Source organism: Salvia miltiorrhiza, chromosome 5 (genome assembly GCF_028751815.1).
Source record: "Salvia miltiorrhiza cultivar Shanhuang (shh) chromosome 5, IMPLAD_Smil_shh, whole genome shotgun sequence".
Taxonomy (NCBI): Eukaryota; Viridiplantae; Streptophyta; class Magnoliopsida; order Lamiales; family Lamiaceae; genus Salvia; species Salvia miltiorrhiza.
In genome coordinates this window covers 13,978,769-14,082,400 of record NC_080391.1, presented here as the reverse complement: position 1 = coordinate 14,082,400, position 103,632 = coordinate 13,978,769, and the positions used below count along the sequence as shown (strand labels likewise).

At 35.4% G+C, this 103,632-nt stretch overlaps 12 protein-coding genes and 1 long non-coding RNA gene across 18 annotated transcripts; 8 read left to right on the top strand and 5 right to left on the bottom strand.

The window, feature by feature from the left end:
- Positions 1–7,040: 7,040 nt before the first annotated feature.
- On the top strand, positions 7,041–8,584 carry LOC130986230 (probable long-chain-alcohol O-fatty-acyltransferase 5). Its single transcript, XM_057909570.1, has one exon. It carries the CDS (start codon positions 7,428–7,430, stop codon positions 8,481–8,483), a length of 1,056 nt encoding a protein of 351 aa, XP_057765553.1. The 5' UTR covers positions 7,041–7,427; the 3' UTR covers positions 8,484–8,584.
- Positions 8,585–31,513: 22,929 nt separating this feature from the next.
- LOC130986229 (pirin-like protein) lies at positions 31,514–33,025 on the top strand. The gene is made up of 6 exons (XM_057909569.1): positions 31,514–31,736; positions 31,816–31,865; positions 31,957–31,995; positions 32,105–32,133; positions 32,238–32,404; positions 32,467–33,025. Exons 1-6 carry the CDS (start codon positions 31,591–31,593, stop codon positions 32,960–32,962), a joined length of 927 nt encoding a protein of 308 aa, XP_057765552.1. The 5' UTR covers positions 31,514–31,590; the 3' UTR covers positions 32,963–33,025.
- Positions 33,026–39,221: 6,196 nt separating this feature from the next.
- LOC130986228 (putative MO25-like protein At5g47540) lies at positions 39,222–42,793 on the top strand. Its single transcript, XM_057909568.1, has 11 exons — positions 39,222–39,779; positions 39,976–40,137; positions 40,244–40,362; positions 40,653–40,727; positions 40,946–41,039; positions 41,498–41,557; positions 41,844–41,912; positions 42,082–42,180; positions 42,254–42,298; positions 42,385–42,487; positions 42,567–42,793. Exons 1-11 carry the CDS (start codon positions 39,561–39,563, stop codon positions 42,677–42,679), a joined length of 1,158 nt encoding a protein of 385 aa, XP_057765551.1. The 5' UTR covers positions 39,222–39,560; the 3' UTR covers positions 42,680–42,793.
- A 1,500-nt stretch (positions 42,794–44,293) lies between these two features.
- On the top strand, positions 44,294–45,418 carry LOC130986226 (uncharacterized). Its single transcript, XR_009089216.1, has 2 exons — positions 44,294–44,492; positions 44,940–45,418. It is a non-coding gene; the product is annotated as an uncharacterized LOC130986226 (long non-coding RNA).
- A 1,335-nt stretch (positions 45,419–46,753) lies between these two features.
- On the bottom strand, positions 46,754–48,818 carry LOC130986224 (40S ribosomal protein S8). Its single transcript, XM_057909566.1, has 5 exons — positions 48,642–48,818; positions 48,477–48,549; positions 47,716–48,043; positions 47,383–47,555; positions 46,754–47,003 (listed from the first exon to the last, which is right to left on the bottom strand). The coding sequence occupies exons 1-5, from the start codon at positions 48,643–48,645 to the stop codon at positions 46,925–46,927; spliced, it is 657 nt and encodes a 218-aa protein (XP_057765549.1). The 5' UTR covers positions 48,646–48,818; the 3' UTR covers positions 46,754–46,924.
- Positions 48,819–48,870: 52 nt separating this feature from the next.
- LOC130986223 (cytokinin riboside 5'-monophosphate phosphoribohydrolase LOG2) lies at positions 48,871–51,776 on the top strand. The gene is made up of 4 exons (XM_057909565.1): positions 48,871–49,288; positions 49,520–49,648; positions 49,732–49,916; positions 50,001–51,776. The coding sequence occupies exons 1-4, from the start codon at positions 49,070–49,072 to the stop codon at positions 50,422–50,424; spliced, it is 957 nt and encodes a 318-aa protein (XP_057765548.1). The 5' UTR covers positions 48,871–49,069; the 3' UTR covers positions 50,425–51,776.
- On the bottom strand, positions 50,700–51,875 carry LOC130986225 (uncharacterized). The gene is made up of 3 exons (XM_057909567.1): positions 51,668–51,875; positions 51,484–51,556; positions 50,700–51,351 (listed from the first exon to the last, which is right to left on the bottom strand). The coding sequence occupies exons 1-3, from the start codon at positions 51,800–51,802 to the stop codon at positions 50,933–50,935; spliced, it is 627 nt and encodes a 208-aa protein (XP_057765550.1). The 5' UTR covers positions 51,803–51,875; the 3' UTR covers positions 50,700–50,932.
- A 4,613-nt stretch (positions 51,876–56,488) lies between these two features.
- On the top strand, positions 56,489–62,306 carry LOC130986222 (probable alpha-amylase 2). 6 transcript variants are annotated; one of them, XM_057909561.1, is made up of 14 exons: positions 56,489–56,832; positions 56,959–57,011; positions 57,520–57,580; positions 57,769–57,802; positions 58,481–58,518; positions 59,091–59,217; positions 59,305–59,531; positions 59,933–60,078; positions 60,171–60,283; positions 60,599–60,687; positions 60,849–60,971; positions 61,297–61,332; positions 61,666–61,764; positions 61,837–62,306. In XM_057909561.1, the coding sequence occupies exons 3-14, from the start codon at positions 57,572–57,574 to the stop codon at positions 62,026–62,028; spliced, it is 1,233 nt and encodes a 410-aa protein (XP_057765544.1). In that variant the 5' UTR covers positions 56,489–56,832; positions 56,959–57,011; positions 57,520–57,571; the 3' UTR covers positions 62,029–62,306. The 6 variants fall into 6 exon arrangements, with proteins under 6 accessions (XP_057765544.1, XP_057765541.1, XP_057765542.1 ...); XM_057909559.1 differs by having other exon boundaries at positions 56,569–56,832; positions 56,915–57,011; XM_057909558.1 differs by having other exon boundaries at positions 56,491–57,011.
- A 2,215-nt stretch (positions 62,307–64,521) lies between these two features.
- LOC130986221 (chloroplastic import inner membrane translocase subunit TIM22-2-like) lies at positions 64,522–66,970 on the bottom strand. The gene is made up of 5 exons (XM_057909557.1): positions 66,573–66,970; positions 65,570–65,634; positions 65,422–65,494; positions 65,291–65,344; positions 64,522–64,852 (listed from the first exon to the last, which is right to left on the bottom strand). The coding sequence occupies exons 1-5, from the start codon at positions 66,760–66,762 to the stop codon at positions 64,641–64,643; spliced, it is 594 nt and encodes a 197-aa protein (XP_057765540.1). The 5' UTR covers positions 66,763–66,970; the 3' UTR covers positions 64,522–64,640.
- Positions 66,971–74,480: 7,510 nt separating this feature from the next.
- LOC130986220 (chloroplastic import inner membrane translocase subunit TIM22-2-like) lies at positions 74,481–76,862 on the bottom strand. The gene is made up of 5 exons (XM_057909556.1): positions 76,543–76,862; positions 75,533–75,597; positions 75,385–75,457; positions 75,254–75,307; positions 74,481–74,814 (listed from the first exon to the last, which is right to left on the bottom strand). The coding sequence occupies exons 1-5, from the start codon at positions 76,730–76,732 to the stop codon at positions 74,603–74,605; spliced, it is 594 nt and encodes a 197-aa protein (XP_057765539.1). The 5' UTR covers positions 76,733–76,862; the 3' UTR covers positions 74,481–74,602.
- Positions 76,863–78,890: 2,028 nt separating this feature from the next.
- LOC130986219 (uncharacterized) lies at positions 78,891–81,578 on the top strand. The gene is made up of 2 exons (XM_057909555.1): positions 78,891–81,114; positions 81,177–81,578. Exons 1-2 carry the CDS (start codon positions 78,893–78,895, stop codon positions 81,514–81,516), a joined length of 2,562 nt encoding a protein of 853 aa, XP_057765538.1. The 5' UTR covers positions 78,891–78,892; the 3' UTR covers positions 81,517–81,578.
- A 614-nt stretch (positions 81,579–82,192) lies between these two features.
- On the bottom strand, positions 82,193–87,166 carry LOC130986218 (uncharacterized). The gene is made up of 7 exons (XM_057909554.1): positions 86,379–87,166; positions 86,233–86,292; positions 84,729–85,547; positions 83,736–84,647; positions 83,330–83,632; positions 82,888–83,251; positions 82,193–82,806 (listed from the first exon to the last, which is right to left on the bottom strand). The coding sequence occupies exons 2-6, from the start codon at positions 86,251–86,253 to the stop codon at positions 83,063–83,065; spliced, it is 2,244 nt and encodes a 747-aa protein (XP_057765537.1). The 5' UTR covers positions 86,254–86,292; positions 86,379–87,166; the 3' UTR covers positions 82,193–82,806; positions 82,888–83,062.
- Positions 87,167–93,923: 6,757 nt separating this feature from the next.
- On the top strand, positions 93,924–94,520 carry LOC131025542 (secreted RxLR effector protein 161-like). The gene has a single exon (XM_057955335.1). It carries the CDS (start codon positions 93,924–93,926, stop codon positions 94,518–94,520), a length of 597 nt encoding a protein of 198 aa, XP_057811318.1.
- Positions 94,521–103,632: the final 9,112 nt, after the last annotated feature.

Below are 103,632 nucleotides of genomic sequence, written 5' to 3'. Positions count from 1 at the left end.
ACTATTATAACAATTCAAAATATTATTAATTTTTTCCTTGTGTATTTTGGAAGGTTGAGCATTAAAATTATTTTTGAAAACATTATTAATTTTTTATCTTTTCTATTTTATTTTAATTTTTTGCAAAAAAAATTCATCAATATTGATATGTTTGATTTTTGCCTTGTTATTGTTTTATTAATGTTTTTTCTTAAGAGATCCTATATATTTGATGTTTAGAGGATGTTTGCCAGCGCCTCATAATACTAATATATTTGAATTTTGAATTTTTTTTATACATATATTTGTGGGAAAATATGGTTATCACTTATAATAATAATAAAAATATTCCTATAGATAAAGTCTTATGAAAAAAAAAATGGTACGAAAACTTTGGCACAATTTTTGAATGAAATAGATTTCATTCAAGTATTCAACCATGGGTTTCTTAATTACGTAAAAAGTAATTAGAACAAAGAAGTTCTCCTATATATTTAGTTCTTAACTACATGAGCGTTGCTCAAGGTGTTAGTTGAAGGAAACAAAAATTTAATTATTAAGGGAAGATTATAGATAATCTTTTCCTTAATAATCACCATGGGTAATTATGTAAATTATAATTTCAACTAAAATAAACTTAATTTCTTAATTTATGGAAATATGTAAAATGACAAAAATCCAATTATGTGTGCACATATTATGTGCATTTATCATTATTCTACTAGCATCACCTGTGTAGTTCAAGATAAAATTGATATTAACTCAATTATCATATTTATAAATATAATAACAAAATATAATTTTAATTAAATATATTTGAATTGGATATAAAAAGAATAAAAAATAAAGAATAATTCACAATAATAAAAATTGATATTATGAAAAAGAAACAAAATAAGAAAAAGAATAAGTTAAAAGAAAAAAAATGAAAATACAAATGAATTAAAAAATAGATTTATTTAAAGAGAGAGAGAGGAGACAAAATTTTCTTAAGTTTTAATCTTTAAATAAAAATAACTTTTACATTTTAGACTCAATATTTACATAAAATATATCAAATTAAAGTTTTTGCCAAATTAAAGTTTTTGTCGAATCTTTAATTTGATATGCATAACAAATATTTTATAATTAGCCGAATTTCAAAATTTTAGAAAATAAATACTCCCTCCGCCATTAAGTATGACTAAGTGTTTTGCACACAAATGTTAAAAAAGTATTGTTTAATTCTATAAAAGTAAAATGGTCCCACTTATTTAAGGCATAAATGAGTTTTGAGCCACTTTTAGAGGGTCACCACAAAGATCAATTTGGACCATTATTAGTGGAATATAGAGTAAAATAGAAAAATAGGAAGATAAAGAAAATAAAATATAGTTTACAAATAAATTTTCAATTTTATTATAATCATAAATTTACTGTTTAATTCTGAAATTAATTTCAAATTGAAAATTATATTTATAATATATACTCTTGTATCAACTAGTAATACATTGCAACCAATAAAATTTTTTGGAGAGAGAAGATTTAAGGTTTGGTTTGTCTTTCTAAAGTTTTTTATGTCTCCTATTAGGGATGTCAATCTAGTCCGAAACTCGTGGACTGGCCCAATTAACCCGTCATCCGAGAGGGTTAGGGTTGAATGTTTTCAACCCGATAAAAGTTACAGCTCGATTAGCCCGTAACCGAATAGTCCGACACCCGATAGGGTCGGCCCGTCTAACTCGATGAGCTAGCCCGAAACCCGAATACTTAATATTGAATTTTTAGATATAAAAATAAAAAAAATGACAAAATATTATAAAGTCTCATCATTTCACTTTTCAGTATTTTTGAGATGCTTTGATTCTATGAATTCAAACTATTGTTGGATATTTTATTGTTTTTTCGTTAGCAAAGTTGAACATTTTATTGTTACCAACTTATTTTATATGTTATGTAATCTTGATGTTTTTTTCAATATCTTGTATTTTTGCATTTCATGCTTGCTATATAATTTATATCTGTGATTTCTATGTATATTTTATACATTATACATTAGATAATTAAAAATAACAAAATACAAATGATTATTTTATTTTTATGCATTTAAGCTGACTAGCCCGAAACCCGAACGTTTAGGGTTAGGGTTGAAAATTTATAACCCGACAAAATCCCCAGCCCGATTAGCCCGCACCCGATTAACCCGAAACCCGATAGGGCTGGCCCGATTGACATCCCTATCTCCTATACAATATTTCTCTGTCTAAAATTTAAAAAACTAACCAATTTGTTACTTCTTTGGGGTCATTCATCTTCATCTTCAAGCTTCCTTGAGTTAATCATGGATAATACTCTAGCTAATCCACCTCTATATCTTGAAGACTGAGAAAAATCAAAGGAAGAGACATAGAGTCGTTCTCCCAATAACTCACCAACATCGTCATGAACAACAAATATTTTAGGATATGATTGAGCCTCATACAACTCAAGCAAATGTCTATCCTCGGCAAGTCAATTAACTCCATTTAATGCTTAACGAATTATGCATCATCACGTGGTTTATGCTGTACAGTATGCTAGCCATGGTGTCTTTAAAAATAGGCCAGATTTCTGAAGTGTTGTCGATGTATTCATAATCATCGAAGGCATCTCCATATAAAATCGTCAAGTTTTAAACCAATCATCCATCCGGATTAACATAAATAAATATATGAATTTCATGAAATTCAATGTTCATATCATTAAAAAACAATCTGATCGATCAAACAAATCACCTAAAATGGTTGCAGGCTAGATACTCGACGAAGACTTTTTCAACCGGCTAGATTGTTTTCCAATCATTTTACCATGTAATTTCATGGAATTCATGTCTAATTTTTTTTTACAAGAAACCAACATGTTTACCCAAATAATTTATTAATTGAAAACACCTTAATTTATACATATAAATAACTTTATTCCCTTATTACAATAAACACAATCATTTTCAAATAAAATAAAAGGACATACTATACTGTTAAAGAAATTATAGTAGTTATTTTTTCCATTAGTCAAAAGTACGTTATTTTTGCTGCACGCGAGTTTTAGTAAAATAGTGGATATTTTTTATGTAGTGAAGAAATGGTCCCACCATTATATGAAATAAATGATTGAGATTGAAAAAAGGTGATTTTTTTTTTTTGTAAATTAAGAATATTTGTAAAGATAAATTATAAGAAAAATTTGTGGGAACATATCTTAAAAAGAAAAGTGACATACTTTTCACGGATGCCAAAAATGACAAAAGTGATTAGGGGTGAGCATTCGGGCGGTTCGGGTCAAAACCAAACCCAAACTGCCCATAAAATTTGAAACCAAATCAAACCGTTTAGATGGCCAAAACCGAACCAAACCGAACCGTAAATTCTCGGTTCAGTTTGGCATAAACCGTTTTATTTTATTTATTTATTTAAAAATATATATTTAATAATTTATTAATAATATTTAATTCTAGATGATACAATTATAATCTAGTGTAAAGTACTAAAGTGTAAAACCCTACAACATGAATTTAATTTTTAATTATTTAATAATTAATTGTTTAAAATACATATATCTAATAATTTATTAATAATATTTAATTCGGGCGGGTTCGAGTTGAAAACCACACTGTTTTGTCAAACCCGAACCCGAACTGAAATGGTTCCGTTTTTTCAATTTCAAACCGAATTGAACCGTTTCATACATAAAAATCGAATCAAACCGCTATTTTCGGTTCGATTTGGTTCAGTTTGACGGTTTCGATTCGATTTTGCTCAGCCCTAAAAGGAACATACTTTTGGCTGATGGAAGGAGTATTAATTTATTTCCTAAAACATACTCTATTTCAAGCAAAATAATTAAATAAATAAAATATAAACACGATCAACCTCGAAACTTCAACAAACCATAACCTAATTACATTTCATTACATTTAAAGACAAAATGAGTGTCGCCTTTTTTTAGAGGTGCGACCGTGCGAATTGACGTGAAATTTCCACCACTCGTAAAATTTTAGTCTATTGTTTTGTTTGTGCCTGTGATTGTTTGACAATCGTTGGTGCTCATATATATGGACTTTTGCATCAATAATTCTTACATTTCACGTGAATGTCAAGGCAATAATAATTGCATTTTATGTGAATTCGACCAGTCATATTACTTTACACTCTATGTTGCACAGATACGAGGGGCTGGTGCGGGAGTCATACGATTCGAATGCGGGAATACAAATTTTTAAAAAATATAGGGTGCGATTCGTGAAGGATACGTCTATTATATTTATATATTTTATTATATATGACCAATCAAATTGAAAAAAAGAAAAGAACGTTTATAAATTAAATGTTGCATTGCAAATATAAGTCAAAGATCAAAAAATAAAATACATATAATAGCTGAAATTGCAAGATAAAGCATTACAATCTGCCACTTTTATTCTTATAATTATTTAATTATTAGTTTACTACTAATTATGATAGAACTTAGAAAATAAAATATAGTAGGATTATAATTTCTTGAAATTGAATTCTTCTTTGTTGAGGGATCAAAGAGACACAAATAATTGTAGGACAATAAATTGAAAAATAATGAAATTCTTCAAAACAATCCTAAATGCACCCGATTCGTGAGGTGGGCGCACCCGTTTCACGAATCCGATCTTTTTTTTGGGGGGGGGGGGGAATTCGCCACGTGGCGAATCCCGTGCGAATCGCACCCACACCCTGAGCGTATCCGATACTACAATGTGCTAATTTTTTAAGAATCCGAGTTTACACATACTTGTATTTCACATCATTTTTGTCGTGTATAATTAATTCTCAAATTAAAAAAATAAATAAAAATAGCTGGCTAGTCGCCTAGACAAAGATGCCGACCAACTGGATTAATTTGCGGTTGGCTAGAAACTTTTTTTCGACCGAAAATTATTTTTAATTGCTAATTTTTATATTCACTTTGTGAATTTATTCGACGTTTTACTAATAAATAATTGCATTGAGTTTAATTCAAAAAGAAAATAAGTCATATCAAATTATCACTTTTCCATAATTTATTTACACATTTGATCGAAAAGTGCAATATTTTAGCTATTGTTCAATGTTTTTATTATACAATTTTACTTTTGTCATAAATGAGTAAGGCTTTTCAACAAAACGAAGCACCCATAAATTATCAAATGACAAAATAGCCGGTTCACTTAAATTTGAACATAAAAGTGCGCATTCTTCACAAAGAAGTTAAAATGTGGACGTTTTTTTGTCTATTAACACATCAATTAATGTTCAATCATATTCAGTATTAAAATAGTTTAGGATTTAATTATGACGATTTCCATAATTCAGTTTATATATTTCACCAACATTTTTGTAATATTTATATATTTTGATACTAATTTTACTAATAATTCAAATCTAGTCTAATAGTTTAGAATTGTAGTGATTAGGTCAGCAAAAAATATTAGTCAGAAATATTTAATTAGGATTTTTAAAAATTGAAAACATTTTAAAAACAAAACAAAAAAAATTAAGATTTAATCTTGTAATTGCACTTTCAACCTCAATAGTGTTAATAGGCAAAAATGCCCACTTTGTTAAGTGTAAAATTAAAAATGTCCATTTCTTATAAAAATTTGATCTTATACTCAAATTAAAGTGAATAGTCGAAATTATCCTTGGATGTTGATGGCTTTGCATCAACTTTTGTGTAAAGTCTTACACTTTTCTGACACAAATACAAATGTATAAGAAAAATGCACGAGAAAATAGTCTACTGTCGGAAAAGTAGGTTGCCACCCGGGCGGCAACCTACTTAGTGAGGTTGCTGCCCGGGCAGGAACCTGCTTAGTGAGGTTGCTGCCCGGACAGCAAGCTCATTTTCCAACCGACAAGCTATTTTTTTATTGAAATTTTTAATTTGGTACAAGAAAAGTAGGTTGTCGGCCGAAAAAGTAGCTCGTCGCCCGAGCGGCAACCTACTTTTCCGACAACCGACTATTTTTTTACTCCCTCCGTCCCATTATTTAAGGGACGTTACTGTTCGGCACGGAGATTAAGAAAATAAAATTAGGGAATTAAATTGTGTAGTCCTCACGTTTAAGATTATGGTTAGGGATTGTTTATTAACAATATTTTGTAATTAACATCAAACGGAAATTAAATAATTTCAGATTTTCTTATCTCCGGCACCGGCGCCGCTAACTTTTCTTCGTCTCTGGCGCAGACGACTTTCCTTCCCCTTCGTCGATTCACTTCGTCTTTCCATCCTAACCCTCTCCAACAACGACACACATACACAGGAACAACAACAGAGCAAACCATATCAAACCCCCAAATCTACAGGCCCTAATTTCATTCCCAATGGTCGGCTTCTTGTTGTAGCGAGCAAGTTGCGCCGCTCCTGCGCAAGCTTCTCGAGATCCCGGCAACAGCGGCAGCGTGAAGTCGCTGTTGTTCGTCCGGCAGGATGAGAGAGTGAGAGAGAGGGAGGCAAGGGCTAGATCGCAACGGAAAAAATTGGGGATCTAGGGCTCTGCATGTGAGAGATTTTTCGTCGACTAAAGGCGGTGATCTAGAGCTCTTCGACGGAGAGATAGAGTTGAGGCGGCGCTAGGTGGAGATGGAGGGGAAGACAACTCTAAACTCAAAGGCGATGGAGGCAAGGAATCGCGCCGCCGTTCTTGAGACCCGTGACGGCGTGGGTGGTGCATGGGAGGTGAGGGCAGTGGAGGCGACAACGTATGTGGAGCAGGCGACGCGGGTTGACGGCGGACAGATTTGGGGGGTGCGAGGGCGTGGATGCGGCAGATCGACGACGATGGTGGGCGAGAACTTTGAAGAGAGAAGGGAGGCGGATGATGGGCGAGAAGAGAGGCCGTTGAGCAGGCGGTAGGCGGCGCTAGGGTTTAGAGATGGAGGGATGAAGAAGAAGGAAATTTAGAGATGGAGAGGCGGACCGCAGAAGTATCGAGAGAGAGAGATGCAAAATAGTTAAGGATGATTTTATTTAGGCAGTTAATTAGGGATTAAATAAGCTTTAAGTGACACCTTACTATTTTCCAAAATAAAAATGTGTTATGTAGGTTGGGACATCCCAAAATAGAATACATGTCATGAACAATAGGACGAAGTGAGTATCTTGCCAGTACACTGATTAAGACATGAATGGTAATTTACGTATTTTAGACACAAGAATCAAGATCAAGTTTTTATAATAAATGGGCATTTTTAATTTTTGACTTAATAAAATTGGCATAAATTTTTCTGCCTCTTTTTAAAAACACTACTTATTCCATATTTTAATACCACGACGGTGAGGCTGGATAGAATTGAATATTAATTTGTGATAGTGGGCTAACTTTGAACAATCTGTAAGATTCCTCGAAAGACCCCAATTAAAATACGATCTGATTGTTCTTGATAGTCATAGTGTTTGATTTGAAGAAGACGATACCGATGGAAGAGGAAATCAAGAATGTAAGTTGTGTTTGGTTAGCGGTGATTGGGGCCTTCTGTTATTGCCGTTTGGTTTCTTCAAGATTGTCCATCCCTAAATGGAGGCTCATCTCCATCGCTCCCGTGCTCTGCCTCTTGGCGGTTGCGCCGCTCTGTATACGCTCCTCCGCCTTCATCACGGCCCTCACCGCTTTCTTCATAACCTGGCTCGCCACTTTCAAGCTACTCCTCTTCGCCTTCGATTTGGGCCCTCTCGCCTCCAATCCCCCCAAATCCCTCCCGGTTTTCGTCGCCCTCGCCGCTCTCCCCTTCCGGCTGAAGCCGCCCGCCACCGCCAAGAAGTCCAAGAAACTGCCTCTCAATTTGGCCACCGAAATCCCAATTTCAGCGGTGCTGATATCCGCCTTGTTCGAGTACAAAGAGAAAATGCATCCGTTTTTGGTGCTGGTTGCATACTGCTGCTTGGTGTTCCTGATGATCGAGATTCTGGTGGAGATGTCGAGCAAATTGGTGCGGGCGGTGGTGGGGATGGAGCTGGAGCCGCCCTCCGACGAGCCCTACCTCTCGGCGTCGCTGCAGGAGTTCTGGGGTAGGCGCTGGAACCTCACGGTCAACAGCATACTGCGCGAGGCGGTGTTCGGCCCGGTGCGGCGGGCGACTGCCGGCGCGGTGGGCGGAGAAACGGCGGCTCTGATGGGGGTGTTGGCGTCCTTCGTTGTGTCGGGCCTTATGCACGAGCTGCTGTTCTGGTACGTGGCTCCGGGCACGCCGCCTTCGTGGGAGATGACCATGTTTTTCGTGCTCCACGGCGTTTGCGTGGTGGCGGAGATCGGAATAAAGAAGCGGTTGGGGAAGAGGAAATGGCGGTTGCCATGGTTCGTGACGGGGCCGCTCACGGTTTGTTTTGTGATGGGGACGAGTTTCTGGCTCTTTTTCCCGCCGGTGATGAGGACTGGTGCGGACGTCAGAGTGATCGAGGAACTACGATTTGCAGGGGAGCTTTTCATCGCTAAGATCAAGGAACTATGGTTGCATTCCTGCAACAAATTTACTTGATTTATGTCTTACAATTGGATTTTTCGTCAGCTCAATAAACTCATTAACTACTGAATTTTTTAGTTTGTTAATACATTGAATGAAACCATTGCTTTGGGTAATTGTCCGTCTACTTATCGCTGCTACTTTTCCTTTGTTTTTGGATGATGTGTTTATTTTGGAGGATAAGTATTACTCCATCCGTTCCATTTCAATAGCCTCATTTTCCCTTTCAGATAAAAAAATTGTACTTCCACACCACTTTACTAAAAGAAGTGAGCCTATTAGAGTGGGATGAAGGGAGTAATAGATAAAAGTAATAAGTTTAAATTTTTATTTATTTCGATGAATTGAAATTTCAAAATATTTTATATTTTTAGATTATGTTAATTATTTAAGTTAATTTTGATTAATTATATTTCATTGGAAAGATGTGATTGAAGAAATTAAATTTTAATAATATACATCTGATCATAAATATCCTAGTAAAGCATGTGGTTCAATTCTATGCAGAGAAAATAACATCGAAGGTTTGAGACAACATCACTTGAATCAATAGAGAACCACTACTAGGGAAATAACATCCAATGTTTCAGACAACATTATTGGAATCAATAGAGAATCACTATGTGTGTGTTGGTCAAGTGGTGAGGGGTTAATGTCTAAGGCTAAAGATTTTGAGTTCGAGTCCCCTGTGGCTCGTGGTAACACTGCACTTTTAGAATTCATGTATTCATTCTTTCCATTAAGAGTGTAGTATTTTCGGTAGACACGAATTTTAAGAAAATAAGTGGTAGAAAATAAGTGGTTGTGGTTGAATTGAATGTGAACCTATATAGAAAAGAATAGTTGTAGTTAAAGGAAGATAATGAGGTCATGTTTCAAAAAGGAAAGTGGTACACCCTTGGTAGACGCCCAATCAGATAATTGTGATACATTCTTGGTGGACAGAGAGAGTAATTAATAAAGACATCTTATTGTAGCCAAAATCATATAAAAATAAATAAAAATTAGCCATATGGATAAAATTATGAAAATAATAATATTTCTGACAAATTCAGCCCCCTAAACATAAATCCTGGATCCTCCCCTGAGTGGAGAGGAAGGGGCACCAACAAGCAGAGAGAAGAGGTGATACACCGACTAGGATCGAGGGAGAAGAGAGTGCATGGCGAGAAGAGAAAGAGGGATGCGGCAACAGACTGTGGCAGCAACAGTTGCATTGGATGGTGGTATCAAAAAGAGGGATGTTATAGCAATAACGATGATTAGGGTTTGAGGAAGGGGCCGACAAATGTACACAGATTTGAGGAGGAGGGAGGCGCAAGACGAGGATAGAGAGGCATGCGGCAGCGGGCAGTGGCGACGGCTGACGACAACGGTGGCAGCGGGAAGGGGAGGGAGGGGAGATGGTAGCGGTGGAGATTAAGGTTTGGGGGAGGGGAGCACCACATGTGGTTGTATTTTTTTTGTGTTTTATTTTTTAATAATCATTAAGAGCAAATCTAAAAAAAAAAAAAAATCATTAAGAGCATATTTATAATAATAGAAAATTAGTATATTCAAATTTTTTTATCATCATATATATTATTCCCTTATACCAAATGAGATTGTAGATTAATCCATTAACTGCAATTAATAAAATCAATCGCAAAATTAAAGTTAACATGATTGCTAGAGAGATAGACATAGAATAGGTGGCCCGTCGCTTGAAATGATGTTGACATATATAATGTCACGAACTTTACAGATAATTTTGATTCTTAACATGTCTTTTAAATTGATTGCACATATAGTGTCATCAAATTTAGTATTCCCACCATCTCATACAAACATGAACAAATGAAAATGATACGGGTCTTAAGAAATATTAATTAAAATTTTTTATAAGTGGAAAATGAGTCTCACCTTACAAAGTGTTGTGAGAGTAATGAGTTTTTTTTTTTTTTTTTTTTTGATCGGGCAAAGTCATGTTAGATGTTAGTAGTTAGTTCCCCATCCACTCCAAGAACCACCTTATCTCTCCATTCACCAAATCCACCTTATATCTCCAATCTCCAATTCGCTCCCAAGAGGGATCGAACCCGGGTCACTTCACTTAAGTGAGGACCTGGTGGCCAGTGGGCTAAGCCCCCTGGTAATGAGTTAATTGAGGAAAAGTACTGGTGGGCTATGATGCTTTTTTTTTGTGAATCTATACTATATTAAAATTGGAGTTTTCAATTTCAAATTGATTTCAAATTAATTTCAAAATTAAGTGGTAATTTTGTAGTTAGAATAAAATTGAAGGTTTATTTATAAGCTACACATCTTTTTTTTTCTTTTTTTTTCTTTAACTTCTTATTTTTCTATTTTATTTCTTTTTTAAAATTGTGAAATTCGATTAATTATAAAATATTTGATATGCATATCAAATTAAAGATCATCATAAGAGCTTTAATTTGATATATGTTATGTAAATATTGGATTTAAAATATAAAAATTATATTTATTTAAAGATTAAAACTTAATAAAGTTCTCTCTCATCTCTCCTCTTTTTTTTGAATAAATCTATTTTTTTTCAATTATCTTTTAACTTATATTGTTTTCTTTTTTCACAATATCATTTTTTATTAATATGAATTATTCTTTATTATTTTTATATTAAGCTAAAATACATTTATCTTAAATTATAGTATTTTTAATTATATTTAGAATTTTTATATAATAATCAATTTTATATATAATAAAATATAAAAATATTTTTCGTGCGTTGCACGAGTGCAAATGTTAGTAAGTCTGAAAATGAGGGATAGAAAATAAGGGGATAATGTACAAAAATGAAAATGTTCATGTTTTTATGAGACATCTCAAAATGACAAAATGCTCGTGTTTTTGTGAGACTGAGGAAGTATAAAATTTGACAAACATAATATTTACTCAGTTCATAAATGGTCACATTATAAACGGTAAAATTTACTAATTTTAATAAAATTTGAGTCGCGTTATTAATGAAGTAAATGTCTCACTTTAAATGTTAGTTATGATGTGTGAACCTTATTATTATAAATGAAAGTAGATTTTTTTTGAAGGAACTAAAAAAAATATTATGATAATTTTTTCGTGGACGAGAGAAGTATCAATTTGAAATCGGGTGAAGTTTTGATTATACGATGTCTTTCACAATTCGTTGATGTTTCTCTTGAGTTCTTATGTTGTATTATTTTCAGCAATGATGAATTTGCTTTGGAAGTTTAATTTTCTCATTTATGCTAGACAAGAAGATATGAAAATTCCTACATGCAGACTGAAACATTCGTCATGTTTTAAACAACAATTTTTTTTTTTTTATCAGGAAAAAAGAGATTTATTATGACAAAGGCTCCGATACCAGAAGTACCAATAGCCCAAGAGAGAGTACAACAGAAGGAAGGCAAGAAAAAGAACAAAAAACCAGAAGAACAGACGTCTCCAACCTAAATGGTACAAGCCACCCCAAGAACCAGATTACTCGAGCATCTTTGCATCAGAAAACCAAGTTCTAAAATTAGTGATGTGAGTCTGCAGATTGTAAGCCATTTTCCATCCCCAAACTCTCGACTTGATTTCCGCCAACAATTTCTCCTGTTTCCAGGTGCCTTGATTAAACTTGCAATCATTCCTACCTTTCCAAATACACCAAACTGAGCAAATCCAGATACATAATAAGAGAGAGATGTCTGTTTTTTTCCCCAAATTTGTGAAAGAAGACATGTGGTCCTTTGCCGAAGTTTGAAGAGCATAATGTTTTCCTAGCCAAGAAAGGATGTCATACCAAATTTTTGAAGTTTCTGGGCACGAGAAAAACAAGTGATCAGCTGATTCAATCTGCTCCTTACACAGAAAACAGTTGGCCTGTGCGTTTTGAGTAATAACATGTCTTCTGAGGAGGTTCTCGCAGGTGGCCAATCTTCCTTTGAGCAGTCTCCACACTGTTGTTTTTGCCTTGAGAGGTGCTGCTGCTTTCCAGATCGATATAAACTCCGTTGTGTTACTGCGGTTTATGCCCGAGATTGCAGCTTGCCTAAGAGCTTTGTATGCCGAGCAAACCGAGAAAAAACCTTTCGGATCAGCTTTCCATCTCCAGCCATCTCGTGTACGCGCAAGGATGGGAACATTTTGACACAAAGAAACAAGAGAGTGAAGCTGGTCAATCTCCCTCCCTCTAGGCTCTCGACTCCAGCCAAAATTCCACTCCCAACTCCCCTCAACCCAAGCTCCCATGCTCTTAATAAGACCACCTTGGTTATTACTAATCCTATAAAGTCTTGGGAATAACTCCCTAAAACTCCTCTCCCCCACCCAACAATGATGTCAAAATGAGAACCCATCTCCTTCCCCGATTCGAACTACCAGGTTTTCTCTCAACCACCTCCCCTTTTCCCCATGACTCAACTCTAACACTCTTTTCCACCAGCCCGACCTCCCCGCCCCATTCCTCTTAGTTTTGAAGCCGTTTTCATCCCAAACAATTTCCCCCCCACACACTCTAACAACCCGAGCCCACAGGGAGTCTCTCTCTGTGAAATATCTCCAAATCCATTTAATCATGAGTGTCTTGTTGAAGTGTTCCAGGTCCTTAATGCCCAGTCCCCCTTGATCCAGGTCACGACATAAATCCTCCCACTTGACCCAATGTATTTTCCTTTCCTCCAACCCTCCCCCCAATGTTTTAAACAACAATTGAATATTTGATCCATTCATTACACAAATATCTTATCCAGACTTTCCGCCAAACATCATAAGAAAAGTATCATGGAACCAAAACTTCATCCAATTCCAAATTAGTGTTGCCATTTCCAGATTTTATAAAGTTCATGATATTGTATAAAATCAATTCAAAATTAAATTATGTGTAAAGTAGTTCATGATATTATATGTAATTTTGAAACCACATTGTTCATAGTGGCTGAACAACTAGTCTACGAGTATTTTTTTTTTCAATGGTCTTATCAACTTTAATTTAACTAAAAATTAATTAAATATTGTAAATTATATCGATCATATTTTGAATACAAAAATCATAATGTGAATTCATATTATAAATCACAAAACATGCAGAAGAATTACATCATGCAATTAATTCTTGAGGCCATAGTTGATATAGCTCGTTTTCCTATTAAATTGTAAAGGCTAATTCAAAATCTAATGGATCCCTATTAAATTGTAAAGGCTAAAAGGCTATTAAATTGTAAAGGCTAATTAAAAATCTAATGGATCCCTATTAAATTGTAAAGGTTAAAAGTCTAATGGATCTGAAGTTGGGACCTACATTTAGATTGGTGCAACATTTAATAGGGGTGAATAACCGGTTATTCGGTTATGATTATTTGCTCACCAAACCGAATCGAATAGCAAAAATCAAATTAAAACTGAATTATATAATTAATATTTAAATGCAAACCGAACATGTCTAAAATCGGATAAAATCGAACCAAAATAACCAAATAACAAATTACTGAATAATCGAAATAAATACATAATATATTTTTTAAAGATTAAATACCTAATTAACATTCAACATATAAGATTCGGAATTCGTAAAAAATAATAATCCAAAATTTTAAAACATCTTAATCAAAGATTAAGAGTAATTATTGAAGAGTTACTTTAATTTTTGTTAGTTGACCGAGATTAAGAGTATAATTTAAGAGTAATTATTAACTATTTTATTAAATAGTAATAATAATCATTTCAATTTTTAAATACTATATAAAATTATTAAATTATTAAATTAATTACTATGTCGATTCGATTTTCGGTTAACCAAATATTTTTTCTTAAAAACCATGATCGAACCGAAAACAAAAAATTTCAAAATTCGAAACCAAAATCGAACCGAAAACCAAATTAATCGAATCAAATTAATATTTCAATTACGTTCGATTCAGCTTTTCGAATTTAACCAAATTTTGCTCACTCCTAAATTATTAAATAAAGAGTACTGACCAAATAAAAAAAGGGAACAAACTTTAGCATGTACAGGCACATTAAATTGCAGCTACACAAATAATGAAATAAACCAACACAATCAAACTGAAATATGGTTGGGCTTAAAAACCCCATGGATGGTGAAAACTTTGGATTCGGCCTTTTGTAGTACCAGCAATTTGAAGACCCATTTGACTCTTAATCACCGAGTAATAATTAATTTAGGGTTTAATGTTATAAATACATATGTTTAGTATCAGCAGTTTGAAGCCCATTTTGAATTAATTAATATACATATACTTCGAGCTTTTTATATTTCGGATTGAATTAAAATTTCAGCAACATTTAGTCATATATGAATGCCGAAATTTTATTATGTGAACGTTGAAATATTCTTTTTTTTGTTTATCATCGTAGCCAGCTTATATAAAAATAGCACGTAATAAAATTCCAAAAAATTAAATATATCCAAAATTTTAATTTACGTCGAATTCCAAAAACGTTTAAAATGTGTGTATTATTTGACCAAAAAATTAATACGACCTCCGTCCACAAAAAAATAGTCAAATTTTGCATTTTGGGACATCCACAAAATTAGTCTCTTTCTATTTATAGAAAATTTTTATTACATTGTGAACCATTTTATTCACTCAAAATACAATTAATTATCATTGTTAACATTACTTTTTAAATGTGATCCTTTCTCAACTTATAATACACTAACTTTTTTTTATTATTATTAAAATCTATGTCATCCCTTTTTAGGACTATTTTTTTTGTAGATGGGTGGAATATTAGTTAAAAACTAAAAATTTGAGCACACTTCATGTATTTAAAAGCAATCTATATATAATACACCCTCCGTCCCTAAAATAACTTTCTCTTTTTCCATTTTGGGACGTCCCCTAAATAACTTCCTCTTTCTTTCTTTCTATTTTTGGAAACCTACCCCACCACTAATAATACTTTATTTATTCTTACTTTTCACTTTTCATCACTCCCAATAATAATTATAACACTTTTCACAACTTCCAATAATAATTATATCACTTTTTCTCCACTATCAATACACTTTACAACTTTTTATTAAAACCCGTGCCGTCCCCAAAGAGGAAGCCATTTCAGGGACGGAGGGAGTATAAAAGAGGAGTTTAACGGTAATATTTTCCCGGCAAATTTCTTCTAAAGTTTTCTTTTACGGTATTCTTTCTTCCAGAATTTTTGGGCGTTTGAATAAACGTGTGCTCTTTTGTTTAATCAAATAGGTAGTTTTCTCTCTCTCTTCCAAATCTAAGTTCTCTATGACCAGAAAAAAAGAGCACATTTTTTCTTATCAATCAGCAGTTTTCTCTTCGACTCTTCCAAATCTAATTTCTCCCATACCAGAAAAGAAAAATATGAGTATACATAAATGAGAGACGAGCACAAAAAATGCACTTAAAAATCGTAAATTAGCCGAATTAAGAAGAGAAGAATCAGGGAAGAAGAACACGAGACCAAATTTGGGAGCGAAACAACGAATAGAAACGTGAGAAAATACTATTCGAATTGATATTAAATATATATATTTTTTTTCAAATCATTGTTCGAAATGGTATATGAATCATTCGAATTTTTTATTCAATTTTATGGGTAAATTAGGTAGAAAGAGAACAAGAATTAGAAAAAGAGATAAAGGAGGTGGGGAACGAATGGATTTGCTGCTCGGCTAAGAGATGGAAGGACTGCGACGGCGGTGGTCCAGTTGGTTGTTGTTGTTTGACCAGTCGTTGGCGGGGGAGACGGCGGCGGCGGCGGCGAGACAATGGCGGCATGTGTTGCTAGCGATTCTGCCGGATTTGTTTAGGGGAAGGTTTAGGAATTTTGAGAGATAAGATGGAGGCAAACTGCCGCATTTGAGTCACAACGACGAGTGATCGACGGACTTGAAGGAGGAAGGGGTAGATGTAGAAGTTCTGGAGTGCCGGAGAAGATAGGGATATGAGGGAGACTATAAATTTGTCATCTAAAAAGGAATTGGGCTTTTAAACAAAAAAAATGTTTTGGGCCTCTATTTAAATATAAAATTGAATATTTTTATAATTATGAATATAAAATTATATATATGTATATATATATATATATATATATATATATATATATACTATGTATGTATGTATACTTAAATATTTAATTGAATAATTATGAATATCAAATTAAATATCATAATTTAATATTAATTTGAATTGGATTTACAACCATAATCAAGTGATGATCAAATTTAAAAATATGTGGCACTCATCTTCGTGGAATATTAATTTCATTTTTTTTCCTATTTTCTTTACTTTTTTACATTAATTTTACTTCTCTTTCTATATTTTTGTTATATATCAGTTTTTGCACTTTTATTTATGAAGTTTTTAGTTAGAACAATTTTTAATGCAATTAAGGAAAATGAGATTTATACATTCATTTTAGAATCATTTAATTTGAATAATAATTTTTTAAAAATTGAATTTGTAATAATTTTAATATAAATTTGTGGATGAATATTAGTTTTAACGACGAGAAATATAATTACTTATATAGTTTCAATTTATTTGATTTGTAATTATATTTGTGTATTATTCATTTATTTACAAACATATTTTCTTATATATTCTCAGTTAAACTTAATATTGGATTGACATTTATATATATTTAAAATACAATTTTAAATATACTTTACATTTATTAGTTTTTATTTAACATTTTCACAGGCACGCTAAATTTTGATATAGAGTTGAAGTAATTAAATGATATAGTAACTATTTTATTGTTAGTTACAAATAAAATAGATGACTATTGTAATATGTATATGTGTGTATATATTACTTATATATAAGATAATCTAAATTTATGTTAGTGTCATTGCAATTCAAATAAAATAATGTTTAAATCAATAGATTTTTTTTATTCTAAATTAATTTAACTCATAAATGGTAAAATTTTGCCATTACATAATTTATTTTTAATTAGAGTATATATTAAATATGTATTTAAACCATGACAACTCCTAGACATTAATATATTAATATTAAAATGTTGCTTTCATTGGTTTGCATGCACTTTAAATCTATTGTAACGACTCAACTTCCCAAGGCAAATAGAAATAAAATAATAATAATAAAAATCTGCATGAGCTGAATGAACATGACGATTTACTATTTCGAATAAATAAAATGAAAGACATGGAACGACACTAACAACATTCAAATTCAGGATCACATAAATTTGGTTTATGACACTGATTATAATCAACGATAATTTCATTAACATAAATGCAAGTTAGGAGTCTAAGCTCAACAAGACAATACTACATCATATAATGAAGGTCTTGAGTTTAGGGAAATGAAAGACATGATAGAAAGCTAGTTCATTAGCGGAAGCAAAAGAAGAAGTAGAACCCTAGTCTCAGCTCTGTCTCGTCAGCACCAACCGATCAACATGACCACCTGAAAAGTATTAAAATATTTGGTAGGAGTTGCTCCAAACCACGTTAAATTGCTTGTGTGATGTACTATGTTCTTACTTCATTTTTGTTGTGTCTTTCCAAACTGTCTTTTAAATCCCTCAACAAACTGAAAACATTCAAACAAGCAAACTGATTATATTTTTACAATCAACGTTTTAGGTCAGTCTTGGTCTACTTGACAAATCTTTCAGCATGCTGACCAGCATTGACACTCAACATATGCATGAAACTGATTTTCACGACAGTATCAATATGACTCAAGTCTCTGATACTCAACTAAACTCTGCATGAGATGAAATGAAAAGATAAAATATTGTAAGTAAGTACAAACCACCACATTATGCACACACTTCAGTCTCTATTCTAACTGACTTGTTGACGAGTAAATCAATGGGCTAGATAACTGGCAATCTGTTAGGCTGAAGTTTCTCAAAATCTTTAAAGCACACCTCAATGCGTTGAACTTTATTATTCAGATTGAATCATATCAGTCCATCTCCCTTAAAACATTCAAATAGATAAAGAACAAAAAGTTTCTAAATCTGTTGACTAGTGTATTCTCCCCTTCCCACTATACCCCAATACATGACACAAGGGGCAGGGTGAGGTGGGTCGGATTGGGTGAGGCGGGTGCGGGCCATCCTGACAGAAGACCGCCTAATATTATATATATTCGTCTTAGTGCTCGTTTGATTCAAATAGAAGAATGAAAAGGGAATATAGAATCAAATAAAGAGGAGGAATGGTAACAATAACCATTACTTTTGTTGAGTGTTTGGTTTAACAATGGAAATGAATCACTAATAAGGGATTCCATTTCTTTTGTTTCCCCTCTAATTTGAGGGGTAACAAATTGAGTTATTGGCCGGGTTACCCTCAAGTAAGGGTAATGATTAATTTATTACTCAAACCAAACTACAAATAATTGATTCAATTAATTGAATCCCTTTTCAACCTTCAAAAACACCCAACCAAACATGCATGGGCTTAGAATGAATCAATTAATCTCATTTTTCTCAAATTTCTCAGCCATCGCCAAACACATTGACTAATAGTAATGTTTATCATGTTATATTAATCTAGCTAGTTGATAATCAACTAGGCTTCTTCTATACTGATTTCGAAATCCATTTTGAGTGTTTAAAAAAACGAACTACTCCATTTGTTTGAAGGATTCAAAGGGTTTAATGGTTAAAAAGTTTACGAAATTTGATTTAGTTTTTGCTTTTGACACGTTTTATAAATTATTGTGATATTAATACCAGTTTTTAGTTTGTAGTAAAATAGATAAGTCCAAACTTTTAAGTATGATGTTAGAAAGATAGCTTGAGTCTAATGTGTATATGGAACAACATTGTATGGGTATTAAGGACGTACGAAATGACTTGAAATATATGAACGTGTATGTTTTGTTATAATTTTTTTGGTGTTATTATTACAATAATATATAAACTATATGTCGAAAACTAATAGATCTCAATAACAGTTTTGATAAATATATTATCAATTCGTTCAAGACATATATTAATATTAATTTGGTACGTAAAGCATATATATGTCGAATTTAAAGTGCTTTTTTCTTTTCCCTTATAGTAATCATGATTTGAACTTTGTAGAGCTTTAGCACGGAAAATATATGGTTTTGATGCATGCAATTTTATATTTATAATAAAAAAGAAAAGTAATTAAGAAGAGATCAACAAGACAGCTAGGTATATATCCATTGGAGTGAGGTGGCTTCTTCTAGGGTGCAAGAATTGTCAAGATGAGATGAAGTGCAAGAAAATAAGGTAGAGTTACGTTATATATTTGCATGGTTAACTTGAAAGTATGAGCTTCGTCTTAATTTATGATAAAAGCTTGACCCCTTGGTTGAAATTGTGTATATAAATAGTGCCAAAGCTTTCATTTGTTCCTCACTACACTGCCCTCAGAAATATGGCTTCCAAGAATCTGCTTCTTCTCGGCCTTGTCTTCGCCATAGTCGTCGTCATCTCTTCCGACGTCGTCTCATCAGCTCGTACCGACCCTGCTGCTGTGGTGCCTGTCGACCCTAGTAACTACTCTCTTCTCCTTGCTATTTACTGCAACCATTCACTTTACTGCCATTTCCTTGCAAATGCATGTATGCCTTTACAAACTGGCAAGCTGGCACCTTGCATGCATCATATATTAATTTTTTATTTTAATTTTATGTATCGGGTTACTTATTAAATTGTCAAATTAATACATCAATTTAAATTTTAAAAAAATGATTTTCTGCAATCAATTTTTTTTTTCCCGACCGGGCACCTACTTTTTCCGATCGATCATTTTACCAGTTATTATAATTAAAATCCATATATTTATTTTCTTTTTCTTAAAGAATGACTTAGAGTGAAGTAGCCAAATTTTAATATGAACTCGTATAAAAAGTACTCCATCTGTCCACGAAATAAACTTCTACTTGCCTTTAAATATTTGTCTATGAAATAAACTCTTACTCTGCTTTTTGGACACTTATACCCTCTCTTATTTTAAAATTACTACACTTTTACCTATTGGGCCCACTTATTATTATCCTTATTATTGTTATTGTTATTGTTGTTGTTATTATTATTCTATTGTTGTTATTGTTGTTGTTATTCTTATTCTTATTACTTATTACTTATTATTATTATTCTTCTTATTATTATATTATATATTATTATTATTATTATTATTAATTATTATTTTCTTGTTATTTTTAATTGTTGTTGTGTATTATTTATTATTATTTTATTTATTATTATTATTATTATTCTTATTATTGTTATTATTGTTTGGTTGTTATTGTTACTTTTATTATTATATTATTATTATGATTATTATTATTATTATTATTATTATTATCAAAATAGCTATGAAAGATTAGTCAAAGTAATCACAATACATAAACACTGCATGCCCTTTTAGTCTTTTACATCACCTTTACACCACATTTTACAGTTTTCTTATAGTCTCCGTGCCGAACCCCAATTGGGAGTTTATTTCATGGACGGAGGGAGTAATTAATTGAAGTAGTCACAATTTAATTAAAAAAAATTAATTACTCCTAACCACCCAACTAGCCGTGATTATAAATAGATTGAAATTCAAGTAGCTGGCGGTTTCTTTCCCCAGATACAGGGACGGAGCCAGGGGGCCCAAATTTTGAGTTTTTTTTTTATTTTTTTTTAAATATATATAGATATATGTTTATATCTATTATAAAATAATTTTGTTTTATAAAAGAGTATTTAGTTATTATATTATCTCATATATATACTTAATTTAAGGATAATTCCGTTATTTAAAACTATATAATCTATGAAATATTGTTTGTTATTATTACTATTATACTTGTCTTTTAATAAAAAATGCCTAATATGTATGAAATGCTAAAAAAATTATAATGTAATTGAAACTAATTTGTAATATATAGAAAATATATAATCTATGAACATGTTGTTTGTTATAGTATTATTATGCTTGCCTTTTAATAAAAAAGTCTAAATTACGATCCCAAAAAAGTTTTGATAATAACCACTGAAAATATTGTTCGTTATATATGCTCGATTTATTAATTAATATACAGAATGCAAAAAAATTCTCGAGGCTACCACCCCCCGAAATAATCGTTCCTCCCCAGATATGTTATAATATGTAGAGATTTGAAAGAAGAGTTGGTGATGAGGGAATTTAATAGATTAAATAACTGTGGCAGAGAGTTTCAAGTTGAGGGATGGAAACCATGAAGAACGCGACGGCTACCGCCCGCCGCCGCCGCACTGCATCACCACCACTGTCGAACTACTAAGACGCCAACACTGAGACTAGCAAGTTGACCGGAGATGGACATCACACTTAGGACAAGTAGACGAGATTCGGTTGTACGTGTATTGTTGTGGAATAGGCGAAATACTCTCAGCTTCTATATCTGAGTGTCAATATCGCTATATGTATTGTATGTTGTGTTAACCATGTGTGTTCGCTTCATGTACATCGGATTTCTTATATAAACAATTATGAAATATCATGATATTTGTCTAATGGAGTCGAGCTCCCCTAGCACATGTGCAATTAAATTATTAGTTACTCGTATAAAAGTGATTAATTAACTTAATTTACCATAATATAAGGTGTTAACCATGTTTGTTAGTGCTGGAGTATCAAGTATCGGAGACCCGACCAAATTTGTTAGGTAATATGATATATTGCTTGGAATATGATTCTTGATACATCACTTATCTTGTGTATGGAAAGTGTTGGTCATGAGGCGAATATATACTGGTGTATAGGGACTGGGGGAATACGCCAGCTAGCAGCTTGGTTCATTTTCTTATAGTGATAAACAACCTAGCTGATAATGAGTCAGATGGAAAGAATCAGATCAGCAAGCTAATGATTCGCTGACTGACAGTGAGTGCAACTATTCAAATAAGAAAATCAGTGAGTAATCCTACTGACAGCTTGAGACCTTATCAATTGGACTATTAAACTGATGTGCGGAATGTGGTGATTTGTTAAATGGCTTTTTAAAAAAATCTTTTTACACGATCCGTTTCACAAAGTGCAAAGTCAAGTATCAATGACATGTACAAGTCATTCTGATAGAACTTAGAAGATTAGTTTGATGCACATGCAGAGTATGATGCTAGAGATCTACTTACTGAAAGGTCTGGTGGTTAAGGCAAAACAAAACCTAAGTGCAAATTGTTAAAACACAATCAGTTTTACTTTATTGACACCTGGTCAGCTTGTTGAACGCTTAGAAAGTAATTTTAACGTGGTTCGAAGAAACTTCTCCTACGTTCACAATCCTGATAACTAGGGAAATCCCTTGACCTTGGATTCCTTATTTTATAGTTGCAAGTCAGCTTGATCAGTCAGTTCACCTTAGACTGATCACACGGGTTCCGCAGCCGTGACCATTATTTAGCAATTTTCGTGATTGCAATATCATTGCTAGCAATTTACACGATTTCAATACTACATGTAACAATTTACGTGGTTGCGTTACCATAGCAACAATTTACATTGTTGCAGTCCCATATGCTATTTCTCGGTAGCACACGTTGTTTCGTTAACTTTCAGACTTCATACTTGAAGTTTACTTATCAACTTCTTTCTCACTTCAACGCCTTGCTTCTTAAGAAAATGGGAGGTTAAAATGGGGGTTTCTCCAACTAAATGAACACACTGTTACAATGAATAACAATTTCCTAGTTGGGTGGGAAGATGCTGTTTTCTGAATTTAACACTTTGAAAGCACAACAATATCGGTGACTATCCCGAAGAGCTTCCCACACATATCTTGAGCTTACATCATATATATAGACGAGATCTTGAATCGAGTTGTGTTTAGCTCAATTATGTTATGATTTTCTGGGTATTTGCGTGTAATAATGGTTTATATTTTGATCTTGTTCAGTTGAGAATTGATTGATTTGAGCTTATTTGTTTTTTTTTTTTTTAATCTCAGGATTATACTTGAATTGATTAATAATTGGATAAAAATGAAGTCAGAATTGAGTTGAATAATCTGAAAAAGAATTAAAGTTCATCTCGATGCGACTTTATAGGTAAAAATAAATTTAAAATCGAACTTGAAACAAATGAGAACAAACAAAAGAAATTCATTGTGCAGAGCAGAATCGGCCCGCGAGGGCCCTATCTCTCGGCCCAAGACCCCCTTTTTGTATATTTGATTGAGTGCCGCTTTTCTAAGGGGGAAGATAGATAGCAGCCGACATAATTATTTTTCCATTCTGGAGTTTTGGGGTACGAAGGGAGTTGAGGATTCAAATACATTAAACACATTTTCATGCACGATTTCTAATGTTGCGGATAAAGGACTACCTTCGTTCGAATTAAAGGTTTTGTTATATTTATTTTAGTTAAGTTAGAGCATCTCCAGCGCGGCCTCGGTGCCCCGAGTCGAGGCGCGTCAACGGCGATCAGTTCGCGTTGGCGACCTGGGCGAGGTCGAGGCCGCGTCTCCACAGCGACATGGGACGAAGGGCGAGGATGTATGCGCGTTCAGCGGATGCACCCCCTTAAAAAAATTGAAAATTATGTTTTTTTCAAAATTTTCGATCGTTTTTTATATTAAAAAAAAAAGAAAAAAATCAGACATTTGGATTCAAACGATAGTATAGGTTTTTCAATTTTTTTTTTTTAACTTTTTGCATTATCTATATATACCCCATTTCTATTCCATTCAATTCACTTGTAAAAAATTATCTCCACATCAAAAAAATCTCTACAAAAATGTCATCAAGCGGCGACGAGCAAAGTGCTCAACAATTCTCCCATCTCGTGCAATAATTTCATCAAATTGTTGAAGCTATTGGTGATCTGGAGACGAAAATCCGTCGTCCTCAAAGAAGGGTGGAAAAGAAAGCGTGCATTCATCGGGACCGTGAAGTCGGAGCACAACATTTGCACGCGGATTATTTTGCAGAAAATTCGGTCTACCCCAACTTCATTTTTCAGCGCCGATTTCGTATGCGTCGTGCATTGTTTTTGCCCATCGTCAACGCCGTGCAGTCCGATCCATACTTCCAACAACTCACGGATGCACTTGGCAGACCCGACTTCACACCGTCGCAGAAACGCACGGTTGCTATTCGTATGCTAGCAAATGATAGAGCAGCTGACCAGTACGACGAATATCTACGGATTGTCGAGTCCACCTCGTTGGAGTGCATGTGCAAATTCTGTCGAGTCATCAACCAACTCTTCGGCGCAGAATACTTGAGGAGACTGACGTCCGCCGACTGCCAAAGGCTTCTAGCACTGCATGAGGCGAAGCACGGCTTCCCGGGAATGCTAGGGAGCCTCGATTGCATGCATTGGGCGTGAAAGAATTGTCCAACGGCATGGCAATGAGCATACACTCGAGGCGATCAGGGGGAGCCAACCATCATCCTCGAAGCTGTCGCATCTCAAGATCTATGGATCTGGCATGTGCCGATCATATATCAAGTCAACAACTCCTACTACACGAGTGGGTACTACTTGGCTGACGGCATCTACCCCAATTGGCCTATTTTCGTGAAGAGTCCTACACATCCGACGGACGCGAAGAGTAAAAGGTTCAAAGTGATGCAGGAAGTGGCTCGCAAGGATATCGAACGAGCTCTCGGCGTGCTTCAAGCTCGTTGGGCAATCGTCAAAGGACCATCGCGTCTTTGGCACAAGGAGGAGATGAGCGACATCATATTTACGTGCATCATTTTGCACAACATGCATGATCATCGAAGACGAAGGCGAGCACGTAACGAAATAGGAAGAAGAGGTCGTCGATGAAGCTTCGAGTAGCGCCGCCGCATCTGGTCCTCGCACCAGTGCTCCGCCGGAATTTCGCACATTTGTGGCACGACAAGCATCCTTGAAAGACGCGGAAATGCATGCTCGCCTCACTTTGGATTTAAAGGAGCACATTTGGTCTCATTTTGGTCCGATTGAGCCCTAGAAAACTATTGTAATTTTTTTATTATTATTATCGTATTTTAATTAAGTCTTCAATTTTAATTTAATTATTGTAATGTTGAATTTTAATTTTAATGAAACTTTGGAATTTAAAAATTAAAGTGTAGAATTGGGAATTTTGTGAAAATGAAGATTTAATACACAAGCTAAGACACAAGGGTTGTGGAGGGCTGTGTTTTAGGTGGGGACCACCGTCTAAGACACAGCCAAAGACACTAGGGCTGTGGATGCTCTTATTTTGTAGCTTCGTTTTTCTGTTTCCTGCACCGCATACAGACGGGATTGAACCCATGACTTCTCACAAAGGAGAGTCTTTGGGTGCCTCAGCTTTGCCATTAGAGCAAGGCCTCATTGGCAGTCATAAAAAAATTGTTAAATTTTCTATTTTATCTCTGTTCTTTATATAAATTATTTTCTATTAATTTTTTTTTTTTTTTGCAATAATAAGAGATACAAAATCATAATAATTGTTAACTACCTAACATGTGAGTTTTGTCAACTAATGATACTTATTTAGTAACGGATGAAGTACTATTATCTAAAAAATGTTGCAATGAAAATTCATTCGTTTTCCAAATATGAATGGATTAGATGACAAACATAAGCATACATTTTTTTTCCTCTCCGGATTTTCATTATAAGATTTCAAAAATAAATCGATTTTAGAATTTATCTGTCGATTGAACAAAAATTCATATATATACAAGTGATCTTTTTTAGCTGGGATAAAAAATTAACAATATAAAGGATTAAAAGAGTATATGATCTCTATGCAACTGGTCTCCTTTCAGGCCTTCCTCGCCATGCGGACCGAGTAATCCCTGCCCGACCCACCTCGCTCCACCATGCCTTGCTAGTTGCTTCATTTAGTTACTATTCCCTCCGTCCAACGAATCTTGACATATTTTTCTTTTTTGGGTCGTCCCACGAATCTTGACACATTCTCAAATAAGGTAATAATTATTAGCTTATATCTCCTACTTTATCACTTTAATTTATTATTTTTCTCTTTCCTACTTTATCACTTTTATTACATTCTCTCTCTTAATTAATTTAGTATCACTTTTATACTTTATTAACTACACACTTAAAACACTAATCTACAACTCCTTAATTCTTGTGTCGAAACCAACGTGTCAAGATTCGTGGGACAGATGGAGTATATGATAAATGATATTTTTTTAAAAAATAAATGAAATTATATATATATATATATATATATATATGATATAAATTAATATTTTTTAGAACAATTGATTTTTACACGTCATTGCCACGTACTCCGAAGAGAGAGAGAGAGAGGGGGCTAAAATCGGCGGGTTTGCAGAGGGCGGCGCAACGACCCCGACCCCCCCTTCCCCCACCTCAGCCTACCAGAATGATGAGGGTGGCGGCGTCGCGAGGAGGGGAGTCGCCGAGAAGGGGAATCGCGCAGAGGGCGGCGGCGGCGCGACTGAAAATTCTGGAATTGGGGGTAGGGTTTGAAAATTCTGAAAATTCTGGAATTGGTGGCACACGTCGCCGGAATCGTGAGGAGGAGGTGAGAGGTGGAGGCGGCGGCACTCGTCGCCAGAATCGCGAGGAGGAGGTGAGAGGCGTGGGCGGTGGAAGAGGATGAGGTGAGAGGCGTGGGCGGTGGAAGAGGAGGAGGTGAGAGGCGTGGGCGGTGGAAGAGGATGAGGTGAGAGGCGTGGGCGGTGGAAGAGGAGGAGGTGAGGGTGGAGGCGGCGGCACTCGTTGCCGGAATCGCGAGGAGGAGGTGAGAGGCGTGGGCGGTGGAAGAGGAGGAGGTGAGGGTGGAGGCGGCGACACTCGTCGCCGGAATCGCGAGGAGGAGTGAGAGGCGTGGGCGGTGGAAGAGGAGGAGGTGAGGGTGGAGGCGGCGGCACTCGTCGCCGGAATCGCGAGGAGGAGGTGAGAGGCGTGGGCTGGAAGAGGAGAGGTGAGGTGAAGGCGGCGGGGGGGAGAGAGGAGGAGGTGAGAGGCGGAGAGGAGGAGAGAGGGTGAAGGCGGCGGAGAGAGAGAGAGAGAGAGAGCTTGGCTCGCCGGTCGGAAGCTTGTACCGGCAAGCCACGTAGGATCGAAGCATGTGCCGACAAGCCACGTCAAAAAACGGTGCTAAAATTGGACACGGGGCATAGGTAGTGATATTAATTGGAACTTTTTAAATTCGTGCTAAATTTGGATTTCGCGTTAAGTTCATGATATTACATGCAATTAACCCTTTTTTTAAATACAAATGATATTTTGTAAATGATAATTTTTTATAAAAACAAATAACATTTTGTATAAAAATAAATGATACATTACAAATAACACTTTGGTACATGCACATAATATTTTTACTAACCAAAAATAATACTTATTTTATTGAATAGATTGGGGCGAATCTAGATAGGGCCGGGTTGGACAGACGAAGTGGGCATGGGTTGACCCGGATCGCACGGTCCGGCTACCTGAAGGGAGAATTTGCCATCTCTAGATGGTTTTCATCATGCTTTCGTTACAGTGACGCAATTTGGAAATTCCATCTTAATATTAAGAATAGCTGGAGAATTGACCAATGACTCCGCAGCATAAATGAGTTTTCAGTCCTTATTAATAACAGCAAATTAGATTTTTTTTCTTGTTCCTATCTGATTATCTGTGTTGACAGTTTTCATTTCTTTGTCAAGTCTAATTGCAACAACTTATTCTTGATAGGCAATCCAATCATCTAAAGCTTCGAATTCTAATATTTTCTTAGCTACAAAAATTAAAAATGAAAATAAGTGCATCAATACCAATCAAGATGCAATTTCAAATAGCTCAAGTGGCAAAGTTGAAGCACCCAAAGATTATCTTTCGTGAGAGATCTTGGGTTCAATTTGATTTGTGTACGGAGTAGTTTTCCCACTTTTATGTGGGTAGTGATCTCGTTTGCATGCGATTATTTTCCACATTTGTGTTATTTGAAGGTCTCACTTGCGTGCATCGAGTTGCTAATTTAATTATATTTAGATATCTGTTGTAGTTTTAATTTTTATTTTTTTTAAAGGATGCAATTTTGAATATCGCACTACTCAATCGACTCGGCCTATGCTCAATTACATCCATAATCACTCACCTTTACTTTTTTCTTAACATTATTATTTATTATTGATTTATCATGTTTGGAGTACTGTACGTACCTTTCCTCTGATATTTAATTTAAAGGTTGAGTAATCATCTAAAATGATTAAGCTGTAATAGTATGTTGAATTAAATCAAGGAGTACTTAAAACAGAAGATAGATTAACAAATTCATAATCATATATACTTCTTCTTATCGAATTTTATGTTATAATCTTTGCCCGCGCACTTGAGACCTTATTATAACATCGTTTCAAGCATGAATATAAAAGAAATTACTGGGAATTGGGAAGCTATGTATGAACTCAATATTCAATTTATATAAAAATGAAATGACTTTGAAAACCGGGAAATATGCTTTATGTAAGCGATGCGTAGCTAATGACGCGGACTACTAAGTCAGTACGATTCTTTATGGTCCAACTACGATATTTTTGACGTATCTATTTGCGTTGTATATATGCATTAAGTAAACTTTGTTTTTATATAATACTAATATCTAAAAATTATAAATGTGAAATAGATTATCTATGTTAATATAAAAGGTGTCTTTGGCATAAAATACAAATTATCTATTATATTTCTAATATATATTTAAAAAAATATATTAATTCATTATATATTAAAGTACTACAAAAATATAATTAATCACATACCTTATTCAAATCTATTTACTATATATTTGATAAATATCCTATAGAATCTACTTAAACTAGCTAAATGAAAATAACAATAAATCACTATTATATAAATAAAGAGGGTACATGTCACGCATACACTAAATTGTACTCCCCCCATCCCACGAATCTTGACATGTTTGGTTTCGGCACGGGAATTAAGGAATTGCAGATTAGTGTTTTAAGTGTGTAGTTAATAAAGTATAAAAGTGATAAAATATGAGAGAGAATGTAATAAAAGTGATAAAGTATGAGAGAGAAAGTAATAAAAATAATAAAGTAAGAGAGATAAGTTACCATATTTAGAAATGTGTCAAGATTCGTGGGACAGCCCAAAAAGAAAATGTGTCAAGATTCGTGGGACGGAGGGAGTATATAAATATTGTCATACGATGATATGTATGTCTTATATATATATATATATATATATATATATATATATATATATATATATATATATATATATATAGGCCAAGGTTCAATTGAGAAGACATAAATGTAATGAGAAATGAGAAGTAATATCATCCGTTGATCTTATCTAATCTAACGGTCAACATTTATTCACGCCATGTTCAACAAATTTTTACAAGGGGGTCGAACCCCAGAACCCCCAAAAATGTTGTATATGTTCAATATATTTTGTTTAACATGGCGTGTCCGTCTTCTCAACTGGACGTGACCCTATATATATATATATAGGGGTAAGTTCCAGTGAGATTGCTATATTTCGTGAGATGTGAGATTAATGAATAAGCTAGTATATAATGATGAATAAGGCACTACACAATGTTGTATACCGATATTAAAAAAATTAGTAAAATTTTCTATCCCTCCAGAATTCGAAGTCAGGTAAAAAAATTTCCCCCAGATAAATATCAGTCATAAGATTCATTAAATCAACACCTGCAAATCAATCTAAGATCTTAGCAGATATAAGAGATTTTATTAGAACCATTCCCTATATATATATATATATATATATATATATATATATATATATATATATATATTAAAATTATGGTTTGTTGCCTATACAATGCTGAAATTTAATTAAATTCTATTTTTTCATACCAACTTTAAGTTTGAAGTGATAATTGTATAACTATTGATTTGATCTAATTTTGCATACCGACTCGAAAGTTTGACCTAATAATTATTGAAGTATTGATTTAATTTCATGTTTTTTTTAGGAAAATTTAATTTCATGTTGCATACCAACTTGAAAATTTGACATAATAATTATTGAAGTATTGATTTAATTTAATTTTGCTACCAATTAGGATTTTGGTCAAACTTATTGTTCGTAGGCTAACCGAATAATTGGCATTATTAATTTTTGCCAATCGATTATCGTGAGAGAATGATTATGTCATGTCAATTATTCAGTAAGTTGTGGCATCAAATAGTTTTGTTGAAATCTTGATGATTAGTAATAAAATCATATTAAAACAATACTTTAATATATCACACCAAACATTAAAATTTTTATATATATATATATAGAACCAGAATTTGATAAACTTCAGTAATCTCTAGGCAAATTTAACCGTTGAAATTATAATTAATATATATTTTATATGGTTCACAAAAGCATAGACATAAGCATTTGGGCTTGAAAAATATGGTCCTTGTCTTGATGCCTGAAGGACCCTGACATAGATATGTTCGAATTTGATTCTCAATTTCTCTTGTTTAAGAACTGACATATGAAACCAAAAGAAAGGAGCATGAATTTCTTCCGTCGGGGTGACGAATGGATGACCTAATGGCTAGCTTCAGTCTTCAGATAAAATTATCAAATAAATAAACAATATATGAGCTAGCTTAAGTTATATCAATTGATTAATTAGTGAATATAATAGGAGTAAATCATAAGACCGAATTTTATAAAAAAAAATAAGTAGTGAATGAAAATAAGAAACAACAAATATATATATCTTGAGCTTGAAACAACCTGTTCTGGACTGACCTTACGTGTGAACTCCAAATCCATATTGACAAATGTCGCATATTTAACTATAAAAGTAAAATATGAAAATACATAAATTAATAAAAAAATAAAAAAAAACCCAGCTGCTTAGATTAAAATCATAGATACATACGAACCCTGAGTTTCAACGCGGATACTTTGACGTATTCACATCTAAAACTAATAGCGTTGGTTATAATATAAAGTTCCATAAATAAATATATTTAGCTTGTTGTTTGTAAATGAGAAATTCAAATGCGAAGAAAGTACTAGGATGACGTAGGGAGGGCGTGAGGGTGATGTCAAATGTGGCGATAAAACAAAGACCCTTCATCTCAACTCTCAAGGAACCACGGCTTCCCCTGGGCCCCGCCCCGCCCCAAAATCAACTAACGGAATTAACTTGGCCTGCACCTATATCCTATATATACCCCGATGCATGAATTCTTCATATTCAAAATTTCATATCGCAATCCACAAAAGTATATTGAAATCAACATGTCTCGTCCCGTCGTCAGAAAGTTCCTGGCTCGGCCTCAGCACGAAGGCGTCGGCGCCACCGTTAGAAGAAGCATTGGAAGGTCTGACACCCATAACTACTACTACTTGTTGATGATTTTTTTTGTTTTGTTTAAGTGGCTTGGGTTGATTGTTTCGTAGGTTTGAGCTGAAATACTTCGACCCTTTTCTTGTTCTGGACGAGTTCTCAGGTGTGTCTTTGTTTTCTAATTTTTTATTTTAGTTTCTTGAATCCAATGAGTGAATCAAGAATCTCTTGTCCTTTTTGAAATGGGCCTACAGTTTCTGCGCCGGCTGGATTTCCTGATCACCCACACAGAGGTTTGTTTCATCAATCACCACACACCTTTTGTCTTCTTCTTAATTTTTATTTATTTACGAATATATATTTTTTGTAGTGATACTGATATCTGTTTTGGTGGTATTATAGGATTCGAGACCGTCACCTACATGCTACAGGTATGTATGACTCCTCTGCTTTTCGTCTGTTTTCCAATATGTATAAAATATATGCAACCTAATTAAATAATTCGTTCAAGTTGAGAAATGAAATAATAATTCAGGGAGCAGTGAGGCACGAGGACTTCGAGGGACACAAGGGCACGATCGAAGCTGGTGACCTGCAATGGATGACTGCAGGCAGAGGAATTGTCCACTCCGAAATGCCTGCCGCTGAGGGAACTCAAAAGGGCTTGCAATTATGGATCAACCTCTCCTCCAAACATAAAATGTGAGTGGGCCACACACACCTACCTTTTTGAAACAAATTAATTAGTATCAGTATTTTTGTAGGATTGAGCCAAGGTATCAAGAAATGAAGAGTAGGGAGATTGCAGAAGCATCGAGAGACGGCGTGCAAGTGAGAGTGATTGCAGGGGAGGCATTGGGCGTCAAGTCAGAAATATACACCACAACTCCCACCATGTTTCTTGACTTCACACTCAAGCCAGGGGCACACATTCGCCAGCCAATACCTACGTCGTGGAACGCCTTTGTATACGTTTTGGAAGGAGAGGCTACGTTTTCGAATTCCCCTGTGTCCGCCCACCACCTCCTCCTCCTTGGGGAGGGCCACGCCGTCTACGCCTCCAACCACTCCTCCAAGCCACTCAGGTTTATTCTGGTTGGCGGTCAGCCGCTGGGGGAGCCTGTGCACCAGTATGGTCCCTTTGTCATGAACACGCAGCAACAAATTGATCAAACTATTGAGGATTATGAGAATTGTACCAATGGATTTGAGAAAGCTAGACACTGGAAGTCTCAGTCCACTCAAGTTTTTGGTTATTGATTTATGCACTTTTTTCCCATTCGATTCAACATATATTAATTGATAGATAAGTGATGAAGATCATACTGTCGTGTCATATATTCTCTCCTAAAACTGACTTCTATACTTACTGTCACAAATTCTAGTATATATATGAGGATTGACCAGATGGAGAGAGAGATGTTATTTTTTATATAGGCGTGATATGGAATCGAAGATGAAATATGTAGCCGTGTAGAATGCAGAGGGTGGTCAGCTTAAGCGTGTCATTTGGTGCTCCGAAATGGAAATGCTTTCCTGATTTGAGCAATCTATCAATAATATTAGTCCGAGAGTGAGCCGATGAGGCTTGTTAGACCGTACAACTTTATTGTTACAATGCAATTTCAAAAGTATAAGAAGATGAGATTATACATATAACACATTTGTGTGATTTTCCATATCATCTCTCGTATAGTAATAGTGTACATAACACGATTTTAATAATAACAAATATTAATTTATTAATTAACTAAATTGAGGGGCGTAGGGAGGGAGTATTTGTTTCAATGTTGTATATATCAATAATCTTTCCAACTTTGTCTAGTTTATGTTACTCTATCAATAATCTATCAAACTATGTCTTCTTCGTATCATTGAACATCAACAACCATTGGAGATTAAAAAAAAAAAAAAAAAAACAAATAGTTCTTTCGTTCTCAACATTAGGAGGACACTGCTACTCTTTCTGTATCAAGACTGATAGTTGGCATCGCAAGAGATGATTAATTTGCCGTAATCAATTTGTGTTTCTCTTCGATTCAATTTGTCATAATCAATTTGTACAAAAATTCTGTGTTCTCTACGAGACATCTTTTTTGGTTTGATGGGAAAGAATAAGGTATTGTCATAAATTACCCATCAGTAATGATTGTTTCTCTTTTGATTTTATGAATTTATGCTTTAACTTTGATAGAAATTTGTTAATGTTATTTGGTTTCTTTTCGCATTTTATTAGATGCTTATTTTTAGTTAAACATGTATACAGTTTTAAAGAAAAAAAAAAGATTTTGGAAGAGATACTGCATCAAACTGTGATTTTATGAAGCTAGCTCTGATACTACTTAAAGAAAATTAATGATGGCTTAACTTATAGACTTGAACAGGTACAAGGAAGATATTTCATGATTTATCAAGTTCCAAGTCAAGTAAATCAAATGAGAAAATTGATTTATTTAGGTGATGCAGATCGTGTTGTCAATCTTAGAATGAATCGAAATTTATTTTCTCGTTTATGTTACTTGGTGGAATATGTTGGTGGATTAGCTCATTCAAAATATATGTAAGTACTGAAGCAAAAGTATTCATGTTTCTGTCTACATTGCCCATCATAACAAGAATATGATTTCAAGACACAGGGTGAAATCATTTCAAAACACATGCATATGCTAATGAAGTCATTATTAAGGATGAGTTACTTATTTATGGTTGAGCTGGAAGCAATATCTGACGATTGTACTTGTACGCATCCAACGTGAAACTGGTGTAATGTAACATATTTTTACATAATTTTAATTATATGATTAATATAAAAAATATATAAATATAAAACAAGTAATCTGATATTTTTTTTCATATACTAGGGATGTGTAGGCGCTTTAGATGAGACACGCATTCTAGTAAGGGTTCGAGACTTCGAGTAATTGATAAACCAAGATATACGACAAGAATAGAAGAAATATTTGTAAATATTTTAGGCGCATGCGATCAAGATATGAAGTGTGTATGTATATTCTTCCTTATTTGGATTAATACTAGTGTTTTCATAAATATAAATAATGAAATGAGAGAGAGAGAGAGAGAGAGAGAGAGAGAGAGAGAGAGAGAGAGTACAAATAATCCGACAATTTTACGCTAATTGCAAAATTGACGCCATACAAATGATCTTTTGCCATCAATTTAATTTAAATTAATTTCAATTGAATGTTGACCTTTTGATATAGTATAGATATGTACCAAACTAGTAACATACCCAACATATTATTCCCATCAATTTTTTTTTAACAATTTAATTAATACTTCATCTATCTTCAAAAATTAACAGTAGAAGGGGATGACACAAATTTTAATATATGTTGTTTAATATATTATGAGTGGAGAAAGAGTCTCACCTTAATTAGGGCAATGTTAAGAATAATTAATTTTTGTGGAGATACTAAAATAAGTTGATATATTGACGATAATAATGGTATGGAGTAGTATCTATAAATAGAAATAAATAAACTTTTGCGGACATATTAAAATGGTAAAAATAAACTATTCTCTAATTATTATCTTATGAAGAGATACAAGCTTTGAATCAATTCCAAATTAATATGAACTCTTTTTCTTCTCAGTGCATTTTGGTTTAGCACTGCATATGAATATTTGCTCATCATTTTGTCTCTGTTTAACTACAGCTCACAGACGAGTCACTACCCTCTTTGAAGATTTTAATATGGTGATTGCCTCCTTCACTCACTCCTTTCCTTGGCTTCCCATTCTTCAAGTTTTGAAGTAGAAATTGCATAATTTGATTCCTCTCAGATGTTGAAAGATTTTTACTCTTTATTTTATTTTGAATGTTTTAATTTGTAGTGTGTGGGGAATATGGTGTAATCTTATTTGAAACAATCCACCCAAATGGCCATAATGAAGAATGAAAATCAAATTTTGTCCACCATTTGAAAAAACATAAATTTTGGCCATTTTTTGTATGTCATGACTATTCTACCCTTCTCTCTTTCTCCTCTCTCTTTCTCATCTCCCTCTCTCTCCAGCGGCGCCGAGCTTGGAGAATTCGCCGGAGCTCTCGCGGCTTGGGCAGACTTCGTCGGAGTAGAGGATGAGGCGGCGGCGGTGGAGGAGATCTGGTCCTCTGAAATCGGCGGCAGCGGTGGAGGAGATCCAGTCCTCTGAAATCGGCGGCGTGGAGGAGGTCGGTCAGGTGGCGGAGGATGAGGCGGCGGCGGCGGCAGATCTGATCTGATGAGGCGGTGGTGGATCTGATCTGATGAGGTGACGGTGGTGGATCTGATCTGATCGTTGCGCCGCCTCCTCCATCGGCAGATCTGATCTTCGCCTCCTTCGATTTCAACCATCGACAGATCTGATCTGATCTGATCTGTGCTGCACGTATGGCACTTATGGCACTAATAGTGCCATAAGTGCACACTTCCCCCTAGGGTTTAGATATTCCATTTAGGGTTTAGATTATTCATTTGGGGTTTAGATGTTCCATTTAGGGTTTAGATTATCCATTTAGGGTTTAGATGTTCCATTTAGGGTTTAAATGATGTTGTTGTTTCTGTATTTGTGCTGATGACCATTTTACTTAGTTTTATTTTGAATTTCGTTGGCACTTATGGCACTAATAGTGCCATAAGTGCCAAAATGACTATTTTACTTGGTTTTATTTTGGATTTCCGATGACACTTATGGCACTATTAGTGCCATAAGTGCCATCTTGGCACTTATGGCACTAATAGTGCCATAAGTGCCTAACCCGACCCGGCACGCGACCCGCGTGCCTGATCCTACCCAGTCCGCCTCATTAAGGGCAAAAACGTCCAAATCAATAAAAATGGCCAAAATTTGTGTTTTTTCAATGTGTGGCCATAAATTGTGTTTTATGCTTCATTTTGGCTACTTCAAAATTTTACTCATCTTATTTATAGTTAGTTTTAGAGGGAAATCCAAAATCTTAGTTCAAATTTTTTAATTTGTTGTGCACTTTCAGACCTTGTTATAGGGTGTAGCCCATTTAATGAAAATTTTACATCATATATTCCATAAAAGTAATTACTTTTTGCTATTTTGAAACGTCACACAAGAGTGTGCATTTTTCTTTTTTGGACCACTTCTGCTAATAAAATGGTCCCATTCTTTTATTAATAACGCATTCACCTTATATTTATTAAAATTCGTGTCACCAACAATTATGCACACTCTTATAGTCATATGAGACGGAGAGAGTAGCATCTTTAAATTTTGTACACTTTCGATTGTTGCTGCTGATTCTGCGTTTTTGCAGGTAATATTAACATTGTGGCAATATAAAAATTAAATTCATGTGTATTATAAGTTTAAATGTATTGGGAATGACAATGTGAAATGAAAAAGTATTCTACATTTTATCTCATTAATTAGGATTAAAAAAGCATTTAATAACATTAGATCCTATTAGGTCACTCTCATCTAAAGCATACAATCACTTTCTTAATCTTTGTGTATAAAACAAAAGAGTCGATTTTATTGGGGCGAAGAAAGCATTTTTTTATTGATGGAGGTAGTATAAAAAAATCATACTCCCTCTGTCCTCAAAAAAAAAAATTGTCTCAATCTTCTTACTTTCTATTTTTATACATACACCACCATCAACTTTACAATTACAATCATTTAAACATTATTTTTGCACATGACTCCATTATCAAATTACCTTTTACCAATTTTTATTAAAATATGTGTCATACTCCTTGAAGCAAACGACCAGTCATAGGTGCGATCATTTTCACTACATGCATATATCAATTAGTTATAGGTAAAAAGCGATAATGCCCATATTATTATGTGTCACGCACGCTAGAGCCCTCAACCCAGTATTTCATTTCAGTGTATAAACCTATAAATTCTCAGTTAAAGGGTTTAACTATTTTGCCCAGCCACTCCTCCCACGTTGGTCACTCGCTCGAGGAGTTGTGCCCAGAAAGCATCAAGATTTCAAAAGACCTAATTCAGTTACTCGTATGGTTAAAGCTACAAACCAGAACTCCAACATCAGTTGTACTATTCAAATGTTATAATTCTTTATGCTTTGTCCCCGAAGTTTACTTGTGGCCAAAACCACTTAACCAATTAGTGATCAGTTAAGTAATTAAGTTTTCAAGCCTTTGGAATCAAACCTAATGTATCGGGAACACATTCATGTAGTTATTAAGCCCAATTAAACCTTATGCGTTTTTAAGTATTCATACTTAAATCATCTTTGTCCAAATCAGGTTATTAAACTTAGCTAGATATAAATGAAATGAAATTAGCAAGAGACATATAGGAAAACATACTCAAAATTGAAATTTAAAACTTACGAAATAATAGAAGTACGTACAGTCAAAAGTATCGTGCAAAACATGAATTGAAAACTAAATAATTATGCCTAACATGGGTGAGTATCACTCCAAATTAAAAGCAGCTGAAATGGTATATGAATGTGCCCGCCTTTGGCTTGCAACCATGCGGCATTTCTAGGTGCGATCAGGGCTCGTGAAAGCCCAGCTCAAAAGAGTCAACTGGAGGAAGGAGTTATTTCCCTTGCGAATTATCCATATCTTCATGTCTAATTTTCACAGATTTAAATCTTTAAGGATAAGGTAGAGGTTTAACCTTATCGGTCTCTTTTTTTTATGATTGCAATATTACCTTCTGCCCCGAATTAAGAGTCCATAGGATAGTCATACCACGTCCACCTGCCGTGTTTGCTTCTGCCCCTGATCTTTCGTCCAATGCTATTGGGTTCTGCCCCGAATCAAAGGACTGAACAGTTTGAGCAGCTTCACTTTTGATTTTGGCCTTCAAATCCAACTGCTTTATGCCCCGAAATTTTTCAATTTGAGAATCATACATCTCTCGATGAAAATGCAACAACATTTATATGCCATTGACTACATCTGTTACGCTCAAAAAAGCCCTCATCTCTAGACTATACCCTCTCAGGCACAAGATTCCAACAAGAACAAATAAAAAGACCCCATCTAGACATAAAAATAGACACAATCATCCCTGAATAAATGCATTGTTTTATAATTTTATGATAAAATAAGGCATAACTTATAATTTTATCGTCCCCAACGGGACACCAAGCGGTGCGACCTCTTGTGTGTGAATAGTGAGGTCCCGGGTTCAAACTCCAGTGCTTCCCCTCCCCAACTCCCCCAAGTAAAAAAAAAAAAAAAACTTCTAATTTTACCTGTGACAAATTATTTATCTTAATTTTTAGTTTTTCAAGCATTAATTAAGGGTAGAAAGAGAAAAAAAAAACATGGATTCAAGGACAGAAAGAGTAGGTAAAACCAAATAATTTTCATAATTTACTCTTATCTAAATGCATGACAATCTAATCAAATATTTAGAATATGGTATTGTGTCCTTAACCCTTTCTTTAAATAGGAAAATGTCTCAGCAGTAGCCGTCATTTTTTCCTCATTGCAAATTAATCGACGACGCTACATATGAATATTCTGTAAAAAGTGCAAAAAAGGTCCACGATGAATCCAAACCTCATTCGCTCCTACAAATTTGGAATTCCTCTCTCTCTCCCTCTGTCTCTCCTAGTTCTACTCGAAGAAGGGAAGGGATCTCCAACGTTTATGGCATCGCTCGTCCTCACAATTCCATCCTCATTCCCACCGAACTCTTGTATCCGTCTCCTACATTACCTTGCCTCTTGACCCTCATTATCCCATCTCACACAAACGAAAAAAAAAGGGGGGGAAAAACAAAACAAGAGAGACGGAAGAAGGCGTCCATCTCTCGAGTGGTACTTGGAATTCGCCATTCCAGCGGGATCTCATTCCCCCGAGACACGTTGCAGTTTCTGGGGAAAGAGATGCCGATCGCCATGAAGGAGGAGGACGCTGTGAAGAAGAGCAATTCCGCCATGAGTTTGAAGAAGCTTGTTCCCAAAGTTTTGCGCAGCAATTCCATGAAGAACCTCTTCAAATCCAAAAAACCAAGGGCTCCCGCTGAGATCGTACGCGATGTTAGGAGACTGCTGTCCTACGTCGATTCCGATTCCGACGACGGCAGTCCCAGGCGCCATGATAAGGTCGATTTCCGCCCTCATTTTCTCTAGCTTCATGCTTTTTCTCGTCTGTTTTACGTTTTTAGATGCTGTGAGATTCACCGATCGGATTTACAACGTGCCATTGCTTTCTGATCTTCATATATGCTTCTAGTGCAATCCTCATGAAAACGATTTTTTTTATTATTATTATTTTTAATATGGAGGCTTTTGATTGCAGTTGGCGCAATTAGATGCCGACATCAGGGAGCTCAAATCAATTCTGTACGGAATTGAAGAATCAGAACCTGTTGCAGAAGCTTGTGCCCAAGTGACTCAAGAGTTCTTTACTGATGACACTATGCGACTGCTAATTCTCTGCCTACCCAAAATAAACTTCGAGGTGACCTACTTCTTACGAGAACAATTCTTTGTTTTTTGTTTGCTTTTGTTATTGGTTATTTTGGTTTGAGTTTTATAATGGTAAGGACATGTTTTTCTTTGTGAAGACTCGCAAGGATGCAACGAGAATAATTGCGAATTTGCAAAGGCAACCGGTTCAATCACGGTTGATTGCTTCTGACTACTTAGAAGAGAATCTTGATCTTTTGGACGTTATGATTACTGGGTGAGTAATCCTCGGTATATAAGATAGATACAAATGTCTTCTATGGTAGCTTTTGTCAAATTGATGGTATCTAGAGCTTTCTAGAAGTGTTTCATTCTGAAGCAGGAGGCATTAGCAATATATCAATCTACGGAAACTTTACTGCGATTAATTGCTTCCTGAATTATCATAGTTTCATAACCTTCTCTGCAGGTGACACTGATGAGCGTGTGGCTGATGGTTATTATTTGAATATCCCTTTTTTTTTCTGGTATATGTGAAATGATGGTTTTGCATTACACTTTTGACAGGTACGAAGATCATTCTGTTGCTCTGCATTATGGAGGAATGTTAAGGGACTGCATACGACATCAGGTGGTCGCTAGGTAAGAAGCTGCCATGTGGATGTAAATTCTAGGTTTTAGATATTACTGCTTAACATCTTGTAGTTGTGCAAAAACTTATAATCCGTTCTTTTAGTTCTTGCCAGTGTAAAGCTTTCATGAAGTACTTTTAATAATTTACACATTCTGAATCATATTTTTGACATTTAGATTCCACTCTCTCATATATTCCATGAACCTTGATATTTCTTTGCTGGCAGTTACGTTTTGCAGTCAGCCCATATGAAGAAGTTTTTTGACTACATACAACTTCCAAATTTTGATGTTGCTTCGGATGCTGCTGCTACCTTTAAGGTTGTCCATTATGCTTTTTCTTTCTGTCTCTTTTGTTGCAGTTTCCTTGATTATGTCTAATGTTACGAATTTATCATAACTTCAAATTTTAGTGATGCCTAGCTAAGTGGTTTTGGATTTTCTTCATGGTAGTCTTATATCTCTTGTGGAAATGAACTATTTGCCTGTCAACCCTTTAACCTACCTACATGGTCTATGTTTACAGTTTTTCAGTTGATGTTCCATCCAGGATGTAATTAAATTTATAGTTTTCTATAAATGACCAGTTATATTGCTCCATGTCTGTAAACACTTTAGTGCAGGGATGAATATTTGACTGACCATGTTGATGTCTGGATGTGCTTTTGACAATACGTGATGTATATGCCTTATCTGAGAGAAAAACTCGCCATTTTCCCTCTTCATTGTTGACAATATCATATGACTGAAGCTATATCTTTTCCTGCTATATATTCCAGGAGCTTATGACACGGCATAAGTCCACTGTTGCAGATTTTCTCACAGAAAATCATAGTTGGGTATGGTTTTCTTTTTCCTCTTGTTGTTATTCATTTGAATATGAAGTAGAAATGAGGTTCTTACTTCTGTTTGTGAAATTCCCCTGGACTCTTTAGGGGAAGTTTACTTTTGAGTATTGGTCTTAATAGATAAAAATAGTAAAGACTAATCCCCCGATTACTTAGATATTGGAGAAACCCTAGTCTTGAAGATCAAAATATCCAATCATGCATCTTATCAATTATGCAAAGTAAATGCCCCCTTAGTAGATTTAAAACCTTACACATGTCCTAATCTTTTTTGCAGTTTTTTTCTGAATTCAACTCAAAGTTGCTGGAGTCTCCAAACTACATGACCCGGCGCCATGCTGTCAAGGTATGGATTGTCCGAGATCACACCCTTTTCTGTTATGAACAACTCAGATTTTCAACCCTACACCTTAAATTTCGGTTTCTTAGCTCCATTGGACTAAAAGTGATAAATGGCTACTGATGTTGATGTTGCTGTAAGACATTTGAGACTAATGATAACTTTTGGGTTTCAGCTTCTAGGAGACATCTTGCTTGATAGATCTAACTCCGCGGTCATGGTGCGCTATGTCAGCTCCAAGGACAATATGAGAGTTCTCATGAATCTCCTGAGGGTAATATTCCTTTTCCCACTAGAAAGCTAACCATAGATATTGCAACATCTAATGGTGGTGGTCTTGTGTTCAGGAAACACACAAGTGCATACAGATTGATGCATTCCATGTGTTCAAGGTTATGATCACTTCATGCCCTCGACACTAGTCATACTATATAATCAATTTTGTGTTGTACTTGTGCTAACTCGGCCGTGTTTGCAGCTGTTTGTGGCGAACCAGAACAAGCCTACTGATATCGTCAACATACTGTGTGCCAACAGAAACAAACTCCTGCGCTTTTTTGATGGCTTCAACTGTGACAAAGGTAGTATACTAAATTGGTGGTCTAACGTAACATTGCAACACACTACAGTGTTGAGGCTAAGTATGGATTTGTTGTGCAGAGGATGAGATGTTTGACGCAGACAAAGCTCAGGTGGTTAAGGAGATCAGGGAACTCGTGGCGACGTCGCCTGTGGGCTGCTCCGGAGAATTATTCAAACCCATCATCGTCTAAACTTGAACAATCTGTTGGAGCTGTTCATAGCACAAAGTGACGATAATGCGTTTGTAGTTAGTTGAACCGCTACTTACTCATACTTCCACAGTATTTGATGTGTTTTTCAGTCTAGCATGAGCTTTTCTGGAGTATCGGCTTAAATATTAAGATTTTGATTCTTTAATAGAGAAAAAAAGCTTTTCTAAAACAGAGGTACTCCTGCTATGTGTGTTTTAGCAGGGGTACACAATTTTGAACCGGGTAGTTCTATTTATAGTCATCGTTTATTTAATATAGCCTCTCATCTAAAATAATAAATAATTATAAAGTTAATGTTTTATCCAATAGCTTATAGCCCCGAATTAAATTTTCTATAGCCTGTACCCTCAATTAATATGATTTTTATTCTTCATTTTGCATTCATATAATTTCAATCACTACGTTTCTTCTAACGCTTCTCAAGAATTTTCAGAGAAATATAACAATTTTTTGTTAAAATCCTCTCATACGCCACCTTATTCCACAATTCTCACCCAATTAAAATCCACAAAGAGCTACACATCATTCTTGTATTTTCCTCAAATCCTTGGCTCCAAGTACACATCATATCCTTGTATTTTCTTCTTTATATACTCTTCTCCTTCTATCTTCACTTTCAATTTTTCTATAAAAAAAATGGATCCATACAATCCAAATTAGATTTCCGACCTCTCTGACGAAGATGATTATCATCCCGATTTGACGGGTATCAACTTGAAGGAAGAAAGTCACCCACTTTGGCCTCCTTAACCCAAGGTGATCTCCCTTTTATAAGGTCACTCCCAAGTGTGATGCTCGAACGAGGTTTGGTTAATGCGAACAATTATAATCACGCCAAATGTGCAACTCAAATATACTCCATCCGTCCGCCAAGATTATGTAAAATTGTTTGGGCACAAGATTTAATAAAATTAGTGATGATTTTGATGTAGTGGATAAAAGGTCCAACTACTTTATGAGATGTGTGGTTAAGATTGAATTTGGGGTGGGTTGGTTGAGATTGAATTTGGGGTGCGTTTTTTGTAAATAAAGAGTGTTAGTAAGGATAAAATATTAAAGAGGATGGTGGGATCATTGCTTTAAAAGGAAAGTGACATAATCTTGACGGACGGCCGATATAGTAATTTTTACATAATCTTGGCGGACAGAGGGAGTATTTAGAGGGTGTTTGGCTGAGCTTATAGGCTCCTCAAAACAGTTTATAAACTGTTCAGGAGCTTATAAGCTCCTTCAAAGTGTTTGGCAAAATAAGCTCCTAAACAGTCTATAAGCTCCAAATTTAAGCTCCAAGAGCTTATAAACTCCCCAAAAAATAAGTTCCTCTACCCCAACTTAGTTTTTTATAATCTCATATGCAACAATCATTTTACAATTATTTTTCAACTATAATTTATTATTTTCATCATATGTCATTCAAGCTCATTTTTCTTTGATTTTCTCCATCTAAAAAAATATTTTCTCTCTCTAAAAAATTCTTTCTGTAGCTTTTAAGCTCAATTATCCAAACACTTTGACAACTTATAAGCTCTTAAAAATTACATCTTATAAACTCTTAAACATCTTATAAGTTGCAAGAGTTTATAAGCTCTTTAAAATAAGCTTAGCCAAACACCCTATTAAGATGAATTATTGTATAATACAAGTGTCTATGAAAATAAACGAGTTCCCGCACTCTCTCGCTCTTTGTTTCTAAAGCTGACACCCATCATTCTTTATCCTTCTTGAGCCCTAATTCCCCTTCTCCCTCGTCTGCATCTTCAATTCCAGAGTTTGGGGACACATTCAAGAAAAGGTATTTATGGAAGATGATTTCAGCTTACATTTCTTTTTCATATTGAAGATATTGAATGAATTTTGTTGGTCTGATTACTGAAATCCATGTTTATGCGTAAAATTGCTGAAATCACGTCTGAAATTTTGAAAATTTTGTCGAAATCACGTTTATTTAAATATGCCCGCATCTCCCGCTCCTGCCTTTCACCGAGGAGGCGTGCATACACAAAAATCTTGCAGAGGCGCACATATTGGTACGCTTCAGCGTCGCCTTGCCTTGAGGCGTCCGCCTCCAGCGATTTTCACAACATTGCTTGTTATGACACTTTTATTGCTGATTGTTTTAATGCCAAATGGAGTAGCTAAAAGCTTCCACATTTCCCCTCTGTATATTGCATTGATGTGGGAAAGTGCTTCAGTGTTGGTTATTAAGTTCCCTTTACTAATAGAATGAATAAAATTTCAGATGGTGGTGTGTTTTGAGGCTACACCTAAAAAGATTGCAGCTACAGCAGCGCTTTTCCTCGCTGGTTGCTCGTTGTTTGGATACGGTCTGTACCTTTCTCATGTCAATGTTGCTCCTCAACAAGATCGGATCGAAGCTCGAAATGATTATATTAGAGCGAGATTGAGAAAGATACAAGGGAAATGATACGTTCTAGTCCATGGATCAAGATGGAAGCTAACTTGTTATGTTATGTTTTCTTCTTGGCTGATGATATAAGTCACAGATCAATACAGGCATCTTAAGTAGGTTATGTAGTTGGGTTTTCATCATTGCTTGATAATGATAGTTTCTTAAGGATTATATAACTAGAGCTTCTGAATCTTGCAACAGTTGAAATATCTTGTAAGCAACCTATTTTGTTGCATGTCATACAGTGCACTATTTATTATTTGCCGGATGCTATAAATTTCACCAAATGATCATATATTGGTACTTCACTCAGCAGCTATATTAACGGACTTTTACTCGATTGAGTGAGTTACAGTGTGCTGCCGCGTGCCAGAAAACAGCCTATAATCGGTGCAGAGGGCATCATTAAAGAGGAAATATACGTGTATAATGTTTATGTATGTATATATAAAGCTGCTTAATGGATATAAGCACTCTCTTTGACAGCAGTCTTGTGATTGCCTCCAAGAAAGTTTTCATACTTAGCTATGAATGGATGTGCATTTGCTTCAGTTTTTCCCTGTTGGGGTGAGTTCGGTTAGCAGCGTAATCTGTTACATTGAGCTACTTATCTGTCAACAGGGATGGCTGTGCAGCTTGTTACTGCTGCATAGAGGTAGTAAATACTTTAGAAATCTAGAAAATTTCGTCATGGTACATCATGCCCTGTGATATACTTTTGAAATGTACATACGCATTGTATACTGTTACTTGGGTTATAGATACAGATTTCAATAGCTCAAGCCTCATGGTTTCTAACTAATCTAGTACAAGTTTTTAGCAGTGTTTTGTGGTAAGTGATGTTTGTGATGGTTAGTGTATACCTAAGAGTTGGAAGGAGAAGGAAATTCAACTCCGTATCATATTCTCACTCTGAATATATCACGAGGCCACCACTTTCCAAATGATGGATCTAACTTGATTCAACTTGTTTGATGTTAACCAGATATGTTATTCAGTTTTGGATTTGATAATGTTAAAAAATGAAGCATAAAAAGATAATGAACTTGATCAAAAATTGATATCTATATTATCAACTTTGAGTTTGAGGTTAAAGTCATTTCTTTTGGTCTACAATAAACATGAAGAAGACGGCAGCGCTAGCAATTGCCTTGCAATCTGCGATTTCTCAGGGGAGTATGGAGGTGTCAATAGCACTCAGGAGTCAGGATGCTACTGTCGGAGCTAAGATCTATTTTTAGTCGAGGGAGAGTTGTAATTCTTTTACAAACTTTGGTTGCCACATCAGTTTATGTATCCATATGGATATACCCCAATGATGCATATGGTATTTTGGTAGATAGCAAAAAATTTGTCAATTAGGAGACGATGTATAACAATATTAGTTCGAATAGGGCATTTTTTGAAGATGGAAAACAATGGAAAAACAATATTTAACCAAAAATTTATCAAACCATCGTTTCTAAATACTACCACATAATGTGCATGCGGCGACGGAGGAGTTCACTAGCAAAAATGAGCAACGTCCCAGAAATGAAATTTTGAAACTTCTGTCACCAAAAAGGTTATTTACTAATTATAGTTAAATCATAAAAAAAAAACTAATCACAGTGATAATTCAGCAACCAACATAAAAATCAAGCTAAAAAACCATCTAAAACTTAAATATCACGAAATCAACAGTGTATAACAATTTCAAGTTCAAAGCAACTCTAAAAAACCTCTTCTGGTTCGGCACATTACATAGAAAGGCGATGAAAAGACAATTAAATGTTTGCACCAAAATGCATCTTTGAATGAACTCAAGGCAAAATTTAAGCGCTGGCACCCTTTCCTTTCTTCCTCTGAAGTTTCTTCATGTAGAACTCCAATTCCTTGCCCTCCAAAATATACCTATTTCCAGAAAAATAATATAAGACATATAAACCTACACCTTAAACACCATGCTTAACATTAGATAGCGTCTAATCAGTGTCTAAGAATGGAAGCAGCCAACAAAAGTGCATAGCTCAAAAATATGAATCACATATTTTGGTATCCCTTAACATCCACCCCACCAGAAAATTAAATCTAGTTGCTTTTAATAACATTGAAATTCAAAAATAAACTTCGGACTACAAAAAATGCTAATGAAACCAATCACCGTACCCATCACCCGCATAATAAACAACATGCACAAGGGAAAATCACAGAACAAGCTCCCGCATGAATGCAGGTTGTAATCAAATATCATGCATCACATAGTAAAGAACTTTAGGTGGAATACACATACCCATCGCAGCGGCCGCACTGGCCAGGACGAGAGGAAATGGCTGCCAACAGACGACCACCACCAAATTGTTCTTCAATATGTGTGTCGATCTTTCGATCCTGCTGACGCTTTTCTAGTTTTCTTTGAACATGGTTGCTCTTCTTTACTTCTTCAGTAGCAGCCTCAGTTGTCTCCTAAACCAAGAAAAGGGTAGATAGATTAAACTGCTAATTACAATTTCCAAAATACATTAACCAAACCATTAATAAATATAAAAAATTATGCGAAGTAATATATATCATAAAAATTATAAAATGTGCATATGCAAATAAAAAGAAATGAACATATGCATACCTCTCCTTCCTTCTTGGCAGCAGCCTTCTTCTTGCGGCCAATTTCAACTCCATAGTGCTGCAGGTACCACTGCTTGAATGGTGCAGCATCAACTTGAACAATGGCACCTTTCACCAAAGTCTGTGTTCTAACCAGTTCATTGTTTGATGCATTGTAAACCACATCCAAAATACGGGTCTTTCTGGTTACAGCTTCACTACCCCAAGAATAGTTTCCTGTATCCAACCTCAAGGCACGCCACTTCACATTACCTCCTCGAACTCTCACCCTGCGCACTGTCTTGTTGCTCGACAACTTTGTGTTAGCCGGTTGTCTTCCGAGCTCATACCTAGTCACACACAATAGTGAAAATTAATGAAACAGCAGTAGCAGAACCATAGCTCCATAGATCTAGCTGGACACATGGTTTATATATAGACTGACTTGTAAATTATTTGGAATTACACAGCACGAGCATGGGAGAACAGATGCCAGCCAAATAACCACAATTATAAATATATAATTCAAAATAAGATAAGACACAACAAAACCAACACAATCTGGTAAAAATATTTTTCTTCAAAATGCAAGAATATCTGTAACAGTGGTCTCTTGTATCAAATAATACTGCTATCCTAAATAATAAATCAATACAAACTTGTAGCGACTAAATTAATTCCAAGTTATTCAGAAAACAAGGATTTTAAATCAGAATAATGCATCAATTACCGGAACGAGAAACGTAAGAAAACTGAATTAAGAAGAAACGAAAAGAAACTTACTTTCGCTTCTTCCTCCATGCCTTCTTCTTTCCTCCAGTTGCACGTCTCTTGTGCATTGAATCCCGTGAGATACCTGCGAACGAAGAGCATTTTCTCGCGAAATAAATCACCGGTGAACTACGTCGACAGGTAGTACTCAAAGTGAAAGAAAAGCGATGTCATTACCCATGATTGACGATTGGGGATTCTAGGGTTCCGACGTTAAGCAATGACGGAAGAGGCGGCCAGCAAATAGAAGAATAAGTATAGCGGGTGGCTGGGGATTTATACTCGAAGCAAAAACCCTAACTGGAGTAAATTATAAATATATCCCTCCCTTGACGACGTCGTTTGGGTGAAGGGACCCCCGTACTATCTTAAAATAGCATATTGACCCCAGAAGCTAACGCATGAAATGACCGGCGTATCCCTGACTAACTTGCGCACAGTCTACTTCACCCTTGTGTTGGGCAAGAATCGAAGCATCTGCACCTTGAGCAAATCGACCAAACGAACCTCGTTCCATTTCTTTCTCCCCAAAACTTTTAATTCTGATGTTGCTATTACATTACAGTACATTGATGCCAACTGAAAAATCATCGACTCTCTGAAAAATGGGTTTTTCAGTATCTAGTTCGAGTTCATTGTGGCTCAACGTGAATCCTCCGCGGCGATGTCGTTTTACGAAAATTCCCTCTGTTGCCGGAAATCGGAAGCGCACGGCGAGTTTGAAGATCACTGAGATTTATAGGAAAGCTCAAACTCAATCACCAAGGCCTGTTTGCTGCAAGTTTGAGGGCATTGATTTTGAGGAGAGAACCAGCCCTGCTGAGGTTCAATTCATCTCTTCTGATGTCTCTTTACCTTAGGTCATTGTTTCCGTTGCAATGTTACTGTTTTTTATATTTCTTGTTTAAAAAAAAATCACGCAGTGTGTCTGTATTGCTTGAGATCATATGCCGAATTCTTGATCACTCAGCTTATAATATTCTTATTTCCTTAGATTGAGTGGCTATTTGCTTCTGTTTATGGTTATTTCTGAAATTTCAAATTTGGGAAAGTAGGTGAAGAGAGAAATTGAGAACTGCTATGAGCTTATACGAAGGCTTGGCAGAGGAGTAGTGTACTTAGGTTCAGCAAGATTGGGACCTGGGCATCCACATTTTGTGAGATCATTTCAGTTGGCGAAAGGAGTAAGTTTATCGCCTTTGCATATCCGTATTTTGATGGTTAGGTGTGCAGGAGTTGCTTGATCAACTTGCTAACTTGTTTGTAGATTGCCAACCTCTTAGATTGTGCTACGTGGTCGGGAGCTGGGCCGGGGCTAATGGATGCCGTCACTAAAGGCGCTCTTGAAGCAGGAAAGCCGGTTGGTGGATTCAAGATAGGCAAGGAAGCTGGACAATGGACTGCTACAGATGTTCATCCCTACCTACCATTAGATAGCTATCTAACGTGCAGGTGGAAGGGAACTAGTTTTTGTCCGTGCAAATTGCTCTTGGATCCATACTTGTTTAACTGGTTTATAGTTTAAAACACCTGCAGGTTCTTTTCCGCGAGGAAGCATGGCCTGGTGGATGCTGGTGTTAGAGCTGTAAGCTCAGAAAAGACGGCTTTTGTTGCTCTGCCCGGTGGAATTGGCACTCTGGATGAGGCGTTTGAGATTTTGGCACTGATTCAACTTCAAAGGATTGGGTCCGTGCTTCCCGTTCCCTTCCTTGTTATGAACTATGATTCCTTCTACTCAAAACTGCTGGACTTTATAGATGATTGTGAGGGCTGGGGTACTGTCTCAAAAGGTGAAGTGGCATCCTTGTGGAAAGTATGCAATACCAACTCAGAAGCTTTGGTTTATTTGGCAGAATATTATGGACTTTCTCATACTGATGGATATAGGAGCATCTCCCACTTAGGAGAAGATGGTGAATCTGTATCTTCTTCTTCTTCGAGTAAGATTGATGTGCAGTAACAATGGCAACGCCCGTTTTAGTTATATCTGCGGGAGGTAGCATGGGATGGTGCATTAACACAAGTACTTCAACAAATGTATGAGAGTTTCTGTTGGAAACTTTTCCACTTATCTTAATCAGTATCTTTATGTTTCTTCAAAAAAAAAATCAGTATCTTTATGTTACAGTGTGTGCCATCAATTCCATATCATCTCGTCTGTCTTGGATGCTATTCCATTTATTTGATCACTTTATGCAAATTGAGAAGTAATGCGCCAGTATGAATCAAGACATATTTACCTAAGAGTGAACAATAGATGTAATCAAGTTCATATACTGCCAGAGTTGGAAATGTTTCCAACATACAAAATGAAGAAAAGGAAGAATCAGAAACTATGGAGCTTTAAAAAGTGCTCCACAGATAATGACCAAACAAAAAAAAAAATCAGACACTAGTGAGCTTTAAAAAGTGCTCCTACACTCAACTTCACTTAAAAAAGAGTGTGGTTGAGTGTAGCATCAAGCAATCTACATTACTCTGCAACAGCCTATGTCTTCACCACCGCGATTCTGAGTCTGGTTTCTGCCATGACTGTAGCCAGATTGATGCTCATAACCTTGCTGGTGATGGTAACCATGACCATGGTTGTAGTCATGCTTGTTATAGTAGCAGTTGTCATGATCAAAAACGCAGTTTTGATTGTTGATTGAAGGTAGCTTTGGTTGAGAAAGGCTGGAGGCGTGCAGGTACCTTCCATCGCGAGAGTAAGTGCTTCCTTCCCCGGGGTTCGTTGGCATGAAGAGGTTGCTGGAACACTCTCCGAACTGAAACCAGCACAGCTCCACGGATCTTCCTGCTCTCCCCAACATTTTCAGCAGTAAACTTGGATCAACGGTGCCAGATATTTCGATGACGCCATAATCATCCATTCTGAAACTGTGTACTCCTACACATGATCACAAAGAAGAGATCTATGCCCGCTTTCACTCATTCACCAATCACTATATTCCCTATACTCAACTGATTTTTTATATAGAGTAAAATAACAAAAATGTGGTAAATATAGAAAGAAACATACCGTGGCATTTGTCCAACACTCTTGCAACAGTCCTTTGCCATTGAGATTGAGTGTTCACCCTTACAACACAAGTCTGCATAATCAAACAAGTCATAAAAATCAAACCAAAAATGCTCCTTTATTGGAAGGTGAAGTTTCAAAACCCCAATAAAAATAATAAAAGAAAAGGGAGAGTTTGCCTAACCATGAATGGATATTTACTAGTAACACGATTGAGGTAATACTTGGGCGCCGTTGAAGAGAAGAAACCCATCGGAAGAAATATTTTAGAGGATAGAGTGATAGTTGTTGTTAATGGAATTAATTGTGTGATCTCCATTTATAATAGTTGTAGTGGATAACGAGTATTTTGGAATGGTAACAAATCTTCGGTCGAAAATGGCGTTACAAAATTTGGACTTTCACTCCGAGGTAGACAATAAATAAAATAATTGGATGAGTTACCCTACTTTTTTTATTTAAAAAAAAAAACATGGAAAAATTGCCATTTCTCATTCTCTTTATTATCCATTTCTTTTTTTTTTTTTTTTTTGAGACGCTTTATTATCCATTTCTTAGAAACTCGTTCTCGTTATTATCCATTTATTTAAGGGAACCCTTTTTTGGAGGGTATCCTCCATTTCATTTAAAACTTATTCTCGTTACTACCATTTGGATCTTTTTTTTCTTTGGAAAGGCAACTGCAGTGGTGGTGTGCTTCATTTTGTGTTATTCTGATGCTAAAATGGCCTAACTTAACTTCAAAGAATATTCTCTAAATTATTTTATTTATTTTATAATTTGATTTAATAATTATACGAATCTTCTTTAATGTTTGCTATTATTTATTTATTTTTAATGTTTGCAAATCAATTTTTACGTTATCAATAATTAAACGAAAAAAATACTATACAATATGTAAATCATAATTAAGGTAAAAATTAAAAAATATTTATTGTTTTAAACAATATAAAACAAAAGTATATAGGACCTACGTAACCAATTTGGTGCAAGGTTGGTAATTATGCCATTTGAATTTGCGTCAAATTACTCAATAAACTGTATATCCCGTTAAAAAATAGAAAGACGTGCGTGTGCGTATTTTAATGATTCAATATTTCAATTTCACTTTTGCTCTCGAAAATTATTCAATTCCACTTTCACGTAATTTTTAAAATTATTTATTCAAAAAAAACAAAAAACTATCTCCTCCAAAAAAATGCTCCGTGTTATATATGTTTTCAGCTATCATCTCAATCATTCAATCATCTTTAAAGAGTCAGTCTTGTGCGCAACTGGTCTAACGGTCAGACGGGTCGAATCAAGACGACCCGTCTTGATTCGACCCGAATAGAACACCTATATCACTATTTTGACAATTGAAAGTAAACCAAATGTCCAAATGTTGTGGTGCACTGGCCACTGCTTGCGCATAAGGTCTTTGTCTGCGAGGTCATGGGTTTGAAAGTTGAAACTCTAGTAGATGCCTATTCTTGTTTTCATTTTTTTTTTGTGTCATTTATGTTTTTATTTCAGTTTTTTTTTTTGTTTATTTATTGTTTTAATTGCTTTAGTCCAATTTTTCTCTTCATTTTTTTTGCTGTATTATTTATGTTTTTATTTCAGTTTTTTTTATTGCTTCAGTTTTTTTCTGCTTTTTTTTACAATGTTTATTTATTTTATTTTGTCTGTATTTTATTTATTTCTATGTTATTTCAAAGTAATTAATATTATCATAAAAAATAATTATTGACATAATGAAATGTAATATTTTTAAAACATTATTTTTCATCATATTAATAGTTACTTTTTCTAACGACAATAATTACTTTCTTTTTTATGTATTTTATTTATTTCTACGTTATCAAAGAAATTATTGACATGAAGAACTTTTCATCACATCAATAAGTATTTTTTTCTTATGACAATGATTATTTGACCAAATAAATATAAAGTATTATATTTTCTAAATCCTAAACCCTGAGCACTAAATCCTAAACCCCATAGGAATATTTACTTTTAATAAGCATAAGATATACATTTGTTAGCACAAATGAATACTTATGTTAATATAAGTATTTACCTTTTTTTTAAGTTAATATAAGTATTTACCTTCATTCAATATAAAGTAGTACTATTATATTTTCTAAACCCTAAACCCTGAAACTAAACCCTAACCCAAAATATGAATATTTACTTTTAATAAGTATAAGATATACATTTCTTTGCACAAATGTATACTTATGTTAATATAAGTATTTACCTTCATTCAATATAAAGTATTATATTTTATATACCCTAAACCCTGAAAACTAAACCTTAAACCCTGAACACTAAACCCTAAACACTAAATCTTGAATCCTAATATGAATATTTACTTTTAATAGCTATTTTTCTTTACGACGATGATTAATTGAATATTACTTGATTATTTCTTTTTTTGTATATTATTTATTTCTACATAATACAAAGTAATCATTATTATGGTTAAGTACCAAATTCCCCCTATCGTTGGCGTCCATATCGCGTACAGAACCCTATAGTCAAGGTTAGAGCTGTTTACTACCTCAACGTGGCAAAATCGCACCAAATTCCCCCTGCCTTTTAACGGACGCTAACGTCGTTCGAATAAATATTTTTTTAAATTAAGGTGGGCCACATCTCTCTCTCTCTATCTCTCTCTCCCCTTGAGTTTTCCTGCTCAGATCTGGCGCGTCCGCTGCCTTGAACACCCCGCTAGAGACGATGAGAGAGGCGAAGGTCCTGCAGCCGCCCTTCTCGAGCGACGTGGTGAGGTTGGCGAAAGGAGCCGACGCAGTGAGGACGGCGGATGGGGCGATGGCCTTGTTGACCTCGATAACTCAGAGGTTGTAGGGGAACTGCTTCACGGATTTGGTGAAGGTGGAGTCGAGCGGGGAGCTGGGGATGCCGGATCTGAAGGAAACCTTGTCGCCCTTGACGTCGGCGATGTTGACGAATCCAGGCTGACTGCCGGTGTTGCCGGTGGTCTGGCAGAGGGTGGTGGAGAGGACGGAACCCTAGGAGATTTTGTGGAGCTTGGGAGCGTCGAAGTAGTCGAGCAGGACGTGGCGGCGGCCTCGCTAGGAAGAGGTCAACGGCGAGACGGCCAAGCGGTAGCAGTAACGGCGACGGCAACAGATTCCACCGGAGATGGCGGCGGCCTCACCGGGAAACTGAACTGAGGCAACTCAATGAGAGAGAGAGAGAGAGAGCTGGAGCCCATCTTAATTAAAAAAAAATTTATTTATTCTAACGGCGTTAGCATCCGTTAAAAGGCTGGGGGGAATTTGGTGCAATTTTGCCACGTTGAGGTAGTAAGCAACTCTAAGCCTTACTATAGGGTCCTGTACGCGATAGGGACGCCAACGATAGAGAGAATTTGGTACTTAACACTTATTATTATAATGAAAAGTAATTATTGATATGAAGAAATGTAATGTTTTTGAAACATTACTTTTCATCACATCAACAATTACTTTTTCTGACGACAATTATTACTTGACCAACTATATAAAAGTACAAGTTTTAACGAGTAAAAATAATGCTTCATCCGTCCCATTGATCCTGTCCTATTTTATTTTTTGAGTTGTCTCATTGATCTTGTCATATTTCTATATTTTGTAATGATTTTACACTACAAATAATATGGCCCCACACCTTTACACATTTTTACTACACTAATTATACTCTTCTTATAACCGTGCCCAAAAGAAATAGGACAAGCCTAATGGGGCGGAGGGAGTATTACTTTTATACATACTAATAATTACGTTTTCTTACAATAATAATTATTTGATCAAATAACTAAAAGTACAAATTATCATGAATAAAAGTAACAATTATTGTCGGAGCGGTGGGTGGACAACCACCGTCGGAGCGAGGCGACGACAACTGTTAGAGAAGCCGCTGCTGCTTGGCAACGAGGCGGATCGGCTAGCACCGATGCTGGATCTCTCGATCTCGGCGCGTAGCTTCTCTTGATCTCAGCAGTGGATAGAGATCTTAGCTGGGTGGGCTGGGCACCGTGACCCCACATGTTGGCGACCTCCTATCAATTTTTGTGAGGTTGCCGCGTCGAAGGTCGGGGGAGAAGAAGGAGATCCGGTGGGGAAAGGAGAGAGAAAATGAGGAGAAAAGGGGAGTGGCTAGGGTTTGAGAATGAAAATCTTTTATATTTTCTCACATCGGGTCGGGCTCGGGGGTTATGTATAATATTTAATTAATTTTTATCACTTTCATATTATCAATATTCATATCAATCCAACAACTTCTATTTTTTGATAGTTTATCAATGATTACTCCAACTATCTAACAACAATATTATATATAATTATTGTTTTATTATTTTTTATCATAATAATGTTAGTAATATTAATTATAAATATAAATATTGTAAAAAAATTAAAAAACGAGAAAGAATAACAAACTAATAACAATTCCAATTACAACAAACTAAAAATCTAAATTACAATAATCCAAACTCGAAATTGAAAATAAACAATCGATACTAAGCATTTAGTTACGAACTTACGATTGCCAAATTTTTATCATATATGCTCGATCAAATCATGTAATAGAGCGCTGTGAGCTTCTATATTGCAAAGTTGGGACCGAGTTCTCAATTCTCATATAGCTCGCTAGGCTTGCTATCCTATTCCGTCTTACTCGATCTTCGATAAATTATGTCGAATCATGATAATAAAAGTAAGTGCTTCTTTCATCTGTCACTATCATGTTATGCTTGATAACGCAAATAATTATTATGTTTTTTGTAATTAAGATATAGGCGCTTGATAAAAGCAAAACGAGCTTGTAAAACATCAAATGCTTGCTCAGCATCTTTTCTAATCAGTTAGTTAAGCAGACTGATCAAGTTTCAGATAAGCTTGATCATGTTAAGTGTTGAGTTATTAATTCTACCGACTAATAGCAAGCTAACCAATTGTATGAGTAACTGGTTTGTGCGGTTATATATTCAGCTTGATCTAGTTTTAACAAATGCAATGCAATAGTTGGTATGCAAATAAAGAAGCAGAATAAGCTGAGATAGTAAGTAAAGGCCAAATGTAAGTACACACAGAATTTAAGGTGGTTGAAAGCAGTTAGGCTGCCAGCTAGTTCCGCTCACGGCATTCAATTCCCCTTGACACGATCGAGAATATCCTGTGCGTGCCGGACTATACCACTCGGTGCACCCGCGCATTCCATTTACCGTTGAAAACACACGAATCTGAACATCTTTACCGAAAATCAACGTCGAATCGAATCTCAAAAAAGCCCAACCCCTTTTTGAAAGCTCCGATTCTCTGCTCCACTTTGCTCGGAGACGTTCAATTCTGAGTTGATCAAGTTTGTTCCTTCTCATATTCACCCCGAATTCCCACTCTTGCGATTCCTTTTTTTATTCATTCATGGCTGGAAATTGTTCCAGGATTCCAATTCCTCTACTTTTATCTTTTCTCCATCTATATATAGGCGGTGAAGATCAACTCCTTTCATCGGTTTGTTCAAGAGGCTGCAGATTCGCCGTGCGTTCTCTCACATTTATGGTTTTTGATTGTCCACAATCTGTTTACAGCACTATAATTTGCCATGTATTACTGCATTATATGCTATTCTAGATTTACATGTCAGCAAATTGCGGAGTAGTGGCATGATAGGCTCTCCCTTGTCATGCATATTGTTTTGAGTTTCCCACTTTTGGTTTTAGGCAAACTGCTTTGGTACGATGAACAACTCATAATCTGCCTCGTACCTTATGAAACTTTTAAAACTTATCGGCAATTAGTTATACAGTTGTTTAATAGATGATGTGTTGTTTATACACAGTCATACGATAATTATATTTGACTGATTCGCCCCAAATCCAGCTTCTGATGAGTTCATTTCTCAGCTTTAAAATCCCAGGATAACCATCCCATTTCCAGGAGATGTTTTCTTAATCAAATTCCGTGCTTATGACTCAATCATTGTCATACTCTTGATTTATTATTCTTCTGATACTTGTACCGACTGTAATACTTTTGGTGGATGCAGGGGCTTCATTTTGATCAGCACCGCCTGGCTTTCAACTTCTTGGTGATATAACATGGGCAATGTAGGTTTTCCCTAGTTCGATTAGTATTAGTTGTTCTAGTTGTTTTCTTGTTCACTTTTGTCACTTTAGTGCCAAAAAGTACAGAGATTATTATTTTGGATGTGCAAATCTGTTAGATGTGTGTTCAAATTCACATATATGCAGCTAGATAAGATTGCTCCACTCATATAATCTCCCTCTGACTGCAGGAATCGGGCAATAGTAATGGGCAAAATGATCCTGGTATGCTTTTCCAAAAGTTTGTAGTCAATCTTTTCGATGCTAACCTTTGAATCAAACACACAAATCTAGTGGACCAAAATCATTAGTTAGATGTTACTAAGCTTCCATATTTTCGGTATATGCAATTTTTACTCTGCCCATAACTTTAAGTTGCCCAGTGTTAACATGATATTCTTATAGTAACTAATAACATGGTTACTTGTATGCTTATAGCATGATTCCTCTTAAACATTTGATAACTACTATATATATATATATATATATATATATATATATATATATATAAAGCTAGCATAATTTTGCTTGAATTTTCAACCAACAAAGAAGAAGTTTATACATAGTATAGCTAGTTTTAAAGGGTTTAATTACTGAAACCAGAACAAACATTTATTTTCTCAGTTCCACCTTTGGAAGGTTTTAACTTGCCTTCAACTGTAGGACATCACTGCATCTACTTTTTATAATAGTTTGAATTATGACAAACCTAAGTCTAGAAGATGTTATATCATATCCTAATACTTAGCGATTAGATCGATGCTGCAGATAATGATCTTAGAAGTTTACTGATACTGATCTGACAGTTCGTGAATGTTAACATTTATACTTATGAATATTCTATAAGATTTGTGATCAAACACAATTGAAAGCACTGGCTTATTTGTTTTTGTCAATTTTCAGCTGCGGCAATACGCAATGGGAAAGAAGTTCTATTACAGGCGAGTTGGTGATTCAATTGTGTCATAATCTTTTTTAGTTTATATATGTTTTAAATCATTATAAAGTGGCTCCACTCACACAGCAAATATACGGCCTCCATCCTGGAATTATTGTTTCTTTGGTCATAGTTGAACAGTTGACTGTTTCCTGACTGCAGCAGTGAAATACTTAAAAAAAATAACGAACAAAATAAGATGTCCTGAATTTAAATATTACATCGATTGATAATTATCAATGTTCACCTTAGTAGATAAATGGTCTTTCGTATTTTGTATTTTGGTTCGAACATGAGCTTATCAAAGAGGATTGTTGCTTTGGGGCCAGAGGAAGTGTGTGTTCGGCTCCTTGAATGTGTTACATAACCATTTATTATTAAGGAAATGACTTTTTTGCCCTTTGATAATGAGATGTTAAGCTAGGGAATCCCCAGTTTCTTTTAAGAAAAGATCATTGCTTAATAGCTTATAGGTAGTAAAAAATATTGTTAGAGCTTATAAGGTCTTTCAAATAAGCTTAGTTAAACACTAGTGTATTTAATCAGATATCTATATGGTGATTATTTTCTTTGCAGGCCTTCAATTGGGAGTCTCATAAACATGATTGGTGGAGGAACTTAGAGCAAAAGATTCCTGATATAGCAAAATCTGGTTTTACATCAGCTTGGTTGCCCCCACCAACTCATTCATTTGCACCAGAAGGTTGATATAGAAATCGATGCTTCAGTTTTATGCTGTTTGACTAAGTTGTCTTATTCATTATGCCAAATTTGATCTCTTGACCGGCAGGTTATCTTCCCCAGAACCTTTATTCCCTTAACTCTTCATATGGTTCTGAGAACCTGCTCAAAGCTTTACTGAACAAGATGAAAACATACAAAGTTAGAGCAATGGCTGATATAGTTATAAATCATCGAGTTGGTACCACACAAGGGCATGGTGGAATGTACAACCGCTATGATGGAATCCCATTATCATGGGATGAACGTGCTGTTACTGGCTGCACTGGAGGAAAGGTGATGACAATGCTTAACTAACAAGATCTACTAGTTATACTCTTAAGGTTGATTTTTGCATATGCTACCTAAGTTTCACAACAACTTATATCAATGTTTAGTGCCTTGTGCAATTATTGGAGAAATGTTGGTCTGTGGGTGTGGGGAATACTGGATTAGGATATGCAGGTTTCTCTAGACAACTGGAGAAGAGCCAATTAGCTATGGCACTTGATCACTTAGTTTGCTAAGTAGGCAAGGCATCATTCATTAATATCTTAGTATGAAATGCCAAAATTTCATCTATCTGGAAAACTATCCCTTAATGTGACAGAAATTTATGATGATGTTTATGCTATTTCATGTTTATGATTGATAATTCAGTAACATACTTACATTCCTCTGTGTTGATTAACCATTAGGGAAACAAAAGTACCGGGGACAATTTTCACGGGGTCCCAAATATTGATCATACACAAGACTTTGTAAGGAAAGACATTAAGGACTGGCTTCGATGGTTAAGGAATACTGTTGGGTTCCAGGATTTTCGCTTTGATTTTGCTAGAGGGTATGCAATACATTCAGGTTTTTAAGAATTTCAGACCATATGTATTTTATATGCGAGTCCTTATCAGTTCAACTATTTCTTTTACTGTCTAGTTATTCTCCAAAATACGTGAAAGAATATATTGAGGGTGCAAAGCCAATCTTTTCTGTTGGGGAATATTGGGATTCTTGCAACTACAAAGGCACATACTTGGAGTATAATCAAGGTATAAAATTTCTTCATAAATGCTTTAGCAACTTGTTATGCTCTCTCTATAGTACATTACCTTATCGTGAATTTTCTGATGTAGAGCTCTATTTCCTTCTCTTTTTTCTCTTGAAAGTTGTGCTGCATTTTAAGTTTGACTGTTGGAGTTAGTCAGTTTTTAGCTTTCTTGCTAAAGTTCCCCCCCCCCCCCACTCTTTCATAATTCTTTGCACATTTCCGGGCTTCTAGGAGTGAGGAGCATTTCTGAAAATGATTTTACTTATTTGTTGATCTCGAAGGCCTTTTCATTTTCTTCACCTCAATTCATTTGCAGATAGCCACAGGCAAAGGATTATTAACTGGATTGATAGCACAGGACAACTATCAGCTGCATTTGACTTCACAACAAAGGGGATTCTGCAGGTAATGTATTTAATTGTTAAAAATTCATTAAGAATCTCTTTCCTTTCTAATTAGCAGCTAAATAATGATTTTAACTGTTTCCACTCTGTAACTGACCACTGGATTGATCACTTAAGAGTTTTTCTCGTCTTTCTAAATTATGTGCTGTTGTATTGCTTTAGCAAGCTGTTAAAGGAGAACTCTGGCGCTTGCGTGATCCTCAAGGGAAGCCTCCAGGTGTCATGGGATGGTGGCCTTCAAGGGCTGTCACATTTCTAGATAACCATGACACTGGTTCAACTCAGGTAATAATTGTTCTTACCAATGAGAGTGTGAGAATGCCGTAGAAAACTTTTATTAGATGCTCTGCTAGAAACATCCCGTGATGCCTGAAAACTTTGCTGCCATTATTTCATTTTACACCAATCTTTGGGCCAAAACCAGAGATTGACCTACAAGATTCTCTCGAATTTCCCTTCTTTAATGATATGTTGTAACAAAACTGTACAGTGACACAACCTTGCCAAAGTCATCGCAACAACACACACACACACGCACACCTTCATTCAAGCAGATAGTTTCATTATAACAGTCAAGTTTGATTACTCTTTGGCAATTGTTTTTTGGCAGGCGCATTGGCCGTTTCCATCAAATCATATTATGGAGGTACTCTTCATACATTTATCTGAATTAGTTTATCTAGTATCCATAGATGCATCTTGATCAGTATATCTAGTAATTTTGCTCATTTATGCCTGTTTATATTTCCTTTTGACATCTGCTAGCAAACATCATGCTATCATGATTATTTTACAGAACTACTTCATTGAAATTCATGATTAATGCTCTTGAAGATTCAGTAGATTATAGGAAACCATTCTTTTTTAGCATCATGGAAATTGCACCAGCATTTCTTCATAAGTATTATATTTAAAAATCAAGTTCATTTATTATTTGGGGGAAAGGTTGTTATATTTTAATAGATGGTATAATACACAGGGCTATGTGTACATACTCACACATCCAGGGATACCTTCAGTATTCTACGACCATTTCTACGACTGGGGTAGTTCATACCACGACCAGATTGTGAAGCTGGTACACTATCTAAATTTTGTTTCCACAGGTCCAGCAATTTGTGACATCTTTTAAATTCGCATAACTTTGCAGATTGATATTAGGAGAAATGAAGGAATAAACAGTCGGTCACCAATTAAGATCCTAGAAGCACAGCCAAATCTCTACGCTGCAAATATCGGGGATAAAATAGCTATGAAGATTGGAGATGGATCATGGTCTCCTTCTGGAAAGGAATGGACTCTGGCAACTAGTGGTAACAGATACGCTGTCTGGAGGAAGTAGCTCTCGGGTTCTTCTAAGCAGTAAGCTATGCTAAGAGTTGCAACTTTTTACATTTATAGGTGCTTCGCTCTAAATTCTCCCTTTGCCTTGTTTCTCTCTTTTGGGGCATTGTCATGTTTCGGATATTATTTCTGTTTTACTCATTTCTTGCATGGAGACTGGAGAGATGGGGCTTTTGTTTAAATAAGGCCCTCATTCTCATTGGCCATTTGATTGATGCTGGAAATAAAGAACAAGACTGTATTATAACATTGTCAAGTGGTTACTACATTTTATAAGGTCATGTCGGTAAAGAGCGCTTATTTTTCATGATTGATAAAATACATGATTGAATATTATTATTATTAAGGTATCTTCCGTCTCACTCTTTCAACGGAATATAAATCAAGTAATTTATAAATTATCAAGAACTTTGGGATAACTCAAAATTATAATCCATTAAACAATAAACTAATGTTACTATTTTTAACGATGAATTAGTTTTCGCTTTAAAAAAAAAAAACAATGGTTTTACTATTTTGCATAAAGTCAGGACAATTTATTTGAACTTCGACCATGAAAGTCAGTCAAACTCATTTGCACCGATTCTCTTCGACTCAGGGTGAAAGAATTTGTACCAGGACTATTTATCTTTAAATCACTTATTATGATAATTATTATAATATTTTATTTTTACTTCTATCCAAATTTTATCATCATTACCCAAAAATTCCACTACAACTGAAATTTTATAACTATTAGTATTAGTATTATATTTTGTATTAAGAAAAAATATAGATTCGGAAACCATTTGATATGTAGCAGCTTAGCTTATCCTTGAAGTAGTAACCGGTAAATAGCATAATAAAGTGTAGTTAAGTTGATAAAAAGTTCCACTCTAAAAAAAACAAAAACAAAAAAAAAGTTGACAAAACGTTTTCATCCAATAATTAAATTAAGGTTTGAGACCATAATTAAAATCTTTTAAAAATAATACTTCCTCTGTCCCAACTTAAATGGTGCACTTCATTTCGACACGAAATTTAAAGAGTTAGTGTTTAGGAGTTTAAGTGTGATGATAATTAATAATTTTAAATTAAATTTAAAGTCAAAATTATACTTAAAATTTTTTAACCGGCCACCACTTGAACCACCAGCGCCTCCCCTTCCCCAAAATCACCGGCCATCGCCCAGAACCGCCGGCCCACCCCTTCCCCAAACACCTTGAACCCGCACCCCCCAAACCCTTGAACACCACCTCCCAAACTCATATGACACCTCCCCCAGAACTGTCGGCGCCTCCCCTCAGATCTAGACGGCGGAGGGCTCTCGGCGGGAGATCCTCTCAGATCCAGATCTAGGGTTTCTGTCTCGCCAAGCTGCCACTGAGCGCCGTCGCCTCCTCTTTGGTCACAGCGCGCCATCGTCGCACGAACACCAGAAAACTCAGATCGAATTTTCCACCGCGAATGAGAAGTCACGTCGCCCGTCTCTTTTCCTGCCCCACCGAATCGCGCCACCACTGAACGAATTCACGCCACCATCAAACGACGGGCCTCTGCCACCATGGTGAAAATCGAGGGCAAACCTCAACCCGCAGCGCCTCGACTCCAAAAACCTGAGGAGACGTCAAAGGGCGGCGCTGTTGTTGCTCTCCGAGCTTTGGTAGAGCGAGAGATTAGAGAGACAAGGGTGACGACGGTGGTGAGCATCGGTTCGATTCGGTTCGGTTCGGTGCAAAACCGAACCAAAAATTCAACATCGAAAACAGAACCGATGGTTAAAATTGGAACCGAACCACACCAATTGGGGGTGCCGAACCGAACCGAAACCGAACCGATAAAACTATCGGTTTCGGTTTCGGTTTACCGAACCAATGCAAAAAAAAAATCGAAAAAAAACAATTAAAAACCTGTAAAATAATGTAAAAATATAAATATATAATTTATGAAAAAATCAATTAATATATTATAAAATATAAATATATAAACCAATTAAAAATAGAAAATTGAATATATATTAGAAAATATTAATATTTATCGGTTCGGTTTGGTTTAAAACCGAACCAAAAACTAAAAACCGAAACTTATCGGTTTTTAATTTTCGGAACCGCACCGAAAACCGAACCAATAGATTCGGGACCGAACCGCACCAAAACGGTTCGGTTCGGTACGGTTTTGCATTTCGGTTCGGTTTCTGCTCACCCCTAGCCGTCGGCGTCGCCAGAGAAACCGCGGCGAAGGATTGTGGTGGAGGAAGATGAGAGAGTGACTTTGTAGAGAGAAGAGAGGGGAAGATAGGAGAGAGAGAAGGCTTTGTTTAGTTAATTAATGTAATTAGTCTTCTAATTATCCCTTATTATTTCTAAAAAAGGAAACACACCATTTTAGTTGGAACAACTCAAAAAGAAATACGCACCATTTAAGTTGGCACGGAGGGAGTATAAAGTAATTGCATTTTGGGCATCTAATGTTGCTTTGCTTGTTAAAACTTTGCCTATGCACACTGAGCATCTAAATCATTGAAGTGGTAATAGCATAAAAAGGAAGCCTTAAATTCAGCTCTACTACATAGAACAGTTTAGTTCAAATTTCAAGACAGCGATTCAACTTTACAAAATTCATCATGCCGTCTCATTTTCTTATAGACCGGCAAAATGATGCAAATGACTCCTTCAACTCATTTGGCAGGGGTAACGCCAATGGAGGAAGTACACCATTATGCTGCCGGTTGACCCTCGTCGAAAATGGTTGAGCAAGTGCAGGCTGTTGCTTGTTAAGACCTTCGATTATGAACGAGAATGCTCCAAATGTGAGGCAGCTTTGAAGTAGAGCTTGTGGTGCACCTGCGGAAATAAATAGCAAAATGAGTCAAATATCTCACAAATGCTGCTTTTGCGCTGTTCTCAACGGTTGCAGGCAAAGAAACCACTTGCACAACCATGGATCAACAACAGAAATTAAGAAAATGTGCTCAGATGTGCGAAATACATAAATTTACCTAGAGCGACAAGCATCAGGTGAGTTGAAGAAAAACAAGTACAGGCAAGAGAATAAGTGGTATGATTTTACAGATAGAAATTACTCAAAGATATATATGACTGGAGAAACTATTGGAATTTTCTTACACAAACCAACAGTATATAAGAACACACTAATGCATCTGAAGTGTTCTTGACAGTTACATATGTGAAGGCAACTATGCAGAGCAGCAGAGGTGCCATGATGCAATATAAACTATTGAACCTGGTGAAATAGGAGAAAAACAATGGAGGTTAGAATACCTGGAAAGCTTAGAGCAAGGCCTGTGCAACAACCAGCAACCCCTGCATTTATGACTGTAGAGAAAGATCACGTTAAAATAAAAATGAGCAGTTCAGGCTGGCCACCATCTCTACTCAGTGAGAGGACTTACCATCATCTTTTCCCCGCAATCTCTTTAAAAAACAGACAACTAAACTGTGTACTCCAGATAGAACTGCAAATGTCTACAACAAGAAAGAATTAGGAAGTCCAGCTTCATGTGTGATGTCAAAGAATAATACAAATGAAGAGAGCCACACCTTGGCAGAAGATCCAGCTTCTGGAAATGATCCCTTAAAGCCCTTCTTCTTAATTAATCCGGACCCTAAAACATGAAGACAAGTTTGTAAGGGATTCACATTCTAGATGTACATAGATAAGATAATCACATAACAAGAAGACAATGAAAGGCCAGCAGAAATTGAAAATCAGTTAAATACTACACAACTCAGATGGATTGAACCCACAAAAGCCATTTGTATATTGAATGTTGAAAATCATGTTCGCTTATAAGTCACATGTAAGTAAAGAAGTGCATTGAACACAAGAAACAGAACTTGCACAGTTGAGACGGCTCAAACATGATTATAAATATCATCTTGTGCTAAAAGCTCGTAATTAACCATCCTAGCTGCTTCTTAGAATAAAATGTCACAAATGAATCATAATGATATTGTCAGCCCAGCCCATACAATTAAAAGTACGAACTATGAAGATTCAGAAACCAATCCTTCCGATGCTTAAAGCACCTGAATCCTAACTGTTACTTTTGATGAGATGTCATAAACAGAATAAGAGAATCAAACTCATGCGCCACAATACTAAGGGAACAAACTGACTGCTACTTGTGTGCTCTAAGTGGATATTTGATTAACCACAAACGAGCGTCTGCCTAATAAAATTGCTTTCGGGCAGTAAATTAAGCGCAATGACAATGCAGTCAAAACAGCAAAACACTCTCAACAACCGCGATTGTGCTAACTTATATGTATGAACAAGGCAACTTAGTTCTTATAGCACATTTATAACAAACAAGCACGAACTGCATTCTGAGTAAAATTAACATCAAAACAAGAAAAGAAAACTCAGTTGATAACATCAAAACGACAACCAAGGAAGAGAAGAAGAAGAAACACACAAATCAGGCCTCAATAAGCAGTGACAACATTTATCATCAATTATGGTCAGAAACCGTCTACACATGATGACTAAATTCCAATTTTTCAGCCAAACAAAAAGGAAAAAAGATAAGCAGATGATTACCGTAGCCAAAAATGGAGCCCATTAAAGCACCGCCGGCGGAGTCACCGGCGAATTTAAAGAGGCAAACAATAGGAGGACTCGACGGATTAGCGGTAGCCAGAGAGTCGGACGCGAAACTCGATTCGTGGCTTGGAACGTTCTCAATCTCCGATTCCGAGTCGGAATTCTTAGTGTTTTTCGGCGTCGACATTGTATGCTTGAATGAAGAGGAACCCTAGAAAAATCGACGACGCTTCGCTGATTGTACTTTGCGCTTTCACAGGAAATATTCATAAATGTTCGCTTCTTCAGATAATTGGATATTCGAAAAACGACAATGTCAGTAAAAAACAAAAAAAAAAAAAAATAGAAACAGAAATAGAAACTTAAATAAGCTGATTAATTGTCACAATATAACTGATTATCTTTATGAATTTACATTAGATATTCACTCCATGTATGAGAAAACTTCCACACGAAGTTTAAAATGAAATTATTGAGTGTATTGAAAATGATAAAAATGTTAATTAGTATTGAAAGAATAAAAATAGGAGAAAAAAGTGAAAAATAAATAGAGTATTATAAATAGTGAAGTATAATTCAAAAATAGAATAATTATTTTTGTAGACATCCAAAAGAAAAAAAAATCATGGACCAAGGGAATATTATCTTTTGTTTATGGGTAAATTGCATTAAATACATAAACGATATTTAAAATTTAGTTTTTAGTTAGATCTTTTTTGGGTCAAAAAATACATAAGTTTTTAATTATTTGAAATTTGGCCTGATTTCAAAAGTTCGCCGACCAATAACTTTGTTGTCTAGAATCCGATGAATAATTCGAAGGTATTGTTGGGAACCTTTTGATGATAGCTCTATAATGATGCTCATATTGTTGGATTTTGGTCACTGGAAGTGGTTGAAAAAAAAGAAAAATATAGAATTTCATGACATTTTTCAATTTATTCCGCTGACCAAAATCCAACAATATAAGTATCATTAAAAAGATAACATCAAGAGCTTTTTAACGGTACTTTCGGATTGTCCATTAGGGTTCCGACAATCAAGTTATCAGCTAGCAAACTTTGGGATCAAGTCAAATTTCAAAAGAAGAAAAATTTTGTATTTTTTGAACAAAAAAATAGATTTGATTAATGTTGTGCCCAAAAATATCACCTTGTAATAGAAAATAACAAGAACACGAGAAAGGCGTTGAAACGTTGAACTTTATATTGATTACGACGTTGAAATTTGTATTGGGCTCCTATTTGACTTATAATCGAACTATAACTCTTCGTGCTTATCTCGTATCCTTGTTGTGATCTTGACTTCGGACTCGGGTTGACTGAAGGCGTTGAACTCTTTAGGATAAGATTGACTCTGTAAAACTAGGCTTGTTCTGTTGAAGGCAGCGCTGTTTTGGGCTCGGCAGTGCTGTTCGTCGAAAATCTTTCTCTTTCTCCGTTATTTTCCTCCGATATTTCTGGAATACATATTTTTATCCTCATCAGTTAAAATCCAAAATTTGGACATAGTTCATATATTTCTAGATAATTAATCCTTTATTTATTTCAATTCTTTTTCATTTCATAAAATTTTATTTATGACAAAATACAAACCGGAGTATATCTTAAATTAAAGATTATAATATAATTTTACTTTAATATAAAAATTATAAATAATAGATTTGAAACCTAAACAGTGATCACTTTTTTTAGGTAAAACAATAATCATTTGAAATTTCAAAATTATATTTGTCTCCCATCTTTCTTACCTTTTGGGTAAAACTCATTTTGCCTATTCTCTTCTTTTTTGTATTTTAGTTTATTTTCTTCTTTTATTTTCTTGTTTCCTGTTGTTTTTTCATGTCTAATTTTTTTTCCATGTTCTTTTTCAATCAATAATGTAAATTCTTTTGAAATTGAATTAGATATAATTTATAAAATTAAATTAATTATTATAAATAAATATAGTGTTTGAAAAATATATAACAATGTTGTGTATGTTATTGACATGTGTAATAAAATAAAATAATGTATATAAGGTAGTTTGTTTTATGCCTAAATCCATAATGAAACTTATACCTTCGACCAACTTTGTGTTATTATTTAGTCAAGCCTTTTAAATTATAAAATTAAATACATTAAAAATTTATTCAACATAATAAACAATAAAATTGTCCTTTTGCATTGTTTAAGTGATACATCTAGGGTTGGCTCGACTCTGGAGAAATCTCATACATTTACCTTCAATATACTTTAATTTTGATATGCAGAATATACGTGTTGAGTCGGGTTTGAATCTCAACAACGAATTATGAAAGAACAAAGAAATCAAGCTCAGAAAATTGAAAGAGCTTGAAGAGTATTGAATGTAGAGAGAAATAAGAGAGAATTATGATTGCTTTTATTACTTGAATGCCTTATCAATTTTTTAGCATAAGGTCCCCTCTTTTATAGCCTATCAATTAAACTTAAAAGCGTGTTCTCGTGAATTGATAAATTTATCATGAAAAAAAGAGGGCTAACAAAATTTCTCCCTTCAAATGCAACCTTTCTTTTCTTTCATTTTCTTTAAAAGAAAATTTTACAATTTCACATTTCTTCTTTTCACTCCAAAAAGGGATAATAGTACCCCCTCTGTTTTTGGTGTGATAATATTATCCCTCTTTGAAGTGAAATTTAAAGGGACAATTTTTTGTTATCTCTCATTTTCCTATGATAAATTTACACTACTAGAAAAGCTCGCATACATAACACTACATACACAACAAAGATTAATACCGTTATATATGAGCGATTTTTTGGGAAACATAACAATTTTAAAAGTTTTGTTGCATATACAGTGTTAGGTAATGAGAACTATAATAGTCACAAGTATTCAATTATATTTGAGTGTTATGTTTTAATCATATTTATAACGATTGGCGGTCAATAGTTATGTATGAGAATATTTATTAATCATATAATAACGATTCGCAGATTTGTTATGTCGTCTGTTATGTATTGGCTCTAATTTATTTATTTTATTTTTTGATTATTTGCTTTTAGTTTCAAACAAATTTTCTTTCTTACCTTAAACATATCGCGTGAAACCCATTATTTCTTTCCGATCTTCACCTCTGCAAATTTTTGCCCCCGTTCGCACGTTGTCACCGTTCATTTGCGATCGTCGCTCATCCACACGGCGTGTCCATTCATCTGTGTTGGTCCGGAGCGAGTACGTATTGGTGTATGAGGGGATACACAAATTACAACTTTTTCATTGCTTGATCAGAGTTGTGTCTAAGGAACATATTTAGCTGATAATGAGTCAGCTGAGGTTGATTCCAATGAGCTAACAGGTAGACTGATTAGTTTTCAAATAGGTATGTTCACACTAGTTGATCGCTTATTGATCTTTCTAATTGCTCTTCAACTAGTTAGCTATACTGATAAATGAGTATATGATGAATGTGGTGGTTTAAGTTAAAATCTTGAGTTTGGTTTGATTTAAAATCTTGAGAGCAAACTCACTAAGTTAGTTGAAGTTCATACATATGAAATGTATGCTTAACTATAACATATATAAATTAATTACGATATGTAAAGCGTAAAGTAAAGCACACAAATGTTTAACGCGGTTCAGAGCCAACTGCAACGCCACATCGACACCGCCCCTTCTGCGCCGAGCCTCGTCGTCCCCCAGGCTAAGCCTCGCTGCAACGCCATCGCCCAGGCCCCTTCTCGCCGTCGCCCAGAAGGATACCCAAGGCTCGTCGTCTGTAGTTGTCGTCACCGAGGTCCTAGCAGACCCGCGACGTCGTCGCCCAAGCCCCTGCCTCGCCGTTGCCCTCACTAAACGAATCGGTGAGTCTTCTCTAGTTCTCTTCCTTGTTTGTTTAAATCTAAAGTTCTCTTACCTTAATTTTGGAGCTCTATTTCGAAAATGTTCTTTGTTTATTGCAAAGTAAGAAATATGAGGTTGTTTGCTTGATTTACTGGAATTAATTGCTGATTTGTTTAAAAAAATAGGTAGTTTTCTTGATACATAACAAATATGAGGTAGTGGCTGATTTTGTGCATATTATTTGCTAATTTGCCGAGGCTAAATTCGAATGAGGTAGTTTACTGTTTTGAAAATTATTTGCTGATGTGCAAATTAGTTTGCTCAGCATATTATCTGCTGATGTGAATATTATATGTAACAAATATAAGGTAGTTTGTTGTTTCAAAAATTATTTGCTGATTTGCTCGACCTCAGTGGCTGAATTTGTGCATATTCTTGAGAAATATGAGGTAGTGACTGAATTTGTGCATATTTTTGTAGATGGCGGAATTAAGCTTTAAAGAAAAGCTACCACAAACAAGTGTACTTGTAGAGCCTCAAGTTGAGACGGCTGATGAATCAACAACGAACACAAACAAGGGGACTATGAAGCAAAGTTCTAATGTATGGCCTCACTTTACCATTGTCTATGAAGGGCTTAAAAGAAAAAGCAAAGTGCAACTATCGCGGTAAGCCTTACATTTCAGAGTCTAAAAAGCATGACACTTCTACACTTAGGAATCATCTTAGTGTTTGCAAGAAGCATCCAACTAGTCTAAACTTAAAATAATCACAATTATCTTTGCAAACAATACATGAAGGGGATGGTTGTGTTGAGGATTCGGATATGACTGGTAGCGTCACAGATTGGAGGTTTGATCAAGAGTTGTGTAGAAAGAAATTGGCTGCAATAATAATTAAAGATGAATTGCCATTTAGATATGTCGAGGGGGAAGGGTTTATTGATTTTGTTGCTGCTCTACAACCAAAATTTAAAATTCCATCACGTTGGACTATGTCGAGGGATTGCAATCAACTCTTTTTTGATGAAAAGTTGAAACTAATGGAGTATTTCAAAAAACAAGTCAAAGTGTGTATATTACCACTGATACATGGACTTCTCTGTAGCATTTGAATTACATGTGCATCACCGCTCACTTTGTTGATAATGAGTGGAAATATCATATGATAATCAATTTTTGCACTATTGAAAGTCATAAAGGTGAGGATTTGGGTAGACAATTAGATGGTTGTCTTCGTGAATGGGGAACTGCAAGAGTTTTTGTAATCACAGTGGATAATGCATCTTCAAATGATACATGCGTTAATTCAATATTTGAAAGGAAGATTAAGTTTTAGGAGTGTTACATTGGTTAAAGAAAAACATTTGCATATGAGATGTATTGCTCATGTTATTGCTTTGATTGTGAAAGATGGTTTGAAAGAAGTCAATCCATCAATTAACAAAGTTAGAGATGTAATTAAATTTGTTAAACAATCTCCTGCTAGAATTGCATGATTTAAAGAATGTTGTGAGGCTGAAAATATTGAATGCAAAAGTATGTTGTGTCTTGATGTGTGCACTAGATGAAATTCCAATTATTTGATGTTGAGTGTTGCATATAAGTTTGTTAAAGCTTTTGAACGCTTTAAGTTGGAAGATCCATATTTTCGACTTGACCTTCCCAATGGTGTGCCAAACAATTTTGATTGGGAAAATGTTCAAAGAATGATTGATTTTTTATCCACTTTCTATCATTTCACTATAAGGATTTCAGGGTCTTTGTATGTTACCTCGAACAAGTTTTATGATGAGATTAGTAGAGTGAAGTTGTTGTTGAAAAGTGGATGCGCCATGATGAACAAGATGTAAGGGCAATGAGTGTCAAGATGATGGCAAAAGGCTGAGAAATATTGAGGAGATCCTAGGAAAATGAACAAACTTATGTATGTGACCGTTGTTGTAAATCCAAATTATAAGTTTGAGTCATTGGATATGCAATTGTTGAGGAGTATGTGGATGAAGTTGGCAAGGTGATGGCCAAAGGTGTGATGGATGCCACGAATGAGCTATTTGATGCTTACAAAGAGATATAGCAATCTAGATGTGACACATCATCAAGCAAAATTTATGAGAATGTTGAATATTCTACTATCAAGATGGATTCCTTCAGTGAAGTGGAGAACATGGGTGATAGATATTCAAAAAACAAAAGATGCAAAATGATGGTTCATCAAGCAAGAGTGAGTTACATATATACCTTGAAGACAAGAATGATGTGTCTATGGAATAAAAAGCTTGCTTTAATATCCTAAGTTGGTGGAAGAAAAATGAACATAGATATCCTATTCTTTCACATCTTGCTCGAGATGAATTGTCAATGCCAATTTTCACGGTTGCTTCGGAATCCACTTTTAGCTCCAGAACTCGAGTGCTTGATCCGTTTAGGAGTTCTTTAAGTCCTAAAATTGTGGAGTGTCTCGTATGCACCCAAGATTGGACTAGAAGATCAAGACAACAAATCTCAGTTGAAGAAGATTTGAAAAGCATTGAAAAACTTGAAGAAGGTTAAGATATTTTAAATATTTTTTGATATTCTTTAATTCTTGATTTCATTCTCACTAATTTGTTGTTTGTTTTATTTTTGTAGGTATGAAAAGTGTTGGTACAAGTGATGTTGTTGAGAACACTTTGGACTTCATGAAAGTAGAGGGGTGAAGATTGAAGATAATGCACAAGAAGATGCATCTATGATTCTTGTTGTTTTGCTTATTGAGTTATTCTTATGCTATATTGATTGTGGAATTGTAATAAATTTTGCCTTTTATTTTATTGTGAACTTGTAGTTGTGTGGATTTATTTGTGGTGAACATTAAATCTTTTAGGTACGCATTTTTGTGAATTTATCCATTTTTTGGGCTACCAAGCAAATTGCAAACAGGTTTTTGATTTTTTTTTTAAAATAATTGAAACGGTTTATGTCAAATCGAACCAAAAATTTGCGGTTCGATTTGGTTCGGTTTGACAAATGAAATGATTTGGTTCGGTTTGAATATTTAAGGGCGATTTGGGTTCGAATTTTTTCAGCACAGTTCGACTTTAACCCGAACCGTCCGAATACTCAGCCCTAGATACGGATGATCTTATTGGGGTCCACTTCAGTGGACTGGAAGTCAGCTGTAATATCTGATCAGCTGCTTCCTGGTTCTCAACTAGATTTACACATCCGTTGAGTTTATTCTTCTTCTTTTGTTGAGTCTTATTCATTAGTTAGTTCTTCTCTTGAGTTGGGACTTCACTTCAGCTGCAAGGGGAATGTTACGAATGTATTTGACCAATTTTTCTATTCTTTTTGTATTACTATATTATAAAGAAACAACTAATATATGGGCTATAAACATCTTCCATCTCCCTGCAAGTTTAGAGTATCTATAACCGTTCACTCAATCGTAGAATATAATAGAGTAATTTCATATTCATTTCCAATAATTCTACATATTTTATTCTGAAATATTTTATTTTTCGCGTTTTTATATATTTTTGTTATTGTCTAGAACAAATAATAGTACAAAATTAATTATATTACTCACTTGATTTCAACCGGTTTGATCTATTTATTTTAACATAGTTATTTAAGATAGTAAAGATGTGTGAATTCATATTTAATGTAGTATAAAGTAAAAAAAAGAAAACAATTCATGCCAAATGGGACTACCTAAAAAGAAATACAAGCCTAATAAAATGCAACCGAGAAAATATTGTATTTGTATGATTGAATTTTGAAATTTATACTATATAAAGTATTTAAGTATATTATATTATTACATATTATATAAGTGAAACTAAATATAATTTGATAATAACATTTTAATATCATCATTATATTTGAAAATTAAATGAATCAAGATAAGTCAAAGAAATTATATTCATACTAAAAGCATAAAATAATCATAAAAAATTAAAAATAAAAATGGCGTGATGAACAGTGCCCACCAAATGTGAGAGTAGCGGAGCAATTGTTGGAGCGAAGGAGCCGCCAACAATTGCGAATATCCCAATTGCATTTTGGGCATCTAATGTTGCTTTGCTTGTTATAACTTTGCCTATTCACACTAAGCATCTAAATCATTGTAGTGGTAATAGCATAAAAAGGAAGCCTTAAATTCAGCTCTGCTACATAGAACAGTTTAGTTCAAATTTCATGACAGCGATTCAACTTTACAAAATTCATCATGCCGTCGTCTCATTTTCTTATAGACCGGCAAAATGATGCAAATGACTCCTTCAACTCATTTGGCAGGGGTAACGCCAATGGAGGAAGTACACCATTATGCTGCCGGTTGACCCTCATCGAAAATGGCTGAGCAAGTGCAGGTTGTTGCTTGTTAAGACCTTCGATTATGAACGAGAATGCTCCAAATGTGAGGCAGCTTTGAAGTAGAGCTTGTGGTGCACCTGCGGAAATAAACAGCAAAATGAGTCAAACATCTCACAAATACAGCTTTTGCGCTGTTCTAAACGGTCGCAGGCAAAGAAACCACTTGCACAAACCATGGATCAACAACAGAAATTAAGAAAATGTGCTCAGACGTGCAAAATACATATATTTACCTAGAGCAACAAGCATCAGGTGAGTTGAAGAAATACAATTACAGGCAAGAGAATAGGTGGTATGCTTTTACAGATGGAAATTACTCAATGATATAAATGACTGGAGAAACTTTTGGAATTTTCTTACACAAACCAACAGTATATAAGCACACACTAATGCATCTGAAGTGTTCTTGACAGTTACAAACGTGAAGGCAACTATGCAGAGCAGCAGAGGTGCCATGATGCAATATAAACTATTGAACCTGGTGAAATAGGAGAAAAACAATGGAGGTTAGAATACCTGGAAAGCTTAGCGCAAGGCCTGTGCAACAACCAGCAACCCCTGCATTTATGACTGTAGAGAAAGATCACGTTAAAATAAAAATGAGCAGTTCAGGCTGGCCAACATCTCTACTCAGTGAGAGGACTTACCATCATCTTTTCCCCGCAATCTCTTTAAAAAACAGACAACTAAACTGTGTACTCCAGATAGAACTGCAAATGTCTACGACAATAAATAATTAGGAAGTCCAGCTTCATGTGTGATGTCAAAGAATAATCCAAATGAAGAGAGCCACACCTTGGCAGAAGATCCAGCTTCTGGAAATGATCCCTTAAAGCCCTTCTTCTTAATTAATCCGGACCCTAAAACATGAAGACAAGTTTGTAAGGGATTCACATTCTAGATGTACATAGATAAGATAATCACATAACAAGAAGACAATGAAAGGCCAGCAGAAATTGAAAGTCAGTTAAATACTACACAACTCAGATGGATTGAACCCACAAAAGCCATTTGTATATTGAATGTTGAAAATCATGTTCGCTTATAAGTCGCAATGAAGTCTAAGTCACATGTAAGTAAAGAAGTGCATTGAACACAAGAAACAGAACTTGCACAGTTGAGACGGCTCAAACATGATTATAAATATCATCTTGTGCTAAAAGCTCATAATTAACCATCGTAGCTGCTTCTTAGAATAAAATGAATCATAATGATATTGTCAGCCCATCCCACACAATTAAAAACTACAAACTATGAAGATTCAGAAACCAATCATGCCGATGCTTAAAGCACCTGAATCCTAACTGTTACTTTTGATGAGATGTCATAAACAGAATAAGAGAATCAAACTCATGCGCCACAATACTAAGGGAACAAACTGACTGATACCTGTGTGCTCTAAGCGGATATTTGATTAACCACAAACGAGCGTCTGCCTAATAAAATTGCTTTCGAGCAGTAAATTAAGCGCAATGACAATGCAGTCAAAACAGCAACACACTCTCAACAACCGCGATTGTGCTAACTTATATGTATGAACAAGGCAACTTAGTTCTTATAGCACATTTATAACAAACAAGCAAGAACTGCATTCTGAGTAAAATTAACATCAAAACAAGAAAAGAAAGCTCAGTTGATAACATCAAAACGAGAACCAAGGAAAAGAAGAAGAAACACACAAATCAGGCCTCAATAAGCAGTGACAACATTTATCACCAATTATGGTCAGAAACCGTCTACACATGATGACTACATTTAAATTTTTTTAGCCAACCAAAAAGGAAAATTGATAAGCAAATGATTACCGTAGCCAAAAATGGAGCCCATTAAAGCACCGGCGGCGGAGTCACCGGCGAATCTAAAGAGGCAAACAATAGGAGGACTCGACGGATTAGCGGTAGCCAGAGAGTCGGACGCGGAACTCGATTCGTGGCTTGGAACGTTCTCAATTTCCGATTCTGAGTCAGAATTCATAGTGTTTCCCGGTGTCGACATTGTATGCTTGAATGAAGATGAACCCTAGAAAAATTGTTGAGAGTATGCAGCAAACACGTGAGAGAGTGCCCCACGTATCTCAACTTTGCTGTTCTTCTTTTCTAAATAAAGCGGTATCGCGCTTTTAATTAGTTTTGCTGAGTCAGCGTACTTTTGGTGCTTTATATAGATGGAGCGGTGCTTCAGCTGTGTAATATCAATAACAAGTCATTTAAATTAAATAGATGGAGAGGTGCTTTACTGTGAATAGGCGAAAGTACCTATTTTTATAACTTGTCTTATAAAAGTACCCACCCAAGCCAAAGTCCAAAAAGTCAAAGCCGACATGCTTGGTTTTTTGGAAAAGCAGACCTGACATGCTTCGGTTTTTGTAAAATGTCTAACTCACGTCAATTTCACAAGTTAAAAATGTGATGAAGAGACAATAATTGCCCAACTCACGTCACTTTCACATTCTAATGTATACTGTATGTTTGAAAATTTATAAAAAAATTAGCTTACGTTTGCGTTATAAAAACATTAGTAAGAGGACTAAAAATTTCACTATTATGTGTATTATGCAACAAAAAAATATTTAGAAACCAATGAAACAATTAGCCGCCGGAAATGCATAGCCGTGAACAGTAGCCGGCGGTCCAAACTATACACGGCTACTGGTCAGCGGCTATGAACTTCCGGCGGCTAATTACTCCATTTGTTTCATAATATTTTTTTGTTGCATAATATACATAATAGTGAATTTTTGAGCCCTCTTAGTAATATTATATTATAACACGAATACCTTAATTTAGAGTTTTTATTTAAATTTTTAATTTTATTTTTTTTATATTACAAGAAGTATACATTGATGTCAAATATGAGAGATACTGAATCTGCAAAAAATTGGATTATAGTGGGGTAAAAATACTCACTTTATGCATGATTTGATTGAACACAAAATAATACAGTAAACACATAAAATAATAGGCTATTTTTGAAGAAAACACTTGAAACTCCTGAAATGTAAACACAAAAATATTTTAGCTCTAAAAAAACAATTAGCCGCCGGAAATTCATAGCCGTGAACAGTAGCCGGTGGTCCAAAATATACACGGCTACTGGTCAGCGGCTATGAACTTCCGGCGGCTAATTAATCCATTTGTTTCATAATATTTTTTTGTTGCATAATATACATAATAGTGAATTTTTGAGCCCTCTTAGTAATATTATATTATAACACGAATACCTTAATTTAGAGTTTTTATTTAAATTTTTAATTTTATTTTTTTATATTACAAGAAGTATACATTGATGTCAAATATGAGAGATACTGAATCTGCAAAAAATTGGATTATAGTGGGGTAATAATACTCACTTTATGCATGATTTGATTGAACACAAAATAATACAGTAAACACATAAAATAATAGGCTATTTTTGAATAAAACACTTGAAACTCATGAAATGTAACCAAAAAAATATTTGAGCTCTAAAAAAACAATTAGCCGCCAGAAATGCAAATCCGGTCGTACTAGCCGTGTGAAATTTTTCACACACGGGTAGTGAATCCGGCTACGATTTTGTGGCGGCTAATATTTTTTTTGGGAGCAAAAAATCATTTTGAAGTAATACATATGGTTGTAAAATTTTTTACCTTGTTATGAATGTTTGAAAGTAACATATGTATCCCTTTTTGTGTATTTCTATTTATTTGTTAATGTTTTAGTCAAAAAAGTACATGTCCACATGAAATAAGAGATAAAGTGACTGCACAAATTTGGATTGTAATGAGGCTTTAATGCTCACTTTCTGCATGCATTTGATTGCACATTGAATAATAGATTGAAGTGTACTGAATGAATGAACAATACATTTCACGTGAATTTGTACAAAGGAATCTAATATTAGTCTATAATGGCTACACTTGTGAATGAGAAAACATAAATCCAAATACTCGTAGAAAGAGCATTCAGTTAAAAAATTGAGAAATTGAAACCCTCAAAGATTTGAGAAGTGGTTTGTGCGATAGTTGGTGCAATTGGTGTTCAAATTCTACTTGAAGAGGTGATTTTGTCATATATTGTTTGTGTAATTAATAGTTTGAATGTTTTATGTTATATTTATGAGAATTTTTAAAGTGTTTATGCATATTTTAATACTACATTTTATGTGTTTTTATAGATGGAATTCGTTAGATACATATATGTGAGATACAAGGGACTCGTCGATGGTATACACTATGTTGGTGGGGCTACAGAGGTCCTTCCCCTCGTCAACGAAACTATTGAGAGCCTGATGTGCAGCGTCAACAATATTATGAGGACGCATTCGTTGAGCTCGAGCTACCAATTGTATTATTTGGCGACCAATCTATTTGGTAGGGAGATGAAATGTGGCTTGGCCACAGACGATGACGTGGAAGCCTTGTTGGCAACTGCCGACTATCCCATGGTGTACGTTGAGCACTACAACGGTCCGATTGTAGAAGAAGCCTACATCCCTACTTTTAATTTTGCTGAACCTTCGGGACACGTAGATGAAGCACAATGCAGTCAGTATGAGACGCCGTATTATCATCATACGTCGTTTCATGGTGTCCAGAGCTCGCCTCCACGACAATATTTTAATTGGGATGGACAACCGCTAGACGAATCTGCATGGAATCAAACCGAAAGGCTTAATGAAGTATGTGGGAGATTGAACGATGTGCGGACAGATGATGAACCTGAGCACGAAGCTGAAGGCTCGGTTGCATCAGGAGACGATGATGATTCTGATGACGAAGAATTTGACCCTGCGCTCGAGGTGGGCACTGCTTCTGATGCCTCTGAGGATTTATTAGACGACGATCTAATTGATTTCACGGAGACCGAGCGAGCAGGTTGGATCCGACAACCGACAGCCGAGACCGGTGATCTAACTAATTGGTTAGTTCCCTTGATTCCAGTGGACGCCTCGGCTTCGCTGGTTGCTCGCGAGAGTGACCCTTCTAGAGTTGATGATCTGCAGAAGAATTCTTTTTACAACAGCAAAGACGACCTGATCATTGCTGTTGGTTTGTGGAACATGAAGCGAGGCACTGAGACAAAAGTTGTCCGCTCAGATCCGGGACGAGTCTATTTCTCGTGCAAGCACTCTGACAACTGCAATTTCGATCTTCGTGCGTCTGTTCACGGCCGAGGGATGTGGAGAGTGCATAAGTTGAAAGAGCATTCATGCGAAGGGGACTTGCGCACAGCTAAAAAAATCAAGGCGCACTCGAAGGTGGTGGCAGCGTTTGTGGCAAACAGAATACGCGATGATGGAGAGGTCATTAAGCCGAAATCCATCATGGCTGAGTTAGTACGCGATTTCGGCATCAAAATCAAATATGATGTCGCGCTGCGTGCAAGAAATCTCGGGATGGATATGATATACGGTCGAGTTGATGATTCGTTCCTCCTGCTCCCAAGATATCTGTATGCCCTGAAGGAAGCGAATCCTGGCACCGTATATGATTTGGACGTAGATGTAGACTGCCGGTTCAAACATTTGTTTGTTGCTCTGTGGGCTTCCATCTCACCTTTCTACTTTCACCTTCGACCAGTGATTGTGGTTGACGGCACACACCTGAAGGGCAAAAATAGTGGCATTTTGTTTGTCGCCGTGACAAAAGACGGAAACGAGGCAGTTTTTCCCTTGGCGATCGGTGTCGGTCCGATCGAGAATGATGAGTCGTGGAAGTGGTTTATGTCACATCTGAGAGGTGCTTGCGGCGAGCCCGATAACTTACTTATTGTATCTGATGCGCATGTCTCCATCGCTAATGCTGTGAAGAGCGAGTTTCCAAATGCTACTCACGGTATTTGCTACTACCACTTGTTGAACAAGATGAAGGGTTACGGGCCCGGTGTTGCTGAGCTTTTCCGCCAGGTTGCATACGCCTACGAGCAATCAGATTACACGCGTGCAATGTCAGCCATGGCTGCTCTGAAGCCAAAGGCGTACGAGAAGTTGTTGCGCGTAGGCCCGGAGAAGTGGGCACGATCACAATGTCCTGTGTCCCGTTACAGTTTCCTTACATCCAATGCCGCCGAGAGTTTTAATGCACGTTTGCTGTGGGCCAGGCGTCTTCCAATCTGCTCGATGTTGGAGGCAGTCAGATTAGTTGTCGAGCAGTGGTTCAACGACAGGCTTGCGGCCGCACAAGAGAGCGATGAAAATCTGACTCCGGAGGCAAAACAGAAGCTCAGTGCAGAACTTGTAAAAAGTCGTCGTTACACAGCCAAGAGGACCACCGAGAGAAAATACAGGGTTCGTGCTAGTGGTCGCCATTATATGGTTGACCTTCAAAAGCAGAGCTGTGAATGCAACGAATTCAACGAGGACCAGATGCCGTGTTCTCATGCGATTGCAGCCATTACGTATGTCATTTCTATTCATGACCATTATTAAATAACAAAAAGTATAATCGTTTGTTTTGCAGTGAGGCGAACGAGTCAGTGGAGGATTACGTGCACTCTTACTACTGGAACAGTTCACTAGTTGACACATACTCTGGTGACGTTAACCACTTGCCTCCCATAGAGAATTGGAATATTCCTTTCCGAATTGCATCTCAGCTTATTTTACCAAATCTCTCTCGGCGACAAGCTGGTCGTCCAAAGGAAACTCGAGTTCGATCCGCAGGTGAAAGGCCGACTCAAAACACATCAACAGCGGAGGCATCAACTAGTAGCAAGAAACGAGCACCCAAAACGTGTGGTCTATGTGGCGGGTCTGGTCACACACGTCGATCGTGCAAGGGTACGGCCACCGATGCGTAGTCGTATTTATTTTTCTGTTTTATTTAAGTTCCTTTAGAGTTCCCTAGTTTATTATATTATTCTAATTATTATGATATTATTTCAATTTCATTGTTCTTTTCTTCTAAATATTAAATAATTATTATTATTACATTAGAAATAGAAATGAATTACTATATAATTTTGATAAAAATATCATAAGTTGACCGGATTGATGGATTAAATCATAACGTTGTAATTTGAAGAAATTCGATAAATTAAGTTTGAGTTAAACAATTTATAATGAACTAGGAACTAAAATGATTAAAAAGCCGCCACAAAATGTGCCTACAAAATGTGTAGCCGTGGGTAGTTACATTAGAACGGCTAATCCACACGGCTACACTTTTGTGGCGGCTAATTGTTCTATTTTGGTTTGTTTGACGTTGATAAATATATTCAATTGTAATATTTGACAAATTCAAACGATAAATCAGACTTACTTAACAATGATCACCATTTACATGTCACTACAATTATGAGTTGAAATTATGAATGAGAATTTGGGAAAACCAACAACTTGTACTAATAATTTTAGAATATACCATTACAGAGTTTGAGATTATGTGATTATGCATTAAACATGTCATTTAAGTTTGAAAAACGACTTAGCCGCCACTAATTAGTTTTTAAAGATGTAGCCGTGGGTAATGAAGATTGCCACGGCTAATCCACACGGCTGCACTTTTGTGGCGGCTAATTAGTTTTTTCATCTTATCTTACAGTTTTATATGCATCACAAGTCATCATGGCAGTAAATATAGATAAAATGATACTAGAATGTAATATAAAAATGTTGTTAAACAAAATAGTCATAAGGATGAAAATACACTATCAAAGTGTATTGGGGGTCGTGCAGAACTCATAGATGGCACTGCCTATCTTGTGCCTATACTCCTGAACATGGTCATTGCCCCATGACAGGCTCGGCGAGTCTGCGATCAAACGCTCTACAGCCATGCACGCGAAAACACCAGAGCTCCATCGGTCAGCCTGTGTGAACTGCTCGGCAGGATCGGCATACTCGATCTGGAGCTGACGCCATTCGAGATTCTGTCTCGGGTTCTCCACAATGCGTGTCCGCTCGAACCAAAGGGACACCTCAAGCACCCGGTAGAAAAGGAGGCCCAAAGGAGCAAGAGCGCGCAGCATGTCGTGGCGTTCCTGTGCCAGGATCCGATACAAGTTCGGATCAAAGACGCGGCATTTACCCGTGAGCATATCAATGCTACAGATAACGAAACGCTGAAGGACAAACACAGGAACAATGACCTGTACATGAAGAAATAATTGATCAACAATCATTATTGATCAACAGTCAAAGTTATTTATGATGTAGGTGTAATTGTGTACCGCAATGGCATCCATCCAATCTCCCTGACTCGATGAGGTACCCCTGCCATACACTGAATACATACGTTTGGCGTGCGGCTGCCACCCCATCACAATTGCCTCAGAGTTTATAAAACGCTGCTCTGAAGGAGAGCTAAACATACGGCGCGCATTCGCCATAAGCTCATTGTATTCTCTATCCAAATAAGTCTGCAAAGAAGAAAAACATTATTTCAAATAATACTTTATTATAAACGCAAAATATGTTAATGCTTACGAAGAATTCCGCATCCAATATGATATGGCTCCTGTGATCGATGTCCTGAAGCAGGTCTGTACCGCTCACCAGCCTATGCCTCAGCGTCATCATGTACGCATCTACATGCTGCACATACTTTAATGTTAATATTAAGTAAACACTGAGGGTACAACATGTAACAAGTGCATCAAAAATATTAGATACCTCGGGCTCGAGCTCTTTAGTCCTGTTCATGAGAGTCACCCAAAACTGCCTCTTGATCGGGTGCCCACTCTCTGTCACCACCAACTTCCTGTAGTTCCCACCACGGAGACGCTCCGCCATACGAGTAAATCCCTGAATATACTTGTTGTCGACGGGTTTCGGCTCGTTGCTGTGAACGTATGGGGATCTCAGCGCAGCCGAAGGCTGCCGCTCACGGTAGCTTCGGCGCAGTTGCGCATCCTCTGGTGGTGGTGGACAAACACTGAGGGGAATGGCAGGTGTTGCCCCAGAAGCAGAAGCTCCCTATATTTACATTAAAACAACACAAGTTAAACATATAAACAGTCCATAAATGACACGTAATTTCAATTAGAAGTAAAATTTAAAACAAATACTGAGCTTTTACCCCACTAAACTGCTGCCATAAACGCTCCATCTCTTCCTGAGAATATCCAGCCTCGGCCAGAATCGGCAGCGAAGAACGAGGCGGCTCGAATGGGTGTGCTGAGCTCGAGGGCTGCTCAGTGTACGAGTAGCGTGGCCCCAGATATGGGGTCAACTGTAGGCCAGCCCCAAAAGTCGTGGGCACACCAAAACCAGTATGCGGGCCCGGTGGGGTTTGATAATCATCACTGCCGGAGTGACCCGCGTCCCTAGCAGGAGACTCGTGTGCAGGGGACCTCTGCTGCGATGGCGCATCCTCGTGCTCGGTCTCGGTCTCGAGCTCGGCCTCGGGCTCGGGCTCACGTCGCCTGTCCGATTGAGGTCTTGGAGCAGGCATGGGCTGACGTACATCGGTGCTATGCGAGCATCGACAACGCATACACCCAAAGGTCTCCTCGGCCCAATTCTTCAGCCTCGTGAATAGGCCCTCCTCCACACGCCTCGCCACCCGGCCCTCACTCTCGCGCACCATCTGTTCCATGCGCTGCCACTCCTGCTCGCTCAAACCAGAAGGCCCATGAGCAGCACTGCTCTCTCCCCCGTATCTGGGCCTCCTTTGACTCTGTGACCTCCGCCCGGAAGTCACGGGGCGATCGTCGCCGCCACTCTGATCCCGCTGGCCACTGCTCGACGAAGACGAAACCACCTGTGGTCTCTGCCGCTTTCCCCGATCTTCGCGCCTTGAACTGCGACGTCGGGGTGCCCTCTGAATAGATGCCTCAGAGCGGTCCCCACCACTCATGTCCGCTCGAGGATGCCTCTGGCCGAAGACGCCCGGACCTGGAAACTGGACATCTCCGTCATTCGCGACCGATAGCCACCAGTGCGTCGTCGCCTCCTGCTGTTCGGGCTGCAACTCATAAAGCCCGTTCTCCTACAATAAAAAATATATGTACATGATGATTAATATTCATAACATCAAATATAATGTCATAATAAACACTTAAATTATTACCGGTGACTCAAATAGGGGCTGCAAATCTTCCTTGATTTTACTCCTGAAGGTCCACCTCTTGAATCTAGGTAATATCCCGGCATTATGTATAGCGACGGCTCTGCCCAAGCCGGGAACAACCTCAAGACCCCAAGTATATAGAGCCCAAGAAGGCCCATAGAAGTGGTACTTCCATTCTTTCGACATCTTCCTCATCCTGTAGTTCAAGCGATTATATGCCGCTGCACCCCAAGGAAATGTGGAGAACTCCGACAAGTCCTCCACCAAAGCCCACGTCCAGATCTCCACGGGTCGTGGCAAATCCACGCCCAAAACAAATGCGTGTAGCACCAACAGGTGGGCCACACGCAGTGCTATCGAGCCGTCGGGGTCGACAATCTCCGTCCACCTCTCAAAAAAAATGTTTGCCAACTCTTGAACTGACAAGCGCTGCCCGCCACAAACTCGTGTGTAGGCTACACAATTCTTCAAATTGTGGGTTGCTGTTGGATCGAAACGATGTGGCCCAAATGGCAATCCGGTCACAAGAGCGAATGCGGCGTGATCAAGGCCAACCTTCCTGCCGTTGATGTAGAACCACATCACATCGTCACAATCCAGCAAAGAACGAGAGACAATATGGTGCAATGCCATGTTGCACCTGTTGCCCGGATCCCAATCCAACAAATGTCCAAAGCAACCCTGCCTGAACGTGGTCTCCAGTGCGTCGCCCCCAATTTCCCTCAGTTGCTCGGGTACAAGGGACAAATAACTGGTCTTGTAGTAAGAACTGATCTGCGTCCCGGGGCGATTTATTGTTTCGGGCCTCCGATAACCCATCTATTCAATACCAAAAATATATCAATTAAAAAGCCAAAATATAATTAATTAAGAAACACCAACTAAAAATAACACAAAATTTAATAATAACATAAACGTGAAAAACATGAAAAAATGTAATAAATTTTAAACATTATGAAAAACATGAAAAAATGTTATTATTCAAATAAATACTTATTCTATATCATACCATACACGAATTCAATTCTTAGGTTGGCAGTCAGATTTAAATTATTGAATTAATTTATTTATTGAAATGATTATAAAATTAAACTAAATCAAATTATATACTAAGTAATTCAAGAAAATAACATAAGTAATTCCACCAAATAGAATTATTATTATTATTATTAATTCACGAAAATAATTATGTACATGTAGAGGATCTTCTCGTTAGTTTCAATTTATGCACTACCCAATTCAATTCTTTGGTTGTGTATTTTATTTAAATTATTGAAATGATTTTAAAATTAAACTAAATCAAATTATATACTAAGTAATTCACAAATAACATAACTAATTCAACCAAAATGACTACCCAATTCACGAACATAATTAAACACAAGTAATTCGAATTAAACAATGTCACCAAAATAATTCACGAAAATAACATGCTTCAACTTGTTGTGGAAAATAACATCCTTATTCAAGAATTTAAATAAAATCAACGAAATAGGATACTTACTTCGTTTGAAGAAGAAGCCATGGTATATGCCTTCAAGTTGAAAAAATCGTGCAAGCCCTCCTTCAAGTTCAAAAAAATTGATTCTCATTCAAACATGGGACAAACAAGAAAAACAAAGCAAAAAAAAAATATTCATTCCAATTTACCTTCGGTGTATGCAAGACGTGAATGCTCTCCTCTCTCTCAAAAATGGACCAGATGCTCTTTCTCCTCTATCTCTCTTTCTCGGCTGCCTCTCTCTCTCACTCTCTCTCAAAAAATAAACCGATGCCGTGAATTCAAATTGGAATGCGGCTAGGTTAAAAGTTGTAATTGTTATACATGTAAATGGCCCCAATTCAAACCTTCTTGGTCAAACAACCCTTAAATTGCCTTGTGAATTTGAGATACAGCCGTGTACATCCCCCAATAAAGCTTCCGCGATTCTCGCCTATCTGTATAGCCGTATGAATTGTCCAATCACCCTTTAAGCTTATAAATTAAAAAAATAAAGGTTTTCGTGTATAAATAGAAGAAATAGTAGTAAATTAAGGGTAAAAAATACGAATATTATATAAAATGATATGAAAAATTATTTTAAACACATTTAATAACTTACCCGCCACAAAAGTGTAGTCGTACGATTTAGCCGTGAGTAGTTTCTTACCCACGGCTAAGGAAGACGGCTACGATTTTTCTGGCGGGTACTTGGTGGCATGGTGTATTATGTTTCAGTGATTCATAATATATGATTTTTTAATTTTTTTATCCATCATTTGCTATTATTTTATGTGTTACAATATTAATTCATATTCCAATCAAATAAACTAAATAAATTTAGACTTATTGAGTTGATTTTGTCAATCTCCTTCTCGTGAATTTACTGCAAAGAAGAAATAGACCCTATAAAGCTGCATTGTAGCCGTATGAATTGTCCAATCACCCTTTAAGCTTATAATTAAAAAAAATTAGGTTTTCGTGTATAAATAGAAGAAATAATAGTAAATTAAGGGTAAAAAATACGAATATTTTATAAAATGATATGAAAAATTATTTTAAAGACATTTAACAACTTACCCGCCAGTACTTAGTAGCCGTCCTGTGTAGCCGTGAGTAGTTTCTTACCCACGGCTACGTCAGCCGGATACATATTTCTGGCGGGTACTGGGTTGTAAGGTGTATTATGATTCATTGATTCATAATATGTGATTTTGTAATTTTGTTATCGACTAGTTGCTATTATTTTATGTGTTACAATATTAATTCATATTCAATCAAATAAACTATATAAATTTAGACTTATTGAGTTTATTTTGTGAATCTCCTTCTCGTGAATTTACTGCAAAGAGATTGTCACCCTATAAAGCTGCATTATGCCCGTGAATTGTCCAATCACCCTTTAAGTTTATAATAATTATACAAATTATGGCTGTTTAAAAATTTAAAATCAACAATATTATGAAACTAGAATTTTTTTAAAGCTAATTAAGTATTTACCCGCCTGTTAATCCTAGCCGGTCCAAGTAGCCGCTGGGATCCATTTCCAGCCGGCTACTTCTAACGGCTACGATTAACTGCCGGGTAATTATTGTATTAGCTTCAAAAAAAAAACTTGTTTCATAATACGCTTCATTTAATTTTTTTTCAACTTTCTTATAGATGTTTAATAACATGAAAACATGTCCTTATTTTTTCGAACTTAAGGCATTTTAGGGTTACAAATAATGACTTAAGTTAGCAAATAATGTCATTTCCTCAGATTTAGAGTCATATTTAACTACCTCTCTTACACATTTTCTTACACAAGTGTACTTGTGTAAGAAAAGTGTAAGAACTTTTACGGAAAACGATGCAAGCCTATCACCATCAATTACAAAGTGGGTAGTTTTATAAGACATCTTATATGGGTGGGTAATTTTGTAAGATAACTAACCAAAGTGGGTACTTTAAATTCCATCCCGGTGCTTTATATAGTTTCTTCAATAAAATTAATAATTAAATAAATAATAAAATATTTTTTACACAATTATAATATTATTTAAATTACATAACAAGTCAAAAAACGAAATAAACATTATTATTTCAGAAATCACAACATTTCTCTCTTATTTTTCATATTTTGAAATCTCTCCATATAATAGTTTCATTAGTTAACATTTACCAACATACTCCCTCCGTCCCACGAATCTTGACACGTTTGGTTTCGTCACGGGAATTAAGGAATTGTAGATTAGTGTTTTAAGGGCCTGTTTTGTAGCCAAGTAGTGGGCATATTGCAATCCAAACTTGGGTATTTTATTAGTTTGGTAGCCATTTGTCAGAACACTGAGGCCCGCTCTTAAAAGACGGCCCGCACCAAAAAGCACTGTTCCTCTACGTAATTGAAACCCGGGGTCACCCTCGTTTCTATTTCCAGGTGTGCTACAGTGGTAGCTGCTATTTTGATGTGTACAATTTTACCCACTATTTCAAAGTTAAAAAAAAAATCTAACTTTCATTTCTCTCTCTCGTTTTTGGTTCTGCTCGACGAACTTGTGTTCTTCGCAGAGGGACAACAAGAAGCAAAGTCACAGATCCTTGTCTATAGGTAAGACTCACAACATCAATGTATGTGAATTTCATTGGATAAACCTTTGCTGGTTTTTTTTTTGAATCAGAAACCCCAATTTTTTTTTTTTTTTTTGAGTATTCAGAAACCCCAATTTCACAAACACACCAATTTGGAAATGTGGTGGCTCAATTTTCACAAACACGATGAGGAGTGCATGTGGGTATATGTTGACTCAATTTTGTGTTAATTATTTGTTGTATTTCGTTGTGCACACAGCTGCCTCATCTGGCCGCGGGATAGCAAAGTCGCCGTATCGTATCTTTGGTTTCTAGAAACGGGAAGGCTTCAATTGTTAACAAAAGGATATTCTGGTAATTTACAAAAAAAATCAGGGACAGAATAGTAAATTCACATACTTTTCACTTTCCTAAGAAAAACTACCAAATATCCCCGTGGGTTTGCTTATTTTTTTTCGATATCTACCAAACATAATTCCCCAGCTAGTAATCTGGCATCACCCAATGAAACGTGGCTGGACTTTAGCATTATGGACTAAACTATAGTCGGCTACAAAACACGCCCTAAGTGTGTAGGTAATAAAGTATAAAAGTGATAAAGTAGGAGAGAGAATGCAATAAAGTGATAAAGTATGAAAGAGAATATAATTAAGATCCCTTATTTTTGGATTAATTATTACCTTATTTGAAAATGTGTCAAGATTCGTGAGACGGCCAAAAAAGAAATATGTGTCAAGATTTGTGGGACGGATGGAGTATATATAGTTTCATTAGTAAACATTTACCAATACAGTTATAGAATTAATGGGTCATTTTAGACTAAAACTATTAGTAAGTCTAACTATACTCATATATATCAAAGTCTAGCTATAGCCAAAAAATTACAAATTCAAAACTCTCAAGAAATATAAGCACTGCATTTAGAGGTCCTTCCCATTCTTAAATTACACACAGATGTGAACACAGAACACAAAAGATTATTCCGACTTCATAATAATATCCAAAAAATTAAGGTATCAATCATATTTGTTAAGTGAATCGAGATAAAATGAAACATTAGTAATTCTCTAAAAATTTTCTTAAAGATGTCCATGAGTTTAGAGTGAGATCTTTGGAAAATCATATACAGATTAAGATGCATTCACTTTAATGGGATAATAATCAATATCGTAAAGTATAGCATGCTTAGAAATTGTGGCAATCAAATAGTATATTTGCTCTCATTCAGTCAAAGTTAGACATGAGCATGAGCGGTAACAAACCTCAAATAAAAGCAGAGGCAATAGATGATTGATGCAAGGATGTTAGAACCTAAAATACTTAAAATACCGCTGATTTTTTTGAAAATTTCAGGGGGGGTCCAGTGACCCCACTGCCCACCCCGGCTCCGCCCATGCATGGTATCATAGAGCTTCAGGTTCAGATCTCTAGTTTTTCCTCTGAAAGTCTGGTTTGTGTTGTCTTCTCCAGTCTGTCTTATTGCTTCTCTCTATTTTCACAGTTATGGTGAAAGGTCAAAATAGTCGTTAGTTTTGCATAGGATCCCCAAAATCCTTTGTTTTTGCATCCGAGTGATAATCCCGGTGTAGTTTTGGTAAATCAACAACTCAATGGTTCCAACTACATCACATGGTCCAGATCTGTTATCACAGTGCTATTGGCGAAGAATAAAATCAGTCCCGTCGATGGTACGATGCCTAAGCCAGCTAAGCACGATCTACAATATCAAAGTTGGATTCGTTGCAACAGCATGGTTGTAGCTTGGCTACGCAACTTAGTTTCTCTTAGTATTTGTTATAGTCTCATGTACTTAGATGTTGCTGCATCTATCTGGTCCGATCCACGTGCTCGCTTATCTCAAGGTGATATTGCTTGTACTTATCAACTTCAACAACAGCTAATGATCCTTACGCAAGAAAAAGATGTAAGTTCGTATTTCACTAGTCCGCGAGTGGTGTGGGATGAGTTTCAGGATTTTGAACTGGTTAGTGTAATTGTGGAGGTTGCAGATGTGGAAGTGCGGGAAAATGGCACGAGATTCAGGAACCGGATCTAATTATGCAATGTTTGATTGGTTTGAACTCTTCATTCGCGCAGCTTCGTTCGCAAAATTTGTCTTCAATTTCACTTTCATCCTTATCCAAAATATTTGCTCTAGCTATCCAGGAAGGGCCTTAGCATGGTATTGATGGAGGTGTGGTCCCTACTGTCACTCATGTGGCTAGTGAACAACCTAGTGCTATGATAAATGCAACTAGTAGTTTTAATCGTGGTCGAGATAAGTTTTTATGCACTCATTGTAGTAGAACAAACCACACAGTTGAAAAATGTTTTGAGTTGCATGACTTTTCTCCTGGTTATTTTCGTAGAAGGGGGGAAATTCTCTGGTAAATACTCCATCCGTCCCATAAAAACATGCATAATTTTCCTTTTCCGTCCATCCCATAAAAATATGTATTCCCCATTTATAGTAATAACTCTCCCACTAAATATCACAATCGATGTGGGACCATTTTTCTACTCACACTATACGTTAAAAGATTTTTTAAAACTCATGTCGTCTCATACTATGCATGTTTTTATGGGACAGAAGGAGTATGATGCTCCTAATACCAGATCTGCTAATATGGTTGAGAAGAGTGCAGTTGATCACAATGTTGGAAAGTCTTCCCCAAAGAATTCTTTTGTACCAGGTCTTACAAGTGATCAATATGTGTAGTTAATAAACTTGTTGCAATCTCAAGCAAAGGCTCCGGTACAAGCAACTCATTCTACTAATTTGGTTTCTCTCCCTACCATTTCTCCTCCTTTCAGTGGTAACATATCTCTTTTCTTTTTCTCCGCCTTTATTTTACTTTTCTCATATTTATGGTTAGTAGACACTGGATCAACGCATCACATGTGTTGTGATGAGAATATGTTTACTTCCTCCGGGGGCCCGACTTTGAGAGCGGCATTGTTCACACCTCTGTGGATCTGCCTAATGGCATAAGTGTGGTTGTTACTCACATAGGAACTATCAAACTTTCTTCCTCTATAACTCTTACTTCGGTGTTACTCTTGTTCCTTCATTTCAATACAATCTATTGTCTATTAGTGCCTTGACTGACTCTTCTCAATGTGTTGTTAAGATCACTTCTACCTCTTGTGAAATACATGAAGCTTTACGGGGAATTACAATTGGGAAGGGTAGGAGACAATCTTTATGTCCTTGATGTTACTCCTACAGCTACTCCACCTACTCCAAGTATTCATGCTAGTGATGCAGCTGATATATGGCATGCTAGATTAGGACACTTATCCTCTTCTAAACTAGACCTTTTATCTCATGTACTCGCTATTTTGGCAAAGCATCGAATGTCTGTGATGTTTGTCATCTCTCCAAACAGAGAAAGTTATCTTTTCATGTTTCTACAAGTGTCTCTTCTTGTAATTTTGATCTCATTCATTGTGATGTTTGGGGTCCTTTTAAACCTCCTACTGTACAAGGCTATTGTTACTTTGTTACTATAGTATATGACTATTCTCGGTTTGTTTAGACATTTTTGCTCAAACTTAAATCAGATGTCAAAGATGTTCTCACACAATTCTTCAACACTGTGTTCACTCAATTCTCTAAGAAAATCAAAACAATTCGTTGTGATAATGCTCCAGAATTTAACCTTCATATTCTCTATGTTTCTTTTGGAACTATCATCCATCATTCATGTGTTGAAACACCTCAACAGAATGCCCGAGTTGAAAGGAAACATCAACACTTATTAAATGTTGCTCGTGGCCTTTTGTTTTAGTCTCACCTTCCCATTGTTTATTGGGAAAAATGCGTCCTGGCTGCTTCTTACCTTATTAACCGTATTCATTCCCCTGCTTTGCCCAATCATCTAACTCCTTTTGAAATTCTCTTCCAAAAACCACCTTCATATGATCATCTCCATGTTTTTGGTTGCTTGTGCTACGTTTCCACGTTGGAAATTGATAAATATAAGTTTTCTCCCAGGTCTACCAAATGTCTTTTTCTAGGGTATCCTACAGGTTATAAAGGGTACAAGGTTCTCAACTTTGAAAATAATGTGATCTATACCAGTCGGAATGTCATCTTCCATGAAGATGTCTTTCTTCTTTCTCATCTTCCATCTTCTGATTTTCCTACTGTTACAGAACCTCACTCTTCTCTCCCATCTCCTTCTGCCATCTCTAATGCTCTTGTACCTATCATTTCTTCCTCTCCACATCCTCCACCTTTTCTCACTACCCATTTTGGTCGAACCGTCCATCAACCCTTACACCTTGCAGATTTCCAATGTCACTCTACATTGGTTTCTTCTACACACCCTCTTCATACTTATCTTACATATACCAAACTCACTCCCTCCTATTTTGCTTTTATTACCTTTATCTCTGATGTACTTGAGCCCTCTTGCTATTCTCAGGCTGCACTGATATCTTGAGTGGCAGCAAGCTATGAAAGAAGAACTCTCGGCTCTCCTTGCTAATCATACTTGGTTTACTATTGGTTGTAAGTGGGTGTACCGCATTAAGTTTCATGTCGATGGGTCTATAGAACGTTATAAGGCTCGGTTGGTTGCCAAGGGGTATATTCAACAAGCTGGGTGGATTATTTGGACACTTTCTCTTCCGTGGCTAAGCTTGTGACAATAAAGGTTATGCTTTCTTTGGCTGCTATTCATGATTGGCATTTGACTCACATGGATATTAATAACGCTTTTCTTCATGGTTCTCTTTCTGAGGATATCTACATGAATGTTCCACCGGGTTTGCTCAGTCAGGGGGAGTATGTTCCACTAGGCACCATTTGTAAGCTTACTAAATCTTTTTATGGTCTTAAGCAGGCATCTCGGCACTGGTACCTAAAGTTATTTGAGATTTTGTCTGGCTTTGGTTTGGAGCAGTCCGCCTCAGATCATTCTTTCTTTTACAAGAATATTAATGGTGCTTTCCTTGGTTTGGTTGTATATATGGATGATATACTGGTGGCATGTGATTCAGTACATGTAGTTGAGGACTTCAAGAAGTTCTTGGCTAATCATTTCAAGTTTAAGGATCTTGGTCGTCCAAAATAGTTTCTGGGAATAGAAATTATGTAAAATAATTCTAGAATCTTCATTTGTCCGAGGAAATATGCTATGGATTTAGTCACTAATGCAGGATTGTTGGGATGTAAACCTTGTAGCACACATATGAATTCTAGAAAGTCATTGCAGCAAGATGTTGGTACTCCACTCAATGATGTTACTCAATACCGTAGACTCATTAGAAGGCTCTTGTATCTATGCATAACTAGGTCAGATATTACTTTTGTAGTTCACAAGTTAAGTCAATTTCTTACTAAGCCATGTGATGGACATATGTTGGCAGCTGAACGTGTTCTAAAATATTTGAAAGGAACACTAGGACATAGCTTGCATTATGCGAGCAACTTCAGTTTAGAAGTTAGCATGTTCTCTGATGCAGATTGGGCATCATGTCCAGACACAAGACGTTCAGTTTCTGGTTTTTGCTTGTTCATTGGATCCTCGTTGGTGTCTTGGCGCTCGAAGAAACAACACACCATCTCTAGATCATCGACGAAAGCCGAGTACAGAGTCATGGTCGTTGCTTGCTGTGAGGTTGTGTGGATAACAACACTCCTTGCAGATTTTGGGGTTGTTCTTAAGTGCCCTACTCCTCTTTATTGTGATAATCAGGCAGCCATTTATCACTTCAAATCCAGTCTTCCATGATCATACAAAGCATATTGAAATCTAATGTCACACCGGTCCGTGAGGGAAAAATACCTATCGGGATTGTCGAAATTGATCAAACCTTTGCACATAAAAAATGATACCAGCTTGCAGACATTTTTACTAAACCTCTTGCAGCACCAACTTTTGAGCATATCCTGAACAAGATGGATTTCATCACTCTCTACTCTCCATCTTGAGGGGGGTGTTGAAAGTAAGCATGCAGCAAACACGTGAGAGAGTGCACCACATAGCAGTTGCACCTATCTTTGCTTTGTTGTTGTTCTTGTCTAAATAAAGTGTTGTTGCTTGTATCACGCTTTTAATTAGTTTTGCTGAGTCGGCATACTTTAGGTGCTTTATATAGATGGAACGGTGCTTCAGCTGCGTAACTTTGTAGATTCACACTTTACACAAGCAATGCAATTTGGTTCTTTCTTCTCTATTTCTCATTCATCTTTTTACTTTTAACAAAAAATCGACGACGCTTCATTGATTGTACTTTGCGCTTTCACAGGAAATATTCATAAATGTTTGCTTCTTCGGATAATTGGATATTCAAAAGAGGACAATGTCAGGAAAAAAAACTAAGGGAATAGAAATATAAACTTAAATATGCTCATTAATTTTCACATTATCAGTTATCTTTGTCTATGTACTTGCTTTGTGCACGAGAAAACTTCGTAAGAGTGGGTAGCACGAATTTTAAAATGAGGTTGTTAAGTGTATTGAGAATGGTGAAAATGTATTATAATTAGTATAGAGAGAGTAAGAATTGGAGGAAAAAGTGAAAAGTAAATGTAGTAGTATTATAAGTGGTGGGATATAGTACAAAAAAATTAATAAGAAACTTTTTTTTGTAGACATCCAAAAAAGAAAAGTAAAAAGTTTATCATGGACCAAGATCTTTTGTTTATAGGTTAATTGTATGTAGATGCACGAACTAAATCCAAATTTTGATTTTTAGCTAGATCTATTTTTTTGGTCAAAAAATACATAAAATTTTAATTATTTGGAATTTGGCCTGACTCCAAAAGTTCACCGACAATAACTTTATTGACAATAACTTTATTGACAATAACTTTATTGTCTGGAATCTGATAGATAATTGGAAGGTATTGTTGGGAACCTTTGGATGATAACTCTATAATGATAATCATATTGTTGGGTTTTGGCCACCAAAAGTAGTTAAAAAAAGAAAAATATATGGTTTCATGACATAATATAGTAGTTTATTTTTATTTTTTTTTTGTCAAATTTCATTATATTTATATTGCTAGAATGAAGTCGTTATATTATAGTGATGAAACAATGTAGAATTATTGCTGAAAAATGGAGATGCTTCAATTTAAAAGGTTAGATGTAATTGTAATATTTTAAAAATCATGTGAATTATAAATTTGGATAAATGTTTGTGTTACTTGAGGCAAATTAATCCTTTGAACAATGCTTAAACAGTAAAATTAATTAAAAGCGAACATGTCTGATGTGGGAAGATACCTTCAACTGGAAAAGTCAATGTCTTTTATCTTTATAAGACTATATATACCTATACATACACACACACATATATATATATATAGCTTACATTTTTTTAGATAGGGTAAATGTCACTTTATGTCCCATCGTTTAGCTGAATTATCGATTATGTCTCAACTTTTCGATAATATCTAATTTGTACTCAACCTATCAATATTTTTTTAATTGTGTCCCGTTAAAAATTTCAGGCGCCTGGAAGATGATGTGGAACGCTAGAAATTTATTAGGTGGAATTTTAAATACATTTGGAATTTGCAGCATTATTAATATACTTAACAAAAAAATATGACAAATATCTATGTGGCAACAACATATACAAAATCCTAAAACCAAAACAGAAATCGATTATAAAGTGGCGGTGGCGGTGGAGCTGTATTTGCAGAATAAACAGAAATTGAAAATCAAAATTGAAGAAGAAGAAGAAGAAGAAGAAGAGTGCCGTTCATGGTGAAATCTTTTCAAAATTTAAATAGCATAATCAATTAAATATTCACAAGTCACAACCGAATAATATGGCTAAGCTCTTATCTACAAGAATCAAGAGACAAAAATCAAGATTTAGGGCGCCATTAACAACCTACCAGAGAGGAATGAATCGCCGTCGCGCAAGGTGGAAAGATGGGCGAATCGATTTCTTTGAATTTCTTTAGGGAAAGCTTCGTATGGGAAAGCTAAAGTCGAAACCCTCCTTCGAATTTTCTCTCAAAATCTTCAACCTTTGTTCTTTCGAATGGAAGGAGGGAAAGAGTGTCTAGGCTTCGAATTCCCTACTTGGATTTGGGATTTTTGTTCAAACCCTGAAATTTTTAACGGGACACAATTAAAAAAGTATTGATAGATTGGGTACCAATTAGATATTATCGAAAAGTTGGGATATAATCGATAATTCAGCCAAACGATAGGACATAAAGTGACATTTACCCTTTTTGATATAATGTTAGTTTATTTTTAAGTTGTGTTCTCTTTAATTGATAAATTTATCATTGAAAATTGAGAGATAATTAGTCAAAAATGTCATAATCCTTAAATTGTATGTTAAAAATGCCCTATTTTATAAATTTTAAATTTTCACTCCTAATAAAAAATTATGTCTCTAAATCTCTTTTCACTTTTCCTTTATTTTCTATAAAATAGAATTTCATCATATTTCATTCATTCTTTCACATCAAGAAGGGATAATATTATTTTTTATTTTTGGTGTGATAATATCATCTTTCCTTGAAGTGAAAATAAATGATGAAAAATGATAAAATTCTCTTTCGTAAAAAAAAGAAGAAAAAAAAAAGAAATTTAATAAGAATTTTTTTTATTATTCTTTGTATTTGCATAATAAATTTAGAGGAAACTTATAAAAAAAATACCACCTTTTAAAAGTGATATGTTTTTTAGCCCATCTTTAAAAACAACTCTTTTGTATACCAAAATAAATTAAAAGACTAAAATACCCTTTACGTCCCCATTATTTTAATTTTCGCGCAACATTACACGTGCCCACGATCATGATCACGATGGTGGACACGATCATGCATGTCCACGATGGGCACAATCGTGGGCACGATGGTGTTCATCGTATCCACGATCGTGGACACGATGGTGGACACGATCATGCCCATCGTGCCCACAATGGTGGACACGATCGTACCCATCGTGTCCACGATCGTGGGCGCGTGTCATGTTGCACGGAAATTAAAGTGGTGAGGACCGTAAATGGTATTTTAGTCTTTTAATTCATTTTGGTATACAAAAGAGTTGTTTTTAAAAAGGGGCTAAAAAACATATCACTTTTAAAATGTGGTATTTAAAATCTTGAACCCCGTAAATTTATCAATTAGGAGTAATTTTTTTTGACATTTATCAATTAAATTTATTGATCCAAGATAACGCATCCTAGATTAATGAAGGAATTTGATGCCTGGGCCTACTATCGACGACGCCACGAGTCAACATTTGCTGACTATATTTAATTAATTGGGAGCATTAAAACATGATTTGGCCACTAATCACTCAAATTATTTTCTTCGACAAAGTGACCGTTGTGGCATTTTTTGGCGCAGATAAGACAGGAAGAAGTCAAATCAATTTGTGATTCAATTTGGAGATTATGTTTTGAAAATACAACTAATCCCAAAACAATAATTTTTCATTAATTTATTACATTAAAAAATCAATTGGTCTGGTGGCTAGAATTAAAGCAGATCTTCCAATGAGCTAATTGAATTGTCAAAGTTATATAGCTGTAACATCCAATAACTAAGGTTGCATTTCGTATATACGTATATATTACTCCCTCCATCTCATATAAAATTATACTATATTTTTTTATTATTTTAAAATATTTTATAAGAGTGTGCACTTTTTTTTATGAGCACTTCTTTCACTAATAAAAATGAGCCCCTTCTACCACTAATAACACACTCATCTAATATTTTCTCCGTCCTACTTCAAGTATTTTTTTTATTGTCCCATTTTAAATATCTTTGTTTCCCTTTATAGAAAAAGTAAGTCCCAAAAACTAAAAATCTTTGGGGCCAGATCACATTTTCAATTCTACACTACACCACTTAATAATCTAATTAATTTTTTTCTAAATTATCGTGCCGAAAATAAACAGGATACTTGAAGTGGGACGAAGAAAATATTTATTAAAACTCATGCCACCAACAATCATGTACACTCTTATAGGACGAAGAAAATATATCATTTTATTTAAATAATGAATAAATACATATGTTAATTGGGTCAAATACCCACTTTCATAATTTATATGTGAAATATACCCATCTTCGTAATAAACATGATGAATCGACTCAAATTTATGTGAAGTATCATTCTTACTCTTGAATGTTGATAGATTTACATTATTTTTTATAAAAGTTCTTACACTTTTCTTACACAAGTATCTTCGTATAAAAGTAAGATAATTATTAGTTAGAAATATATACAAAATTTTAAAATAAGATAATTATTGATTATTCACGTTACTTTCATCCATTAATTGGTGAAAAAAAAAACTTAAACGTAATTAAAAACTTACACATAGAACTCATACAATATCTTTTTTTAGAGCCAGAGCTAATGCCATAATATTAAAAGGGGGAAAATAAACCCAGAACGTTCTAGGGCCATCCAATGAAGAAAATGCTACATGTATCAAATTTCAAAGTTATAGTTGACAAATGACAAAATTAAAAGTTGATCCTTGTTAAAGAAAATAAAGTTTAAGTTGGGACTGGTGACATCGCAATTATATTCATATTTATACAGTCACAGAATATGACCTGTCTAAAAAGGATGTTAATTGGGACCAAAAAGTTGTTATACATCTTCACAATACGCCACACCACTTTATTACTTTATTACGCTCTCTCCCATAATAATTGAGATAATTTTTTTGAACACGAGATTTAAAAAATTATTATTTAATATATTAAATATATTTAATTATATATAATTAAAAAATAAAAAGAAATAAATATTAATTAGAGTAATTAAAAAAAGATTAATTAATTTTATTAATAAATTCTTGAATTCTCTAATTTTTATCCAAAAACAAAATAAAAGACGATCCAAAAAAATAGAATAATTTTTAAAAATATTTCGAGTTCTGGATTTTGTGAGTTAGTGGGATATCCTAACTTTATAGAAACCTGGAAACCATGCGTGCACTTTAGCACAGGGGATAGCGAGATATAGGGACAACTGTATTTAAAATTTAGGAACAATAACTTAGTTATTTGGGCATCATGATTTTTGAAAAATAGATAGCTCCATCATCACATTCCTCCAAACATTTTCCTATAGTAATCATCATCTTTTGTTACTTATAATACATAGGGAATAGGAGCACGATTAACTACCGCCACTATTATGTTAATATCTATATCTATGATTTACATAAATTTATTTAGTGTTGAAACCTTCGAAGTAATTTTATGTTTATTCCTTTTCGACCCTAAATAAAAAAAAAAAAATGTTTCTCCGTTTGCTTTTCTGCAAGCCAGTATGTATATTTTTCTTTTTCTTAAAAAACTAGGGTCTATTACTTTAAGTTGTGATTTAAAATTATTTTATATTATTTTTATGATCATAATATATAAAATATTTATTCCCACCGTCTCACTATAAGTGACTCAAACCTTTTCGACACGAAAATTAAAGAGAAAGTGTAAATTGATTAAAAGTGGTATGACCTACGGGTTAAAATTTTCCATTTATGGAAATAAGCCACATATAATGGGACAGCTAAAATGGAATACATGCTACTTTTAGTGGGACGGGAGTATTATTTTTTAATTAATTAAATTAAATTAATGATACATTTTAACTGATATTAATCTCAATCACTTTCTTAATTAAATACTATTAATTTTTTATTGAAATAATAGAAATACCATATAATATCAGTTTTCATTTGACGAATTTTTATAAAAACGTCAATGTGAGATTGTAAGATTGTAGATTTTAGAAAAAATAAAATAAAAACATATGTAAATTTGATATAAGATATGATAGAGGACTGATGTGCCGCATTGTTATTGTTAATTAATTGTATCGTTTGGAGTTTGTAAGACTAAAATTGAATGATGAACATCATCTCGTTTGGAGATTGAAAGATCGTAATTGATTTTTGTGTATCATTTCATTTGGAACTTGAAAGGCCACAACACAATTCTGAGCATCATTTCATCTGGAGTTTGAAAGATCATAACTAGGTTATGAAGCATCATCTCGTCTGGAGCTTGAAAAAAATCATTTATAACTTTTAAGCATTATCTCGTCTAAAACTGGATAGACGATAATTGAGTTATGATGATCCATCACTTTTGAAGTTTGAAATAACAACATCAAATGTAAAATCATAGTAAATCATACTTCCAATTGTCAGCTCTCTAGCAAACAAAAATCCAACAACTTAATTAATACTACATTTGTCTCATTACAAATGTCCCACTTTTCATAATGGGATGTCCCATTACAAATATCTCATTCATTTTTTGGCAACATATTCCCTCTCTATACGGCTATACCTAATATTTAAACAATTTTCATCAATCCACTTCATCTACTAATTACACATTTTTAATCTATGTGCCCAAAAGTAATGGGACGGAGGGAGTAACACTTAAAATTTTAATTATATTTAGTAATTTATAATTTGAGTTTAATTGATAGTAATTAGAGTTCAGTAATTCATATTCAAAATTTTGTTTAAAAATAACAACAAAATGACTATTAATCTACATTAAAGAAAAAATATAAAAATATACGTGAATAGTTATTTTGTTTGACTATATTAAAGAAGTGAAAAACACATGTATATAGTATATATATATATTGTGTATAATTTATATAGATGTATATTGCATAAAAATATAATATCTTACAATTATTAGTTGTTAATGGGTAAAATGCCCACATTTATAACTTGCAATTAAAATTGCCCACTATTATAAAAAACTTGATCATATGCCCAAATTATATTACCCCTTAATTTTGATGGCTTTACATTATTTTGTATGTAAAGTCTTACGCTTTTCTTACACAAGTACAATTGTGTACTCATGTAAGAAATATATGCCGTTATTGAGAAGAAAATGTCGATGTCGGTTAATCATTTATAAACATTTGAGTATTTATTTTATTAAATAATACATTATATTCTCGAATTATATTTATTAATTATGAAAAATATATATATATTTTACGCAAGGAAATTTAATTCCCTACCTAACAATATAGGTAGCCGGTCGCAAAAATAGGTAGCTAGTCGGCCATTCCAGGTAGCCACCGGTCGGCTACCTTGTTCTGTTACAAATTGTGTAATGAGAATTCGTGCTACTTATTTTGCATGCATGCGGTGATTTAAAATTCACGTGAGTGTATTGTCAAATTTATTATTGTGTGAGCTAGGACAATAATTTATGTACATCACTTTGATAAATTTAAAGCGACCCAAACAATGGCAATCAAACACAAACGCAAATCCAAAATCAATTGGCAAGAGTCCACTTCCACTGTATTTTGAGAAATATTTGAGAAGAGCATATTGCAATTTTAGGCAAGAGTTCCCTCCCCCCCCCAAAAAAAAGTAACCATCCATATTATAGTTTAAATTGCATGAATTGATGTTAAGTTTTGAAGTATTAAATTATTGAAATGTTGAGCATGTTTATCTTTTGTTTTTTGTATTATTGAATCAGTGGTAAACACTATAATACCCCGATATTTTCTTAACACAATTTTAAAATAGTTTTTAATTTATAATAAAGTTGATTCGCACCCTGGAGAAAAATGAATATTGTTAATTTCAACAAAATAAGTTTTAAAGAAAAATTTGATTAATTTTATGATTGGAATAATTTGTTGTTCATATGTGATTTTCACAAAATAGATTTAAACTTTGCATTTGAGCTTAATTCTATAAATTGGGTAATTAGTATATGGGCCAAATTTTAAGTTTGTTGGACCTTTTAAGGTATCGATCCATTTCACAATAACAATTATGCATACTAGAAGATGTGTATGGCATCCTTCATCAGATCAGTGGATGAGAAAGCCTGGATTGCCGTTGAAGTTAGTTGGACGGCTCCTAAAGATGATGACAACAAGTCAACAATGACAAACCAATGAGCAAATGGACGAGTGATGATCTCAGTGCTTCAAACGTAGATCAGAAGGCTCTTAATTCTATCCAAACTGCTGTCTCGATAGAAGTCTGTACCCTTATTTCGATGTGTGTTGATTGCTAAAGAAGCATGTGATGTTCTCTAGAATACTTACGAAGGAAACTCCAAAGTTAAGAAACAACACTTACAACAACTCACCACGAGGTTTGAGGAACAAAAAATGGAAGAGAATGAAACTATTAGCATGTTTCATGCCAAACTGTTAGCTATTGCTAATGAAAGCTTTTCGCTCGGTGAAAGATTATCTGAAGAAAAACTTGTCCGAAAAGTTATGTGTTCCCTTCTTTAATGTTTCAATTATAAGATAATTGCTATAGACGAAGCCAGAGATATGTCGGATATGAAGTTCAAAGAATTGATGGGATCGTTAAGAACCTTCTAGATGAATTTTAGGACTGAAAAATCGGACAAAAAGAAAAGTATAGCTTTTGTCGTCGAAGCTAGAAACAAAAAATCTAAGTCATCTACCATGGATCAAGATGAACTTGTTGAATCGTTTGCTCTATTCACGAAGAATTTTGGTAAAGCTTTCAATCAATTCAAAAAGAAAATGGGCAACTCAAAGAATTTCAACAACTCAAAAAATTCAGCTTGAAATTCTACTCAGAATAAGAAAAGATCTTCCTCCAGAACGGGTATTCAATGTTATGAATGTCATGATTTTGGTCATAACCAATCTGAATGTGCCAACACGTTAAAGAAACTTTAAAAATAAAACAAATCTTTTAATGTCTCTCAGAGTGATGAAGATTCTGATGACAATGGAAGCGATTCAGATGATGAATCTATTGCTCTTCCAGTCATATCTAAAGTTCAACATCAAATTGATCTTTCTACATATCCCTTAAAAGGGGCAACTCGAAGAATTTCAACAACTCAAAAAATTC

Excerpts from the sequence above, each read along its gene's own strand:
- LOC130986230 (XM_057909570.1), top strand. The coding sequence starts at position 7,428 with ATGGAAGAGGAAATCAAGAATGTAAGTTGTGTTTGGTTAGCGGTGATT.
- LOC130986229 (XM_057909569.1), top strand. The coding sequence starts at position 31,591 with ATGCATGAATTCTTCATATTCAAAATTTCATATCGCAATCCACAAAAG. Across the intron at positions 31,737-31,815 it reads GTTAGAAGAAGCATTGGAAG|GTTTGAGCTGAAATACTTCG; the intron begins GTCTGACACCCA and ends ATTGTTTCGTAG. Across the intron at positions 31,866-31,956 it reads TGTTCTGGACGAGTTCTCAG|TTTCTGCGCCGGCTGGATTT; the intron begins GTGTGTCTTTGT and ends ATGGGCCTACAG.
- LOC130986228 (XM_057909568.1), top strand. The coding sequence starts at position 39,561 with ATGCCGATCGCCATGAAGGAGGAGGACGCTGTGAAGAAGAGCAATTCC. Across the intron at positions 39,780-39,975 it reads GTCCCAGGCGCCATGATAAG|TTGGCGCAATTAGATGCCGA; the intron begins GTCGATTTCCGC and ends TTTTGATTGCAG. Across the intron at positions 40,728-40,945 it reads CGACATCAGGTGGTCGCTAG|TTACGTTTTGCAGTCAGCCC; the intron begins GTAAGAAGCTGC and ends CTTTGCTGGCAG.
- LOC130986224 (XM_057909566.1), bottom strand. Across the intron at positions 48,044-48,476 it reads GCATGGAGGAAGAAGCGAAA|GTATGAGCTCGGAAGACAAC; the intron begins GTAAGTTTCTTT and ends GTGTGTGACTAG. Across the intron at positions 47,004-47,382 it reads CAGTGCGGCCGCTGCGATGG|GTATATTTTGGAGGGCAAGG; the intron begins GTATGTGTATTC and ends TTCTGGAAATAG.
- LOC130986223 (XM_057909565.1), top strand. The coding sequence starts at position 49,070 with ATGGGTTTTTCAGTATCTAGTTCGAGTTCATTGTGGCTCAACGTGAAT. Across the intron at positions 49,289-49,519 it reads AGAGAACCAGCCCTGCTGAG|GTGAAGAGAGAAATTGAGAA; the intron begins GTTCAATTCATC and ends TTGGGAAAGTAG. Across the intron at positions 49,649-49,731 it reads CATTTCAGTTGGCGAAAGGA|ATTGCCAACCTCTTAGATTG; the intron begins GTAAGTTTATCG and ends ACTTGTTTGTAG.
- LOC130986225 (XM_057909567.1), bottom strand. The coding sequence starts at position 51,802 with ATGGAGATCACACAATTAATTCCATTAACAACAACTATCACTCTATCC. Across the intron at positions 51,557-51,667 it reads CTAGTAAATATCCATTCATG|ACTTGTGTTGTAAGGGTGAA; the intron begins GTTAGGCAAACT and ends TTGATTATGCAG. Across the intron at positions 51,352-51,483 it reads AGTGTTGGACAAATGCCACG|GAGTACACAGTTTCAGAATG; the intron begins GTATGTTTCTTT and ends GATCATGTGTAG.
- LOC130986222 (XM_057909561.1), top strand. Across the intron at positions 60,079-60,170 it reads CGCTTTGATTTTGCTAGAGG|TTATTCTCCAAAATACGTGA; the intron begins GTATGCAATACA and ends TTTACTGTCTAG. Across the intron at positions 60,688-60,848 it reads CAACAAAGGGGATTCTGCAG|CAAGCTGTTAAAGGAGAACT; the intron begins GTAATGTATTTA and ends GTATTGCTTTAG.
- LOC130986221 (XM_057909557.1), bottom strand. The coding sequence starts at position 66,762 with ATGTCGACGCCGAAAAACACTAAGAATTCCGACTCGGAATCGGAGATT. Across the intron at positions 65,495-65,569 it reads AAGCTGGATCTTCTGCCAAG|ACATTTGCAGTTCTATCTGG; the intron begins GTGTGGCTCTCT and ends TTCTTGTTGTAG. Across the intron at positions 65,345-65,421 it reads ATTGCGGGGAAAAGATGATG|TCATAAATGCAGGGGTTGCT; the intron begins GTAAGTCCTCTC and ends CTTTCTCTACAG.
- LOC130986220 (XM_057909556.1), bottom strand. The coding sequence starts at position 76,732 with ATGTCGACACCGGGAAACACTATGAATTCTGACTCAGAATCGGAAATT. Across the intron at positions 75,458-75,532 it reads AAGCTGGATCTTCTGCCAAG|ACATTTGCAGTTCTATCTGG; the intron begins GTGTGGCTCTCT and ends TTATTGTCGTAG. Across the intron at positions 74,815-75,253 it reads CCTTGCGCTAAGCTTTCCAG|GTGCACCACAAGCTCTACTT; the intron begins GTATTCTAACCT and ends TTATTTCCGCAG.
- LOC130986219 (XM_057909555.1), top strand. The coding sequence starts at position 78,893 with ATGGAATTCGTTAGATACATATATGTGAGATACAAGGGACTCGTCGAT. Across the intron at positions 81,115-81,176 it reads CATGCGATTGCAGCCATTAC|TGAGGCGAACGAGTCAGTGG; the intron begins GTATGTCATTTC and ends TTTGTTTTGCAG.
- LOC130986218 (XM_057909554.1), bottom strand. The coding sequence starts at position 86,253 with ATGGCTTCTTCTTCAAACGAA. Across the intron at positions 83,633-83,735 it reads TATGGCAGCAGTTTAGTGGG|GGAGCTTCTGCTTCTGGGGC; the intron begins GTAAAAGCTCAG and ends ATGTAAATATAG. Across the intron at positions 83,252-83,329 it reads CTAAAGAGCTCGAGCCCGAG|CATGTAGATGCGTACATGAT; the intron begins GTATCTAATATT and ends AAGTATGTGCAG.
- LOC131025542 (XM_057955335.1), top strand. The coding sequence starts at position 93,924 with ATGGATTTAGTCACTAATGCAGGATTGTTGGGATGTAAACCTTGTAGC.